Source organism: Aplidium turbinatum, chromosome 13 (genome assembly GCF_918807975.1).
Source record: "Aplidium turbinatum chromosome 13, kaAplTurb1.1, whole genome shotgun sequence".
NCBI classification, from domain to species: domain Eukaryota; kingdom Metazoa; phylum Chordata; class Ascidiacea; order Aplousobranchia; family Polyclinidae; genus Aplidium; species Aplidium turbinatum.
In genome coordinates, this window is record NC_137484.1 from 23,512,058 (window position 1) to 23,638,310 (window position 126,253).

The 126,253-nt window shown below is 38.4% G+C and overlaps 5 protein-coding genes across 5 annotated transcripts; 3 read left to right on the top strand and 2 right to left on the bottom strand.

Annotated features, from left to right (window-relative positions):
- Positions 1-9,191: 9,191 nt before the first annotated feature.
- On the bottom strand, positions 9,192-29,004 carry LOC145782191 (programmed cell death protein 4-like). The gene is made up of 13 exons (XM_082593959.1): positions 28,746-29,004; positions 23,903-24,019; positions 22,662-22,762; positions 22,365-22,481; positions 19,119-19,160; positions 14,904-15,033; positions 14,564-14,679; positions 13,842-13,948; positions 13,265-13,373; positions 12,407-12,514; positions 12,116-12,226; positions 11,249-11,388; positions 9,192-10,900 (listed from the first exon to the last, which is right to left on the bottom strand). Exons 1-13 carry the CDS (start codon positions 28,852-28,854, stop codon positions 10,822-10,824), a joined length of 1,386 nt encoding a protein of 461 aa, XP_082450085.1. The 5' UTR covers positions 28,855-29,004; the 3' UTR covers positions 9,192-10,821.
- A 17,242-nt stretch (positions 29,005-46,246) lies between these two features.
- On the top strand, positions 46,247-56,018 carry LOC145782214 (uncharacterized). Its single transcript, XM_082593986.1, has 4 exons — positions 46,247-46,845; positions 50,376-50,410; positions 51,553-51,677; positions 54,865-56,018. Exons 1-4 carry the CDS (start codon positions 46,347-46,349, stop codon positions 54,923-54,925), a joined length of 720 nt encoding a protein of 239 aa, XP_082450112.1. The 5' UTR covers positions 46,247-46,346; the 3' UTR covers positions 54,926-56,018.
- A 172-nt stretch (positions 56,019-56,190) lies between these two features.
- On the bottom strand, positions 56,191-78,003 carry LOC145782538 (uncharacterized). Its single transcript, XM_082594343.1, has 23 exons — positions 77,913-78,003; positions 76,985-77,123; positions 74,249-74,334; positions 73,162-73,357; positions 72,123-72,356; positions 71,432-71,575; positions 70,676-70,799; positions 70,204-70,375; positions 69,312-69,443; positions 68,329-68,433; positions 67,651-67,794; positions 66,570-66,744; positions 65,625-65,773; positions 65,039-65,180; positions 64,217-64,380; positions 63,256-63,399; positions 62,287-62,406; positions 61,426-61,557; positions 60,654-60,875; positions 60,032-60,217; positions 59,352-59,378; positions 58,640-58,748; positions 56,191-57,871 (listed from the first exon to the last, which is right to left on the bottom strand). Exons 1-23 carry the CDS (start codon positions 77,989-77,991, stop codon positions 57,754-57,756), a joined length of 3,243 nt encoding a protein of 1,080 aa, XP_082450469.1. The 5' UTR covers positions 77,992-78,003; the 3' UTR covers positions 56,191-57,753.
- A 26,784-nt stretch (positions 78,004-104,787) lies between these two features.
- Positions 104,788-107,812, top strand: LOC145781758 (plasminogen-like; the record flags this gene model as incomplete). The annotated part of the gene is made up of 5 exons (XM_082593429.1): positions 104,788-104,893; positions 105,399-105,540; positions 106,300-106,385; positions 107,361-107,556; positions 107,710-107,812. Coding segments are annotated over exons 1-5 (633 nt in total), but the record flags the coding sequence as incomplete, so codon positions are not given.
- A 1,738-nt stretch (positions 107,813-109,550) lies between these two features.
- On the top strand, positions 109,551-122,958 carry LOC145781938 (low-density lipoprotein receptor-related protein 6-like). Its single transcript, XM_082593638.1, has 17 exons — positions 109,551-109,609; positions 110,599-110,725; positions 111,174-111,345; positions 112,008-112,133; positions 112,988-113,092; positions 113,924-114,061; positions 114,504-114,663; positions 115,377-115,507; positions 116,408-116,555; positions 116,915-117,084; positions 117,545-117,691; positions 118,437-118,553; positions 119,320-119,451; positions 120,050-120,271; positions 120,603-120,662; positions 121,669-121,783; positions 122,081-122,958. The coding sequence occupies exons 2-17, from the start codon at positions 110,642-110,644 to the stop codon at positions 122,199-122,201; spliced, it is 2,148 nt and encodes a 715-aa protein (XP_082449764.1). The 5' UTR covers positions 109,551-109,609; positions 110,599-110,641; the 3' UTR covers positions 122,202-122,958.
- Positions 122,959-126,253: the final 3,295 nt, after the last annotated feature.

A 126,253-nucleotide genomic window follows, 5' to 3' on the forward strand; every position in this document is an offset into this window, starting at 1 on the left:
TTCTTTTCTTGCTATCAAAGGTTTTGCTAAACCAAAACCAGGACAGCGTTACTTACTTTGAAAACCACTGATAAATAAAAGGTTGGAATTCGTTGTAATAATAATAATGCTTTTATCTGCGCCCATTGCAATAACATACAGTACACTGCGATACAACAGACGACAGGAAGTAGCGAAGTGACATATGGTCTTCGAGTCAGCTGCTTCCCTTATTTTGACTTGCCTTTAAGTGTCTTCCGCCGAGACACAGCCGCGTGCTCTGGGGCGGTGTCGAACCCACGTCCTTTCGAACGTCGGGCAGACGTACTTACCACTCGGCTACGCAGCCGACATGTAAGCTTAGTACAAGCACGAGAGCTCTATAGTAGCTACTACAGAAATGTGCTTGGTCTCCTAACTTGCCAGGCAAATGTTTTCTTTGACACCACAGAATGCAATATTAACCGGTGAAACAAAGGCAAGCCCCACCCCGTTAGCTCAGTGTTATGGTGTCATATCCAAGATCAAGCAGTGCTGGTTCAACTCTCGGGGTGTGCGCTTGAGCAACGCATTTCAGGACTGCTCTCCATTCAGCGGATTCTTGTGGATGGCATCTCTCCGACAACAACACTTCGATAGCTATTGGACACTTACTCTGTCAATTTCAGTGACTGGTCCTGCATTACAGGTTCAGTTCAGTTGTTTTTATTTCTGACCATCATATCAAAAACAATACACGTCAACATAGCAAAGGTCGAGAAAAAGGTAGAAGCGACAAAACGCGAATGTTAAAACGTGCCTGTGACGGAAGTAAGTTATTAAGTTGAAAAAAATTTGGCACGGTCGCAACACCTAACAACCCAATCAATCAGTTTATTTATTTGTCACAAACACAATTATGAAAAGAATACAAAATATGCAATAATCTGCTGTGTGTCATATGACGAGGAGACTGCGAAAAATTGAAGATTCAGAAAAATTGAAGATGTAAAGGGAAAATAAAAAAGGAAAATGTTACAAAAAAATAAAAGACATATATTTAGGCTATAGCTTTATTAGCCCACATAGCTTTAGCTGATATATTTAAGAAAAGCCTCCACAAGTAACCTATGCAAAACTACTAGGAATAAACCAGGGATCGCTGAAGTATTCTGAGGTCCCTGGAATAAACTATCGGAGACTATCAGTCGGTAACAGTGATGTAATGTCTCAAGACATATCTCGTTTCGAGACACTTCTTTTAGAGTTTCGTATAGACGTATACAACTGTGTATTGAGGCGAGGATTGTATGATTTTATTAACAAAGCCTCGTGGATTTTAGTGTCGAATTCGGTGGAACATTTACGCATAATTCTAAACGACTCCAAGGATGGTTTGTTATTTGAACATGTTTGGCAATCGAATATGTGATCTGTAATGGCACTTTGCTTGTTCAAATTAGTTAAATCTAAGCGCTCCCTCACTCTCATGGCCAAATGCCGCGTAGACATACCGATGTAGCCTATGTAGGCTACAATTCGCGTCCTGCGAACAAGTGAACTTGTACACGACATTTGAACACAAGTAGGATGGAGTCCCAGATTTAAGCTGAAAATAACAGCCAACTTTGAACAATTTATACACAGGAACAATATCCACGTTGAACTTCATTTTGATAAAACTTGACATATTACTGACAAAGCGTCTCGATGCTTTACCCACAAAGGGAACTGTAAAAAAGTTTTTCCATTCACGCTCGTACACAGCCGTGTTTGCCTCAGGCGCTTCTTATTTAGCCTACTCAACGTCTGTAACATTCCTGGGATTGCCGGTTGAATGCTTCTGACTAAGGGTGGCTGACAAGTGACAACGACACTAGATTGTTGAGATCAGGAAGTACATCTTGCATTACGCCACGTGTTGAAGCGATCAAGGCGGATTCAGAAACGTCACGGCATTCCATCAGAAGTGTGTTGATTGAAAAGGAAGACGATTACCACACCAGTCTGTTTTATAGGCGAAATCAGTCACCCTTGGCGAGTGCTGCCAGACGCAATGCTAAAAATATTAAAACTTGAAAGTAGGCTAAACAGTACAGAATTATGAGAACGTTGGACTGCACCGCAGAATACCGGCTGGTGACGAATATAAGACAGCAGTCGGTACATATCTTTGCCTCGCGTAATTTAAACGCCATGTGATGTGCCTTTCTCCTATGCTCTGCCGTTTCATTTTGCATTTCGTTATTCAATTCAATGTTTAGATCAGTTATTCATTTTCATTGTAGATATGATAAGCAGTTATTTTTTTGTTATTTGATAAGGGCTAACGTGTGTTTGGCCGAAAACGTTTGTAGCTTATAGTTTATGTTCAATTTTAATGGATTATGTTAAATGCCGTGTGGTTGCTTGGTTGTAAGTTATAATGTATACGTCTGTGGTTGAAGAAAGTGACCTCTTTACCAAAATTGTAACATTAGTTTTGCTTACGAAGGCCATAGAGAATATAAAAATCCCAAACGCAAGAAATCATGGAGCTGTCAATCAATCAATGGTTTGTTTGCCAGAAACAGGAACAGTAGGTACACGGTCGAAATATGCATTTTGTATAAGGTACCCTGCCCAAATAAGGCCCGTGCCTAAATAAGGCCCACCCTTTCATATCTGGAAAACCAAAGCAAGCACAGAACATCTGTTGTAATCTAATTGGCTGCGATAATCATGTGAATGAACAGAAAAGTAATTTGGTTTCCTAGAAGAAACCACATGCCAGCAGAGTTAGTTGTAAATTTCTGAAAGTTATCTTGCAGGAGTAAAATTTTGTTCAGTTCTTAATCTATCGGCGTTTTTCGTAAGTGGTGTTTGTTTTATACCTTTGTTAGAGTTTCAGGATATGCTAAAGGGTCTAAAGTTTCAACATGTATTGACATATTGACCCTTCTTGGATAGTGTATTTAGGTAGTTCATGTTAAACTGATTGTGAAGACTTGCCCTAACAAGGCCCATCAAAATCAGCCATGGGCCTTATTAGGGTAGGTACCCCTGGCATTCAATTGTGGGCTTGTAAGGGCTGTTAGGAGAAAGACAGTGCAGTTGATACTCCCTTACTGGCAGCTAACAAGTACGCTACAACCTCAGATCAAAACGCCACCACCATGTGGTTAGGGCACAAAATAACTTACCTGTTTCCAGTTTTGCGAAAATTGGGTTTCGCTTTTATTAGGATTTGGAATTTTTCCATTTGCTAACAAGGCTACTGCTGACCATGTCTTTGCTCCAAGTGATGTCACCAACATTGACCATACAGTCGGTGACCAATCTCAGCTGCCATCACCGAATCATGAAATGTTTTCATAGCCACCAACAAGTTGTGGGATGTCTCCCCAACCGTCAACAAGTCACGAGTTGTCTCCACAAATATCAACAAGTAATAAGATGTCTCAACAACCATTAACAAGTCATGAGATGTCTCCACAAATATAAACAAGTCATGGGATCTCTCCTCAACCATCAACAAGTTATGGGATCTCAACACAGCCCCCCATATCAACACCATGTCATAGCATTATGGCTACACCGTCAGAAAATACTCTAAGCAAGAAGCGGAGGCAAAGAAAAAGGAGCATTAATTATCGCGCAACAACTGTATCGAAGTCTCTGTTTGACACGTATGGAAAAGGGAGAGAAAAGGCAAAACGAAAGGGGAAAACAGTAATTATGAAAAGACGTCCAAGTGTAGGATATTGGTGTTGCCAAGTATGTTTAGAAAATACAGTCTCCGACATGAGGCAACGTGAAAGTTGCAAAATGTGGTAGGCAACCATGAAGACTGCGTTGGTTTAACAAAAGATGATGATGAATTTGCATGCCCTGATTGTGATATGTAGGCTAAATGTTTTATTGTTGAAAAAGAATTTCTTTGAAGAAATTTATTTGAACTTGTGATTGAAAAAAACCTTGTTTGCACGAACTTACGATTGATTGGAAAAGAACTTACTTGAACTCATTACGTGAAGTCTAACATTTCTTTCTGTGATAAACTATGGTAACGAAATTGTTTTTGGGATTTTTCGCGGTTTTGATGTTGTGTATTGTTTTTTTTTTCCCACTTTATGGTTCAAAAAATTGAGTTTAGATGGCTGGCCTTATTAAGGCAATGGTGCCTTTTTAAGGCCCACTCAGAAGTAATTAGCAAATCAACTATAATTTTAAAACCGTGGTCAATATGTTATTAAAATTATTCTAAAGAGGTGCTTTAAAAATGCTAAAACACAATAAAACACACATTGGTACCCGCTTTTTTCATTTCATGATCAATTTGCGACAAAATCAAAAAGGCGGACCTTATTAGGGAAGGGTACCTTATGATTGATTGAATCTTTATCCTCGGACTGGAAAAGCTTCTTGTAGAGCTTAATCCTGGCAGTTTCACATACTTGTAGACAGGCCCGGATTTAGGGGGGGCAGAGGGGGCAGTTGCCCCGGGCCCCCCGACTTTTGAAGGGCCCCCCTATATGGAAAAAATGTGATTTTGTGTTATTTTTTCCTTTTGGCCTTTAAAGTTTCTGCAAAATGTTGTGCAGTACTGGACTGATGCTACTGAAGACGTAGAGGGGGTGTTTCGCGCCGTAGGCTTGAAAAAATTTTTTGCACGGGGGCCCCCCGATCTAAAAGTGCCCCGGGCCCCCCATCAGCTAAATCCGGCCCTGCTTGTAGAGGCTTTGAACCACTGGCGCAGGCCCGGTCACCGAGATTGACAGAATGAAGTTTCCGATTGGCGATTGTTGAAGTCTTGTTGCCGGGGAATTATTCTATCCATTAGGTGCCGCTGAATGGAGAGCAATCCTTAACGTGCGTTGCTCAAGCGCACGCCCCGCGAACCAGCGCCGCTTGATCTTGAAGCTTCTTCGTTCCAGAAGTGACGCGCTAACCAATTGAGCTATCGGGGCGGACTACAAAAGTGGCAGGGAAACAACGAAACCTCGATATGGTCTACTAGTCAAATTGCCACCCTACAGAAATGACAGTTTTATCACTTCAGGCACAGAAAATACGTAACAGAAAAATATAATGTGTATGGTGTGGTTACATCGGAATGGTACCCGACGCTCATCCCGTCCACCAGAGATGTCTCTCGCAAGGCTTGCGTGGGTCAGGCTCAACCGCTTGCGAACTGGCGTCAGCCGCTTTCGTTCGGACATGCACAAGTAGGGCCTGGCTCCTTCATCAGAATGCGAGTGTGGTGCCACTGAACATACCGCAGACCATGTTATCCACCACTGCCTAACCCACCGGCCTCCACACGGTGCGCATGGTCTGAGGGTCCTGGACGACGAGACTGTTGAGTGGCTGATGATTTCCTGCCCTCCAATCTAGTCTAGAAAGATCTGCTTATACGCCGATGATGATGACCGGTAGGCTATGGTTAGCGAAACACAATGCTCGCTGTTCTATAGTGAGTAGTCAGGTAGTGCTGACGCCAGGAAGATCGCTCTTTCTCAAGAGAAAAATATAATGTTCCCGCGCTTTAAAATACACACCAAAAGGAAAATAAACATTTATTTTAGATAACGTTTACACAAAATTACAAGAAATATGCATATATTAGATTTCCATGACATACAATTTACACTTCTCCATAGGTTTGTAAAATTAGGGCTTTCAATCTTTTTAAAAACAATGAAATGATAAATTTTTCAAGCTGCTTCGAGCCTCTGACCAGATCATTGGTCCCAATAGCTGTATGGATTTTTTATCTAGATTCTGTGTTTGATCTACATGACATAGTTACAGCTGGTTTGATGTCTTGTGCTATGCTGATGAATAGATGAAGCATTTGTAAAGAAATCACAGTACGTGAAGGGGTACTGATTCGTGTAAACTTTGTACATATGTTTTTTTTGATTCAATGTTGTATATTTCCTTCAGTTTCAAGATGTTTGTTTTGAAAAATAAAGGGTGATTGTGAGCATAATATAATTGTTTAGTAATTCTGATAACTTTTTTTGCAATTTTATCAAGGAGTCCACGACACTGTCACAGGCCTTTTAAAGCAGTCGGGTGAGATTTTTTGTGAGAAAATTTTTTTATCCAGCTGATACGTTGTTCAGACCTTTCCCATATTATGCAGATGGCTCAGAAAAATCCCCATCAATCGGATGATGGCCCTTTTGGACCCTTTTTCCAAATGACGTCACAATCCCTTTGGGTCCCACATATAAAAATTTCAAGATTTTCAAAATAGAACATTTTATACATCATTTTTTAGCTTTTTTTCAAAGGGAACAACTTTTTCTATTAACCAGAACCCTGAAAATGTACGGAAAAAGAGTTTTTTGTTTTTGTTTTATTATCTTTATCCTGCATTGCGGGAAAGCGGACTTGAGCGCTATGCATCGGTATACGTCTTCCGACGTACACCTGACCCACGCTGCAGCCGACTGCAATGTCTGTTTCCGGTTGTCTACTCTATTTATGACTTAAATTTGGTACTACCCATTACTCGAAATCGATCACTGGGTAGAGGCAATTATCGTAAAGTTTCTTGCCCAGAGAAACAACAGCAAGTGCGGGTGGCTGGAGTCGAACACGCAGGCTCTCGACTGCGAGCCCAACGCGCTAACCACTCGGCCACTCCTGCCGACTTATTACCGATTAAGCAAAAAGATAAATTTATGAATTTCAGGCAAATTTGAATTTATTCATCACTGTTGGACTTATTTTTCTATATTCTTTAACAAGAATTAAACAAAGTAAGCGAAACATAAATTGAAGCTATCATCATCATCAAAAACGTCAAAGATGTTGCTTTCCTCCTCGTCTTGTCCTGTTTCATCTTTATTGTGACGTCATTTGGAAAAAGTATCATTTGATGTATAAAATGTCCTATCTTGAAAAACTTGAAATTTTCATATATTGGACCCAAAGGGATTGTGACGTCATTTGGAAAAAGGGTCTAAAGGGGGGTTTCCCATCATTGATGGGGATTTTTCTGAGCCATCTGCATAATATGGGGAAGGTCTGAACAACGTATCAGCTTAATAAAAAAAAATTCCCACAAACCCCACTTTTTAAGGTCCCACGACTGCACTATTTCCCCAACTTGATATAGCCTACAGTAGCTATACTATAAGTGCGAATAACTCAAAGCATGATAAACAACTTTCAGAGGGTCAGTGTTGACATAATTTCTGAGTTTTAGTAACGTCCATGGACCTTTTGTAACTTTTCCACATATTTTGTCTAGGTCTAGGCCTATATGATATTTCCAAGATGGTCCTGCTATTTTGCATTCATCAAATGCTGGCATTTGCACAACAATCTAGCCTCGTAGTGTAATTTATTAAGAATCGATTTCGCTATTATTTCCAAGAATGTACCCACTTCTTGCATTTCATACATATAACAGAATTTTCTCTTAGACCTTATCTTTTTAGCTGAAAAATATTCTGATTTTTAGTTACTTTTGAAAAAGGTTAAAAAAGTATTCTTCATCACAATGAAAATCGAGCACCACAATCAGGCCCGGATTTAGGGGGGGGCAGAGGGGGCAGTTGCCCCGGGCCCCCCGACTTTTGAAGGGCCCCCCTAAAAAAAAATGTGATTTTGTGTTATATTTTTTCCTTTTGCACGGGGGCCCCCCGACTTTTGAAGGGCCCCCCTATGTAAAAAAAATGTGATTTTGTGTTATATTTTTTCCTTTTGCACGGGGGCCCCCCGATCTAAAAGTGCCCCGGGCCCCCCATCAGCTAAATCCGGCCCTGACCACAATGAGAAAGCATACGCCGACTGCTTCATAACAGCATGACAATTGACAAGGTATCAATCGTGTAGGTTAGCTGGTAGAGTAAAATCTCGTCCAAAGTCGACCGTGCCCAGAAAAAAAACAAAAAAAAACGGGACTCGTCCTTGCCTAGGCTTCGACAAGTCATGTCTCGCTACAACACTGGTCGGGTGGCACTCAAACCAGGGATCTCTGAAGTTCTTCAGAGATCCCTGGGTCAAACATATAAACTCGTGTAAGATAAAGCATTGAACCAATCAACAGTTACAGGAACTACGTTTCAACCAGGGCTTTGGAGGCGGAGCCGTGCATTTTTAACGGAGCTCTACTTGAAATTCAAGTGGAGCAGGAGCCAGTTGTTTGAAAAATAGCTCCGGCTCCCATGTATTTCATAAGATGCTACTACTATTGGCTGAATTCACATAATGTAACAGCAACCTTTCACAAAATTAAGAAATTTCTTGCGTAATCAAACGTCGAATTAACAAATATGTTTTGAAACGCAGTTCCGCATGACATTTTGATGAAAGTACCTTAAATTTTATAAAGTTGTGCCATGTTTTAGCAACAGTTGACTGCAGGCAATTTCAAGCTTTAGAAATTAAGTTGATATGTCGTCGTTATTTTAATGAAAGCACTTTTCGGAGCCTGAGCAGTGGTATCAATGAGCTCCGAAGCAGGAGCTAATTTATTATAAAAGAGCTCCGGAGCAACTTAACATTTACGCCTGCTCCAAAGCCTTGGTTTCAACCAATCAGAATTTGCAGGAAAAACATTTCTGACATAAAGGAAATTAAGCCAACGTTTCGTCTTCCACCAGCTTGCTGGCGTAAAGGGTTAAGACAGTGGCAAACGCTTCGATTACACGTGTTCGATTCCCACCCAAACCTTAACTCTTTTTTGTTCTGTAATTCCCAGCAAAAAAAGGTAGGTGGGAATTCGCAGAGGGTAAGCCTAAGGCGCTCGCTTTTTAATCATGCACTCCTGGTTCGACTCCCGGCTTATGCTGGTGGTTGACAAACACAGCTCACCTCTACCCAGGGTGGAATTTCTGAAGGAAAGGCGGCAGAGAGAAAGGTACTGGCAACCCTACTCCCGTTAGTGCTGATGGCTTAGTATAATGAGAACCTTATCTACTCATCTCCCGATGCTTGGATTCAAGTAGGCCCATGGGACAAACCTTCACTACCAAGCAAAGTAGGATCAACTCTTTTGCGAATGCTAGAAGGGTCACAATTGGACGGTAGTCACTGAAACATGTTCTGACTGGTTGGCGGTGTCATCTGGTCTTACAGGGAATTATCATGTTTAAGTAGCTACCTTGTCAGTCCTAGGGAAAAGATTCAAAAACCAAACCAACAATTGCATTCAAAGGTTTATCTTTATCTCGTCGTTCAACCTCTGCAGTCTAACCGACGAGTTGCAACATACAGGCAACCCACAACATGTCTTCCGATACTTTCATTCGGTTTATTTCACAGTAATGCATCGCCTGCTACAATTCTAATAAGCAAGTCACAAGGAAGTCACGCATGACCAGAAAAAAAATCCTTGTAAAAAAATTTGAAACCAGTAATCACCAAGCACTCAAACTGACAATAACACCGAATTATAAAATTACGATCGAAACCGAAAGACTAGCAGAAGGTACTTGTCAGCAAAGTACAATCATGGAAATCAACGCAATTATTGAGCAATGCAATCATCCGCTGGTGTTTGTCACACTGGGCCTCACCAAATAGAGGTGAAACAAATTGGTATGTGTTCATAGCATTCACTGCAGGTTCTTTTCTTGCCTTGTAATTTCATGCACAGAAGAGATTTGGATTTCAAATGCATCTCTCCGACTCCACTGGCAAAGGCTTCAATGGATGACTGTGCTATCGGCCGCTCACAGAACAGGACTGTGTGGCAATAGTAACCACAACATTGGCTGCTTTCTATCGGCTTCTTATTGTAGCCCGGAAAAACACCTCGAGACGGCAAACGAGACACTCGAACCCAGAGACTTAATCGACCGCGGTCGTTGCAATCATAGTTCAAACGAATTATTTCGTACAAAATGATTTCGTTCATCTTAACACATGGCTCTTGTGTATTTGAAACACTTCAGGCGCCCGAGCAGTATATCGCGGCCGGGAGCTGTGTTTGAAACAAACAAGTAATATTTTCGTTGTCAAATTCAACTCACCCGGCAGTGCGGTGTTGCCAGGTACACAATCTTTGGTGGTGTGGTTCAAATAAGTCTTCACGATGCAGGTCATAAACACACAAAAGCAATTGCTTGCTGCCAAAAACTTGTTAGACTAATACGCCACAAGCAACTGTGAAGTTTTTAACATCAGTTATTTTTTGCAATTGTTTAAAAAGGAACTGAACCAGATTTCCAATGAAGCATTTTTCAACACGAGGTGAATTTTAGAAGTTTACAAATCGTTGAGATTGAAAAGAAAATGATCAATAGCTTCAAAATCAGAGCGGTAAAACAAATTCTGGATTCTTGTGAGCATACAAGCCGAAGGGGATCAATACATTGCAAGTATTCGTTGCCGACATAACAAGGTGAGTGTGATGATGCCCACAATAGTCGTCCACTGTTCATGCTTTCGACAAGAGAGTTAACATTTTTTTAACTTCTGTAAATTGTTGATTGGATTTATGGAACCAGTTGGCCACCAAGAGCCATTTTAACACCAGTTTATACTTTCTTGTAGAGCGATACGGAGCTCGGTTCATCCGCTACGAAATGCAGCAATGGGCGGCCGATGGCAAATGTGCAAAAAGAGATCTGAGCATGACACTCCAACGATTTTGAGCTGCCCGGCATGTGAGATAGTGATGTCAACAAAGCCAATCGCGCAACGGGCGCCTTAAAAGACTCCGAAATGTGGAACTGATACAATGGAACCTCAAGATTATGGGGATGAAAATCTTCGCATAATCCGGAAAATTAAAAACGGTTACTATAAACGACTAATCGTTTAACCGGAACCAAAAAGTTGAAGCGAATAAAAAGTTGAATTGTGCATCAACAAATGAAAACGTTCGACCAGAGTCCATCCAAACATGTAGGTCAAAGGTTACACCAGGTCAAAATAGTTGTCACGTGAGCTCTTCCACCTCCCTCCATCTCCTTCGCTGACAAATCGTTTACGGCTCCTGCAATTCAACGCACAGCAAAATTAGACAACCTTCAAGCTTACCTTCCTCCCAGGCGGTTGGCAAGCCATTACACACAGGTGGGACTTTTACTGGCAACATTAGGAATCACAATATTTAAGACGCAAAGTGCATGGAATGTTTAACATGTAAACTGGCCTAAAAACACCCCTTACAACCTACTGCTGATTAAAAGTATTTTACCTCGCACTGGGCCGTGTTGGTAGTAAAAACAAAAATCCAAATCCGTATCGCGCCACACAGAAGATCTTTGCGTTATTTCCTTAACCTTCAACATAGCATCATGCAACTAAAATAGATTATATCAAAATTTCACCCAGTTCTCACCTATTCGGAGCTTGCACCTTTAGTGAATGTGAGATGACTTTCAAGTTGAAAGCCATGTCAATAATCTCTTCCAAGTAGACATAGGCGTTAGGCACGTCAATGCAGATTTCCCCCATCTCTGTGTAGACCCGAAGAACCCCCTGGGTAGAAAGAAAGTGATGAAATTTGTAGCGACAATTTTACATGAGCAAAATGTACGAATGTAACAAGTTGATTAACTGATTTAACGCCGTCAAGTCATTGTGCATCGTTATTGATCAACAAATAAAAATATTTGTGCAAATACAAGTTCGGATCAGACAGAAAAAGCAATTGGGTGGCTACAGAATGGTGTGGATTGAAATCTTCTTTTCTGAAACATAGTCCTGATCAGTGTCCTTCAATTTAAACTAAGATGAGCAAATGCGCAGTAATACTAGATAACCTGCGCAGTGTAATTTTATTCCTGCGCACTTGCAACGCTACAATTTAAAAAGCAACTAATTTGTCACTCTGCAAACGCATCCTTAACTGCATAATGATGCACAAAAAGAAAAGTTTGCGCTGTGTAAAATTTTCTTGGATTGAACACTGGTCTTGACATTTCTGCGCACTCCCGCGCGATGAAGTTTGGCTTAAATAATTCTATCGGTTAGTTCGATGGGTTATCATCCCTTCTGTGACGAGACAAACATTAGGGTTCAGAACAATCATTTTTGATTGAAAAGGAGAAGGGGTGGCTAATGGGGGCGAATAATCCGGCAACCAAACGTTAACAAGCCGCAGTGTCCTGTTCGAATTTACATTAAATTACGTAATTTGTATGTAAAAGTCATCCAGTAGAGTTTTCTAGGATGTTTCACCCACAAGAAACCTCACGTCACTGACCTGACTGAGTTGGTTTGGGGTGACCACAGCAGTGTCACAGAACCTCTTGAGGAGGTGGACCATCATGCTGATGGCGCGTTTCGTGCTCACTTCGATTGCCATCACGATCAGCTGGAATGACGAAGCCACAGTTATGACGTCACAATGATGAATTGTTGTTGCGCAGCGGAAGACAGCAACAGCCGCCGCTGCCACAATGGCATCCAGCGCGATGCGCGGGCCAGGATGCAACAATAACAAAAGTTCACATTTCGACAATCTTTCTAGCACGGCTTCATCAAACAAACAAACCTCGTAGACGAGCTCATGATGATAATGTGGCACGTCGAGATCGCGCGCGCATCGGATCGCCTCCTCGCTGTCACCTGATGAGAGGTACTCCTTCAACAGCGCCATCATCTGTTCAAGGATTGTTGTCAGTCGGCAAGTTGCGTGTCAAGAACAATGGTTCAACATTAGCTCAGGTGCTCACCAAGCGTCGGAGGCAAATTCGTAACTTATCCAAGAGGAAAGTTGCACAGAGGCAATGTGGAGAACTTGTTGTGAACCAACAAGGCACCATTTCGGCAAGATTAAAAAAATGGTGCCTTGTCACCATGGTAACACAGCTGGTCCGCTTCGTTCGCCAACGTTAAAATCGCTCGCCCCTAATAAACACGATTGGAAAGTGTAGCACCTTCCATAGCAGATCCCAGTACATTGTGTTACAGCAAAACTCGGTGATCAGATCGACCGCAATATACAATCAAAGTGTTTAAACTTCATAACTACAACCAGCTTGTACACAATAACAACTACGTTGATAAGTTGTGGGACACAGGCCGGATACACAAGTCACGTGTCATTGTGACATCACAGTGATGTGACATAGATATATGAAGATAAAGACGAATATACTTCTATGGTGTTCTGATGGGTTCAACTTTGAATCAATACGATATCGAATTTCTTGAAACTGCTTGAGTAGGTTGCGCGCTATTGTGTTCAGATAACAAGTTTGTTTGTTCAACACCGATTGGACGAAATACAAATAGAAGGTTTGTTCTGCTGTAATGCGACGACGACTATGTAAAGCTTTAAATTCTAAAACATTTCACGACTGCTTTAAGCTTTAAAAAACATATAAACAAAGCTACCATTTCCACATACCTTCTCCTTTAGCACCTCTAGTGGTTGGTTTCCACCTCCCACGCCCCAAACATACTTCAAGTTGTTGTGGGGGATGGACATGAGACAGTGCGCTTCCGTGGCGCAGGCTCTGCAAAGTAAGCTCCAGTGTGACTGCTCTACATGCTTCGTTGTCAGAAAGAAAATTAAGCATCTTCGCCGAGATAGAATGACACTGCTTCATGCACAACGTACTACTGCTGTCATCGACAAAGCAGGACCGCACAAACTGAGTGTGAACTAGTTTGTAGAATCGATAATTTTTTTGCAGATACAATTTCTCTGCAAGCTATTATCGAGTGAGAATCTGAATTCGCCACGTACGGTAATTAATACTTTGACCTAATAAATCTTTCTCTGGATAAACATGACCCACAGTTGGTGATACATGCCACAGCGTTAAAATACCCCAAACATAACGGTCCGGTCGCACGTATGGTGCTTCTTCATTGTTACGTCGCAATGCGCGAGAAGACACGCTGTCATCTACTGTAGGTATACGTCACAACGCCAAGGTATACGTCACACAAGCTATCGAGCAAACAAGTCAGGCACTCACTTCGCAAGCTTCGGATCTTCGTCTTCAGGAACAACGTAATAATCATCTAGAATGTCCTTCGAAAGAATTTTGTCAAAAATCGCGCGAGCCAGGAACTTACCTAGGACCTAAACATGGTTTGTTGGGTTGAACTGCAGTTCTAGCATGCGACGAACAATTCAAACACAATAAGTTTAATTAAAAATTGAACAGTTTTCATCATTTTTACCATTGAAGAAAGATCTCTGTACCAATCAGGAGTGCTCACCTAAGTGTTAGTTTTAACATAAGAAAACAAAACTTGACAGAAGTCATTGAATTTTACTTTGAAACCAAACACTCAGAGCGGAATTGTGACATCACAAACCAAGAGTTTAGGTTAGCGTCAGAAATGAAACGCTATGATCGGCTGTTGGCGTTGGGCCGCATCCCATGCAGCATTGATGGTGGGATCCTAACGAAGAGGAGGTTTTGTGTGCATGCCTAGGTCGTGTTGATGGTTCCCTACTTCAGACAGCAAATCAGTCGTTGTACAATGTACAGTCAACGTCTACAGACGTTGAATCAATCTAAATAACGACTGATTTGTTGTCTGGGTAGTCTTTCCTTCTTTTTCAAAGGCGAAAAGCAATAAAGAATGAAAATATTTGGGTTTGTAACAAACTGGATTAGCCAGGATGAAGAGGAAAGCAGAAGATAAGTGGAAGAGAGAGAGGTTCGAGAGGCACAAATGATGAGCTCACCTCCGCCGCATCAGGAGTGTCAAGCAACAATTGAGGGAGACAAGAACGTGTTGCACAAAACCCACTTCGAATGTCCTCCCTGCTCATAAACGGAGCGCGAAATTGACCAGAGTTTCCTTTAAAATAGAAATTTCTGTGTGATATAGAAAATTAAGTTGTATGCAGACAGATCAATTTTATTAATATGAAATAAGTGCTGTAGTGACCCATCAAGTTACCCCTAGCAAAGTTCAATAAAATCTTAAATTGAAAAATAACAAATATACAATCGCTTAATTTATCTGAGCGATCACATGCAATGGCTTAAATTGTCAAAAAAAGTTCATGCAGCTATGTTTACCGTTGACTTTTTCGGCTCCATTAGTCTGAGTGTGGTGTGATGGAGTGGCAAAGTAACAAAGCAACTGCGAAGCCAGTTCGCGAAACTCGCTCTTCCGCTCCATAGCCAGAGTTATCAAGTAAACAACAACCTGAACCACATAATATCGTTTGTTGGATTATGTTGTACGTTCAACAGGCTCGCTGACTTAGCGGCTCGAGTGCCAGGGTCTAGCTTAGTGGTTTCAACAGTTTTATCTTGGCGGACACCTTTTCGTACCCCGAAGCTGTTGCTGACACCTTAAAACTTTTTATCTGAAATTTTAGTATGTCGCGTCTCCTAGTGGAAAAAATGTTTTATAGGTTCTGAAAAGAAACACTTTAAAAATTTGCTAAACTCGAACAACATTGACAAGTATATGTTGTGACCTGCTGGCACACAGGATCAATTATAATCTATATCTTGATTTAAAGTTTTTCTAAATTAATAATTTTTTTCGAAAAATAATACAATTCTTGCGACCTTTACAAGGAACTTCCTCCTACCCATTTTTTATTTGTAATCAATACATTTTGTATTTGTAATCAAAGAAACACATCAGAAAAGATTACGCAGATGAAGTTAAACTCTTGCAATTTCCCTATTGAAACTCCTTTACATTGTTTTTGTACCAGCCTAAAATTTTGAAGAGTGTAGTTTTCAAAGTGCCAAAGTCATATTTTGCTCAACTGGAATTAGCCTTGGAAAAAGTGCTTTTAAAAGTCACCTAAATATTGTTGCAAATTTTTAGGACAAAAAAGTGTCGAAGTTCACTTGGAAGTAGTGATGGAACAACCTCCGGCCATTTTTTTCAACTCCTACTTCGGAGACGATAGTGCCTCCAGCCTGGAGGTGTGTGTGCACTACAAGCTGTGTCTGCCTGTGGTCAGATTTATAACCTTGAATAATTTTTTTTTGTATCATTGTGAGCGGCCAAGAAAAAAAATCAAATTGTCAGACTTTTTTTTTAAAAAACAGGTGCAACCTAGTACGCCTACAAGCAGCACAAAATATTTATTAGTACAACATATTCCCAGTTTCCCCCGGGTAAAACTGGGGGAAACCGGGTAAAACTGGGGGAAACTGGGTAAAACTGGGGGAAACCCTTAAAACTTCTAAATGTGTTGTTTGCGGAGTTTCTTATGCAATATAATGACTAGCCAGCTGTTTAGCTGTTATCTCATGACATTTTCCAATTGAATTGCATCAATACTTAGATAAAATAGATAAAGCTCCGGATCATCACAGCGTGATATTTCAGGTTTTTCTTTTGACACTTTCTCAATGCGTGCTGACCTACTGTCTGCTGGCAGTACCAAACTACCAATAGTAATTTCTTATTGAATTCAGATGGCCTACCCCCAGCTCAAAGACCACGCCAGTCAGTGTTGTGCTGTTGTGACTAATTGCTTCAGTTTAAATTGCAGCTTGCGAACCAACTGATATCTTCCAGCACTTTGCCAGAAAGCAGTAGAGGTCGTCCACATAGCTTTCCCAGTCCGAGTCCCTCAGTGGTAAGCACTTTCCTAAAACGCTTCCTCGCACAGAAAAAAAAGAAAGGCCTCAAAAACGATGTCTAGTGTGCTACTCTCAGGGAAGGAGAAAAGTGAGAAGAAAAATGGAGAAAAATGAAGGAGACAATGTTGATCAGTTTCAAAAATATATGACTTTATCTGCAGATGAGCAAGAAACTGTACGCAACTTTGTTTTTGAAAAAGATGACAATTTATTCTCCTACTGGCAGGATATGAAACTAAGGACTAAGGATACATCTATTTTTCCAAACATCTCTTATCAAATCAATGAAAAAATTGTCACCAAGTGCTTAAATATTGGCAATACATAAGAAAAGTTGCAAACAATGAGCCAGTAAAGAAGTTTTGTTCATTGATGATTGCAATATCATCATGCCCACCATCCAGTGCTGGAATAGAACGCTTGTTCAGTAGCATGGTTTTAATCCACACAAAGCAAAGAAATAGACTGGGCAATGAGAGGGTTGCCAAATTAGTGCATGTTTATAGACACTTCGGATGGAAAGAATCTGAAACCCCAGATGAAGAGCTGTTCAATGCCGACAATGAAGACTGCCGACATGTTATCAATGACTGAGATTTTACCGGCTCTTAATCTTTCTTTCTTTGGCTTTTGTTGTTCAATGTTTACAATTTTGTTCGCTGACTGCATGTTAGGCACAGGTGAGCAATGAGCATCTAACTTGATAACATACTGGTATCATACGTATGTTCATCTATGTAAACTAATGATTGGACCTATCTATTATTAGATATTAGTAAATCACAGTATTTTTCTTTTTTTGTAAGATGAGCACAGGAAATCTTATAGGTTCATTCAAAATATGATGGTAATAAACATTAACTATGAGGAGTAGTCATTATTAGTCATTCACATTTGCAAATTTCAACAACTCAAGTTTTACCCAGTTTCCCCCAAAAGGTTTTTCCCAGTTTCCCCCAGGGTTTTACCCGGGTAAAACTAAAGTGGGGGAAACCTCCTTGGCCAACCCTGATAAAGGGCCACCTGAAAGTATTTTTTGTTTCATTTTCCTCACAAACATTCATTTTACTACCTCGAAGTCAGATGCTTTATAAAAATCTTTGTTGTACAACAAAGGGCGCTACGGCAAACGTGACGAGTGACATTGATAAATGGAATCAAAAATGTTTATCAAAAGCCTTCAATATCTTAAAAACAATACTATCTATATATCAAGTAAATAGAAAACATTTCCAAATTTGAAATCTCCCCAAAAATTTACTCCTGAATGAATCCTTTTAAAAGACCACATTGCCATAAGGCTTCTTTTAGTGCGCTTAGTCAGAGTAGGACATACAACCTCTCGGTTGGAGCATTAATTATATGAAGTTGATATTACCAAAGGTCGGAGCTGCAATTTTCTGGCCGGAACATCCTTCACTACTTAGGACTTTTGTACTCAGGCACTTTTAAAATTACACTAATCGTTTCTGAATTAAGTATCAATTAATAATCTGCTGTTTCAAAAGATTTAAGTTGAACATAAATTTATAAAAAATATTGAAAATTCAAACGACGCACCAGGCCGTCGCGTCGAACAGTTTGTGGACCACTGCAATACTGTGGTGTGCACAATAAATAACCAAGTTTAAAATGTCGAGATTTCTTAATTGTACTGCAAATTCGGAAAATTCCACGGGACCCCTGAAAACGCTTTGCGGACCCCGGTTGAGAACCACTGGTCTAACTGGTTTGATTCCTTACTAGGTCACACTAACTTTTTTTTAAATGGCACAAATTCTTGTTCGTGCTTAATATTCAGCATCGAAGAAATGGATCGAGGGCAACACTTTGCTAGGCCTCCGTAGGCTGCACTAAAACTGTATGTAAAGTGCTAAGAGCAACGCATATCTGCAGCGGACACACCATTCCAGTAAGTAAAAATACACGTTGAATGTTATTGTAACTTGTTCTCTGAATGTAGTGCTGCATTAACTTTATTCGACTTCAAGGAGCAACATAGCATTTAGAAGTAAAAGGAGCAATTCAGTTTAAAGTCCATGATGGCATGTAAATATTTATGGCACATACACACAATGATAGAGAGAAGTGGAGGGATTACTACTGGTTCGGAATGGCCCGTTTCGGCGAGTCCAATTCGGCTAGTCCGATTCGGCAAGTGCCCTATTCGGCAAAAGCCATTTTCGGCGAGTTCCCTATTCGGCGATTTTTTAATTTTTTTTTTTAATATATCGGGTACCGTAGCCTAATTATCATTGCCGTTTTAGGGTTAGGGTTGGAGTTAGGGGGTTAAGAGTTAGGAAGTTAAGGGTTAGGGGGTTAAGGGTTAGGAGGTTTAGGGTTAGGGGGTTAAGAGTTAGGAGGTTAAGGATTAGGGGGTTAATGGTTAGGGGGTTAAGGATTAGGGGATTATTTGAACGTTTAGCGACGTTAAAACGATGTAAAAGTGGCAATGATAATTAGGCTACGGTACCCGATAATTTAAAAAAAAATTCGAAAAATCGCCGAATAGGGCACTCGCCGAATTGGACTCACCGAATAGTAGCAGACCCCTACTGGTTGGCCCTTAGTGTTTTGCAATGAAGAGTGAAGACCAGGCTTGTTTCAAGCAAAATGGGAGAAATGTTAAATAAGGATGGTGTGCATTTTTTAGAGACAATAGCAATCACACTATCTCACCAGTGGTTTCTTTCCATCAATGTTGAGATCACTCAGCAGCTCCTAAAGCAAATATAACAACCAATGAAATCGAAGCGGTGGCATTATCTAACCTTGGGAACTTTATAACAAAGGATCCCTGCATAATGGTACTGAACAGTCATTGGAACAAATGTCAATTAAAAAAGGTGTTTCAGTAAGAACTGTAATGCATAGGAGCAAAATGGTTGGAATGCCTGGTTGATCTAATCAAAAAATAAAAAGCCTAAAATGTAAATACTAAACTCATGTTCAGCACACGCTTCGGAAACTATATACATAATTATACATTAGGGTGTTTCATTTTTTCACCATTTTTGAAATTCAAAATGCCTGGGGTCCCATCTGGTGGTATTTGGGGAAAAAAGTTTACACCCCAATTTTTTTTCAATTATGACGTCATATTGAGGTAGTCCACGAGGTTTAAAGTTTTTGGGCCTCAAAATTTCGAAATTTGGCCGTATCTCCGGAACCACTTATCATAGATCGACAAAATTAGTATCAAAATGCGCAGAAGGGTCGGTTTCCTATACCTGATGTAGAGAATATTAAAGTCTATCTGCTTCAGAAAAAAAGTTATTTCAAAAAATCTGATTTTCGGTGTATTTTCTCCTGATGAACACAGATCAGGTGATCAAGATAAAAAGTTTTTCTGTATTTTTCCACTCTTGAAAGCTGTTATTGCGTAATAATAGTAGGTGTTAAGGTTTCAGTACTGGGCTTGTCTAGTCTTGCTATCTGGTTAAGCAAAGCCCCATCTTGCATTGCTCCGGGACTCTTCTTGGCGCCGTCCACAAAAGAAATGACATGGAAAAGATATATTTCGTTTTTGTGGAACATGTATTTAATTTAAGGGTATGAATATCATGACCAACTTCATCATTAAAATAATTGACCAGTCGAGTATTGACTCCGGACTTTTTTCCTGTATTGAGAGCAGTCGTATCAGCCATGACTGAATAGTGAATATACTTGGGGTAGGTGAACTTTGCAAGCCTCCTGGATGATGTTGTCAAAAGTCAGTGCTGCAGTGACTGACACACTTTTGGGAAAATTTTTAACAGCAAGCACACTTTCGTGCTTCATGCCATTATCATCAACAAGTTGACCTAAGAAAACGTATCGATCTATTTTATCGACAACGCGCCTATCATAACATAACTGCATGGTAGAAGCTGAGTTGAGAAGGTTCTCACTTTCCATCAGAGATTTTTCTCTTGTTTTTTGTCGTTGGCGGTATACTGTCGAAGGTTATGCAGCTATTTGATCTTTTCCAAAAACCGACCTCATAAGATCTGACTGTTGGCGTACCGAAGTCATCCTACGATCAGCAAGTAAACAACTTCTATCATTTATTGAAAAAGAATGTACTTTCTTGTAGCCTACACTTTCCCCCCAACAGCTGATTTCAGAGGCTCGTATTCCCTATCATCTTCCCAATTTATATCCCCATCAGAGTCGCTTTCGCTACTGTGTAGACATCTAACTGCTTCATTTCTTTTTCTCTGTTTCGAACATAGTAGTGCCGATGCTTTGGCAGATTGTATGCCAGAAGTGCTCAGTTGTTCAACTTCACTGCTCGTTTCCCACCTCCTTTTATGATTTTCCCGTTCCAAAGCCTTTTCTACATGGTTGACATCTACGCCACCGATAAACATTTTTCGATCTTTTCGCTGATCTTTCAAGAAAGCGATTTCTTTCTCCTGGACTCGGTTTTCGAGTTCACAGCTGCAAGAGAGTTTCTTTTGAAAAACAACCTGATTTTCGGAGATCGAACACTTCACTTACATGCACATATATCGAACAAGTTCTGCAACCATTCTTGATGAACCTCATTACCTCTCCGTTTCATTTCTTTCTTTCTTGCTGTATTGTAGCCTACTTCTCTATCACGTCTTTTAACTTGGCTTCAATTCTCTGTTTGCTAAGCACTGGAAGACCAGCTTTGTTCCATATGCCAGCTACATCTTTCAGCAGTTCATCTCTCAAATCTTTGAAATGAGGTATTTTCTTCAAAAACTTTGGGATTAGTTTCGGCTACCGTACTTTCTTCCTCAAGTAAAAATAGTGATGACTATATCTGAATTAAGGGGAAGCACATTTTTCTCCGATTCCTTGAAGTTTTGCATCGACTTACTAATACTTGACCTTAATCAAAATCTAAAGCAGGTGAACAGCATACCTCTTCCTCAACGGTCACATTATAATATCCTCGACGAGGGGTAGCCGTAGCCATCATCATTATAATAGTAATACCTTCAATAATTAGTTAATTACCCTTTCGTCTCTTGCAAAACAAACAAGGACTATTATTATGCAATAGCAGCTTCCCAGAGTGGAAAAATACAGAAAAACTTATTATCTTGATCACCTGATCTGTGTTCATCAGGAGAAAATACACCGAAAATCAGATTTTTTAAAATAACTTTTTTTCTGAAGCAGATAGACTTTAATATTCTCTACATCAGGTATAGGAAACCGACCCTTCTGCGCATTTTGATACTAATTTTGTCGATCTATGATAAGTGGTTCCGGAGATACGGCAAAATTTCGAAATTTTGAGGCCCAAAAATTTCAAACCTTGTGGACCACCTCAATATGACGTCATAATTGAAAAAAATTTGGGGTGTAAACTTTTTTCCCCAAATACCACCAGATGGGACCCCAGGCATTTTGAATTTCAAAAATGGTAAAAAAATGAAACACCCTAATATACATACTGTCTTCATCTTCAGTGTTATAAATGAAGATGAAGAGTTGAAGACAGTATAGTTTTTCAAACGTTTGCTGAACATGAGTTTCGTATCTACATTTTAGGCTTTTTATTTTTTGATTCGATTAATTGTAATGCAATCTCAGGCAAAAGGCCATGTAAAAATGTATAGAACATAAGATTTCTATAACATACATGCATCCTTGCCCAAAACACTTATACAAGACATATCCTGTGGAATTTATGGGCTGCATTTAAATTAATTTGACGAACAACAGATGTAGTGTATATAATTGGGTGATCTGCTTCCTATGGAAAAAACTGTATATATTATATATAAATTTTAAGCAAGAGATCCTGCCACAAGTGAATCAATGCTGCAATGAAACAGAACTTCAACTCATCAAGTGACAAAAATCAAGGGTGGGAAGAATTCAAAAGCAATGTTCTTTGTAGTTTACAATGCAAAGGAATGAAGAGTGAGCATAATCCACGATGGTTCTTGGCCAACTTACAGTTACTTCATCTTTCTGCATGTGCTCAAAATATTCCTTAAGTATTGGAGTGACCGTTTTTTCAATTTCATCTTGATTCCATTGGGGCTTCACTGACCGGAAAACCGTGTCTTGATCCTAAACAACAACAACTCAGCACCTCTCCGCATGAAAAAAAAAATCCAATTTGCTGTTATGACAAACATAAAATCAAACTGTAACGATGGAACATGCTAAAGAGCTTTTATACTAACTAAAGATAAAATCTCACCCAATAAAATCCTGTCAAAAACAACAAACTTGAAGCTATGCACTCACTAATTCCTCAGAATCATAGTTTGGGTCATGGTCATCCAGGACCCCATCCTGATCAATTTCATCTCCGGGACGACCCCAAGTACCTTTGCCCCCAGCTCCACCTGGTTAGTAAAACAAAATAACATTGAGATCAACTTTTACTGTGGGTAACAAATCAGGTTGTATCCCTCGGTAGCTAGCTTGTGGTCTACTGTACAAATCAGGCCGTATCTGTAGGTAGCCATGGCCTACTAGATTAAAAATACCTTGTTTCGTCGGTTTCCAATACAAACTAAGGTATGGTAGGCCTAAGCTATACATATATATATATATATATATATATATTATATAAGTGTTATTTGACTTTAAAATACGTTATAATGAAAAATAAAAGGAGCTTTCTTGGACTGAGAGGATTTGGACTGCTAGAATAACCAACCGAACTGTTTTAACTCAATTTAAGAAAACAAAGAATATATATACTGAAAAATATCATAGAAAAACAACGTCAAATTCTAGGACACGTGCTGCGAAAAGGAACATTAAAACATCCTTCTCTCACAGGCAAAATTGAAAGAAAACCTACCCAGGGCAGACAAAGATTAACCTACTTAAGCCAACATTGTATCCCACACACACAACAAAAGACCGACGGATAGGGTAATAACATAACAACTAGGATATAATACATAAGAAAAAGTAAACTTGGTTATAAATTGCAACATAACCTTGCTGCTAAATGAAGTTTTTAACAATAAAAAATTCGAAACCTTGCTTTTCATTTTCTATTTTTCGCTTTAAACACTTATCACAAGAGCAGTCTGAAGCTTGCACAGCATTTAAAAAAAAAAATGAAAAATTATAGATATCGGTATGTTAAAACCAAAACATAAAAATAAAATGAAATGCATTACTTGGCTCTCAAGACTGAAAAGTTGGGGTGTTCATCACGATTATTATCTTTTCTAGCACTAGTTGCAATGTTTATCTGATGAACGAGAACAAAAAAGCAGAAACTTATGAGTTGTTCTATTGCTTCAACGACGTTTTGTGCATCATGAGAAAATGTACATCTTCAGAGCAAATATAGCACAATCTAAAAAATTTAAAATGATACAGCGCATTGGAGGCTCAAGAAAGTTCCGTTGTAGAATGGATAATGCATTGGTTCTTGTAGGTATATATATTTTCTTTTTTTACATAAATCAGCACCCGTTCACCATAACATGATGTGATTACAAACTTGGTTTCAATATGCGCACCTTTCTTTGGAAGACCACGCCCGTACATTGACCTCGACTTGCGATCTCCTAACTTTCCTGGTCGTTTAGCACCATTAGTAGGAGAAACCAACGTAGCTGTGACAGTGGTAGCAGGGGCTGCAATTATTAATAAATAATTGTATGAAAAAGCAATTTTAACTAAACGTCAATATCTAAATACGAAGTAAATATGATATCAAGGTAATGGTCACTACAATAGAATAGTTCTACATCGACACTTCAAAAGAACGACAAAAAAGTGGTAATAGAGACAAATCATCAGTATAATTTGTTCCTAAATTTCTGTTTTCTAAACCTGTAGTCAATACTTAATAGCTAACTGTAATAGAATTGTTGGATATGCTAAAGATGAGAAAGACCATAGACCAACTGGCAAGGGCAAATGGAGTAAGATGGTATGGACATGCAGGCCTCGAAATTTGTACTTTTTTCCGGCGGTCAAGCATGTCCTACCGGACTGGCCCTTTCAGCGGACATTTAATATCTCAACCGGACATATTTTTTGCATGTAGGTTTTGCACAATATCACACTATCACTATTGTGTAGTCGTGTTTGTAGAAGATTTTCTGCAACAGAATAACTCTGTAATGGTTGATGGCTTACTTAACCGACCCTGAAGTGTACTGGAGCAGATTGCTTGCAAATAAATCAGTGCGTTAATGACAGTCGTGTAATGACGCAATAGACACAATTGAAAACAACAATCCAAATTTCGTTATTATAAAAGCAACTACGATCACTTATTCCGTGGTTTTCGCGTTATAGAATCGTTGTGCCAAGCGATCACTGCTGGCGCAGTGCAGAAATTCTATTTCTATCAGTATCAGCATGAATAAGGTCGCCACATTCGCCTAAGCACGTGCGGAACCCAGCTGAGACTTGCTTCTCTGTGACCTTTCTTTTTAACAAACGATCAATGTAACGCAATAATCCTCATTATTAAAATTAGAATACATATTCTGCCGAAAAGTTCAGACAACTTTATTTCAAGGTAACATTGCAAGGCGTTGAAATGATGTAAAAATGGCTACTTTTGCCATCAGCTCGTTAACCACGCTACTCTAATGTTATGTTTAAAGCAATTGCCTATACTATTATTGTTTCAGCTCCGTATTTGTTCGCGTTAAACAAACAATTGTAACAATTCAAATTTAAAATATATTTTGCTGCATTAGCTCTATTTTTGTCAAGAATTTTGCGGCGGTCATTTATGACCGACCAATGAGTCGGCTTCGGCAGACATTCGAGGTCATTCCGGAGGTCATGTCCGCCGGATATTTCGAGGCCTGGACATGTGATAAGGAGGGAGGAAGGGAGTTTTCTTAGAAAGGCACTAGATCTAAAGGTGGATGGGAAGAGGAACCGCGGTCGTCCAAGAAGAACGTGGAAACAACAAGTGAAGGATGAATTTAAAAAAGTCAGACTGAAGGAGGAAGATGCAAGGGACAGGGTGAAATGGAGAAAAGGGATTAAAACAATTGCTGCGCGGAAACAATCGGCCACCCCCACTAGTGGGGAGCAAACCGACGATGGATTATGATGATGATGAGTTCAGTAAAATGTTGCTTTAAAAATATAAAACAGCTTAATAATCGTAAGGCATAAACAAAGCTAGCCACTAGTTATTGCTTGGAAAGATGCCTAGGAGTGCCCACTTTCATGGCCCAGTTAAGTCTTAAACTTTTCAGCAACCAGTCAAACCTTAAACTTATAGTATTAGTAGCCACTTTATGGTCTATAAAAATCTTTATAAAAAAAAAAAATTTAAAGTAAAGCTGCCTTAAACTGACTAATAAAACCTTTCTGTTTTTTTGTGAACCACCCAGCAAACTGTCCACTTGAAGCGGTTGAAGCAACAGAATGAGATTAAACTGACTACAGTCGCAACAATGCCCAAGCCTAAAAGGCAATTTGGTGTATGGTTAGTTTTGAATTTTTATAAGTCAATTATCTTACAAACAAGGCATAGCAGTTTTATTGTTTTCAGAGCTCCAGACACAATCTATTTCTGCAAAAGCTTTCCCTCAGCTGTAAATTTTCAGCTTGGTGTGTCTGCCTCTGAATCAGTAGACATGGGTTCGATATGCTGTCGGGTCATACCAAAGACTTTTTAAAAGTGGTACTGAACCTTAATTCTGCTCGGCAATCAGCAAAAGGAATAGATTCAGGATATAATGTGCTCGGCTGCCCCTTCAATACGCTGAACTAACCCTGTTGTCTGCTTTGTAAAGCGCTGAGAAGCAATGCATATCTGTGATGGATACAACCACTACATAAAAATTCACAGTATTATTATATATAAGTGTGATAGTGTCATCGAATTGTGGAAGTACCGGTAAGTCGCAAAGTGAAGAGCTACAAGTGTCTCTATAAACAAACCAAATGCTCTGGGGTGTAAAAAAAGATGTTGATATAGACAAAAGTGGGATGCAACCTTTTTCGTTCCCTGAACACTTCGTACTCCGATTTTGTCCCCTGAAATCGGGGGTACAAAGTGTTCTGGCAACGAAATAGGTTGAATCCTTGGCTTAAATATTTCGGGTCCACGTCTTTTAGGCGCAGACAGTTAGGCGCTTGTCAGATAGGCACGCACACAGTGGCGTCTGGATATTTAGGTGCAAAGCACTGTGGCGCCCGTTCATTTAGGTGCTATACCTAGTAAAGTCTGCAGATTGTATCAGCATGGCAGGTAGGGCAATGCTTTTTACACAAAATGTTACATTGAACAGAAAAATATGTTGTTTTGTTAAGTGCGCGTTTGGAGATGAGGTGCGAGACAATGCTCCACTAAGTCTCTTGCATATTAGCACATCTGCACGGGACATTTGCTATGCATCCTGAACACAGGTTGCAGCCAGATGGAACCTTACTTAATCTGTTATCTTTCGCAATTACTTCTACTCGGGATGGATTGGTCATGTGGCGGGTTCGTATGAGACAACGCTCTACAACATGAATAGGCCTACATTTCTATAGGGCATGTGAACCCTGGCTACAAGTTGCAAGCATAAGGGTGCGACTTTGCTCGTTATTAAACCTAGTCAGGGTTTTGACGGAAAACTAAGTTACTCTTCACTCAAGCCTACCACCCGCTTGAATATAGGCTACGGTATATTTTTTACTGATGTTTAGTGTAGTTATTATTTGACTCACTAAAAGTAAACTCAGTCATGTTTGGAAACTTGAATAATAATTTATTAATAAAGCTTTCGTGGACGCAAACCTCGCAAACCTGGACTAACAGCAAATAAATGCCGAACACGCGCATTAAAATACAATATATTTTTCTGTTCAATATAACATTTTGTGTGAAAAGCATTGCCGGTTTAAGCAGCTTCACGCACGGACGCCATGACATATTTTTCTGTTCAATATAACATTTTGTGTGAAAAGCATTGCCCTACCTGCCAAGCTGATACAATCTGCAGACTTTATATACTAGAAATAGCACCTAAATGAACAGGCGCCACAGTGCTCCGCACCTAAATATCCAGAAGCCACAGTGTGCATGCCTATTTGACGGGCACCTAACTGTCTGCGCCTAAAAGACTTGCTCCCAACATTTCTAACCCTGACGTCATTGCATGGCTCAAACAATTATTGCAACTGTCTTTTTTTTGTTTATTTTTTTTTCTCATATAAATTGTTAAAATAAAATTCACTAGCCTATCTCTTTTTTCTAAATTTACAAAAAAATTATGGAGGTGTTGCGACCGTACCATATTTTAAACTGATTGTCCTGCTTTGGTATCATGCAAGTTATTACGCCCACATTTTGTCGCTTCTATCTTTTTCTAGACCTCTGCTATGTTTGTCATATATTGTTTTTTCGCTGTGATGGACAGAAATAAAAACAAACTGTACTGAACTGTTGCGAGAATACAATTTCCAGTGCATTTTAGCGCGGACCTAGAAAATGTTAATATATACTGTATCCCTTAGCTTCTATTCAAGCAGAAAAGCTTTGGATTTTTACGTTGCTTCAACGATTGATGACATTGAATCAGTGTAACTGTGTAACAAAGGTGAACTCTTTGCTAAGAATGTATGGGAGTGCCTACTTCTACACTAATCAGCGGAATTTAGTTCAAGTCTTACATCACAATGTCTGGTTTGATCTCCGAGTAATATTGATAAGGCAAGGTTGGTTACAAAATTAGATTATACGAGTAGGCTAAGTTTTGGTACTACAGTAAGAAAGTAAAGGCCCAGGAAAAATTCTACAAATGAGAATGAATACGATGAACCTACTTGCTCTTCACCACTTTCGCTCACATGACAGGCAAAAACAAATTTAAGGAAAAAAGCCTAGTGAAACGTTTAACTCGGTGCAGGACTGCAGGTCGTTGGTCTGATGAAAGTCTTCTAAACCGTAGATATAGTTCAAGATAAAATAATTAAACATGACGATCGTCGATCAACGTTAAAACTGGTGTGTCTGTCGTGAGACTTAATTTGTCCGCCGAGATAGCTGCTCAGACCAGACACGTTTGTCCGCGGCCAACATCGAATTTCGAGGCCTACAACCTAGTTTGTCCTCTGAAAAGATCAAAAAAAATTTGGAAATTGTTTGCAACTCCGATCAGCGACTTCGGCTCTGTTGTATTTTTTTCTCGATCTTTTTAGGGTACGAAATGGGGGTACAAAGTGTTCAGGGGACGAAATAGGTTGCACTTGCAAAATTGAATGCACATAAAAAATAAGAATTTTGGTAAGGCAACAAAAAGTGTCAATATAGGCAATCAGTCGATATAGGTCAATTTTATGGTATATATATGATAACTTTAACCTGTGCCTAAAAACACTTCAATTGATCCTTACTAATCGTCGCATGTTCTTTTGCTTTAGCAGAATCTCTTCGAGTTCGCTTTTTCTCTTTTGCTTGCATGCGTTCAGAGTCAAAGGTAGCAGCATTCATTTCAACATCCATCGCTAAGATAACTCTTGAAATATCTCTCAACACCAAACTTTCATTCCAATGGTCAGCAGCAATATTTAACCTTCTTTCAACCTTAGAACTATCACAGGTCACTCAACACTACAGCAGTTTTAGCAAGGATAATAGCCTATAACAGTAAAAATGTCTGCAATCAAAATAACAACAGTATTTCAGAAAAACTAACAAGGCCTCTGTTGAATACAAAGTGCTGACAACATTTAAAAATACATTGTTTGCCAGTATTTCTATACAAAATTCAGTACAAGTGCAAACATATAAAGAAAATAATAATGTTTCTTCCTTTCACATACCATATACTATATAGCCTACTGTGCTAGTCTATTAAAAAAACAAACAATGAAGGCTTATTCCCATCTAATTAACCGAAACATGTAGCCCTATTATTGTTGAACGTTTGTTGCAGTATTTAGTGCAGCCATGATTACAAAATTTCTATCACTTCTATACAAACTCTGAGCTTAGGCTATTGATTGATTAATTATGAACTATATTGTCATATATTTAGAAATGATGTTAGCTCGTGACTCAACTAGTTTTAACTGAAGAGATAAAACATCAACCCCGCTCAACTATACTACTTGATTGAATATATATAACAAGCTACACATTCAATAAAGCTGACGCAATGCATTACAACCACTTCATTGCAGCACACACCAGCCTCCATGTTTTGCAAAACAAAGTGCAATCGGTTTGGCTACGTATTCCTCATATGTTTTACCCACAATTCAGCATCATAACATTGAAGATCTGATTGTTAAACATAAACATAACTTCCTTTAAAAAAAATTTTGAAAAAGTACAAAAAATTAATACATTTATAAATTACTAACAAGGTGAATACGATAACTAAAAACTAGTAACTCGTTTTTTTTAAATTGTCATAACACTTAGAAAAAAGTTCAAATTTGCAGATATTACCTTTATAAAAATAACCAAAGAGTGTGTGTGCAGTGTGCACGCACGAGTGCAGAAGTAAATAAACCTCGTGGTGAGACCTGGATTGACCAATCAGAAGAGAGTAGAAGTAGGCTGGTTGATGTCAGCACAATGGCGACACGCGCTGTCTGGTGCCTTTCCTGGTCTGGCTTGCGTTGCAGCGTCGGCGTTTGAAACAATTACAGTTGGCTTTTTCAACTTTGTTTTTTGACAATAGAAGTTAAAAGTTTTTTTAATTAGGAAGAAACATTATTTTCTTTATATGTTTGTACTTGTACTAAATTTTGTTAATTAAAAGTTTTCTTTTAATTGTAGTTCCTTGAGCTAGTTTTCATTTCAAAATAAAAGTTGGCCTTCAGTGACGTTGACAGGGGGGTCTAGGTGGTACTTTTGTACCCGGGCCCGGAATATTTAGGGAGCCCGAATTTAAAAGATTCCCCGTAACCTCCAACATTATCAATATCTTAATATAATCAGATCTAAAGGAATTGCCATCAGAGGTTAAAACAGCCACTTCAACCGTCAGATGGTAAGTACCGGGCCCCCTTCCGGGTATACTGATTTCCCTAACCACAAAATTTAAAAAAAAAAAACACGAATATTTATTTTCAAAAACACGAAATTTTTTTATTCACCCACTCTTTAATTCTGAATATATATACATTTTTGGTGATAATCAGTTCTAGCTACTTGGGTCTACTTTAGGCTACATTACAAAGAATGTAGGCTATAGCCTATATAAACGATATTCCTCTTAATTTTCTACTTTGAACGGCATGTGTCATCCTCATTTTAACAGCACATCAATTGACTCATGTTGTTGGGGACTCATGTTGCCAACCTCCTCGTGGTGAGTCCTGGTAATTCATATTAATGAAGCGAATGGCAACAATCAGAGACCGCAACTCACAGGGCACCTGGGGTGGTAAAAGGATAAACCCTCGGCCCCGGTGTCCAACGAGAGAAATTCATCCTCCTGTCGGAGTAACAGTGTTGTACGTTGACGCCGTCAATTTGACGGCGTCATTTGACGGCGTCAACTTTTTGTTGACGCTGAGGCTAGCGCCGTCAATTTATTTTTCAGTTGACAGAAGTGATAGCGCGTCAACTATTTTGCCGATTTTAAGCGTCAAGCGCTAAGCGTCATTTTTTTTTTCATGGAAAATCTCGTTTCACAATAAGAGTTTCACAATGTATTCTGGCCAGCGCGACTCATCCGAATTACCGGCTTTTGCGTTGGGTGGAATGGCTCCCTGGAATACATGCGGAAAAAGTTCGCCAAATGGTGATCACCCATGTAGCCTATTGAGAACGAGGGATCAGAGACAGAAAGCGAAAAATCCATGAATGGCATCGCGGACGTTGAATATACTTTATTTCAAGAGCTCTATGCCCCTGAAAAGAGCGATGTTGGTGCAGTGGACCTCGTTAAAAGATTTATACATGCTAAACTATCACAGCACGCTTGGAACAGGGATACCTTTCCGACTAAACGTTTTCAACTTATTTTTGAAATACAACACACCAATACCAACCAGCGCTGCTGTGGAACGCATGTTTTCACTTGGAAAGGACAATATGCGCAGGGGCGCCGGAATCGGGGGGAGCAGGGGGAACGGATGCCCCCCTGCCCTCAAATTTCTGTGGATGGGGAGGGAAGAGGGGGCAATGGTGCCCTTTTAAGGTCATGTAAGGTACTGCACACTTTGCAATATAACAATTTATGCTATTCGCTTTTAGCCTAATTATAATGTTCTATTTTTGCCTCAAAATAATATTCACGACACAAAATTCTCCATCACAGTAAGTTATATTACATCATTATAAAATAGCATGATGCCCTTCCGTGCCATTGTTCTTTGTATAGCGGACACTTGTATCATTACTCGATAATGAGCTGATAGATGAGCATTATCGCTAGGCTATATCTTATCTAAAAACTTACAAAACAAATTGGCCTTTCAGCAACAAAAGTGCCCTTTTTTCATACTCCTGCCCATCCAGTCAAAAACCGTTCCGGTGCCCCTGGATATGCGTCCCAAACGCAGCAGATTGTCAGACAAACGTTTTGAAATGCTTGTTTTTCTGCAAGGAAATAACTAATAGACTAGCAGCTAATTACAATACAGTCTTAAAACATAATACCTGGTCTTTATTTATAGCTATTGTTAGCCTGAACTTGGTTGAAATATTTCCGTCTTATAAGACGCTGGCAAAAAATAGCGCTAGAAATTAGCGCTGACGCTGACGCCGTCAATTTCTTTAAGAGTTTACGCAGTCCTTTACGCCGTAAAGTTTTTAGGCAATTCGCGCTGACGCTGACGCCGTCACATTATTTCAATGACGCGTACAACACTGCGGAGTAACAATCTTGCAGCTAAACGTTGAAGGCCTAACCAAAGCCAAATGCGACATGTTGGAACATCTCACACAAAAGCAGAACGTGACAGCATTCCCGCACAGCAAACAATGTCGGCTGATCGTTGGCCAACGGTCGCGAACGTCGCGGTCGGCTTTTCGCCGCAAAACAACCATTTGCCAACTAACATTATTTCTTTAACTGAACAAAGAATCAGTAAAAAAGGGTACAACATGTTATAATTTGGTGATATAAACCACATAAAACATTTTTTTTACCAAATATATATTGTGTAAAACTTGGTTGTGGACACAATGCTAAAACAATGGTGGACCAACGTCGCATTTGTCGTCGTGGGCATTCAGTTGAAAACCAACCTCCAGCCACCGATTGTTTATTTTGATATTCCGGGTGAAATAATCTTACATAATGAAAAGTACCCATTACAATTCTGTGAATTGAAGCTTTTATAAATTTTATTTCAACAAACGTCAATATCATAAATAGGTTGTTAACACAAAGTTGAACCAACGAAGAACCTACGTCACGTACGTCACCGTGGGCATTCGGTTGTCAGCCAACCTTTTGAGAATAAATCTCAATTTTGGTGTTTCTGGCAAACGAATTAAGAAATATGGCAAGTATGTATTATAATTCTGTGAAATGAAGAATTTTTAAAGTTTATTTCAACAAAAATTTAATATGACTAATATAGTTGTTGACGCGACGTTGTGCCAATGGTGGACCCCACAGCACGTTCGTCGCCGTGGGCATTCGGTTGTGAACCAACCTTTCTACAACAAATATCATTTTTCGTATTCACAACAAAATAATTCGAAGCATTGGCCAGTATATGTTACAATTTGACGAAATTAAAGTGAACAAAGGTTTATTCTAACAAAAACGCTATATAAAAAATAGTTTGTTGAAGCGACGTTGAGCCAATGGTGGGCCCCACAGCGCGTTCGTCGCCGTGGACATTCGGTTGTGAATCAACCTTTCTACAACAAATATCATTTTTCGTATTCACAACAAAATAATTCAAAGCATTGGCCAGTTTATGCTACAATTTGACGAAATTAAAGTGAACAAAGGTTTATTCTAACAAAAACGCTATATAAAAAATAGTTTGTTGAAGCGACGTTGAGCCAATGGTGGGCCCCACAGCGCGTTCGTCGCCGTGGGCATTCGGTTGTGAACCAACCTTTCTACAACAAATATCATTTTTCGTATTCACAACAAAATAATTCAAAGCATTGGCCAGTTTATGCTACAATTTGACAAAATTAAAGTGAACAAAGGTTTATTCTAACAAAAACGCTATATAAAAAATAGTTTGTTGAAGCGACGTTGAGCCAATGGTGGGCCCCACAGCGCGTTCGTCGCCGTGGGCATTCGGTTGTGAATCAACCTTTCTACAACAAATATCATTTTTCGTATTCACAACAAAATAATTCGAAGCATTGGCCAGTATATGTTACAATTTGACGAAATTAAAGTGAACAAAGGTTTATTCTAACAAAAACGCTACATAAAAATAGTTTGTTGACGCGACGTTGAGCCAATGGTGGGCCCCACAGCGCGTTCGTCGCCGTGGGCATTCGGTTGTGAGCAAACCTTTTGCCAAAAAATCTTAATTTTATTTATTTATTTGCAATCAGACTCAAAGTCCATAGAATTCAAAATGCTTAGCCTATGCAATTGAATCAAATAGTTTTCAATTAGAGAAAACACAAGTCTCACGAAACAAAGTTTTACAATCACTCATACAAATAGCCTATATTAAAATGTTGCATGATCAAATGCTGCATAAATTTGATTAAAGAAATTCATCTTCTTTTGATAAACGTATTTACAGCTTTTCAATAGTTTATAAGTCAGTAAATCGGTTGGATATCGGAAATTTTTGGAAATGAAATATAAGCCGTCGCCAAAAATTCATATAATATAACCAAGAAAACTCAAAATGCAAAAATTTTGTCTTGTTTGAGGATAAGGATTTTCATTAGCCTACATCTGCCGTATTTAACGTTTGACTAGAATTAACTATCAAAATAAAATAATTTAATTTGGACCAAAAAAATGATTTCATCATGTTTTTACAATAACCGCAAATATCCCCCATAAAGTAGCCTACAAATGATCATATGAATGTTTGTGGTGGGCAAAAACTATTTCCCAACCATTCAGACTTTCGAGTGTTCAATACAAATTACTTCCTTTAGCCACAAAACTTGTTGTTCTCATCTCGTTTGCTTCGAATTTTCGAAGTATTTCGTTTCGACCTAAAAGTTTCTTTTGAAAAGCAAAGTCCAATTTTTCACATTCATCCAATGTTTGAAGATGTTGAATCAATGTAAAATGCCTGATTTTGTTCGCCAGTGATTTAACCCAAATAGAATTGTGGTTTAATTAAATCCAAAGTTTGATTGAATTGAATTAAGTTTAACTACTAGATTCACCCGGACAGTAGAGCAGAAATTGATTTTCATTGATTCAACGTTCACAGATGTTGATACAAAAGCATGCTTTGCTGGCTGGCAATAAACAGCTCTTTGTTAATTAGGTCATGCATTGGTGTTAATTAGGTCATCCTCTTCTTTTTTCATTTTTTTCCCATGCTGCCCTGCTTTCAAATTTATTCACAGTGATTGTGACGGCTTGAGGGCTTGTACGAATTACAAAGATAATATTGCGGTGCTTTGGTATGTCAGCAAGGTCCACCAATGAAATTGCGGAAGATTTTAAGCCTACAAGCTCCAGCCTCGAATAATATCATTAGTCGCCTGGAAAAGCATTGGTGAGTGCATATGTAGCTACTGCATATCGCTGTTTTTATTGTTGTTAGCATTTTTGATAAAGCATGAGATGGTTCAATTAGTTCAATGTAGTAGCCTACTATAATTAATTATAATGCAATACCGATACATAATTATTCATAAATTTAGATTTTAGGACACACCTGGGTGTGTACTGTGCAGTGCATTGATTTTTGTGTTAGTTTTGATAATACTAAATAGCTTATCTCCTGTTTTTTCAATGAAGTCAACTTTTTGTAGCAAGCTTGCGCGGTGCGTTTTTTGTAAGGATTCTGAAAGTAAGGAAAAGGTTCCAGATGCTTATTTAATAGATCAATGAAAAGTCAATTCAATACCATTACTTATTTCAAGTCAGTTTGTTTTAAATGGACACTGGTAAGCAAAGGGTTTCCTCCTACATTGATAAAAAAAGCTCACCCTCAATAATTTGTTTATTTCTATGTCGCCAGTTTTGTGGCTCGGACTACTGTGTTGTATCGCAATTTTGCAATTTTGATACGATCTAATTGATTAAAAGCAATTAGTTTTAACATAAAATCTAAAAAAACACTAAATTATTTGGTCAAGTTTTTGTTAGGTCATTAAAGTCATTTTCACATTTTAAAGTAAATTGTTTTGAATATTCAGGTCGATGAAAACTTGCTCTATTTGTGAGGAATAGGCTGATGATGATGGATGATGGTGATGACGGATGATGATGAGGCTACATCAGATTTCGATAATCCTTTTTCACTCCAAGCACAAGCATGGTCAGCTTAAGCATTTACCCCTTTACCTTATGTTTCTTTTTCAACAAATTCTCAGTTTTTAATGAATAATAACTACAGACAAAGCTTCTGTAGTTAATTTAATGCAAGGTTGCATGAAAAAGGTGTTTATTACAGTGACGAAAAATCATAATTTTGTATTTGTAATAGAAGTAATTCGCAAAATCTTTGAAGAAATGATTTCAAAGTTTATTTTTAGCAGGATAATTCTCATTTTCTTTTCCAGACTGTTGTAATCAATGTAATTCTGAGTTTATCCATGGGAGATACTTTCAGAGCTTTTTCAGTGTGATTAGTTCATTGCTTTATGGGAAAAGTTGCTTGTTAGAGTTAGTTACGTGGCTTCAGCAACCAACCTTTTCCACTAGACATATTGGTTTGGACCAGCAATTGGCAATTTATCCCAATGACATTATTATTTTTAGATGGAGTACGAAGAACGCATAACTTGTCCACAGCAACAAATTGAAATATCCATGCCGCTATTTCAGACTGGCTGAAATACGCAAGAGATAGGGATTGAGAAGTTTGAGAAGAGGAAGACAGGAAATTTGATTTAATTTGCATCATGCCCTTTTCTAGACCGCTGTTATATTTAGCATGTTCTTTGTTTTTGCTGTGATGGTTAGAAATAAAAACAAACTTAACTGCCATCTGTCCTACTTTTTGCTTGTATGAGTGCCTTTTCTAGCAATGTTTTACCGAGTGGAATGCTAGTATGATAGGTGATAAGGTTTACTGCGAATTGAGGCCTCGATCCCACGTCTTCGTGGTCATCATTTTCAGCACAGATTAACTCGAAAAAAGTGAGTTAACAACATGCCACCATGTGGTCAAAGTTAAGAAACGTTTTCGGTTTGGTGAGCAAATGATGGCCAACGCTAGGCCCACGTGTAACCAAATTGTTTTTGCCACAGAGGGGATGATTGTAAATTGCGTCTTCCACGTCGACCCAACGAAAGCGTTTGGTCGTAGGTTGGCCAACAGTGCACTAACGTTGGTTCTACGATTAAACAACTCTTTATTGCCACAGTGAGGATAGTTGTAGGCTAAATTGCGTCGTGGATCCCACGTCGAACCAACGAAAGCGTTTGGTCGTCAGGTTGGCCAACAGTGCACCAAAGTTGGGTCTACGATTAGCCAAGCATTTTTTTTGCTACAGTGAGGATAGTTGTAAATTGCGTCATGGATTCCACGTCGAACCGACGAAAGCGTTTGATTGTAGGTGGCAAATGGTCGGGAAAGGGTTGGCCAACAGTGCATCAACGTTGGGTCTACGATTAGCCAAGCATTTTTTCGCCACAGTGAGGATAGTTGTAAATTGCGTCGTGGATTCCACGTCGAACCGACGAAAGCGTTTGGTCGTCAGGTTGGTCGCAGGTGGCAAATGGTCGGGAAAGGGTTGGCCAACAGTGCATCAACGTTGGGTCTACGATTAGCCAAGCCTTTTTTCGCCACAGTGAGGATAGTTGTAAATTGCGTCGTGGATCCCACGTCGAACCAACGAAAGCGTTTGGTCGCAGGTTGGTCGCAGGTGGCAAATGGTTGGGAAAGGGTTGGCCAACAGTGTGCCACCGGGGGATCGACGTTTAACCAACCGATTTTTGTGACTGACGATTCGCCCAAGGTGGCCCGCTGGCCAAATTTGTTACGCGCCAACGTCGGAAACCAACGGAGGGCCCACGGGACGTTTCCGATGGTCTAACGTTGGACCAACGACACGTTGTTGTGCGGGTTACTCCTGCAAGAAACCCACACCACCGAAGCATCGAAGTCAAAGATCAGTGGATATACCCTGGCAGCATGCACCGATAGCAATATTTATGGAATAGCCACATATGTAAAGAACTCCGCTAAGTGGATACCGATTGCTTCATCCAATCCTGACTGTGAAGTTAAATGGACAGCCACTGAAATCGAAGGCACAGCTGTGATCAACGTGTATAAACCACCAAATACACGTCTGCAAGCTAACTCCATTCCCGCCTTTGCTCCACCATGCATATATGCCGGAGACTTCAATGCCCACAGCACAACCTAGGGCTACCGCCATTCAAATGCAGATGGCATAGCGCTTGAATCATAGGCAGCTGTCACTGGTATCCAATTAATGTTCAACCCAAAACAACCAGACAGTTTTTTGTCAGGAAGATGGAAAACAACAACCAATCCAGATCTGGCCTTTGCCAACCTAAAAGGACCTTTACAAAATCGTACCATCCTTAGCCCCTTTCCTAAGTCCCAACATAGACCATCGCTCATCACCCCTGAAAACCCATTCAACCCAGTCCCAAGCAAACCTGTAAAGAGGTGGAATTTTCGCAAGGCAAACTGGACCAAGTTCACACTCCTGGTTGAAAAGAAAACCCGGCATCTCCCAGAACCAACTTCTGACGGACTGGAGAAGTCTTATAAAGCCTTCTGCGAAACCTTACTCGTGGCAGCAAAGAACTCCATCCCCCGTGGATTCCGTCGTCAATTTATAACTTACCATCATGGGACGAAGAATGCAACAAACGCTATGATGCGTTCCTGGCCTCAAAAACCAGTGAAGAGACATCCATGACTGCCACTGATCTGTTAAAACACCTCAACGTGAAACGTAAGCAGCGTTGGGAAGATACAGTGCAAGGCATTGACTTCACCCACTCAAGCAGAGCTGCATGGAAAACCTTCAATCGCCTTACAGGCCGCACCTCCAATCCTAAACGATGCCCTGTAATCGCTAACGCCATAGCACAACAGCTCCTAGCCAATCCACAACTCATAACACAACTCTCATAATCAACTCGTCATAATACAACTCCCATAATCACATAATCAACTCAATAATAATCATTACGCAAACTACACCGCTATTTATAGAAAGTTGTTTCGGTCTAGTAACATCGAGAAGGTTACGTAATGTCACATTGTTCTGTCAGGTTGCAATAAATGTCAACAAGCAGAAGCTTAAAGAAGTCTAAAGAATGTCACGTAGGGTATAAGATTCTTACATAATAAATATTTCGCAATCGGACATCTACTGTTAAACATCCTTATGACGTCATGACAAACGACGCTCAGAAATTATGAAAAACAACACAACATTCCAGATTTGCATGCTTACAGACGATTCTGGAAATGCGTTACATAATACAGATTTCTCATTCAAAGGTTACTTCAAGTCAATACCCGATAATAACACATCGCTCAAAATTCCATAATGAAAACAGCACATTCTGTCAAGACGCAAAGTAGCCCGACGCGACGCCTTGCACATTGATTGTGACAGTCCTAAAGTTCCACAAAACTTGCTTGGATTCGTCCACTTGAATCTTCAAGCACAGATGGATTGTCTTTAATCTTCTTTCTTGCCAATGAATGTCAAAGTTGTTTTCCTTCAGAACCAACAAAGAAACGCCTTTAATTTTCAGCTTGAAGTTCTTCAGTACCAACTGAGAAGAAATGTCTTTAATTTTCTTTTGCTTCTGTAGACTACCAACCAACAAGATCTTCTTTTTTTATTTCTTTGCTTCTGTAGCCTACACTAGACAGAGTAACGTCTTTTATTATTTAAGGTCACAGCGGTAAACCATAATCTCTTCGTGGGAAAATTGTAACATAAGATTTCCGGATCCGTTCGTCTGTATGTAATGACCGAAAAAGAAACACTCTTTTGAAACGTCTATTCAAAAAGTGTATTTCTGTAAAATTAGCCCGCGGCTATCGAAAATGAGGTGCAACGCGGTACACCACTAAAAACTTGTCACTACAATCCAAACTACTTAATTAAAAGACGGAAATTTTGTCCAGCTAGCAAGCAATAAGCAAAACAGTTAAATATGCGACCAACTTCCAAGTAACAATTTTAAGAATGATCAGAATACATGGTAATATCTCAAACGCACGTAAGCAGTTAATGTGACGCAATAATGAAAGGCATTGTCAAGCAATTCAAACAGGTGTTCAAAGGTGATGATGCAATGTTTCATCAGGTCTTATGAACGATGGTGCAATATTGGCTCATTTTTTAGGAAAAATTCCATGACGTAATACGCTAAGATTCAGTTGACCTGAACGGTTTTATATGACGTTTGATTTGAAAATTCTCCGTAACAGTATATCATAACTTCCCGCACAACAACGTGTCGTTGGTCCAACGTTAGACCATCGGAAACGTCCCGTGGGCCCTCCGTTGGTTTCCGACGTTGGCGCGTAACAAATTTGGCCAGCGGGCCACCTTGGGCGAATCGTCAGTCACAAAAATCGGTTGGTTAAACGTCGATCCCCCGGTGGCACACTGTTGGCCAACCCTTTCCCGACCATTTGCCACCTGCGACCAACCTGCGACCAAACGCTTTCGTTGGTTCGACGTGGGATCCACGACGCAATTTACAACTGTCCTCACTGTGGCGAAAAAAGGCTTGGCTAATCGTAGACCCAACGTTGATGCACTGTTGGCCAACCCTTTCCCGACCATTTGCCACCTGCGACCAACCTGACGACCAAACGCTTTCGTCGGTTCGACGTGGAATCCACGACGCAATTTACAACTATCCTTACTGTGGCAAAAAAATGCTTGGCTAATCGTAGACCCAACGTTGATGCACTGTTGGCCAACCCTTTCCCGACCATTTGCCACCTACGATCAAACGCTTTCGTCGGTTCGACGAGGAATCCATGACGCAATTTACAACTATCCTCACTGTGGCAAAAAAAATGCTTGGCTAATCGTAGACCCAACTTTGGTGCACTGTTGGCCAACCTGACGACCAAACGCTTTCGTTAGTTCGACGTGGGATCCACGACGCAATTTAGCCTACAACTATCCTCACTGTGGCAAAAAAGAGTTGTTTAATCGTAGAACCAACGTTAGTGCACTGTTGGCCAACCTACGACCAAACGCTTTCGTTGGGTCGACGTGGAAGACGCAATTTACTATCATCCCCTCTGGCGAAAACGATTTGGTTACTCGTGGGCCTAGCGTTGGCCATCATTTGCTAATCTACGACCAAACGCTCACGTTTTGCTCTGACAAGGGTTAGACATTACAACCTCACCAAACCGAAAACGTTTCTTAACTTTGACCACATGGTGGCGTGTTGTTAACTCACTTTTTTCGAGTTAATCTGTGCTGAAAATGATGACCACGAAGACGTGGGATCGAGGCCTCAATTCGCAGTAAACCTTATCACCTATCATACTAGCATTCCACTCGGTACAACATTGCTAGAAAAGGCACTCATACAAGCAAAGAGTAGGACAGATGGCAGTTAAGTTTGTTTTTATTTCTAACCATCACAGCAAAAACAAAGAACATGCTAAATATAACAGCGGTCTAGAAAAGGGCATGAGGCAAATTAAATCAAATTTCCTGTCTTCCTCTTCTCAAACTTCTCAGTCCTCATTTCTTGCGTATTTCAGCCAGTCTGAAATAGCGGCATGGATATTTGAATTTGTTGCTGTGGACAAGTTATGGGTTCTTCGTACTCCATCTAAAAATAATAATGTCATTGGGATAAATTGCCAATAGCTGGTCCAAGCCAACATGTCTAGTGGAAAAGGTTGGTTGCTGAAGCCACGTAACTAACTCTAACAAGCAACTTTTTCCCATAAAGCAATGAACTAATCACACTGAAAAAGTTCTGAAAGTATCTCCCATGAATAAACTCAGAATTACATTGATTACAACAGTCTGGAAAAGAAAATGAGAATTATCCTGCTACAAATAAACTTTGAAATCATTTCTTCAAAGATTTTGCGAATTACTTCTATTACAAATACAAAATTATGATTTTTCGTCACTGTAATAAACACCTTTTTCATGCAACCTTGCATTAAATTAACTACAGAAGCTTTGTCTGTAGTTATTATTCATTAAAAACTGAGAGTTTGTTGAAAAAGAAACATAAGGTAAAGGGGTAAATGCTTAAGCTGACCATGCTTGTGCTTGTAGTGAAAAAGGATTATCGAAATCTGATGTAGCCTCATCATCATCCGTCATCACCATCATCCATCATCATCAGCCTATTCCTCACAAATAGAGCAAGTTTTCGTCGACCTGAATATTCAAAACAATTTACTTTAAAATGTGAAAATGACCTTAATGACCTAACAAAAACTTGACCCAATAATTTAGTGTTTTTTTAGATTTTATGTTAAAAATAATTGCTTTTAATCAATTAGATCGTACCAAAATTGCGATACAAGACAGTAGTCTGAGCCACAAAACTGGCGACATAAAAATAAACAAATTATTGAGGGTGAGCTTTTTTTATCAATGTAGGAGGAAACATTTTGCTTACCAGTGTCCATTTAAAACAAACTGACTTAAAATAAGTAATGGTATTGAATTGACTTTTCATTGATCTATTAAACAAGCATCTGGAATCTTTTCGTTACTTTCAGAATCCTTACAAAAAACGCACCGCGCAAGCTTGCTACAAAAAGTTGACTTCATCGAAAAAACAGGAGATAAGCTATTTAGTATTATCGAAACTAACACAAAAATCAATGCACTGCACAGTACACACCCAGGTGTGTCCTAAAATCTAAATTTATGAATAATTATGTATCGGTATTGCATTATAATTAATTATAGTAGGCTACTACATTGAACTAATTGAACCATCTCATGCTTTATCAAAAATGCTAACAACAATAAAAACAGCGATATGCAGTACCTAGTATACACTCACCAATGCTTTTCCAGGCGACTAATGATAGTATTCGAGGCTGGAGCTTGTAGGCTTAAAATCTTTCGCAATTTCATTGGTTGGACCTTGCTGACATACCAAAGCACCGCAATATTATCTTTGTAATTCGTACAAGCCCTCAAGCCGTCACAACTCACTGTGAATAAATTTGAAAGCAGGGCAGCATGGGAAAAAAATGAAAAAAGAAGAGGATGACCTAATTAACACCAATGCATGACCTAATTAACAAAGAGCTGTTTATTGCCAGCCAGCAAAGCATGCTTTTGTATCAACATCTGTGAACGTTGAATCAATGAAAATCAATTTCTGCTCTGTTGTCCGGGTGAATCTAGTAGTTAAACTTAATTCAATTCAATCAAACTTTGGATTTAATTAAACCACAATTCTATTTGGGTTAAATCACTGGCGAACAAAATCAGGCATTTTACATTGATTCAACATCTTCAAACATTGGATGAATGTGAAAAAATTGGACTTTGCTTTTCAATAGAAACTTTTAGGTCGAAACGAAATACTTCGAAAATTCGAAGCAAACGAGATGAGAACAACAAGTTTTGTGGCTAAAGGAAGTAATTTGTATTGAACACTCGAAAGTCTGAATGGTTGAGAAATAGTTTTGCCCACCACAAACATTCATATGATCACTTGTAGGCTACTTTATGGGGGATATTTGCGGTTACTGTAAAAACATGATGAAATCATTTTTTTGGTCCAAATTAAATTATTTTATTTTGATGTAGTTAATTCTAGTCAAACGTTAAATACGGCAGATGTAGGCTAACGAAAATCCTTATCCTCAAACAAGACAAAATTTTTGCATTTTGAGTTTTCTTGGTTGTATTTTCAACAAAATATTATTTTTATATGAATTTTTGGCGACGGCTTATATTTCATTTTCAAAAATTTCCGATATCCAACCGATTTACTGACTTATAAACTATTGAAAAGCTGTAAAAACGTTTATCAAAAGATGAATTTCTTTAATCAAATTTATGCAGCATTTGGTCATGCAACATTTTAATATAGGCTATTTGTATGAGTGATTGTAACACTTTGTTTCGTGAGACTTGTGTTTTCTCTAATTGAAAACTATTTGATTCAATTGCGTAGGCTAAGCATTTTGAATTCTATGGACTTTGAGTCTGATTGCAAATAAATAAATAAAATAAAATTAAGATTTTTTGGCAAAAGGTTTGCTCACAACCGAATGCCCACGGCGACGAACGCGCTGTGGGAATGGCTCAACGCCGCGTCAACAAACTATTTTTATATAGCGTTTTTGTTAGAATAAACCTTTGTTTACTTTAATTTCGTCAAATTGTAGCATAGGCTATACTGGCCAATGCTTCGAATTATTTTGTTGTGAATACGAAAAATGATATTTGTCGTAGAAAGGTTGGTTCACAACCGAATGCCCACGGCGACGAACGCGCCGTGGGGCCACCATTGGCACAACGTCGCGTCAACAAACTATTTTTTACATAGCGTTTTTGTTAGAATAAACCTTTGTTCACTTTAAATTTGTCAAATTGTAGCATATACTGGCCAATACTTCGAATTATTTTGTTGTGAATACGAAAAATGATATTTGTTGTAGAAAGGTTGATTCACAACCGAATGCCCACGGCGACGAACGCGCTGTGGGGCCCACCATTGGCTCAACGTCGCGTCAACAAACTATTTTTTACATAGCGTTTTTGTTAGAATAAACCTTTGTTCACTTTAATTTCGTCAAATTGTAGCATATACTGGCCAATGCTTCGAATTATTTTGTTGTGAATACGAAAAATGATATTTGTTGTAGAAAGGTTGATTCACAACCGAATGCCCACGGCGACGAACGCGCTGTGGAGCCCACCATTGGCTCAACGTCGCTTCAACAAAATATTTTTTATATAGCGTTTTTGTTAGAATAAACCTTTGTTCACTTTAATTTCGTCAAATTGTAACATATACTGGCCAATGCTTCGAATTATTTTGTTGTGAATACGAAAAATGATATTTGTTGTAAAAAGGTTGGTTCACAACCGAATGCCCACGGCGACGAACGCGCTGTGGGGTCCACCATTGGCACAACGTCGCGTCAACAACTATATTAGTCATATTAAATTTTTGTTGAAATGAACTTTAAAAATTCTTCATTTCACAGAATTATAATACATACTTGCCATATCTCTTAATTCGTTTGCCAGAAACACCAAAATTGAGATTTATTCTCAAAAGGTTGGCTGACAACCGAATGCCCACGGTGACGTACGTGACGTTGGTTCTTCGTTGGTTCAACGTTGTGTTAACAACCTATTTATGATATTGACGTTTGTTGAAATAAAAATTTATAAAAGCTTCAATTCACAGAATTGTAATGGGTACTTTTCATTATGTAAGATTATTTCACCCGGAATATCAAAATAAACAATCGGTGGCTGGAGGTTGGTTTTCAACTGAATGCCCACGACGACAAATGCGACGTTGGCCCACCATTGTCTTAGCATTGTGTCCACAACCAAGTTTTACACAATATATATTTGGTAAAAAAAATGTTTTATGTGGTTTATATCACCAAATTATAACATGTTGTACCCTTTTTTACTGATTCTTTGTCCAGTTAAAGAAATAATGTTAGTTGGCAAATGGTTGTTTTGCGGCGAAAAGCCGACCGCGACGTTCGCGACCGTTGGCCAACGATCAGCCGACATTGTTTGCTGTGCGGGTTGGGAGTCTTCTACCGATGCTGTCAATCACGACTTTTCAAATTTTCAGTCCTGTACCGGTTGAAACAATACGTCTTAAGTATTTTTTGCTGTGGCCTATAAAACTTATTTAGGCTACGTTTTGCGCAAATGACTGTCGCCGACTCGCGACTGATTGCGACTCGTGATCTCACTTCTTTTTAAGTTTTCTTGCAATTCCCTGTAAGCAACGCAGCTTTGCGGTCCCAATTCAATTTTTCCGCGCCCGAAAATTCGGGCCGCAGCCAGTGGTCAGAGAATCATTGACTGAAAGCCTTGATACGGATACCACCTGAGACATGTCGCTCGGAACCAGGGCCTGATTAAGGTTCACGGGGGCCCGAGGCACAGCTAAGTTTAGGGGCCCCTATTGGCAATCGCTTTCGATGCAGAGCAGGAGTGCTCAACTGTTAGCCTACTGCAAAATCGTTACACAATTTGAAATTGTTACTCAAAAATAACAAGTGTGCACATACTGGCACAACAACTTTCGCTACCTACGCCTACGGTAGAAAGTGCTATAAAGTGGACCGGCTGATAATTTGGACCACTGCTGTTTTTTCAATGACTGAAGTAAATAATTTCATGGTTTGTGAACAGCTTGAATTAACCTTTCTTACTGACCTAGTTTTTACTGTTTCAGAATTCAGATTCAAAGGATTGAGCAGGTTCTTTGTTGTTACTAGAGGTTTTGTGTTTTGGGGGTCTGCGATGTTATTTTGCTGGTTCAAACTATTGAGAATTTTTCAAATATTGCTACAGTTACAAAAGATTATACAAAAGTAATCTGCAGGAGAGGCATTACTAATGACTATGTGCCAAAATCTTGAAGAAATGTCCACTGTTTAGTCTTAGTTTATTAATTCTAAATGACACCAAGCAACATAAGATTATGCTAACTGTAATATGGACCACCTAACTGTTTGGTAATATGGTCCAGTGGTCCAGGTTATGGTCAATTGGTAGAAATTTGTTTCTCAGTAATGAAGACAGGCATAGAAATGAAGTTCCATGAGATTTATGCATTTTTTTCAAACTTTTTAGAGTGCATCATAAAATATATTTGTAACTTGCTTTCTTATAGTGATAAAAGCTATTACCAGTAATTTGCATAATCACTTTGATATTATAAACAATTTGATTAAATTCTGATGACATGTCTAAGCATGGAAATTGGATTTAAAATGGATTTAAATGCAGTAAATGGATTTAAAAAAGCAGGAATTTACCCCATTAATCCTCTTGTATTTGATGAAAGTGATTTTCCCTCAGCTGAAGTTACTGACAAGCCTCATGAAGTAGACACCTCTCCAAACAATGTATCACCGCTGATAATTGATGATCAAGATATGTCTACTCAAGATGCAATTTCTCGAAACATTTCACCTTTGTCACAAGATGTGGTAAACATTGAGAAAGTGGCAAAAAATTCTATCATGTCAACAGAATTAAATGCTGGAACTTTAGCTGATGCACTGTATGAAGCAATCTCACAAGCACCAGGACCATCGTCATTGAGTGTTAAGAACTTACAACCTTGTTCAGTTGGCATTTCATGTAGGGTATCTGTCGAGGACATGAGCCCACTTCCAAAACAAGTTACGAAGGGAAGAAAACGTAGAAAAACTACAAAGGCTACTGTGCTGACAGGTACGCCACACAAACATAAAATCAAGTTCACAGAAAAAGCTAAACCAGCAAAACAAGTGAGAAAAGGCTTAACCTTTTAAGTTTTCAAAAAAGAGAGGTATTCCAAGCAATGCTGCTTCTGCATGCACTTGTCTTGTGTGTGACGAGTCCACTGATGAGGATTGGATTCAGTGTTGTCAGTGCAAGAAATTGGCCCATGAAATTTGTGCTGATATATCAAATGCTCATTTTTACTATTGTGACAACTGTGCCAACGATCAATGATTTGAAACTTGTTTGAGATGACTATCATGAACGTTTCAGACTATTTTTATTTATTGAGTGTTTGTGTTCTATTTCATGCCTTTGAAGTTTGACTTCCTTGATATATTTACTTTCACATGACAACTGTCCATATTACAGTATGGTGGTCCATATTATGAAACAGGGTGGTCCATTTTAGAAACTGGGTTGATAATATGGACCACTATAAAAAAAAAATAATAATGTAGTATTCTTTGTTTGTATTAAGTTTTTTTGATTGGAATTGTTTTTGCAAACCAACTAGCCTATAACTAATCAAGTAAAGTTAGTTGCACCCCAATGTTGTGGATTTTTATAAAAATATTAAGATTTTTCATTAGGTGGTCCAAATTATAGTACTTTCCCTACTAATGTAAAAAATAATGGGGGCCCCCAAAACCAGGGGGCCTGAGGCCTGTGCCTCGTGTGCCTCATGGTTAATCGGGCCCTGCTCGGAACTATTCCTAGCTTGGTGGAAGCTGAAAAAAATATTCCGAATCTTTTTACATAATGTAGAAAACGTTTAAAAGTTGGAAAAAAATTGAAACATATTGTTTAGTATGTTTGCACAACCTAAGCAAAAAAAATCATGATATTGAAAATCAACTTTGTCTTTGCAAGTCGATTAATTAGAGCAGGGGCGTGCAACTGTTTATCGCAATGGGCCACAACGTACAATTATAATGATGCTGAGGGCCAGTCTATCGAATAACACATGAATTTATATGAACAATTTATTTAATGGAAAAGTACACACAATCAAGTTACACATTGAGTTTCAGATATCTTGAAGCTCAGTTTTGTAACAAGCTCAACGTCTTTCTTGTAACCGTGAAATACCTCTTGCTGTTTGCTCAAAGATTTTTTCAACTGCTGCATTTTGTCAACCCGTAATTGACCCACAATGCTATCATATTAGCAGAGTGTTTTGCACAGTAGTGTCGCTTCATATTGTACTCTTTCATTACTGCTATAGTGTTTTGACAAATCAGGCAAACAACATCTTGATTGTGTTGAACGACGAAGTATTTAACTTATACACCACTCATTGTTGAACTTCCGCCTTTCATAATCAACCTTCTTTTTCTTACTTGTAGACATTTTTACTATGCTAAGCTTTTTGTAGAATAAATATTAATATATTCACCACACTGCACCCATAAAGTAAGATTTATGTTACTGAATCATTGGTTCATTGCCAGAAGAACAAGGCGGTTTTCTACAACGCTTACTAATGACGCAACAATAATGCTAATGATGTAATAATGCTAAAAGTCGATAATGCTAATGATGACGTTACAAATAACAACATCCTCCGATCTAACAGTGAAAAGTATTTAAAAACAATGGGCTACTTGATGAAAAATGTGCGGGCCACGTAAATGGGTACCGCGGGCCGTGCTCTGGCTCGCGGGCCGTATGTTGCACGCCTCTGAATTAGAGCATAGTTTAAGCATCCGAAACACAAAAGCATTTTTATTCAAACAAAAACAATTTTAAAAAAGCTACGAAACTGATGCAAGAAAATGCAAGTTCTGGGCCGATTTGAAAGCTACACCCTAGGCGACTGCCTAGGTCACTATAATGGACGCACCGGCCTATGCAGTCCTTGTGAGCGACCCACCACTGCGGTGTAGCCCACTTTGCATGTGTCAACATTTTTTCAAGCCTGCAAAAGGGCCGCGATGTTAGCCTATTCAATTCAATTTATTTTTCATTGCTGGCGCGAATATGTAGAAAACATATTGAGCACATTGAGTGGCGTAGCGGACGGTGGAGTGGTGCCTCACTCCACCGGCCCGTGTCCAAAACTCGATGCTGTCACGGGAAGCCTCTCTTAACTTTTAAAAATATTCCGGGCTTTGACAAAATGATTTTATAAATTTAGTTTTTTTACAGTTTACAACCAAACGTTGGAACTGTACCGACTGCTGTCTTATATTCGTCACCAGCCGGTATTCTGCGGTGCAGTCCAACGTTCTCATAATTCTGTATTGTTTAGCCTACTTTCAAGTTTTAATATTTTTAGCATTGCGTCTGGCAGCACTCGCTAGGTGACTGATTTCGCCTATAAAACAGACTGGTGTGGTAAGGTAGGCACTTTAACATGCAAATATCCAATCCAGCACGAACCAATCAGAAGCTACGCTTTTCATGACGTCATCAAGATTGCGTTTAGGAAGAATAAAGGAAAAACGCAAATTCTAGCTAAATTAAATCATCACTTTGCCATCGGTTGGCTTAACGCATTGGGTTAGGGCGGTAGAAGTCATTACAATGACGTGGGTTTGATTCCCACCTCTGCTATAGCTCTTTTTTCTTCTGTAATTACCAAACAAAGTTCAAAGTAATTATTAATTCTCTGGCTGAATGCTGGAATGGTCACAATAGCAGATAACGTAGATTACGTACAGATAACGTAGCATCTCATTGGTTCGTGGTTGGATTGGATACGCGCGTGGATTATTAGAAATCTGCTTGTTAAAGTGCCTACCGTGTGGTAATCTTCTGCCTTTTTCAATCAACACACTTCTGATGGAATGACGTGACGTTTCTGAATCCGCCTTGATCGCTTCACACGTGGCATAATACAAGATGTACTTCCTGATACCAACAATCTAGTATCGTTGTCAGCCACCCTTAGTCAGAAGCATTCAACCAGCCACCCCAGGAATGTTACAGAATCACTTATCTTTCCACTATTGAGAATGCCACTCACCCACTGTGTTTTCTTGCCATGTTGATGTTATTGAGACAAAATTTCTGATAAATGCAAAATAACCTAATTAACGTAATTGCGCCTCTCAGTGTAAAAGTTTTGTCTTAAATTTAACCACTAATTGAATAAACAAATCCAGATGCAGTTGTTCCCACGAAATATACGGCCTTCTTCACAGAAAGAAAACAACAATCCCAACAGAGTAAATCGAAACTTTTTTGAAAGTTGTTTCAGGAAGACTAAAAGAAAACAATGAAAATTGTGATTATATTCCTACTAATGGTCCTGAGTAAGAGCATGTGAAGACGTAGTGCTTGTAGGCCTACTAAGTATTCTTATAGGCTATTTTACTCCTAAATAAATGTTTGATAGACCAATGTTGCGTAACTTAGCCTGTGTAGGCTACAATATTGCTTTGAAAAGCCAGTTTGTAAATTTTTTACGAAGAGTAACGTAACAGAAAAGGCTTAGAAATGTTACCAGCAAAGTTGTGCGATTGTTTTATCTCAAGTTGTGTCATTTATTTCAGCGGTTTCAGGTGGAAAAGGAAAAGGAGATGTAAATGTAAGTAATGAAATTGCACTCCAATGAATTACTTAGCTTAAAATGCAGTACCTTTCTGATTCTTGTGTTTTGATGTGAATACCAAGTTTTTCTAAGATTCCAAAACAATTGAATTGCTAAAAACAACATTGCCGAGTCTTTGCTTCTTCATCAATACCGCACCCACATAATAAGCAAATGTATTTGCTATATGTAGCCTATCTGCATGTAATTATATATATTGTAATGTTCACAACCAACTTCTGTAATTTCATACGATAGTTTCATATTATCGAGATAGTTTGTGAGGGTACTGACCTCCGGGTCCCATAGATCCCTGTCATATGCAGGGATATCTAAAGAAGGAGATACGAAGGCTCACAGCGATTGCCTTATTCTCACGACACTACCGGGGCGGTAGCTTGTAGCGCGTTAACATCGATTCTTTTTAAAAATGCAGAAAGTTTTGTAGTGTAGCTGGTACAGTCAGCTACAGTCAGAAGACAGTTAGCAAATGTTATGTAGAGCTTATTTAAAGAATACTTATTTAGAAAGACAGTTGAAAAGTTACCAGAAAGCTGTTTTTTAACAAAGGTTTTGCAGTAGGCTAAATGTAAAGCAAGTATACGGGTAGTTGAATCAACAAGTAACTATGAGTATGCAGTAAACATCCAGGTCTGATACTAATAACGCAATGCAGGTTATCATAACAAGATTTATTGCTAATTGTCATTTTACGATAAACAGATATTATTTACGCTAAACAGAAGCCCTTCTACAGTATTGTTAGACGTAATAAAAGCCTTCGTAGCCCCTTCTTTAGATATCCCTGGTCATATGCTGCACGTAATCCAAGGTGCATTCCAGACAGCAAAATTCGTCATTGTTACATTCACTCAACGTCTGCAGACGTTGAGTCGATGTAAAATGACGAATAAACGAAAGAAACCAACGCCAACCCAATTAGCGTTTACTCAACGTCAATACACGTTGATTCAACGTCAATACACGTTGAGTCAACGTCAAAACGGACTGAGTTGCTATCTGTGAGACAGGTTTGTAATTTAAATTAAAAGTTAGATATATCACCATGAAAATTACATCTGCAGTTGTTTGGATATTTTGTGAGAACCAGGTTTAGTCTTTCCCATTTTCTCCTGCAGGAATGCAGCAAACGAGAATTATCTGGAGCTTGCCCCATGAACATTGACGAAGTGTGTGGATCAGATGGAGTGACATATTCGAACAAATGCATTTTGTGTGCTAATAATGTAAAGAAGGAGAAAAGGTTTGTTGGTCTATCCATTTTGCAAATTGCTAGTGATCAATCAGAGTTGTGGAGTGGGGAGAAACATATACGACTTCGACTCCTTATTGGTTTATAACAGGCCGACTCCAGGTTCAGTGTTGCCAGATTTCAAAGATTGCAATTTTTTTTTAGTTTTTGTACTTTTTCAGTTTTGAAAAATTTAATTTCACTTTAAGTTGTGATCGAAATTGGAACGATGACTTTTATAAAAACTAACAAGAACAAACGCTTTTATTTTCTGCTGAAGTTGTAGAGTTCAATACGGAGAACAAGAAACAATATTTCGAAAAAGGACTTCAAACAAAAATTCTATTGTTTATTGTTTTGTGTGAAGCTGGAGTCGAAGTTGGCTTTTTTTAACGACTCCGACTTTGGACAGGACAAAATTATTCCGACTCCACGGCCCTACAGGGAATGACACAATAAATTGTGACTTTGAGCGACTTACCGAGTATAAAGAAATATCTTCACATGTCGTGTATTGTCATTGTTTTGCGGCAACTCACATAGTGGTATAGGAAATACAATGTTTAAAACCGACATTAGTTTAACAACAAAAAGCATATTTCTAATGAGAGTTCAGAAGAAAATGATGCTATTTTTGTTTAACAGAGCTTTATTTTTGTTATGATGCTCTTTTTGTTTAACAGAGCTTAAGTGGACTAATTGAACATCCAGTTACTAAAACAAAACTTTTGGGCTTCCAGTTCATGACAGCCAGGGCCGGATTTACCAATAGGCTAGGCAGGCTGAAGCCTAGGGCCTCAACGTCCAGGGGCCTCGAAATTCGATTTCAAAGTTTGTAATTCTTTTAAAAACTTGACAAGTTTAAACCCTACCTAAAGTAGGCTACCTATATATATCAAGCTTTTCAGAGTATAAAATTCTATACACAAGTTGCAAACAGTCATTATTACGTCGTTACTCGTTTGCATCATAATAGAGGCAATTATTGCTCGCTTTCTGCTGGAAGCTTCTATGTTAAAGTGCCGCAGTCTTCTCTGCAAAAAACAATATGAAATAATTTAATGGTTTTCTTGGAGAATCTAGTGTTTTTTTTAAATTTTGAGAGTGGCAGCATCAACTTTCCTTCTGTTGTTAACGAAGAAGGTTTAGATGATTTGCAGGAAGAATAGGGAGCTTTGCCTCAAGCGTGCAATGCTCTGCAATCTGCATGATAGTGATAACCTTAGCCCACCAGAGTTTTGACTAAAACTGAAAATGGACAACCAAGGTTTAAAACTTTTAAAGGAAGCGTATCCGGAAGATGTTGACCCAAGTCCCGAAACTTACTGATGAACTTCTATGTGCAAGGAAGACTGTTTCTAAGCTTAATGATCACTAACTGCTCAGGAGAGAGATCTTTCTCAAGGCTCAAAAGCATTAAAAATAAACTGAGATCGACAATGTCTTAAGTTGCATGATTTTGCTTTGACAAAAGCTAGAAAAAGAAATTTGATAGTCTAGTCTTAGGCTACTCTATTTGATTGCTGTAACTATTTCTTATGTCCTCAAAAACATTGGCGTAGCCAGGGGGGAGGTTGGGGGTTTCAACCCCTCTTTTGGCACGCGTGCGACGTTACGATATTGAGAATGATGCTTTCAGTCTCTTTATGTCTCTAAAACAAAGCTTGCCTAATTTTAAACGAAACTGCATTAAAAGAGCGAGTTTTGCCAATACCAAACATTCAAATATATCAGCCAGGAATTAGCAACAAGAAAACATAGAGACTTAGCTTTATTTCCAAAAAATGCCGAAGAAAACATGGTCTTATCCTTTTGCTATGCCACCGGACGGTATCATTTCACAGGAATATTCATACCCACATTTTTATTGAAAATGCTCTCAGAATGCACCAAATTCCAAGTAATTTTTCAAAATTTTCTGGGAGAGGCCTCCAGAACCCCACTGCTGGGTGTCGTTTTAGGCGAATACGTCGTCAAAAAAAAAAACCTTTCAAAATTCCTGGCTACGCCACTGCTCGTAAATAAACTTTACAATTATTGTAACGGTTGTTTGATCAGAAAAATTAAAATTAAAAGCAAAACTGCTTTAACTAAATTTTTATTCTTTTAATTAAAAATTTGCACCCATGAATGTGGAAAATTAAAAGAACGAAGAGTTTAATACACTCCTATTTTTAACATTAAACAATGACATGTGATGTTGTTTAGAGAGAATTTCGGAGCTCAAAATAGGGAGGGGCCTCACAAATGGAATAGCCTAGGGCCTCTCACGGTCTAAATCCGGCCCTGATGACAGCGCGACACATTATGCCGCTTTTTCATGATATTACCGCATAGAAACTTCCTCAGTCCACAAATAATTCTTTCTTACATTTGCAACATTGAAGTCATAGTCTGTAGACGTTTAATCAAAAGTTGAGATCAGGACATCAAGAGATTTATAGCCAAGGCATAAAATTCAGCATTGTAGCAAGTGGCCTGCAGCAAAAAGTGATTTTTGTGTTTCAACTGATGTTGGAAGTATGTGCTGGTGGGATGTGCCAGCTGCATAGCCAACTAATGAAAGCTCTAGTTCGACGTTCGATCTTTGTCAAGACACATGCTTTTATCGAACCGGCGCCATATCGAAATTCCAAGCATGCATGGGCAAGACACATAGCGCCCTTTTATGAAGTTAGTACTCTGATCTGGTCAAAACCTCATGCCAAACATAGCATATTTTTTGGTTTGAATCTTTATCCTCGGACTGACAAAGCCTTGATTGGTTATTCCTGATAGTTTCGCATACTTGTAGAGGCTCTTGACGCAGGACCGGTTACCGAGATTGGCAGAGTGAAGTTTCCGATTTTTGAAGTTTTGTTGCCAGGGAATTATTCCATCCATTAGATGCCGCTGAATGGAGAGCATTCCTGAAAATGCGTTGTTCAAGCGCACACCCCGAGATCGAACCAGCGCCGTGTGATCTTAAGCCCGGCGCGCAACCACCGAGTTAACGGGGCTCTACAAGAAAATGCCTACGACCCTTGTTGGAGCTATGGGCCGATAAACTGAACTGGTACAGTAGAATACCCAATTGCTGTATTCTTTTAAAATTATTTTTAGAGCTTTAGTTTTCCAAAAAATTTAACGAGTGAAGAATCTGCTTTGTAAAATCTGAGTGTCTGAAATAAAGTTCTCTCCTGCATTTTTATTGTTTCAGTAACTGGATCACAGTGAAGTCACGTGGAGTCTGCCCTTCACTTACGCGTTCTGACGACTGATTGTGACGTCGTGACAGCAATACTGTTCAAATCGACATAATAAATAGCGCCGACAAATAAATAATTGTACAAACTTCTAGAGGTGTTTAAATTGAAAATATTTTGAAATGAAACGAAATTGAAGTTTCGTCACAAAATAATTTTATGTTGATTTTTTTACAAATTAAGGTCATAGGAAAAAAATGTTTTATTTCGGAATCCACGCAAATTCATTTTTTTCCGCTTGAAATGAAAAGCACGAAATCCGAGAAACGCAAGATATTAAGATTTAAATTTCGGAATGCGTGATCTTTCGCCAATCCTTAGAGGATTTACTTGTTAATCAATTAGATTAACTAATTGTTATTAACTAATTGCTCGGACCTTCTGTTTTGTTGTGTCTTGTCTGTCTTTGGTATAATTAATTAGATGTGCTAAAAAGGAAGATGTTTGGGAAAAATTTTGAAATGAAATTTTTTTGGAGTGAAATGTTTTGGTCTGAATTTCATCTCGAATCAAGCTTCTTGGTGAAGAATTTTTGTCTTTTGATTTGTAATTTTTTTGTAAAATGAAATTTTGTTCCAAATCTCTGTTCAAAATTTTGTTTCAATTTGTTTCAAATCTAAAACGTCTCATTAATCGGTGAACTCGGGTTTAAAAGAAATCATAACTTTATGATTTCAAAAGGCCGTTAACGTCTTGTTGTTAATTTATTGTTACAAAATTGGAAGATTGCGATCAGCCTAGGTCAGCGGTTGGCAACCTGCGGCTCTTCTATCTCTGCGCTCTGGCTCACGTGATACTTTTTTTGTACTAGTTCGTGTCATAATTAAACCATTGTGGTGACCATGAACTGATTGGTTGTGTTTCCCAGTCATGTTAAGAGTTGACAGCTGTTGGAATGGTAAGTACAAATCAGTTCTACAGGGTACGGACAAATAGCTCGAACGAAAGGCTTTCCTGTAAGCGTTAGCTTTTGCTGTAAGCAGTCAATTAGATGGTTTTAGTTTGATGGAGACGAGACCAAATGACTCTTTCAAGGCTAAAGGTTGCCGACCCGTGGTCTAGGTTAATTGTGGCTTGCTTAGATTGATGGAAAGTAATCTTTGGTCAATTATTACGTGCATCTTATTGTCTATGACTATGACTCTACATCACAATAAACCAAAGCGTGAACAGCACAAATAGAAACGATGGTCACAAAAGGTTAGATGGTTAGACTAAGGTTGAAGAAAGCTACGCGGAGGAGGACCTCGATCCAAAAGAAACATTGCGCGCCATGAAAATTCAATTTTGTTTTAATAGTTTGAATTTACAAAACATAACAGGAAAAAACTTGCAAAACGTATAAAAATGCAAGAAATCCGAAATGACACTTTGGTACAATTGTCGTAAAATTTGTTGCAGCGTGTCATCTGAAGGATCGCTGGTTCAATTCTCTCTTTGATCACAACATTTTTGTAATTTATTGTCACAAATTACAAGACATGCTAATGCAGAGTGTGTGTTCAACAAGCTACATACATGCCGAAACAACCGCTTCATCTGACCAGATCTGGACCAGATGGAGGGGCTGCCTGGTTGCTGTCCTTGGCACGCGCACACAATGTTGATAATAAAACACAATGCGCTGTTAGAATTCACATATTTACATAAATTAACATCTACAAAAGCACAGACTAAACAAGTCGTTGCCAATGGTGAATGCAAGCACCAGCATAGTAAGATGTGTTTTGTCATTTGTGTTCAGAGTTGGAGACAAGCACCTAAACAAGTCATGGCTAATTTGTGTTGTTGTACAACATGATAATGATGAGGTTACATTTTCTGCATGAACTAAGGTTGCCAGAATGTTAGTTCAAGGAGAACAGAAGGAATATGTTTACTTTTCTGGCATGCACCGTTATAACTGGGCTCTCATCTCTTTCGTTGAGATTCTATGTTAAAAATGCCATTTGGCCAGTATTCCAATCTAAACCGCCATCGCCCCTTCCACCGATTGATCCAGGCTGCCTATAGTTTTTCCACTTTTACTCTCAGTACAAAAGTTTGTTTGAACGGGGAATGCTTGAAATAAGCAATGCAGTCCCACAAAGATAGGAAGCTATGTTACTTTCAGGTTGAAAATAAACTCTCTTCAACGGATTGTTTAAAGTTTCTTTTATTGTTTCATAACAATTAAGTCACGCCTTGGAACAAATCACAAGCGGTGATTCCCCCAAGAATGCGAGTCCGCACACATTCATGTTTGTACTTATAGTTATTATAAAGCAAGCGTCAACTAAATGCGGCTCTTTGTCAATATTTGAAAGAAGCTTTCTAGGCACAAAATCGCAGGGGCGTAAACACGGGAGAGGAGGAACTTGGAGGTCGCCCTTTCAAAATTCCATCATGTTACTCTTTAAAAAAATATGTTTTAATACTATGCTACAACATTGGAACTCATGTGTTTCTCGGCAGTCGAGTGTAGCAAGAACTCATTGAATAATGTTTGGCCCCACCCACCCAAACATTTGTCTTTGTCCCCGTAACACTTTCTTTCCACTGAATACTGAAAAGTTTGGGTGTCTATCAAGACAATTATCGTTTCTAGCACTAGTTTGCAACTAGTGCTAGAAACTTTCTTTCTAGTTACATCACTGCCAAATAGATTTTTTAAAAAACAAATAAATGTTTTTCAAGTTAACGTTGTAGATCTCAGATGTTCTACTTTTGCGAGCACCGGCTTTAAAAATCTGCATAAAAAATTAAACTATTGCAACGGCAAAATGAAAGAAAGTTGTGGCAATGATCTAATGCACAGCCTTCCAATTCTTAGTGTTTCTATTGTGAGTCATCAAATCTTCTGTTTAGAAATTATGATAAGTTTGATCAGAAGAAGGAGTGAGACCGAAATCGCTCGACTTGTTCCACTTTAAAGAGAAAGGGTTCATAGAAGCTCCCGGGACCGATCTCTTCTTGATAATACTGGAAAGAAATGTTGTTAAAACAATTCGTAAAGTTATTTTTTGACTTCTCAAAATTCCTAATGCAATGTGCTGCTAGCTCTGTAGAGGAACAGCCAGCACTTGGTTTCATTCTCAAACAATGGCTGCACACTTGCGCATATTTTATATTTGCGCAGTTTCACTTGCACAGTTTTCATTTCTAGAGCTTCCCAAAGTGCGGGCCGTGGAAAACAGTTTTAAGGAACTTTTTTCTGAGATCATCTTCATCATAATTTCAACGCTTAAGCAGAAAATCAAGAAAAAAAAAGCCGTTGAATACACTATGAGTCCATTACAATGCAATTATGATGGAATGCGACTCATGCATCCAGGGATTCATAGTATGGAGATCGCCAACTCGGCTGGAAATCTGACAAGCGGGGTGTAAAAGCGTTGCCAATTATTTTTTAAATTTTTAGAAAAATTAATTTTTTGGCATTTTTAAAGAGTAGTGATCGTCCAAAGCTTGTCCGCTTATTTACAGCCAAGTTTTGGGAACTACTACTTTAAAAATGACAAAATGATATTTTTACTAAAAATTTAAAAAATATCTGGCAACATTTTTACACTCCGCTTGTCAGATTTCCAGCCGAGTTGGCGATTCCTATACTATGAATCCCTGCATGCATCGAAGACTTTGAACACCCCTGCTCTACACAAATGAACTATCTTGACACAATCACAAAGCCATGCAAGCCGGACAAAGGTTCATTGTTTCGTAACAGCAGACAACACAATGGTAACTTACAACATCAGGATGGCTGCTGCAATGAGGACAACAAGCACAGCGACAATAATGGCGGCAATGATCCCACCCGATGGACCGCTAGGTGATGCTACAGGTCTCAAATGTGACCCTGAAACACAGCGAAGTTAGACAGCCCACCTGACAATCTATAGAGCCCGAGTTCGATCCTAACTGAATAATTTATTTTGTATCATGGAAACACATAGGCCTACATTTTTTTTTGTGATTGAACAGGCTGTTATCCACACACTAAGACAAATGATACGGCTTTAGATGTGACATCTTGCCAATTAGCTAAACAGCTTTCCCTTCAACTTCACTCTGTTAATCTCGGTGACTGGCCTTGTGCCAGTGGTTCAAAGCCTGTACAAGTATGCGAAACTGCCAGGAATAACCTAACAAGACTTTGTCATCTGAGGATAAAGATTCAAAACCAAAGAAAATAAGCTATTTAAACTACAAGCCACAAAAGAAGAATCAAAAAACTAAACTAAATAAAAAATTTAGGTAAGATGTTAATTGCATAAGAAGTTATATGCCAAGTAATAAAGATTTGCGCAAAAAATAAAAAAATAAAGATAAAATATAATAATATATATAATAATATATAATAATATATAAAATATAAAAGATATTAAAGATAAAATATTTTGAAATTTTTGTTTTCACACAAGTTGAAACCAAAACAAAGAAATTTCAACGCCATACTCACCCAGTCTCGTTTCATTTCCATTTGGTCCTGCAAAGCAGTTACATAATTAAATGTTTGTTCAAGTGAAAATAAATATTTTGTCAAAACTGGTTATCATTATGGTAACTGCATAACCATGGTAGCTGTATCACCATAGTAACTGCATCACTATGTCTAACTATAACCAGGTATTCGAGTGTCCATTGTGCAACTTAGGAACCAATATTGCTCAAATCGGTTTTGTTATGACTCAAAATTCAGTTATTGTTTGCTGCGTACTTTTTCGGACCTTTTGTGATCTTGACTTGCTTTCTCCTCTAGAGTTAAAACTTAAGCGTTGGTTTATAGCTTGAAAGTCACGTTTATAATCCAACAAAACAATTTCAGAAAGCAACCATCGTCTAATTTAGTTAAAAATGTGATTGAGAAAAAAATCAAGAATTAATCAAAAAGAAAATTGAAGTATTTCGGACGCACAATACGACAAAACACCTTATAAAGACCATTAATAGAAGGAAAGATAAACAGTAAAAGAAATAAAGGCAGACCAAGAATGATTTGGATAACAAACATCTTTAAATGGACAAAATTAAGTTGGGAAAATTGCAGTACGCAAATCCCATGATCGTGAACAATGACGCACTGCCTCCAATCCTAAATACGAGGAAGGAGCATTATAAACATGAGCGATTTATTTTTACCCGATTTATTGGTGTTCTTCCTATCACTCTTCCTATCACTCTTCATGTCACTATTCCTGTCATACTCCTTGACGCTCTCAGAACTGTCCACTTTTCCTTTCGTGGGGACAAAAGGAATTCCTGCAGTAATCTCAGACTTTTTCGTTGGTAAAGGTGTGGTTGTTATCACAGAGGGCTTGACCGTTGCTGCGACAGAACAGTAAATGAGGTAACCATCGCTTTTATTGCGACTTTTAATCACGTTGTTTGCTAGATGGCGAAGATAATGCACGACAGACATGAGAAAAATAATGTAGAAACACTATTAACGATGAATATGAATGTCACAAGTAAAAGTAAGTTCGAGTAAGGACTGAAGGAGTGTGTTCGAAAGGTTCCTAGTTCGAAACCTTCCTATGTTGTTTAATTTCTTGTATCAACTTTTACAGTATCAAGCCTTTGCAAGTCCCAAATATAACATACCCCCAATTCTTCACTGCCATAAATCTCGATAATTTTGTGAAAAAAACAGCGTCAAATACAAAACATTTACTTAACAAATCTCAAACAAAAAACCTTAAAACAAACAAAACAAAAGCAACAAGAAAGCAACAAGAAAGCAACAAGAAAGCAAGCCACTTACGAGGAGCCTCACAGCTAAGTTGAGAATAGTTGCTAATACTCCACTTCAGCGAAGGAAGGCAGAGATTCCATGACGTTTTGTTCAACCAATTCTCGTATCGCAACCACTTGGTGGTGTCTGTGCATCGGATAGCGTGTACAATGTCCCCTCTGGAGCACGCTGGGGGGCTCAACGTAAACCGACGCTCAGACGTTTCAGGGGGGACAATCTTACAAAGGGTTCCTATGACGAAAGGTAACAACTATTTAATTCCAGACAAAACAAGGTAACTTTAACGGGTTTAACACATTTTATTACACAAAGTTACAACATAAATAAACAATCAACTCGAACGTTTTCGACACGTACGTGTGTCCTCATCAACAATTACTTAAATCTGCATAAACCAGATAAGTAATTCATGATGAGGACACACATACGTGTTGTCTGTCTATGGTTCAACAAAGCAAACTCTCTACTAAAACTTTACTAATTATTTTTTCTTGAGTTTCCCACATTAATTGCTCTTATGTAACTCTTTATGTAACTCAAGTTGTTATTGTAACTCAAGTTGTTACTATCAGTTGCTGAAATTGTTTGATTATTTAGGTAAAAGAAGCTAAAAATTTAAATAAATAGCTCGCTTGAAAATATTCTGTTTTACTGAACATTACCGACTACCGTTTACCTGAATGCATCATTTTATCACCAACAGCAAGTGCAACCTCAAGAAGCATAGTTTTCTCTATGAATGTGACGTTAATGCTGTCATTATTATAAACAATCAACATACTGGAAATAGTCACTGTGAATGAACAATATCCAATGTTTTCCGCCTCGTCTGTAGCTGTATAGATGAAGTTGTGCACTCCTGCAGTGTATGTGCTTTTAATTGTCGGGGCAGAGAGTCTTAGTTTAGTAGAATCTGCAACAAAATAATACAGACAAGAAACTTTAAGATCTATTATTGAAAAGAAGTTTAAGTTTTTAATTTAAACCAATTTTTATGGGAGGGTTTGTCCTCTAAGATGGTATAGGCTCCTAACTGTAACACTATCTCAAAAGTAGGAACACATCGCCACAGATCCAAGACTAGAGTCAAGCTTAACAGAGTCTGTGAGTCAACAATTGATGTGTTGGTCAGCTGCCTCATATTTATTTTTTAGACTCACAACTCTTCTCGACTTCATAGATATAGACTAACAATCCATGCTTTAGATAACAGGACATGGAATGCAGTTTTTGGTGGCAGTGTCAAAATTCCAAGCAATCATTTAAAGCCTTTCCAACCAAACAATGATCACATGTGATTACTGGAGGCCGCTACAGGTGAGTAATTAAATTTCAGTGTTGAGATAAACACGGAGTCAGAAAAAAATGCTGAGGCAATCCTAGAAAAGTGCCATAACAAAGGACTTGGAATTTATGGAAGTAGGGAAAGAAAAAAGTTGATGGGTAGTTGAATAGATGCAATCCATATCGATGAGCTCACTTAAAAAGGGAGTGACACCATAATAAAAAGTCGCCCTCCAGTTTATTCTTTAATTGTATTGTTAATGCAACGACAAGATAGTCGTGTGTTCTTGGTGAGTGTCGAACTCTTGGCCTTTTGAGCGTCGATTGTTAGCACTTAGTCACCAATTGATTAACTTGCCTGTGATGTCATCTGTCCATACAGGTGGATCCCAAGGAGGTAGGGGGATGTCAGGCTTGCAGTACATAAAGCTCAGTTGGATGTCCTGGGGACATGAGTTTCCATACGAAGGAGGATAATCTGTAACCGGCAAGATTGGCAATGAAATGTTTCGAAAACTAGACCAAATAAACCCATTTATTGTAATTGGATCGTTTTCGACACGGAACTCGAGAGCAACCTTTGTCATAACCTTCAATGCACAGTGAGCCTAAGCTTTGAGCACACTGGCAATGTCACAAACATGCTAACTGGTATAACGTATTGGAACCCAATTATTATAACTCAAACTAAAAACGTTGTAAAGCAGTGAAAGGGAGATATCTTTTTATTGAGTAGGCTATAGCCAATTTTATTTTGGGTTCAATCACACCCTGATGGCCTCATTTTGTCGCTTCTACCACTTTCTTTTTCTAGATATTAAACTGCTTAGTTGAAGAAGTCCAAAATACCACGTTGAGATAAAACAAGTTCAATTTGTTTCATGTTTCACTTCCATGCACACACCAGCGTGTGTTATAGCGAAGTTAAATCTTTTTTAAATCAATTTTTGTGCACGGACAGGCATTGACAATCATAGCCTACAACATATTTTTGGTGATGATAATTCAATTTTCACAAAATATGTCTTAAGTAGTTCTTTAACTTAAGTGTTCAAATATTCAACATTTGCGAGTAAATGTGCAGAATGATTATTATTATTATTACTACTATTATTGGTGTTGAAAGTTTAACCAAGCTCTGGGAGGGTTTTGATCAAGACTTTTATCCGATTACAAAATCAGCAGAGAAAATATGCAAAGCATTTACTTCAGTTTATGGAGTTAGGCTTACCGCTTGATGGAATGATGAATAATTTCAAAGAACTAACTAACTAATGGATCTTGTACCGAGCCAAAGCAAAGATTGAATAAACAAACTATTGCTCACCATCAGTGGAGACATGGATGCATCTGTTTGGTGATGAGGAGGAAGGTTTAAAGGAATCTCCGCACTGACACACTGGGGCTTGATTGGGCCGTTGGAGACACAGCTGATTGCAATGCATTGTGTTACATTCGGTGGCTTGGTTGACTGAAATGAATTATGTAAAAACAGTAATTAACATTGCTACAATCACCTCTACCCAGGGTGCAATAAATTGGGTGGGCGTAGTTGCTGAAGGAAAGGCGGCCGAGAGAAAGGAACTGGCCACCCTACTCTCGTTAGTGCCGATGGCTTAATATAATAACCTTATTCTCTCATACCCGTTGCTTGGATTCAAGTATGGGACCACCTTTACCCTTTTTTTTTACAATACCTTCAGTTGCTTTAGGTATGTGGAGCCAACTGGTTTTTTGAACTAATTCATCTACTTTAAACTGTTAGGTTTGGTGGCCATGCTTAATATACTTTCGTGTACGTAACCTTTAAATCTGCATCGCATGCACGTTTTAAACTTTTGTAGTTTTGTCGCCTTTTCCTTTTGTTGGTTTTGTTCCCGTTCACTATTTGTAACTTTATCATTGTTTTCCGACAAACAAAAATAAATTGAATTGCATTGAATTTATTATGTCGTAGAGTCTATGCAACATCTAATTGCTTGGAATCTTTAGGATAATTTTTGTAGACTACATTTCATTGCCACAAGTCTTAAAATTATCATTTCATTTTGATAACTGCTGTACAATTTATTTTCTTGTTTTTCCCATTCTTAAATTTTTCTGAAGGTGATATGACAGTGCCACGTTGTTTAACTTATTATTTCAATACCACCTCAAACACGTTTTGGCGTTTATGTTTCGTCGCTTCTACTTTTTTGTACCTCTGCTATGTTGAGGTATGCATTGTGTTAAGCTGTGATCGTCCACGCTGTAATGGTCAGAAACCGACTGAAGCGATGTGAACATACCGAAACGATTCTGTTGAGTCGCGTTGTAAGCGGCCAGGAATCGCGGCTTGAAGAAGTCGTTCGAACCAAAGCTGTGCTCGTTTGTATCTCTTGTCAAATCAAACTTGATGATCCTGTTCGCCGAGCGGCCAATCGCGTAACCAAAGTCGCCAAGAACAACCAGTCTGTAATAAAAATGAAAAATTTCTGAGTTTAGAGTAGCAGATAACAATGTGGGCCCACTACATTTGATTCAGACTTCCCAGACAGCAAAATCCGTTATTTTTACATTGATTCAACGTCTGCAGACCTTGAATCAATGTAAATATGACGGATTTTGCTGTCTGGGTTGGGACTTTCTCTGTTAACTAAAGAAATGCCCAGCTGGGCCAATCATTTATTGTAGTAAGCGGTATTGTTTCATGCTGCTTTTACGTTTGCAGAATGCGACAGTTAGTTTCACCACTTGATAAATCGGCAGAATAAAAATAGTAATTATTACTTCCGCAATTAACACAATGCATCATTTCCACAAAGAATCGTTTTACTTCGATCGATGCCAGCCGAGATTATACCAACAGGTGCAAAATCAGTCATTTTTACGTTGATTTTACGTCTACAAACCTAGAATCAATGTAAAAAATTATTGACCTTGATTCCAGGTTTGTAGACTAAAAATTGAAGAAAAAAAATTATTGACTTTCTAGCTTTGAAAACGACACTACAAAGGCTGAGAAACACCAGCGTCTCTTTTATTACTTATTCTAGAAATAAATAACTTCAGAAAGATAGAAGAAAATTTTGTTTGAAAAATTATAGACTCTTCACAATTCAGATTCTTACTCAATAAGTGGATCTTCGCGCGAAAAAGTATCCACGTGATATCTCTGCTTGTTGCTTGGGAGATTCCCATTTGCTTTTGCCAGCTCTGACAATGGAATCTCGTACGCGGTATTTCCGTTGCTTGTCAGGAACACACTTTTTCCTGGGAATGAAACAAACAAACAGTTTTCCAAACTTCACTCCTCGCGAATACATTTTCGAAAGAGCATTGAGTTAAAAATGATGTTTTTTTTGCCTTGGTAATTGTTTCATTGATAGAACAACGCTAGTGTGCTTATGAGGTGGAAGCAGTAACATTATTCCATCTCAGGCACTGCAGCCATTGACCTGTGTTGCCATCAAGTGTGGTGAGGTTGGCATTTTTATTTTAAGGTCCGTAAACGGGGCAGTGATGATGTATTGGGTTTAGGAGCCTGATCCACATACAAAGGATAAGGATTCGACAAAACCCATTGAAACATAAGGGTGGTAAAGTCTTTAAACCCATTGTAATTTATTATTTGGAAGACGATAAACATAAAGATTTCGCTTATAACGTAACAGCTGTTACATTGTTATAATTGTTACAACACAGAGCATAACTTACTTTCATTGTTGACGTGAACTGCTCGTGGGGTGATCATGTTGTGGAGGATAACCCTCTGATCGGACCCATCGAACCCCATCCGCATCAATACCCCAATCGCATTAACGTCAGCCCCATCAGCGATCTCTCTCGCGGTCCAGTAGATGTGTCTGCAGAAGACCACGAGTTTCATCAAGTCAAAATAAGTAGCAATCTATTCTTGATAATAATTTATTCTTGATAACATTAATAATTTATTCTTGATAATAATTTAGTCTTGATAACAATAATAATTTATTCTTGATAATAATAATAATCTATTCTTGATAATAATAATTTATTTCACACCAGTTGAGTTCAAAATAGCGTCAATAAAAATTTTCCGTAATTAGCGGTTTTCAGCCAATCGTCGTATTTCTTCCGGGCTGTGCTGCGTAAGGGATCGAAGCCTCCGCGTGAAAGTTTTCATCTATTCTTGATATTTCTAAGAATTAAGTTCAAAGATTCTTAGCTTTTCACTTTTTACCCACCAACTTTCTGACATAATAGGCGCCTAAAATTTATTCTATCACGGTCACCTATTTTGCGTCGAAGCACGCCTGTTCGTCGCATAAACTGTTTTTGTTTCAGACAATTATCCTTTAGAGCAGATTCATTGGCTTATAGTCAAACAACTTTTGTTTGATCATATTTCTCTTAATTGTGGTTTCATAACGATATAAGAATCAATAAGTTATCACTTGATATCCAACGGGGATTATTCAATTTTTTTTTAAAACTTTTAAGTATCTTTCAAATGCTTAAATTCGTTGAAGAGTCATCATCATTATTGCACAAGATATGGTGAGGTGTCAATATCACATCAAGATTTATCACATCACATATATCACATGTAATGTATTATAATATTAAGCAATTGTCGGATAACAGCAAAAGATTCTGATGCAATAATACCATGAAGCTTACTTATTTTCAGAGTCTAGCGACAAGTCCTCAATGAAGTTATTTTCCACAACGCTGTCAGTTGGCTTGTGAAGTGCTTTGGGATAACGTCCATTCGCATCGACCACGTATATGTAGCTGCTGTCATCGTCAGCAAAGTAAACGTTTCCCGTTGATGGGTCCACTGCCATGCTTTTTGCTGGGCAGAAAACATAAAGAAAATAATGATTTTCAGAAAGCGTTGTATCCATCGCAGAAGGCGTTGCTCCTCGGCGCTTTACAAAGCAGACAGTGTCAATGCATCCGTATAGAGGCGGAACTGAGTACACCATTACCTGAATCCATTCTATTGCTCAATGCCAAGCAGGAACAAGATTCAGTACCAATAGATCTTTGGTATAATCCGACAGGGTATCGAACTCATGTTTAGCGATTCAGAGGTGGACACACTATCTACTGAGCCACTGAGCAAATTGAGACTATACGCTGTTGAGTTTACACTCAGGCGGCATGAGGCATTTGTTATGCAAGTTCTCCATAAACATTGGCTCGTAAAAACACGAGAAATATACGTGTATTACACGAATTTCCTCAGAATTTTACGTGTTTTTCACATGGGGTTGTCTTTCTAAAGAAGCATTTGTTACCTTTCTTTACGTCACGATACGCTCTTCTGGTGTAACTATCAGAAGTATTTCATAATAACCAAGTTAATAATGTCAGATCCTTAAGAGATTTTTTTTTACAGAAAATCAATCAATCAATAAACTCCTGAGTTATAAAAAGGAAAGCACAAAATAATCACACGACGGTGGTTCAACACTTTGCGGGTGCGTTTGGGCAACGCACTTAGTCAATGGGATAATTTATTTAAGTTTAAGTGCAACACTTAAGCAACAAGAGGAAAGTCCACAGTGTCAATATTACTCTGTGGGTCTCATTGACCTAACCCGGGATAGTCTTCAAAGTTTCAGCCTAACCCACTAAGTTGCAACTAACTTCATAGAAACCTTGTACACTTGTTTTTAAACCATGCATTTCAGCGTTTCTTTGAGAGACCTTATGGCGTAATAAATATCTTGGTAAGGGCAGAGTGTCTTCTTACCATGTTTCCCAACGAGGAATTCCGCTACATCGGTGCCATCCAGATTAGATTTGTAGATGGTGATGGTATTCAGATCGGACCAGTAAAGAAGCTTTCGAGTGGAGTCCAGTGCTATGGTAGTAACACTTTCATCGAATGTCTTTGCTGAAAAAATAAATTTGAAAATTATTAGCGTTTGTCAGTGTCCAACGACCATGGTTCAAATCTATGCCGGAGCAGTTTTGAAATTGCCTAAATTTTATCCATAGTTTTCTTCACTTTGAATGAAAGCTTAAAACTTTGGGCCGTTTACATTCAAGAACTGATTTTTGTTTCTAGTTTTTGTATTTCAAGACAAAAAAGGGGTTGCACCAACAGACATCTGTCAGGTGTCTGCAGTTAATATTTAGTAATGCCTTATTAGGCATTTTCTTTCAAATCATAAAAATAAGTTTTAAATTCATGTAATTTTCGCTGAGTGTGGAGCTGCATGTGCTTGAAGGGTCGCTGGCATTTTTATCTTAACTTTTTATATTTCAATCTTAATTTTTTGAGTCTTAGTTCAAAGTTGTCCAACAATTTAACTTTGTATTTATCAAAATGTGAAGTTTTTGTGAGAAGTTTCGTGTTAGCGTCTTCAACAGTTGGAATACAAAACAGGCTTTTGTGCTTGAAACGCAAATGCTGAAGAAAACTCACAAATCGGCAAGATCCTGTAATTGTCCGGTTCTTCTTCCAGTGGTATTTGGAACATCTTTTTCTGGGTGAGGTCTCCAATTACCATAAAGTTGTCTTCGTATAACTCTAAACGAAATGTGAAATGTAAACAACTGGTGTTAAATGTAAATGATTAAGAAAGTGTTTTAACTGGGGGGTAAATTTATCCCCGTGTAAGGGATTGATGTTTTACGAAAAAAAAAACTACTACAGACGTGAACCATGTGGTAGGTAGTTTTATATAACGCTGCTATCAATCGCAAGTATGTGTTTCTTTGCTTGTGTTTCTCAGCGCTTTGCAAAGCAGACAGTGTCAGTGAAGGCGAGTACATTATCGTCCTGAAACCATTTCTTTGGTGAGTGCTAAGCAGGAATGAGATGCGGTAACACTTTCAAAAATATTTATGGCCAGACGCGTATTTGTAATCTGTAGATCTCTGCAGCAGATAAGGTTTATTAACCAATCAGAAGGCAAAATTTAAATCAGCTGATTGCAGTCATCCGATTCATGCACGTTAAAAAATAAACTAATTGAACGTTTTGCCGTCGCCAGTGTGTCGTAGAGGGTTAGGGCTAGGAAATAGTTATTTCAATAGGGTGGGTTAGATTTCAATCCCTGCCATTACTCTTTTTTCTTCTTTAATTACTAAACAAATTTCAAAGCAAGAATTAACTCTCTGGCTGAATGCTAGAAGTGCCACAATGCTGCGGTCAGCTGATTTATAGGGAAAGTTGTTCTACCTTAAAATGTCTACCGGTCAATTACCACATCAGCTGCAGCGACCTGCAGATTGCAAGTACGGTTACCTGACAAGGTAGCAAACCCATAAGCCACGATCGAATGAAAATGAAAGACTCCATAGTCGAGTTTGACCCTTGTTTGGGGCACCCCCCATAGCTTAATAATATTGTACATCTTCAACGACCAGGCACAAAAGATTGGATACGACGGAGCAACTTCTTACCGGAAAAACATTTGCGGCCTTGGCTTAACTTGTACCCGGGTGAGCATCCGCAACGGTGTGTCGTAGCAGACATAGGAATGCAAAGCTGGTCACATGGATTTGAGGGGGCGCAGCTGTTGAGGGTTACTGCGTCTGAAAAAAGCGTTAAATTTGATGGTGGGTCAAATTTAGTCAATGTGATGGTGTAGTCAATGTTTCTGTAGATACACAGAATCTCGGTGTTTATTCTCAAGCAAACCAATATGCGTTTGACATAAGTTTCGCTGAGCTTTGGCAGTGACGTTTATACAAGTCTTTTTAGGCTTTTTAGGACCATTGTATTTTTTTCAGATGTAGTTAAGTTGTATGTATATTATTCCTGAAGAGGACATCTTGTGATGTCGAAAACGTTCGATACTTAATTTGTTGCGTAGTTTTATGTTTATGTAAATGTAATAAACTTGAAGATGTTAAACTTGATCACGTTGCTCGGCTTCGTATGCCTATGGTTCAACAAGACAAACTCTCTACCGAAGCTCAATCTTTTTAGGCTATGCAAGAGTGACCAGAAAACTGCAAGGTTGGTTTCATGGTTTGTGCTTCTTGCCTGTAGGTTTTCTCATTATGTACCAGACTTGTAATATTGAAAGACAAGAAAATAATCTCTCTCGGTCATTGAACCAAAAACCTTTGAACATTCATTTTATCTACATATTGTTCATTCGGCTGATCACGTGTAAGCACACGTCATCAGCAAATAGTTCTCGAATCAATTCGTCCAATGACTTGTTTCAATAGCGCCATAGAGTAGAATGAATAGAACTTTAAAATAATACGTTGCGTAATGGAACGTAATAATACTATTTTATGATAGAATAAACCATATATCAGTCTCTCAATAAAAATATCGTACTTTCTGAAGGAGAATACTCTTCGTTGGTGCTGTATATGGAAACCGATTTCGTTTTGTAAGGAGATTTGTAAGAATTTCGTGGCCTTCCTTCTTTTGACAGGATCCATAGTCTGTAGAAACGGCCTAATTCTGCGCTATAATAACCGATTTGATCAGCAAGGAAAATTGTGTTCTGAAAAGAAGAAAAAGTATTTGAAAAACGTCTAGGATAAATTACAAATACTAAGATTTTGCAAAACGTGTAAGGAAAAGATCACGGGTCAAAAGAATTGTTGTTCCAATAGCACTCAACTGATGCAAATGCAAGCTAAGATATTTTGGATGTCTTATTACTTTACTGACGTTATATTTTTTTCAACAAAGGAGTAAATAGGGAGGACTATTTGTATAGTTACGGCGCTTCCTTCGGTTCTACAAAACTTCAAAACAATTTTGAAAGAAAATAATGAAAATCCAACCACTTCGTTCTCACCATGTATGCTGCAATACCCCAGAATCTTCCAACCCGTCTGCTGTAGACTGTGGTTAGGTTTCCTCCATTTAAGTTGCAACTCATGATGGAAGTCTTAGGGCTCTCATTCTTGATCCAGTACAAGCTGAACAAGAATATTACAAAGTTTTTCGTTCTGTAATGTGTTCGCTTAAAATTTGTTTTAAATCGAATGGACGCCACAAAGTGTTTGTTTATGTCACAATCGTTTCCATTATTGGTTGATAATTACGACTTTACCACCCGCAAATATCTCAACTGGAAAACTTATGCACATACGTACAAAGGACATGAAGTTAGAAAGCATGAAGCACCCAAATTGTATATGTAGGACAGGTGTCAAGTTCATTTCTCCAGTCTCTCAGCAGAGTGGTCTCTACTAACTGACTGTGCAAACATCACATGATGAAAATTTCTTACCTTTTCTCAGGCCAGCAAACGAAGTACATTATTATGTTTTTCTACCAATTTATTTCAATAAACCCCGCTTAATAGGCCCACCCGCTTATTAAGTCCCCCTCGGAACCGGACGATTTTGTGTTCATTAAATGGGTAGGCCTATTAAGTGGCGGACGACTTTCTGTCACTTCAGTACATTCAGTAGTTCTGGGCCAAAATAAATTGGGCTAATGAAGCCGGTGGGTCTAACAACCGTGAGATTAATAGGTGAGGACTACAGTAGCCTATTATGAAAATATCCCCTGACCTAATTCATATACAGAAGCAACTTGTTCTTACCGGTCGTCAGTGTAGTCAACTGTCATGCTCGGAACATCCACGACGGTAGAAAAAGTAAACAATGTCTTCAGATCACTACCATCCATATTGGACGTCTTTAAAGATGAGGAGGATATGAAGCTTGATGCAAAGAAATACAATTTTCTGAAAAAGAAGAAAATTTGTAGGAGTTGTGTTTTCTGATGAACATAACAATAATTCCTATGCCATCCGAAAGCTGTTGCTCACCAAGCCTCGCATAAAACTAAATAGTAATTGCACAGTAGGCTATAGTTTGCTATCAATTGGTAGCTTTAGTACACTTGTTATAGCTGAAAACCAATTGGAAAATGCAAACTCTAATCAAATTTTATTATGAAATTGATAATTTTGATGAGTAAGTTTTGTTGTAATGAGCATTGCCGCATATTATAAGGTCACTGAAAGATTTTAAAAATTAAACAAAATTCAGTTTAATTTTTATTCACTTGATTCTTCGTCAACATATTAGCCTACTTTGCAAATTATGGCAAGCCTTTCAGTAAAATAAAGTCGCCACAATTGCGCAAGTCACAAGAAAATCAAATGAACTCTATCAATTCCATTGCTTTGACAACTCAGCAAGCACACGACATTTGATGTAATGAAACTCTTATTGTATGTTATTTGGAAACGATTAACGAAAGCTATTAAATCATATGCTGAGTGATACCTTTTCACTGCATGTAGGGTGATTCCTATTGGTTCTTCGGTCTCGTTCTTGTAAATCTTCATGAAGTTTTCAAATCTTAGATCAGATGCCATCACCCACTGCTTATTAGAGTCGGTCCAGTAAAGGTTCTGCGCAACCCAGTCAAAGACAACTTCTTCCATTCCATTGCACATTCCCTTCATGTAGAAGGAAGTCTTGTTGGTAGCCATGGAAAATATTCCAAATTGATTGTTCCTGTAACGATAATTTTTATGCTTTAGTTACTTTTTTATGGAAGTAGCGAAGGAGACTTTTCAAGTTTCAACAAGCACTGTCGAAAGCTTTCCACTTTCATTGCAGAGAGGTTTTGGGGCAGCCTATAATGGTCGGGAAAAGCAGTTCTCAATGAAAATACGGCCTCCTAACAAATAAATTTGTGGTGCAAAGTTCACGTTTTGACCCGAAGTATAACAAAAGATACTTAATTAAATGAAGATCCATTTTTACACCTAATTATTGAAGCAATAGGCCTATGGTACAGCTTGTTAGACAATACATTTCACGATGGCAGAAAACTGAAAACCATCTACCAGATCTTAAGTATAGGCTAAGTGAAGAGTAATAATGTCCAGTGGAGTACGGTGACGATTTTATATTTGATATTCACTATGTTTCAGTTGGGTTTGAACACACATTAGGTTTGCACGGTGTACTGTATTTGCAAGGTCGGATTAATGTAGATCCAAACATCGTGGTGTTTGGTTGTAATCTCCTCCAGGCGGTATGGTGCGCAAAACGTCAGTGAAGCAATAAATCAACCTGTTTGTTGTTGCATATACTTTCAATTTCATCAGATGAACGCTGCAACTGGTGCTAGAAATGATAATTATCCTGATGAACACTCAAACATTTCAGTATTCAGCTGATATTTTTTTTAGATTTATAGAAATTTTTCATAATTTTTTAACTCGATAATTTCTTGAGCAAATGTCCAAGAAAGATTTCGGCTCAAAATTTCATGCTAACTTTACTAATCGGGTTTGAATTTTTAAAGCTTTACCTGCTATCTATGAAGAAGACTCTTTGGCCCCGTTTGTCGGAAGCAATTGTCCAAATGAAACTAGAGCTTGTTGCGTTGTAAATCGTCCGATGGGTGTCGCGATTGACGAAACCCACTTCCGGGTCGGCTGGGTAATGCGAGATCCAACTCGCTCCATTCAAGTCGCGGCTTGTGTACAAAAGCAAACTGTCATCGTCTGAAAGAGAACGCGAAAATTTAAAACAAAATTAAAAAAATTCACAATTCTCCTTATCACATCAAAAAACTAACAGCTGTTTGCAAACAATTTCAAAGAAGCAGAAGTTGAAACCACAATAAGGTTTAGCATTAAAATAGCATGGAAACTTTTGTAACAAGAATTTCATTTTTCAAGTTTGTCTTTCAATGACATTATTATCATATCACCATGTTGTCTAAGCAACTTAGCTTGAAGGTATTACTGTACCAACTTATCGGCTCAATCAAACAAACGTTTTCAAAGATAAGAAGAAGCCTCAAGCAATTGGAGAACACCGAAAACCGTTTAAAGCACTGGTGCTATAACTATGCGTGTTAAGTCACAGTTGAAAATACATGAAGACTTTTTTCAAAATCGATAAAGAAAGTTTGTTGGACGATACGATCTTACTTTCTCATCCTTTGAAACCACAAAATATTTCTTATCCCTCCCCGGCTGCTAACCAGAAATTACGTTCTCATTAAAATTTAGCAACTCCTAGTGGATGAAATAATTCACAAGAAACAACAAAAACGTCGATCTCGGTGGCCGAGCCTGCGTCAGTGGTTCAAATCCTTTGCAAGCTATGCAAAACTGCCAGGAATAGCCTTTTAGAGGATGAAGATCTTGGGATTCAATCTTGGGAATAAACGAAATAAAGGCAAGTTATTTCAAGTTCAGTGGCCCCTCAATTCTCATGCAAATGAAATGTTTGGTGCAAAATATCAAGAAATATATATATCAAGAAAATTTCGTTTCGAATAATAATTCCCTTTGTCTTAGGTTGGTTTTTATTTCAGAGTTGGCTTCTTTGTAAAAAAATTCGCTCTATTCAAACAAACGCAAATACGTTAAAAAACAAAAACTTACCACACTTTGGAACCCCACACAGTCCCCATCTTGTGTTATTGTCTGTCGTGTAGCACCACAGCCCAGTCAGATGATTATCAGGGTTTCTGGAATATTATTTCAATTTTCGTCATTATGGTGTCCCAAAAAAGATAGTTCTAGCTACAATAATCGACCTGCACGTTAATAAACGGAATAAAGTGTTAAGCCTTGGGATGTTTGAAGCCTTCGCGAACAAGCGTTGGGTATTTGGTGCTAGGCGTATTGCACGGTAACATGTGGGTTGCTACAGCAGATGGAGTGTTACATACACGATATATTGCGAGCATTCTTCTCAAAATATTTTTGATAGGAACTATATTAAGTGTAAGTTTTTTCCGTTGCCAACTTGGCCTAACGGTTTGAGAGTTTGGGTTAGCGAGGTGGTCATTTCGACAACGAGGGTTCGATTTCCACTCTTGCTATTACTCTTTTTTCTACTTTAATTACCAACCAAGTTTCAAAGCAAGAATCAACTCTCTGGCTGATTGCTACAAGGGTCACAATGACTTCAGTCAGCTGATTCATAAGCAAAATGGTCCTATGTAAAAGTGTCTACCACTCTACTGCAGCGGCCAACAGATTAAAAATGTGCTTACGGTAGATCTACATGTTTACAGCTAGTTGCATGGGTTGAGAAGGTTTTGTTTGGTTGAAGAAACAACTTTTCCGAGATAGGGTATGGCCCCATCAGCTTTCCATTTTGAACTACAGCAATAAATGCTTTTGTTCGCTCATACATGTTGGAGCTTCATTGCCTCCAACCTCGACAAGAGGAAGGAACCTGATAACAAACTACAGGTCCCCTTGTTAATATTACCAACTGAGCACAAAAATTGTTGAGACTGAGAGTTCCATAATGCAAGACCACACGTACCAGCACAACAACTTTACATCATTTGTTGATCTTTCTGCAATGAGGTTTAAAAAATAAAGCTCACCATTTCAATTTTTGTTGTAGACAATAATTAGAAATGCGGTTTCTGATTTTAATTTATTTTTGCAATCTTACGTTAAAAACTTTTAGATTCAATGTTCCGATGGAATATTAATGCGTCAAGGTGATTTCCCATCGCTTCTTCGAACCGAATTGAGCTAAAGGTCAAGATTGTGATTATTGTTAACTTTGAGGAGGTGTTTTTAGCATGACGCTAATGCTCTGTATGTAAACAACCTCAAGCCTATGCGGGTTTATAAAGTTTTGCAGCAATTACTAGTTTGCAGGATAGCAAAAAATTGCGAACAGATTTAATTTGACGCTTTAACAAAAATAAACGAAAACTTCACTTTGTCAATCTCGTAACCGGCCCTGAGTCAGTGATTCAAAGCCTCTAGGTATGCAAAACTGCCAGGATTAAGCTTTCAAAGAAGCTTTCTCATTCCGAGGATAAAGATTCAATACAATCTATCTACCCTTTGCAAAAATTTTCACTGCACTGAATTGAATTGTATGGAAATATGAGATCTTCAAACTTTACATAAAGCTCGCAAACAAATATTTCTTTAATGAGCTTAATTTTTAGATTGGTGCCTTGTTTCAGCTTTTAAAATAATTTAACTCTTGACTGGAAGCCGGTTATCGACAAATATATTAACTAAAGTAAAGAGACGCGTTTTTGCATTCAGACGTGGCGAAAATATCACCAAGTAATGCACCATAGCATATGAAATATAAACCTAATGAAATAATCAAATTTTCATTCTTAATCTACCACTTTATAAACCTCCTTTGACTTTCACTGCCCCTCCAATTACGCTTCTTGAGATGATTCAACAAAAGTTGATTAATTTAGTTGATTGATAAAGAGTCGTCCACGGCCTGAGAAAGCATAGTTAAAAACTTAATCCTGGCAGTTTTATCTACTTGTAGAGGTTTTGAATCACTGACGTAGGCCCGGTCAAAGAAAATTGACAGAGTAAAGTTTACTTTTGTTAAAGTCTGATTGCCGGGGAATTATTTCTTCCATTAGGTGCCACTGAATTGATAGTAGTCCTTAGAATGTGTTGCTCAAGCGCACACCCCGAGAACCGAACTAGCGCCGCTTGATCTTGAGCCGTTTCTTCCCATCAACAACATCTCAGACAGCAAATCAGTCGTTTTTTTACGTTGATTTAACTTATGCAAAGCTTGAATCAATGTAAAAAACGACTGATTTGCTGCTTGGAATGATGAAAGATTTAATTATTGGGTTTAGGAGAAGCCGAAAATTTCCTTCAAGTCTTTAGTCCTTTTTGTATGATTGAGGTGGTAGTCTTGTTATTTCATCCAGAGACTGCAGCCATTGAACTGTGTTGCTATCAAGTTGCGATATGTTCTTACAAATTGCTGGCTTCCAAGGATCGCCACAAGTAAGTTGAGAACATAAACCCACTCAACTTAAAACCAACTAAACCAGCTTTCTTGCTCGACAGTAGTATAGACTTTAACAAAAGTAAACTTCACTCTGTCAATTTTAGCAAGAATTGACATAGTAAAAAAAAATTCCAGTTTCATGGGCGAAATAGGCTACGTGTCTATCGCTGTCAATTCTTGCTACACTCGACTACTGCCGCCGAGAAACATATGTTTTTGGAATAGCCTAGTTTTGATGGCTAGCTTGGAGGCTGCATGGTAAACAAAACGCAGTGCTAGCTGTTTTGTAGTGAGTAGTCAGCCTTGTAGGCCTACTGACTCCAGGAACATCGCTCCTTCCAAACAGCAAACCGGCTTTGTCTTACCTGCAGTAGTTGTTATGAATATCTTCAGGTTTGCTTTTAATTATGTGTGGTGTGTCGACATCCCATCGCTGGCAAGGTATTCCACTTTTTGTAACATTCTTCTTTCCACGATACCAGTAGCTAGGTCCACTAACGCACTCTGGAAAATAATTTATCATAATTTTTTTTTTGGTTTGATCCTAGTTAGCTTCCTACTTCCAAAATTATTTAAAAAAAAAAACACTAAACATCTGTCGTAAAAGTTTAGTCGTTGAAGGGACGTATGCGTAGTAAACTGACTCTCTATGTTGCAGCAAACTAATAAGATATGAGTTTGTTTTGAAACAAAACAAATAATTTGATTTATCTTTTCATGACGTTATACATATGTCTGGTAAAAATAATTCCCTTAACAAAATGTCAAAAATTAGAATAAAAGCTCAATTGTGCCTTTAATGAGTCATAGATTACTTTTATTTTTAACTTCATGAAAATTAATTTCTCAGAAAAACGTTTTAACAAAGTGTCAGTTACTGAAAAAAAAAAATGATTTTCAGCAAGCAGAAATACTAAATTTTTAAATCTTAGAGACATCTCCATTCCTTCCAAGGGATAGGGGGGTCTCTAAGGGAGGGTCTCTGCTCACAGGGGGGTCTACTCACAGGGGGGTCTACTCACAGGGGGGTCTCTACTCACAGGGGGGTCTCTGCTCACAAAGGGGGTCTCTACTCACAGGGGGGTCTCTACTCACAGGGAAGGTCTCTACTCACAAGGGTTCTCTGCTCACAGGGGGGGTCTCTGATCACAGGGGGGTCTCTGCTCACAGGGAGGACTCTACACACAGGGGGGGTCTCTACTCACAGGGGGTCTCTGCTCACAGGGGGCTCTCTACACACAGGGGGGTCTACACACAGGGGGGGTCTCTACTCACAGGGGGGTCTCTACTCACCTGATGTTGTGGATGGATCCAATTGACTAAATGCAACGTGAAGACAAGATGCAACAAGCAAAACTAAAACACCTTCCATTGTTGCCTTAAACTAAAAACCTGTGACAATGACACAACTGTTACTAAAGGCTATCGCAACTTATAAATAATTTCAACCATCAAACAGTTTGCCTCAAACTGCTCTCTCAATGTCTTTACAAAATATCGAAATAACGTAAAAAACATTTATAGGCCTACCAGAAAATATAAAAAAGAAAAATAACAAATGGTTTGAAAATGAAAATAATTCAAGCACAGTACAAACAACTTTTTCTTATTTTTAAACTTTCGTAAATCTGTTGAACAAGTTTCGAAATCAGACCACTGTCTGAAATTCAAAAACAAAAAAACTGTATTTAGAAAATGTTTTGATTGATTGAATCTTTATCCTCGGACTGGGAAAGCATCTTGCAAAGCTTAATCCTGGCAGTTTCACATACTTGTAGAGGCTTGAAGCTTTGAATCACTGACGCGGGCCCGGTCACCGAGATTGACAGAGTGAAGTTTCCAGTTGTTGAAGTCTTGTTGCTGGGGAATTATTCCATCCGTTGGATGCCGCTGAATGGAGAGCAGTCCTTAGAATGCGTTGCTTAAGCGCACGCCCTGAGAGTCGAACCAGCGCCGCTTGATCTTGAAGTTCACGAAGTGACGCGCTGACCAATTGAGCCAACGGGGCGGACTCATTTCATTTTATAATTATGGTAGAGAGGTGATTTTTTTAACCATTAGATAAATAAAACCTAACAACCAGACGGTATTTAACATAATAATATGAAAATAAACTAAAAATTACGAAACGTTTTCGACCATACTCATGTCAGCCCTTTGATAGTCATTTCATTTTCTCATTAAAAAGGAAAAGCATTGATTCTTTACCGTAAACAATATTTAATTTCTCCCACGGATTATTAAAAAACTTATTTCCGATGCTTCGCTATCGGAATGTTTACAAAAACCTCCTGGCTCTGCAAATATTCAATTTTTTCCTTGTTATTTAATGTTTCTTGTTTTCACTAAAATGGTACTGAAAATATCTGTTATCTTTGCAAATTGTCAATTTAAGAAATAAGAAACCCCGCCAAGTAACAACGTGGCACTGCTAGGGTGTGTCGTCTGTAAGACACAAATATCGAATTATAGCGCTTACGTGCGTTATAAGAATTACAGTGTTTTAGGCGATCCACAATGTTAAGTTATAGATAGGGCACAAGCGAGCGAATTTTGCCTCGGGCGGCCATGGAAATGAATTCAAACACAATTTTGACAAATTCAATAACAATGTCTAAATTGTCCAAAGATTTAACCCTAGATGAAGATTAAGCAAAAACAAATATTTTAACAAACGACCCAGATAGAAAAATCTATCCTTGGTACATTTACGGACTTTAGGACTTTCCTATCTAGTGTGACGACATAATGGTAGTTTCATCAAACCAACATGTCATTTTACGTTCAGTCATTTTTTTACTTTCTGAAAAATAAACTTTTAAATATCTTTCAAGGTAATTTGCACGTTTTCAATTCAACAGTCATTCACTGCTTCTGCTGCTCTTCGGAAAATTTTCATGTAATGCGTCAACCAACGTTGAAATCTTGACAAAAATGAACTTCTTCTATTGCATATCACATGATCGTGAGTTGTGAAATATATCATATTATATCACATGATCGTGAATTGTGAATAATGATCATGTGATTGTATCACAGGTAGGCCTATACAACATTCAATAAAGCTCAAGAAAGAAGAAGAAAAAAAAAAAATGCTCTCTAGCTAATTTGAGGGCATTGATTTCAAATCTGCCACCAGTTTTGAGGTGACAGTAACATTCTTCTTAAAATAAATAAAGTAAATTGGGTTCTTCTGGTGACTATAGGCTACTAGGTTACCTCATGATGTTAAGGATGATGCCTTGCTTTTATTACCGACATTTCGTCCGTCAGCACGACTGACTTTATCAAATGGGCTGAAACAGGTAAACACAACCTGTTCAGTAACAAATGGCACAACACATAAACTTACCTTGATAAAGTCAGTCGAGCTGACCGACGAAACGTCGGTAATAAAAGCAAGGTATCATCCTTAAAATCAGGAGGTAACCTAGTAGCCTATAGTCACCAGAAGAACGCAAGTTACTTTATTTATCAAATGCCTGCTGGTGAACAGTTTCACTCTGTCTTTATTTTTTTTCTTAAAGTGTTACTATAATTTTGTGTTGCTGCACGTTGAAAGGCGAAGATTGTTGTCAAGCTTTCAAGACAAAAATTAAATACAAAGCGATGGATGTGGCATATATTAAGCACAAACGAACAAATAAAAACTTCGAACAAATTGTATGGCAATGGCTTCCTTCTTTTAGATAGACCAAAGTATTGAGAGTTCGAATATTCACGTATCAAACTCCAGCAATAGGTTGCTGTAATTTTAGCATTCTATCTTACCTGACACCGTTTTTTATCATTATTTGCTTCTTGATGAATTTTTTCACCTTGTTCTTTAATAAACAACCCCTAAGTTTTCCAAGAAATATTCAAGGTGGTTATGCAGGAAACGTATTTTAACGTTCATGTTACATTACAGGTTATGAAAAGAGTGCAATTAGTTTTCGACCAATCCGCTGAAATTTTGAGATTTGATGTTTTCCAAGAAGTTCTTCACTACACCTGAGAATGCTTTGCATACGTTTAAATTGTTTCTTTCTATTGAGAAAACAATCGCTTGGTCTCTCATCAAACGCTGTGTTTGGGATCCATCGAAAATAACTGCTTTGCTTTATAAGTAAACTAGGAAACTTGTGCATAGAGGTATTTAAACCGCTCTTACTCTTTGTCTAACGGCATAAGAAACTACTACATCACCCCCAACTTAATGTGCAATAGTCCCAGACAGCAAAATCCATCATTTTTGCAAAGATTCAACGTTTGCAGATGTTGAATCAATGTACAAATGACGGATTTTGCTGTCTGGGGTGGTAACTTTGTTTCAATTAACTCGTGCAACTTTCTTAATGATCTTTCCTCTAATCTTTCTACTTGGCCGTTCCTTTTGCATTCAGAGACCTCGCTTTGCTCTGTAAACCGATAAGCAAAACAAGTACGAGTTGTAGGCCTACACCTACCTTGTTGCCCAAAAATCATGAACAACACCTTGAAACACTCACATATTAACTATTCATGTTCAGCATATTTGATTTTAGTTGAATATTATGTGTCGTAACACGTTTGAGGCTTTTCCTTGAACTGTCAATGAACAGTCTCCATTCGGTAGAGTATAAGATGTTCCCAGGACAGTAGATGATCCTTGTGTGCTGCCACTAAACGGAAAGTTTTCTTTTATTTTGAAGAATCAAGAATAGCTGTCACTCCTGCTTGAAAGAAACATTTCCTGGGAACCAAAGCAAACTGAGCACAATAAAACTCACATGCAGAGACAATTGAGTGCAACGGGTTGATAGACTGTTGCTTTGAATGAAGAAAGTTGTTCTGAACGATCAATGAGTTGTAAAAACGATAGCAAACATTTACACAAAGATTCTGATTATTTTAATATCTGCAAAATTAGTATTATTTTTCTGTATAATTTTTTTGTATTTATCTGTAAACTTAGTGTATTATCATTTTGTCTAAATTCAATATCATTTTTAAGCTTTTTAGGGATGTCAACATGTAGTTACAAACAAAAGTGAAAGCCTATACGATAAAAGGGATATCAAATTCAAAATCAGCACATTCAAATTAGTCAAGAGACCTGTTCAATTTGTTTCAAAAATTGTGTAAAAGTGTTATGGATTGAAAATGATAATATCACTTCTTTTTTAATGGAAACATATCATAACAAAATAACTACGAAACTCAGACAAAGACGTTTTACGTCTGATTAGCTCTGATTGAAATAGAACATAGAGATTAAGCAATCAGATTAAAAAAAAAAATTTGCGGGCTGTATATCAAAAGAAAAATATCTGTGGATCTGATTGGTTTAAAAAACGTTACACAACCAAAAATTGCACAACGAGAGACACAAAAAAAACCTTTGGAAAATGAGTCAAAATTTTGCAAAAAAAATACTTTTTTCATAAAAAGTACATTCTCAAAAGATTCAAGCAGCAGTGTAGGCTTCTATCGTTTGATGTTAACTGATAATATTCTGTTTGTGATGGACAAACCGGTTTATCGGACAAGTTTTACTTTGCTCAACTTTTCTTTTGAATTGCTATAAATTTTTCGGTTATTATCTTTCAATGAGAAACTCTGACCTCAAAACCTTGGACCTTGTGCTGGGACAGATTTTGTGTACATTGACTTAAACTCACAGAGGTTTTACACAAAGTTGTTTACACGTTTTTATCAACATACGTAAAAAATACAACAGCAGTGTTGCCAAATGCCAATCAATGAATTAGATTAACATTGCTACAATTTTTGTTTTAGTTCCAAAGTAAATTCTCCAAACTTCAACAGCACTCCTAACAAAAAGTCTTCATTTTTTTTCAGATTTTTGTTCAGTCACAATATGCTCAATGCTCATCTCAAAGCAATTGTCTAGATCGGCTTAAGAGATTGTTTCTGCTGAGAAGGGCTCACCGGCTTGGCTACCTCTACATCGCAATCACTTCTCAAGACTGCCAAATTTTCCTGATCATAATTTTATTTTACTTGCGGCCTTCAAATTTCCCTATTTGGTAACACTGAGATATAATCTCAGTTGGTTTGTAACGGTGGATATACCTGTAATGATGATGCAATATTTCTAGTTGTGGCATCAGCGTTATACTTTCCAACAGATCAAGCAATGGCTTCAGCAATAAGTTGCCGCGATTCTTAATCACAAAATTAAGTTGTGGTTGAACTGTAAGTAATTTATAATAAGCTCATCATGTCTTTTGCAATTTTGTTTTCACAAGCATAACTTCTTTTTAATAATTAAAGCATCACATTGAACATTAAAGTCACATCTAATTTCTAATAATCTGTTCAGTCTTATCATCATCATCATCATCATTATCAAAAAACTTCGTCAACGTTTTCAAATAAAATAAATGAGTTGGTTGCATAGTTTCTCGCTGACTCATCATAAACAATGATGTTAGATTGTGAAATGACAATCGCATCGCGCTTGAGCATCTCTTTGTTCGAAACTCTTCCATTTAATCTCAAAATAGCCTGATCATGATTTCAAACTGTGGAACATTTTTTTGTCGGTTTCCATCAGTTGTGACATTGAATGAAACAACAAAGCAACAAAAATTAACTTGATCATTTTAATAATATTCTTAAAATTTGCATTTTTATCTTTATGTTGACTTTTCATGGATGTTGATCTTCCTCGTTAGAAAATCAATTACTTATTACATAATCACTACGTTTGTCGACGTTAAATCAACGTGCAGAAGAAAGAGATTGGTTTTCTTGCTGCAACTGCACAAACAATAAAATTATTGGAAAAAAAATTCTTGGTAAGAATTTCCATAATCGGATCAATTGGGCGTCGCATTTTTTTGGTTGCTCTGACAAAACAATTCGCACTTCGGTGGTTTCTGGTTCAACTCCCAGCCTGGCGGTTCAATGATAATATTGCTGTTGCTACTTTATTCATTTCGTCAGTATTTTTTTGTGTTGTGCCATTTATTGCTGAACAGGTTGTGTTTACCTGTTTCAACCCCCTTGATAAAGTCAGTCGTGCTGACTGACGAAACGTCGGTAATAAAAGCTAGGTATCATCCTTAACATCAAGAGGTAACCTAGCAGTCTATGTAGGCACCAGAAGAACGCAAGTCACTTTATTAATCAAATGCCTGGTGAACAGTTTAACTCTGTTTTTAGCTGCATATCATTATTAACATTAAGTGGTTACCTAGTATAGTTAGTTACAGAAAGAACGCAAGTCATTTTATTTGACAATGTTATGCTTTTAGTTATTGTTTCTACGCAACTGCTAAGATCATTTTCCGACAGGGTTCATTTTTAATTTTACATCAGGTTCACATACGATGTCATCACATTATTACCCGACATCCTCACTGCGTTAATTAGGCAAGAAAGAACACAATCGGTACCGTTTTTAAAGTCTTCGGTTTGACCCGACCTGGAATCGATCTCAGATCTACCAGTACCGGAGCCGAAGACGAAACCTCTCGGCCACTGAGCTGGTGCTATTCAAAGATGTTCTTCCAAGCAAGTAGGTTAGGATCACAAAAGATCATCTTTGCCATCTATAAAGATTTCAAGTTTGACTGTTGCCACTGCAAAAATGTTCAAAGTTGCTGTTGACTCGTTTGTACTTTCTCAAAACGTCTTTAAAAGTTATTGAGTGTCCACAAGCTGAACCCTTCAGCACAGCGTAACATTTAAAGCGTCAAAATACCAAAACAATCACAACTCACTCAACGCTTCAGGGAAAACGCTTGAGAATAACAACCACCTCGATATTTAAACACAATAATCAATCAAGAATTTTAGAATGTGGAATGTTTCTTCTTCTTTTTTCACTCATTCATAAATCCGTAGCTTGCTACAATAACAGGTTCCCAAGTAAAGGCAGCCTTAGAACGTCTAATTAATTCTTTACTATCTAGAATGCTACAACTTCAACTTCTGACCACCATGTGATGTAAATAACGATTAACTTTCACTAGCGAAGGGTGCAACAACCAAGTTAATTTGATGTTGCAAACTTTTCTCATGGCTCGTTTCTTCTACTGTACTCTGAATTCCCTATCAATAGTTTTCAGATCCACTGGTTAATAGTTCGATGCCTGGTGTTGGTGGTTTAAATAATAAAAAAAATTAACAAAAGTTTATCAGAATATTTTTCCTACACTTTTATAATGCTTAAACTTACTGCAACCTTCCTAATTTGAGTTTGCTATCTTATCTTTTCAGTGGAAGATGTATAGTAAAGAAGAGACCGATACTTGAATCCAAGCATCGGAGGATGAGAAGATAATTTTCTTATTATACTAAGCCATCGGCACTAACGAGAGTAGGGTGGCCACTGACCAGTTCCTTTCTCTCGGCCGCCTTTCCTTCAGCGATTACGCCCACCCAATTGATTGCACCCTGGGTAGAAGTGGGCGGTGTTTCTCAACAACGAACATAAACCGGAAAAAAGTATTCACTGCTACATCATTAGGCATAAGTTTGATCTCCCATCAAAACATCTCTTAATTTTATTGGTGTTTGGCATTGAGTGTCCAAGAAGTAAACTTAGTACAGAGAGCTTGGTTAAGTCTGCATGTAGTCAGGTTCGCGTCATCTGCATTATGCAGCGCATGGACGTATCCAGGTTAGCCCCGGTGGTTGAAAATTTAGATTAAATGAAAGAAGCCAATCTGTTTTTCTAAATGTTTAAGATATTTTCCCAAATTCATAACAAAGCTAGAAATTTGAGAGAAATTGTATATTCTGAACCCCAGCCCTTCCGTCTGTAGTTTATCTTGCTCCATTAGACTTAATACGCGTTGATTTGCATTTTTGGCTCAACATTTTCTAATAACTTAAATGGTCATTTCAAATGGCAACGCATCTGAGGATAGCGTCATATTCGACAGGTTGCTCGAAGTAAGTGAGGAAATTTTTTTTGTGACTTGCACAGCCATGACTTTGTGTTTATCTATATTTTGCCCGAAGCCACTCTCTCTCGCCTGTGACATCACTGAAGCAGTGTATGGACTTATCGCATAACGGATCATGGCTCCAGGTTGTGGGATTGAATCATCGGTAGGTAGGAAACGTGTCGGTCAAGAACACAATTTTGTTACTTGCATGTAACGTTTGCTCAGTAAATTTAAAATTTCTGATTAATGCTTTCAATACCATTGGAGTTACAATATTTTCACATTCCCCACTGATTAATTTATTGACAATTTCAAACTGGAACGCAACGCATCCAATCATATTGGTTTTGAAACAACGATTCTTTAAAAAAATTTAAAATTTAAAATAATAAAACTTCAAATGCAAATTTAGAATCAACTTTTACCTATCCAAGACTGTGTTGATGAAGGCTGAAACTTTAGTTGTGAACAGTTGAACATCGCGCAAATAAAAGTTAAAAATTTCAAAAACAACGATAAAGTATTGTACCGTGAACAGCGCATGCGCTATCGGTCCCGCGATTTCGAATATTTTCTTAATTGCTCGTCATCAGGGCTGTTAAGGTGATTGTTTGGACCGATGCCAATGAGATCATCGGCCCTCAAATCAAGACACCGCTAAACCATGGTTAAACTAATGCACTGTAACAAATATATACCCAGAAATTTCTTTAATCTTTGAGGTCAAATGCAAAGGTCTCGGGCTCTTAAACTTATCCCGGACAGGGTTCAATAGCACCCCAGCACTCTATAAACACCCCTTTCAACGTGACTGGTCGTGCGTTTAAAAGGATTCTGACCAACCTTGGACCTTGGTTTTTGGCTGTTCCAGCACCTGTCAAACGCGCTCGATTGTGCATCGATACGACGACGGCGAACATACCCTCCATTACTTTTGTATTCAAATCATTCATTCATTCTTCATTCTGCATTAGTAGGATGTCGGCCTAAAAACAGTAAAGTTTTCTTTGCTGGATGTTGATTAAGCATCGGCTGATAAATCTCAATTAAATTTATCTCCACCCAAGTTCAGTGAAGACCTCAACCCGTCTCTTAACAATTGAAGATTCCTCGGCTGTGAGTGGGTATTGCCTTCGGGTGTCTGCATTGTTTGGTCAGAGATTAAGAATAACTTATTTCTACGAATTGTAATGACGATGGTCACGAAGAAGTTATATAACCTTCAAAAATTAAAAAAAGTTGCAGCTTTTGTGAAGATTATAAAATGACATCAAATGAGAATCGTTTTTGTTGTTGATAAGAAATTACAATCAATTTGTTTTCGCCAAGGCAGACTTTTGCTCGGTTGCAAGGGGGGGGGGGGGGGGGGGGGGGGGGAGGGGCGGTTGCAACAAAACACATGGATGTGGGCCCACAAACTCCACATTAATCCGACCTTGCAAATGAACTGTAAATAAAGTTACTTTTTGTGTTTTAATTAAGGAGACCTTCTTTTGGGTCCGCCACTGTTACTAACTCGAACAGGCCCCGATTGCTTGGTTGGTTAGCGCCTGACTCAACGAAGAAGCTTCAAGATCGATCGGCGCTAGTTTGACTCTCGGGGTGTGCGCTTGAGCAACGCACATTGAGGACTGCTCTGAGCTCTCCATTCAGCGGCAGCCAATGGATGGAATAATTTCCCGGCAACAAGACTTCAATAATAGGAAACTTTACTCTGTTTACAGCGGTGGGATGGCGCAACGGATAAGGCGTTGGCTTTCCAATCATGTAATCCTGGTTCGACACCCGGCTGATGCTAGTTGTTGACAAACACCGCTCACCTCTACCCAGGGTGTAATAAATTGGGTGGGCGTAGTTGCTGAAGTAAAGGCGGCCGAGAGAAAGGAACTGGCCACCCTACTCTCCTTAGTGCCGAAGGCTTAGTACAATGACAACCTATCTTCTCATACCCGACACTTGAATCAAGTATGGGACCACCTTTACTTTTTACTCTGTCAATCTCGGTGATCGGCCTGCGTCAGTGATTCAAAGCCTCTACAAGTATGCGAAACTGCCAGGATTAAGCTCTGCAAGAAGCTTTCCCAGTCCGAGGATAAAGATTCAATCAATCAAACTCCTGAAGAAATCATTTGTGTGCAATCTACTTGACAAAATCCGGATTAAATACAAAGCTCACTTGATCTTGTACAAAGATTAATTTATTTGCACCCAAACGTGCTTTATTTTGAAAATTATATAAAAAAATTGGCCAATCAGGTTTAAAGAAACCACATTCTACCGAGGCAGTAAAATATCAGTTTTCAAATCGAGTGCGATAAAAATGTTACATAACAAAATGTTACATAACAAAAAAAAGAGACTGAGCTGCAGCTGATTAGAATTTGAGTACAAATAACTCCAAACCAGCGAGCTTTAAAGAACATTAATGGCTTTATGTTTGTTTTTTTATAAACAAAGCCTGTGTTGTTGCATAGCTCAGTGACTCTCTTCCACCTAAATCTATAACTGCAGAATAAGAAAGGAAAAGCTTTTTCGAAAAAACGACCAAATGAAACCAAACGAACCGAAACAAATGTAGCATTGAAATATGGAAGCACAAGATTTAAAACGTCGCTTTCTGGTTGTAATTTTTGTACCAAACAAACAATGAAGGAATACATTGAACTCAACCAGGCAACGAGCACTTTCAAGCTGAAAATATTGCGGAAATAAACTTTATCTTCAGAAGTGTTCCTTTCCTGACAAGCTGTTGTCACCTAAATAATCACAACGGAAATAGATAAACTATGTAGGCGACCACCTCTGCTATTGCTTAGAATGTTTGTCGTAGGAAGTGGGTGTCGTTTGAATGTAGGAAGTGAGTAGTTCAACATGGACAGGAGCATTAATATCGACCAATCATTGTTTCCCTCGTACTTGCCCCTCTTACTTGTTCAGTCCACTTTGAAATGAAAAGCAACACTAACTTACTTCCGCTAGGTGTCACTATAATCTCATCAACGATGGATGACTTCGTTCCAGATGGAGGCGCCATTGTGTTGTGGTTCCACCGAACTTAGTTTCAAATTATATTCTTGTTACTTTTTACCCCCTACAACATTAGTGACGTTTGTAATGTGAGAAATTTTTGGGATCACGTGACGTCATATTCGACGAGTTACGTTTCGTTAAAAATTGCAGAACATTTTTAAATAAAATGTTGGACCACAGGAAAATAAAACAAAGTAACTTCAACGGGTTTAACATATTTTATTGCACAAACAAATATAACATAATTAAAATAAACTCAAACAATTTTAATTATGATATTTCTTTGTGTTATATCCGTTGAAGTTACTTTGTTTTGTCTGTCTAGGGTTCAACAAAGCAAACTCTCTACCAATGCTTTTTCATAAAATGCTAAATTTCTTATTTTCCAAGCCTTTTATTTCTGTATCGTACCAATGTGAGACAGCATCTAAAATGTCCAAGTTCTAGAATATATTTGTGTTCGCTCTTATGCGACAGGGATCCAGGGGTAACCTTTGTACATACAGGGACCCAGGGGTAACCTCTGTATACACAAGGACCCAGGGGTAACCTCTGTAATACAGAGACCGAGGGGTAACCTCTGTATATACAGAGACCCAGTGGTAACCTCTGTATATACATGGACCCAGGGGTAACCTCTGTATATACAGGGACACAGGGGTAACCTCTGTATATACAGGGATCCAGGAGTTACTCTTGGATCTCGGACCTGAAGTTGGTTTAAGAGGCCCGGAATCCAAGAGGCTGAAAAGTTGTAGAAAAACACCGAACATTTAGTTTCTATGTTTTATTTGTATGAAGTCCACTTTATTTTGGAGCAAACTTCATCTTTTCTCGATGACTGTGCTAATATTTTACCTTTGAGGTTGTTAAAGGGTTTTAGCTGTGTTTTGTTTTCAAGGCCAAGAATGCCATTAGTACCAGACCAAAATTAACCTCTTAATGGATGGATGGTCATTTACTTTTGTTTGTATGGCCTTGGTTACGCGATCTAGTATTCCTGGATCCTGGCCCAAGATATGGGAAGCTACTACAGCTACAGACACGTTTATTTGTACAATTTGCATGCAAGAATCAAAAGACAGCTTTGCATTGTGACGTGTAAAATGCCCGTCATGAAAGTTTAGTTCTCACAATCCTAATCATCGACATGACTTGCTCTTAACGACGAAAATGCTCTTATCTACAGTTTTCAATGGCTCACGTCTCTGTACTGGCTCGGTCGCATCCTTGAACCACAATCGTTTATTGTTGGTTCACAAGCATATGCGCACTTTGATAACAATGCTTGCTCTTCCATTGTGGACGATGCTTGGTTAGTTTTGAATCTTTACAAAATCTAAAAAAATAATTAAAAAAAGATTGACAAAATCAGTTGGAGTCTGGTTTAGTGGTTTCATTTTAATCTTTATCCTCGGACTGACAAAGCCTTGATAGGTTATTCCTGGTAGTTTCGCATAGCCTACTTGTAGAGGCTCTTGACGCAAGGCCGATTACCGAGATTGGCAGAGTGAAGTTTCCGATTGTTGAAGTGTTGTTGCCGGGGAATTATTCCATTCACTAGGTGCCGCTGAATGGAGAACAGTCCTGAAAGTGCGTTGCTCAAGCGCACACTCCGAGACTCCGCGACTCGAACCAGCGCCGCGTGATCTTGAGCCGGACGCATAACCACTGATGATTAAACGTTGCGCGTACTTTCCAGTATTAGTTTGATTTATTAAGATTTTGTAAGAACTTGATACTTTTTAAAAATCATATTTTCTCTTTTCTGATTGGTGGTAATAAACTCCCAATCTTTCATGTCATCTGGGGAAGGTAATGAACGATATTGAAGTTTTATTAGAAAAATTTTAATGCTAACTGAAATATAAGTTCCACTTTAGTTCAGTTCAGTTTGTTTTTATTTCTGACTATCACAACGAAAAAACAGTATACGACAAACATAGCAAAGATCTAGAAAAAGGTAGAAGCGACAAAACGCGGACGTTATAACGTGCATGATACCAAAGCAGGATAACATCAATGTAAATTTCCATGAGAAGGTGATTTGCTTCTATATTCACCTTAACGAGAATTGTTTGTAGGATTGAAACAGTGCCATTGTTGCATGAACTACTCGCAATATTTGGCAATAATAGCACAGAGCCAGCAGATGTCACGTGATCAGTCAGTTTGAAAATGTTCAGAAACTGCTGATTCTTTGTAGTTAACTTTCCTGTATCACGAAATCTCCTTGATTAACCCAAAATCTACAAAAAGCAAGTTGTATCAACGTCCTAGGACATTTAAATAACATAAAAGACATTGCGCATCAGACTGACACGTCGTTATTTCCTACTTCCATCAATCAAGTCGGTTTGACAGATGAGTCCTTAAAGTTTAGTTTTGTCGCTGGAGATTTGAGAGAAAAGTGAAACTGCCAATCCACAAATGTGCCAAGCAAGCTCGTCTTCTGCAACTTGTATTTTGTGACCAGAATAAAATGGCGCCCTTTGCTTTGAAATGTGCAACTCGGACAGCAAAATTCGTCATTTTGATATTGATGCAACGTCTCCAAACAGAAAGCCAATGTGCAACAAAACAAATTTGTTGGGTGAGACAAACGCTTCAGATATTCACTTCAATATTTCATCAATGGGTTTATCAATCTAATCTCTGGATGCAAGTTTCATTGCCAAACGGATTAATTTGATGGAACACAGAAATATATGTCTGTGTAATGACACTTTCTCATGTAACGAAGTCACGTGACCAGGGAAATTGAACAACGACAATTGCAGGGAAAACTCCCATGGCCAAGTTCAAACAGCACGGATTTGTTCCAAAGTCCCTAGCATGGGAAATAAATGACTTCGGTTAGTGCTGGCAAAATGCTTGGTGCCCCTGCACTCGGCTATTTTAAGCCTCTTCTGCAAAGCATCAATAGAATGTTGGAAATGAAAAAATCTAGGTTGAAAATCTGTAGTGGACACTGGGTCTGTTTGCCGTGATAGCAGCTAAAAGTTCCACTAGTATCAATACAAGCCTTAACTCTAACGTAAACATCATGGATTTATCGCTTTCTTGGGCCAAAAATATAGTTTCTGTGCCCATTGTAACTGGCCTCCTCCCGGAGACAACCCATTAGTTGTACCTCAAGGTCCCAGGCAAATCACAATTTTTGTTGGGAATTGCGGAAATCTGAGCTGGCTGACTTAGTTTACAAAACAATCGAAAGACAGATTTGATCGAGACTTTCTTCGATAGACAATGAACAGATTGAGCAAAGCCGCATAATTCCATTTAATCCATCCACGTTATGTTAGCCAAAACAATGTTGTTTGCACTCTATCACGAAATAATGCCACGAAAACGAAAACTTTATGTTGTCATAAGAGCATATAGCTCAATTGGTTAGCATGTGACTTCTGGAACGAAGAAGCTTCAAGATCAAGCGGCGCTGGTTCGACTTTCGGGGGTGTGCGCTTGAGCAACGCACGTTAAGGACTGCTCTCCATTCAGCGGCATTTAATGAATGGAATAATTCTCCGCAACAAGATTTCAACAATCGGAAACTTCACTCTGTCAATCTCGGTGACCGGGCCTGCGTGGATGGTTCAAAGCCTCCACTACAAACATACGAAACTGCTAGGATTAAGCTCAAATAAGCTTTCTAAGTCCGAGGATAAAGATTCAATCAATCAATCAGCATATGCACCACCAGTGTTTTTTTAAAGGTGTTTTGGGGGACCGTTTCGGTCTCCAGCGGTTTTCTCCAGCGGTTTTCTCCAGCTCCAGCTCCAAATTTCTCCAGCGGTTTCCCAAAATTTGAACTTGCAACTACAGTAGAAAAGTAATAGTTGTTTCTCGCTACGTCTTGTCGATAATACGAATATAGCCTACGATCAATAGTTCACGTCCGGAAAAAAGAATAAGTGGAGGTACAGCTAACAGCTGAATCAAAGAGTTATTTACAAAAGAAGTGTACCTTCGATACTCGTCAATGTTTATTTCTGATTTATGGCGCATAATGATCAGTTTTTACGTGTGGAAACATAACAAGCAGAAGCCAACAAGCACACTTTGTTTGATTGTGCAGCAAACTTGTTTGGCGGCCGTGTTGGCAAGGGCGCCGGAAGCGGGGGGGGGGGGGGGGCAGGGGGGAAGATGCCCCCTGCCCTCAATTTTTCTGTAGATGGAGGGGCAGGGGGGGCAATGGTGCCCTTTTAAAGTCATGTAAGCTACTGCACATTTTGCAATATAACAATTTCTGCTATTCGTTTTTAGCCTAATAATAATCTTTCATTTTTGCCTCAAAATAATATTTAGCCTACGGCACAAAATTTTGCAACACAGTTTCAGGCCTTAAAACTCTTTTTTTTAGGCAGCCATCGTGGCCTACCGGGAGCTCCTTCTCGGCGGCCAAATCTGTGTGCTTGGAGGCCAAAATACAAAATAAAAATAACGATAGCACAAGTAAATAAAATTAAACTTGCAACAATGCTAAAATGATCACTCAGCGTTGTTGAAGTCTGGGCCTGGGCGACTTCCCACAATAGAATCGTTGCACCACGCAATAGCTGCTTTATCGGGAATGTAATCCAGTACTGCGGAACCATCTAATGACACTCGCACGAGTGTCTCCAATGTGGCTGATTTTAAAGAAGTTCGCCACTCCCCTAGAATTCTTTTTAGCAACGAAAAACAACGTTCCACATGTGTTGACGATGACGGCAAGGTAATAAGTATTTCAATGATGTGAACGACATTACTAAAAGAAGCATAATTTTTGCAAAATATGATCAAAAAATGTTTTCCCTCGGATGTCAACTAACCTAGTTCTCCTTTTTAACAACGATTCAATGTCCGACAACATCGAATCGACATAAAAACGACAATATTGCCAGCCGATGTAAATTAGCACAAACAAATATTCCCGCACAATACAACAGTGGCGCGCTGACCTAATTTTGTGTCACTCTTTGATACTACATATTTTCGACAGTTAATCCACGATCATTATATTGCGAAATTAAATAATTGGCTAGAAGAGACCGGCGGCCAAACTTGGCCGATTGAGGAGGTAGCACCGGCGGTCATTCAAGCACTACTTAACGGCCATGGCCGCCGGCTGCTCTAAGGCTTGACAGTAGGTTACATCATTATAACATAGCATGATGCCCTTCTTTGTATACTGGACACGTGTAGGCTATCATTACTCAATACACAGTGAGCTGATAGATTAGCATTATCGCTATATCTTATCTTAAAACTTGAAAAAAATTGGCCTTTTAGTAAACAAAAGTGCCCTTTTTTCGTAATCCTGTCCTACCAGTCAAAAATTGTTCCGGTGCCCCTGCGTGTTGGGCAGGCTATTTGGTCGCTGTCACAATCATTTAAGCTGTGCCTTGTCGAATAATTCATTTTATGTTGCGTTGATTGTATGTAGTTATGGCTATTTTTTTTTTGCTATTTTTTGGTATTTAAATGAAACACTTGCGGTCTCTTAAAACTACTTAGCGGTCACCCAAACCAAACCTTAAAAAAAAACCTGTGGACCACTACTCAAATCACATTGATGAAAAGGCATGGAAGCCGATTTTCGTCTCCACCTTCAGACATCTCATATTGTGTCTTGTCAAAAGCACCGGGCGGTGTCGAACCGGCGCCCTTTCGATTAATCATCCGGCTAATTAACGTACAGTTGGCTGTGCGATGTTTTAGCTTCAATTACAATGCTTGTGTTTCAATTTCCATTTGGCAAGTGGAAGCTTGAGTGCCTTGCACAATGACATGTGACTGGCTGCTCTCTAGCAGTGTACACCGAGGCAACATTGTCAGCCTGAGGGGTAAAGGGGGAGAGGAGAAACTCTTGGCCCCAGAAGCCCAAAGGAAAAACTTTTGATAAAGTATTTTCACCAGAAAGCTCCTCAAATCTTTTAGTTTCTTGTAAGTCAAGGCCTGTACTTTGGAACATATTTTTAACCAAAATATAAATTCTCAGCTGGTTTTGCTGAAAACTAAAGGCGGAAACTCGTCGGTTTGTGACGATTAGGGTTGGTGACAATTTTCGGAAATACGCGCATTACTATGACGTCATAATCATTTCTTTGGCTTAGTTTATTAGATTGATGACGACACAGACGACATTGATTTCAAACAAAAGGTTTGCTTTTCATCTATTCTATGAGCCAGACAAAAGTACGCACCTTACATTCAGTTTGTTGAATACTGAAAAGTTTGGGTGTTCATCAGGACAATTATCGTTTCTAGCACTAATTGCAACGTTCATTTGATAAAATTGAAAGTAAAAGCAACAACAAACAGGATGGTTTATTGCTTCACTGACGTTTCGCGCACCATGACAATGCGTCGAAACGTCAGTGAAGCAATAAACCATCTTGTTTGTTGTTACTTTTACTTTCAATTTTATCAAATGAACGTTGCAACTAGTGCTAGAAACGATTCAGTTTGTTGATAAACATTTTGGATGCAAATTTCTCACAAGATTTGTATGTGTTTTGAAATCAAAGGTCAATGCGAAAGCCAAGCTTCAGATATTTGGTTTCATGTTCAGCAACTTTTCCGAACAACAAAATCTGTCATATTTGCTTTAATTTAACGTCTGCAGACGTTGAATCAATGTTGAAATGAACGTTGAATCAATGTAAAAATGACGGATTTTACTGTCTGGGTGATGTTTTCTAAGTCGATGACATTTTTGTCAAGTGTGAAAATGAAACTTTCTTTAAACTTCAAGGTAGATGAGATTTTTCAAAACTTTTCCGATGACTTTCCAAATAAGAAAGCTTCAACCAAAACATTTTCTAAACGGCTTGAACTTAAAAGCGATGCTTCAGACTGAAAGTCTTAGACAGATACCTTCTTGTTATCAGCAATTATGGTGTTTTATTCAGGACATGTAGCTTAATCACATCTATCGAATCGTTATATCTCAATTCTTTGCCGTCAAGCAGCAAGTAATGCATGAAATTGATGCCACCTACAGTAGTGGATTGTTTATTGATCTCGCTATTGTTTATTGATCTATTGACCTATGGTATGTCTGGTTTCGATTCCAGGTTGGTTTATATCAAAGGAATGAAGAGCATTACCGCGATTGTGTTTTCGTACAAAGCAGTAGAGGGAGGGTTATAATTCGGTGACGTAGTAACTACTATCTGTGACATGCACGCTGAATGAAGTTGAGCCCAAATGGTGGATACAGAGCAAAGCGACAGCACGTGCAAGGCAGAGCGACCAAATTAAACCAAAACATATAATGTAATCAGTGGAAAAGCATTTCTCGAAATACAATCACAAGTGCTCAGCTATTGTGCTTTGTTGTGTCTCGTACCCACCCTTTACAAGTTATGCAAGGATGTCACACGAACATGAGTGGCGGCGTCAGAATTGGAAGTAGTGATCAAAATAATTAATAATAATATTATCATTAATGTTAATGTTAAGCCAAAGCAAGCAAAAGTAACGCAATTGTAAATAAATTGCATGTTTCTTGGAACAGCAGCTTTAGCTTCCCGTAGATTCGATTGTCAATTGTGTCGACCTCCCGTGCCAAACTACAAATGTAATTTCCCTTGTGACTTCATCCCACCTCCCTCGAAAGCGCTTTTCCAAATTAAAATATCTTGATGAAACCGTTCACCATGCTCTTCGCTTACATTGCCCAAGTCACCACGGAAAGAAATGTCCGTAGGAAAATGCAAATACATGTAGTGCAATAAGGGCATGCGGCATTCAAGCATTTGGTAGCTTTCAATCACATTTCACAAAACCATAACGTGGTCTTCTCTGCTATAGTTACCAAGATATCCTTTCAATTTCATTCAAAATGCTTGCGATGCACTTTTAAAGCAGTCATTCCTCCTGTTCTTTTAATGCGAACATTTTCCTTGTGCGGGACCCAACGAATATCTCGCCTGTTATACTTTAGCTTCAGAACGGTTTGGAAACATTGAGCGAATGTGTTCAAAGACACGACTTGCTGGATCCAATGCTTTCAAAACTGTTTAGCAAGCCCAGGTTTTATATATGAAGGTGGAAGGAATGCTTCACTCCGTTCAATAAAAACCACGTTTGTGACATTGTGGAAGCCTGGGGTGAGTTCTTTGCGTAGTGACGAGTCTTTTATCAAGTAGGCCTAGTGCTGCTCATCTGCTCTGCTATTCCACTAATAAAGAAAACAAGAATGTTTGGTATTGCCTCCTTGCAAACCCACAAAAAAGCGATCAGTTTAAAGTCTCCCCACACGTCGCAATTGCGGTTCTTGTGTTGTGTCAAGTCCAGAAATATTTTCACAGATTTCCGATCTTTTATTTAAACAGAATGTGCAATTTAGTAGCTTCAGCCATGCAACTTGGGCCACTAGGGCGCTTCATTTGCTCTTTTACTTTTTCTTACCAAATTAAACCATCTAGAAACATGCTAACCCTATTAACTGTAACCTCCACTATAGTCACTACCGTCTTCATCTTCAACGGATGACTAAGTAAAAAATAAAAACGACTTCGCCGCTAACCTAACCTTCCAAAAATGTGGCCAGTTGTAAACAGCCAATATTTTAATCTACCACGTGTTGAAAATTTCCACGTTGCAAGTTTGTTGTTTTTCACCATCATCTAGCGAATGATGAAATAAAATAATAAATGGTTAAGCAGCTTGTGTGGTATTGAACAGCACTTTGAAGAAAATTATAATTTCAATTAATGCAAAAATATTTTGACTAATTTCCAAATATCAGTAAAAACGTTTTTCGCAAACATCTTCCAAACCATTGACATTAGACAATAACTGGCATCAAATTCGGCATCAACGACCCCAAAAACATAATAGAAACACTGAATATGACAGATAAATAAAAACTTTTGTATTGCATAATAAACGGGCTCAGTTTCAATATTGAACTTCAATGGGTGCTTTCTTCAAGGCCCATTCTACCCATGACGTCACCGCTTGTGACGTCATGAGGCAAATCATAATAACATTTCGCAAGAACTACTTTGAAAGTAAAGTATGGCGTGAATAGAAAAAATAAAAGAATGTTGCAAAGTCGCTTATACATCAACAAGTCTGATACGACATTTCGTTGGCCTTGTACTTGGAGGCTGAACATTGATTTCAGTGGCTTTTCAAAATAGAAACGATTTCTACGCATTCTGTAGCAAGTATTAATTTAAATACAAACAGATCGAAAAACTTTCTATTTCCGGTTGATTTTGAAAGTTATCAACTTACAGAAACCGAGGCATCAGAATCATTATGAATCACTTACGCTGTTGGTCAGACGCGTAGTGTCGATGAACAGCGCGATATTGATTCATTAGAACAGTGAAATAAATATGGAAAAGCGAAGTTTTATATCAACGCTGCTCAGAAGAAACAACAATTGAAAGAAAGTTTCTTTGTTTTAATTTCGTTTCGATTTCAAAAGTTTATGGGACGGCCTCAGGCGACTGTCAGTGGTTTCAAAACTGTTGAAAATTTTGCTTCATCTGTCTGCACAAGGAAGTGCAACAATCACAAAGTGGTGACCGCGGTTGGCCACACAGAGGTGGCGCGCTCTGTGTGACGCATCAATGTGATTACACTTGCAAGCACATTGTTCTCAGTTGTTGAGCGAGGTGAAAATTGGAGATAGACAAAAGCAACCTGCCTGTAAAAACTTTGTACGTGCAAATGAAGGAAATTTTAAAATGCAAAAATTGAAATAACATACAATGAAGATGGTGATTCATAAATCTCTGGGTGTTCAACTGTTACAAAATAAGACTTTATGCAGCAACAGTGTCGACAAGGGTTGAAAATGAGTTCAGTTAAAAGGGTGAGAAGACAAGTTGAGCGAAAATTGTTACTTGAATGTAGCCTGTTGTAGATAAGAGCTGAAAATAGAGGACCACATTTAGTTATTGCTTAAAGGAAGGCTGTTTTATCCGCCGTCGCTGGCTTGGATTTAGGGGAGGAAGAGGGTGCAGGTGCCCCGGGCCCCCCTTTTGAAGGACCCCCCCAACGTGGAAAAAATGTGGTTTTGTGTTGTTATTATTTTTTTTCTTTCAGCCTTTGAAGTTTCTGGAAAATGCTGTGTAGTGCAGTGCAGGATTAATGTAGACGTAGATGTGGCTTTTCGCGCCAAATCTTTTTTTGCACAGGAATCCCCGATCTAAAAGTACCCCGGGCCTCCATCAGCTAAATCCGGCCCTGTGGCTGGGTAATATTATCTCTTCTATCGCCAGAAATTGCCTTCAACGATCATAGACTGCTCAAACCAAGATTGCAATGCAATCACATCAAAGCAATAGAAAAACTTTCTTTTTTCTAATTAAAGACGTTTCTTTTGCAAAACTAGTCCGTCTTTCAAGTTATGACTTATTTTTACATCAATTTAAGTCAATTTCAGATAGAAAATATTTTAGTGTATTTTTCTTTCTGACCATCACAACGACAATTGTGAACTCACAAACACAAATATTTGAAAGAAGAACTCAAGTGAGTTGGAAAGATGGCAGTTTCATGGACAGTCGTTAGTAGCGCGGTGTGCAACGCCACGTCGTTTATTGCGTCAATCTGCGTGGTTGTTGTTAGTCATTTGCCTCCTTCAGATATCACAGCAGAAAATATCAATCTTTACATTGATACCAACGACTGGTTCTGGCTTGAAACAATGATAGTTGTTCACTTTAGTCGCGCAGAGTAACTGCTGCTTGATTGATTGATTGAATCCTTATCCTCGGACTGGGAAAGCTTCTTGCAGAGCTTAATCCTGGCAGTTTCGCATACTTGTAGAGGCTTTGAATCACTGACGCAGGTCCGGTCACCGAGATTGACAGAGTGAAGTTTCCGATTGTTGAAGTCTTGTTGCCGGTGAACTATTCCATTTATTAGATGCCGCTGAATGGAGAGCAGTCCTTAACGTGCGTTGCTCAAGCGCACACCCCGAGAGTCGAACCAGCGCCGCTTGATCTTGACTTCTTTCATTCAACTTCACTACCAAGCCAATCGCAGTCTTCATAAACACATAGCAAAATCACGCATATGCAAAAAGAATATTTCAAGGAAACTCCTTTTTCCAACAGCAGCAACCACAAGGAATGTTACAGCAACTCACGCGGCTACTCAGCCGACGTAGGCCACTTAGAAAGCAACAGTTAAGAGTTAAGGCCACTGCTGGTAAAGGAGATGTTCATTAGATTTAGGTGTCATCTTTACAATGTACTTGGTTACTGTTTCATAACAAGTGAATCTTTATGACGTTGTCTATTGACCTTGCCCACTAGGAAGTGGTCTTAGCCAGAAGTTGCCGGGTGGTGAGTTGGTTGTTGGTTGCGTTGGATCATTATGTGTTGCGCCACATGTTGTGCTTTAACACCGCCTGTGATGAAGCATAGTTAGAGGAAGTTAATAATACGAGTAAGATTCAATGACTTGAATAAATGAAGCACTCACAGCCTTAAAACCGCATTTCTCAGTATCTTATTCGAATAGAAATACATGCACACAAATCTGAATAACAAATATAACCAACACTATACAAAAAGTGCTCAATGCTAAGCAAAATAGCCTAGTAGAGCGAATTACAACAAATAGTTACGAATCCCCGAAAACCTTGACAGCTTGCTTCACTCTTATTAAGATCATTAGAAAGTTCTTACATAAAAATAATTTTGAAATTTCCGTTATGCATAAGAATCTTCTGATGATTCCAATAAAGATGAAACAGGCTGTCAAGGTTTTAAAATAATCAGTAACTAGGCTGCTGTATATTTGTTATGCACATATACAGCAGCCTAGTCTATTAAAACATCAAGAAAAGAAGCCGTTTTCATTGGCGATGATAATAATTAAGTTCATGATGCTATTATCAATATTAATCCAATTACTTAGGCATCATAGTTTTTAAACTTTAAAAGGATGTTGTGGTATGACTCCCTCTTTGGCAAGGTTACCAGTTCCGCGGTTTTCCAACTGAATTGAGCTAGTTTAGTTTTATTTTGAAGTCTCGGAAAACTTTTAGCAGTTGGTTGAAGTGTGTTGGTTGATTTGGTTTCATTTCAATGCAAACCTCACAAACTGAAAACCATTTCTAGCTAAAAACTTGTTTTTTTGACTTTAATTGGTGCAAACTTTCAATTTCTTTGTTACCTTGGGGTTGTTTTAACTTGTAAGTATTTGGGATTTTTTGGGCTACTTTTTATTGGCAATTGGGGTGGAAATTTAAAAAAATATTTGGAAACCTTAGTCCTTAGCTAAGCTACTGTGTCATATCAGTGGAGTTTCAAATGTTTGGACTCTTTGCAAATTTGTAATTAAATAATTCGTTATCCTTTGCAAGTTTAATTAATTTGCAAAGGACATGGCGCAATGCCACGCACTTACAAGCTGTTGGCGGTTTTTGAGTTATTCAATTCTTGTTGCACTTATTTTTGCTTCAAGCGCATAACGAAACAAAATCGATCGATTGGGTTTAAAACCAAAAAGTGAAAGACAAATTTTTTTGGACAGAACAAAACGAAATTTTGTTTCTCAATATTTTCAAATTGCTGTTTTGTTTCATCCTCTTTACTACCTTCTAGTGGTGAATTTTGGTATTTGGAGCAAATATCTTTGTCTTGGTTGTCACGTGTGATACGTCATAGTTTGACAGAGACAAATGAATTGTTATGATTCCGGAAGTGAAAATAGTTAATTGTGAAATGTCTTTTAATCTTCACGATGCTGCAACAGAGCGTGCCAGTCGTGATGTTCTGATGTGATAAGAATCTTCGAAAGAAAACTGATTTGAGAAAACCACAAGACGACATTTGTGCCACGTAGCAGCATCATCAGCTTTGTTCGGATTCCAATGGATTTAAGGCCATGGCGTCACAGTTTTCCATCAATCGACGGAAGGAAAGTTTTTGTTCTAAATTAAACAAAAGCTACCGTAAAGAGAGAACTGATAGTGTGGTGGTGAACTTTGCAAATGCACAGTCTCGACATTGGTCGACTGAAAGGTTTGTGAATGCAGGTCGATAATATATCTCACTATTTCCAAACTATTCCAGTATAAAAATTCTAATATAATGTTAAACGACGCGTGTTTTATGAAGGTTAATTGTTAAAGATTTTTTTATAACTATGAATACTTTTGAATGAACGATGAAATAAAAATATTAAATTTTTAACCTCTTAGCCATTCTCAACTTAGAAGAAAAAATATTTTATTTGCAAACATTAAATTGATTATTGTTATTTTTTATCGTAATTCAAAAGACTGAAAAAGCAAGATAGCTTCATGATACCAAGAAACATGGAGGACTTTGAACCTTGTACAAGTTAGTTTCGTGTGATTGAAAAGGGATTACATCAATAATTTTGTTTGGGTGACTTCTTATAATTATGTCGCCAGCACTCGCGCACGTAACGCTTTAAACAATAGAAGTGCTGTTCAACTGAATTTAGAATGAAAGTTCTTTGTAAACAAAATCTTCTGCATCAATAATACGAAAGGCCTTGTGCTTTTAAAATGCACGTAGCCATAGAAACTATGAAACAGATTGTGGTGCAAAAGATACAACAATTGATTCACACCTTCAGTTGTTATCTTGTAGCATCCCAGATTTCCAACTGACAACTTTCACCCAGCCAGCAAATCAATCACTTTTTACATTGATTCAACGTCTGCAGACGTTGAATCAATGTACAAAGTGATTAAGAGTGTACAACATTTCTAACACATATAGTGCATAACGCATAATCTATGTTTAATTACTTTTTCAATTTTAATTGAAAGTTATTTAAAGCGCATAGATCAAAGTAACAGGATAGGATTTATTATTCTAAATTTAGCACAAATGAACAAATAAATAAAGTTCTTCGGTGGCATGGAGATCTCGAAATGTAAACGAGAGGTAGCTAGCATTTGTTTCATGTTTTCATTCGCTTATTAAGGCTGCAAGGGTGGCGAAAACCCTCTCATTGACATATTTTTGGAGTTTGTTTTAAAGTTATGTTATATACATATTTGGTGTGGGTGAAAATTTGCATTTTTACAGCTCTAGATTCTAGAACCATTCAGGTGTAACCATCACGTAGTTTTAGATGTTCGTGCACAATACTGCATAGTACATTTTCATAAAAAGTTTTTAAATTTAGTTTATTTGGATGAATGGCTGTCGTGTTGTGGCTACAAGTTGTCAGGCACCCCATTAAGCATCAGCTGCCCCTGTAACAATCTTGCTACTTCTTGCAACAAAAATGTTGTTTTCAGGGTTAGCCTTTATGATGATTTTAAAAACAAATTTTCATCTACCTGGGTCGTTAGTGTGTGGGAGGGTTGGAATTAAACTTTTAGCTTGTTTCAGGTGTTATGAAAAAGTTTTATTAAAAAATATTATGCTTAAAATTGGTGGAACATATTTTGTGCTGCTGTCCCTGATCTGTTTCTATTTTGTTAGCGGCCAACAAGACCCAACGACATCACTCCGTAAGTAAAAACTTAAAATTAAAAAATTCATTAGACATCACTTTGGTCTGCAATATATATTTGCTTATTTTATACGGCTAGTTGAATTAAGTAATTATGAGCATTCAATCAATGTAGATGACTGATAAATCAGTGCCAATTGTCATGTTACAATAAATAGAGATTATTTACGATACCTACAGAAGCCCTTCTATTGTCAGACGCAATAAAAGCCATTGTATCCCTTTCTTTAGATATCTCTGGTAAATTTGTATTCAGACACCGTTGAAGTGTCTGTGAACTTCAGCCATGCTGAAAAATGTAACAGACAGTTTGTCTACACAGAGCAACAACCGAAGCAGCTACAGATAACAACTACGTCAAACTGTTGCGTCACTTCCAAGTGCGCAAGAAAAGTTTCAGAGAATAATTACCAGCAACAAATTCTTCAGAATTCGAATTTGTTTCTGCTCCATGTCAATGCTTGTCGTTCAAACCGATTAATTAAAATTTTGCTTTAATAAAAGTATTGAGAATGCCGCCGTTGTCACAGAGTTGTCATGATTGGCATCAAAAATAGCTTTGCCATCAGCAAATGTTTCAAATTGTCGAATTCCTCTGCATGTTCTTATTTGCATCTCAGATACATTTTGCAACTAATTTTCAATCGCCGCACAAGAAAGCTATTCAGTCTGTAGCATTGTTGCTGTCATTAAATCGTTTAAAATCCTTCTCAAGTGGCAGTTTTGCGACCTAAGATTTTTGAGCTTGATCTAAATCCAGTGTTGTCAGACAGCTTTTGAGAAAAAAGCCAAACAATGTCGAAAAAAGGGCCAAACTGGGTAAAAAAGGGCCAAATTGTTCAATAATGTTAATAACGTTGCTAATAAAACATAATAACGTTAACAACGTCAATAACGTTACAACATTGCAACAACACAGTCTACAATCTACATTCTACAAGAACAATTCCAAATCTTCATCTTCTACGGTGTTTCCACTCGAATCTTTGGCATTGGCATAAACATTGTCAGCCTAAACACTGTCTAAAAAATCGTAATTACACTTTTCAGTCTCAATTTCCGAAAGACATTTATTTAAATAGCTAGTTTGATAGTATGTGCAAACTGCTTCCAAAAAGAGCCAAATATTGAAAACAAAGGGCCAAGGGGCCAAACAATTTTCTTTGCGACAATCACCTCTAAAAAGGACCAACTTTTTGAAATTTGGCCCCAAAAGGGCCTATCTGGCAAGCCTGGTCTAAATTTCACACTTGTGTCTTCCAACCGTCAATGCTGTCTTGCCATTTGCGTTGACAAAACGTGATCTTACGATTGGAAGATCACGTGACTTACTAATCGTTTCTTGACCTTCTTCCAAAACTCAAGGATGATTATCTCGGCTGGAAAAATAAGCCTAGAAAAATGTCTTTTTAAAACATTTCATTGGCTTCATTTCTTTACTGTGACATCAAGAGCTGATTGAATTAATTGTTATCGTTCCAGCCACTACTTCTGGAAGTTCAGAGATTAATTTCTAGTCGAGTTATATCGAAGAATCTCAATCTAAGCCGTTTAAAAGGAGAGATCTTTCTGGCATCAGCACAAGGCTGAGTTCTCACGGGAACAGCCAGCATTGCGTTTCACTAACCGTACCGGTGTAGCCTCCACACTAGCCATCAAGACTTTACAAAAAATCTTGTGTTTCTCGGCAAGTCGAGTGTAGCAAGAACTGACAGGTCCAAAACCGTCGTAGTACCAATTCCACGGGTTGTTTTCTTTTTTAAAGTAACCCAGCGTGCGTTTGTTGCGTCACAATGAACGAACATTCTGATTATTGCAACAACAATGATACATCAACTAGTGCTGACTGCCAGGAAGAACGTTCCTTTCTACATAACAGTCATGTAAAGTTGAAAACTGGTAGTTGGTGAATAATTTCCGTTTGAAGTTATCTCTTCCTGGTTGTTTGATAGCTCAACTTGAGAACAATCTCTCGGTCACGTTTGTTCCTATTAGAGGTTTTACAGCCTCATGTTATTTTTGTTACAAGTTTCTACGGCCAGTTTTGGCTCTATTTAATATTTGTCACTGACACTTTTAGGTCGCAGCAGATGCTCAGCTATTTTGTTAGGTTCTTTGCTATAACTGCTATATGCTGCTTGCCTTACGACTTAAGCTTTGTTATTGCCTTAAAAGTAATTGTTAGGTTTAGTTAATAATACATAATATGATCTAATAATAATTATTAAGCTGCGGCTTAAATTGTTTGTCTTTTTCACAGGTATTATCAAATAGATTATCTGGAAACCCTGACTGCTGGACAGTGACACGAAACTTTAGTGTTGTGTCATTTCAACACTTTTCAAGAGCCAGTATCTGTGTATCCCTTCGACACATAAACTAACTTCTTATGAAAACTTTGTAGGTTGTATCAGTGGGTCAAGCACTTGGTACGTCGGAACAGTTAACGTTACCGAGAAGGGAATCCTATGCCAAAGATGGGACGTTAACGTTCCCCACAAGCCCAGGAGAACCCCCAGAGACGGAGGACACCATAATTATTGCAGGTGATTAGACTGTAATCCGCATCATCAGCATGTAGTGCACAGAGAACATAATTCTGGGACTGTCTCTCCATAAAAATCCCGATCATCAAAAAAGTGTTCATCTTGTGATGTCACAATCGTTTCTCTATAAGATCTCTCACGTGACACTAAGTCATAATAATTGCAGGCGATTAAAACAAAAGGACGACTATTACAGAGAGTCAACTCTCTCTAAAAATCTCCAAATGGCAATATAGTCTTTACTCTCCTTTATGACGTCACAGTCATCTTCTCTATGACATTCCGCACTTAGCTGATCACAGGACAGGACAAAGTAACCTAGTACAGTAGCTAGTGATAGAAATAATTTCAACTAATTTTCGTTTAAAAAATTCACTGTCGCATTGCTCAGTCCTTCGACCTCACTCAAAAATACCCCATCAACCTGACTAGTTGCACAAAGAACTTGTGTTTTCAGCAGTGGATTTGAAAGGCAGAAAGTTTATCATGCGCTTCCCAAAAACTGAGAAAATATTGCGACGTTTTAAAGTGGCCTCTCAACTAGTTGCTCAATATTTACTTCGATAAACTTTTTAGATCAGTTCAGTTTGTTTTTATTTCTGACCATCACAACGAAAAAACAATATACGCCAAACATAACAGAGGTCTAGAAAAAGGTAAAAGCAACAAGGTCCCTTCGAACTGGGTATATCATAATCTGCGTCTCAATATTGTGGAAATAATAATTTTATTTTAAGCAAATTGTTATTTCTCGCGTAGAAATCCAGACAATGACCCTCTTGGAACTTGGTGCTACACGACCAATTCATCCGTCAGGTGGCAGCATTGCGACATCCCCAAGTGTCGTAAGTTTTCTGCTTCTTATGTTGGTTTGTTTTTGGAAAAGTAAGTTGTTTATTTGTAGAAGTATTTGAAACAAAAGTTTCATCACATATTGTTTATGTTTATATTAGCTGCTTGTCTGAGTGATGAGAACACCTGAAAGACGCTCAAAGGAAGGTCGGTTCAACACCGCCCAAAAGCACACGGATGTGTCTTTGAAAAGACACTTACAAACATCCCGAAAATGGGAGCAGCTGACTCGACATCTGTGTACCCTTTTGCTGCTATTGATTAAATTCCCTATTAATTTCATTATTGATGTGATGATGAGGAAGATGACAAGCGACCGTAAACAAAGTAGTCGAAGACTACCACCGATCTTTGGGCATATGGACGACCTCGGGTGGCCTTTGCTATGAGCCTATGACCTTATGATGACTCAACAATGAGTCCTTGACCCATTCACCCAGTTTTCGTACCCAGGGGGGTAGGGCATTGCTTACCGTTTTAAAAAAGTTTCAGTAATTTAAAAAAGTAGAGTTTGCCATATACTATGTTTTCGATAGCACTGTCAAAAAATAACAATGTTGTCATAAGCTAAGCAAACACTAAATCTATGGATCAACACCCCACCCCCGCCGCGTGCGCCATTACATGCACCTCGTTTAAATTCACACATACTGTATGTACAATTGTACATATAGGCTACTATGTACATGTACACATACATTCACACATAAGTACATCACCACACGCCAGCTGTGCCTCTGTGGAAGAGAGTCGTTCAGTTAAAGATACATACGCACATCCATGCTTGTCGACTTTTTACGCGACATGTTCCGTGATAGTTGGCTAACACAAAATGATTGTAACCTGTCAATGCTTATGACGTTACACCTGTTTCGGGATGTTTTACCAACGGCGCGCAAAAGTCGTTGATCGTGGTCATTCAACAATAAGTGCATCAACCAATTCCAAGCGTTTGATGTGTTTTGCAGCTGATGACAGCTTACTCCTGATTACGTCACGAAAGAGTCCAAATCGGACCTGGATCTTCCAAACTCCTGCGGATCCCGAACTCTCTGTTAACAACATCACCAATCTGAAAGCAGTCCTCAGCTTCGCTGGGAACAACTATATATGGGCCGTCACCGCTGACAAGCGCGGAAAGCGAGTGATATACGCCGATTACAGGTGAGACAAAAATGAATCAGAAAAAAGGTTTGTTTTGTATGCTCACTAATAACAACCGTGGCCTACCGATTTCACTTTAAGAGAAAAGAGAAACCGTTTCCATTCGTTGCAGCCACTGTCTTTCCAAACTTACAACGCTTTTCATATTTTCAGAGCAAATTCCATTGGGATCTATTCATTTGAGACCAACACCACCACGACCAAGTTTCCCGGCATGGTGGCAGGCGTGGAAGAGATGGCCTACGATTGGGTGACTAGCAACTTGTACTGGGCTGATTCCTATAAGAACTGGATCATGGCAACGGACAAAAACTTTGAACGTACCACGGTCGTTTACAAGAATGCGACCGAAGCGCCGTATGGCGTGACATTGCACGCAAAACTTAGGTAAGTACAATCTGAAAAAGAATAATTGCTTATGTTTAACGAATCTTTCAATAAACAAAAGCGAGTTTAAGCGACTGTGATTCAATTCTTGGCAAAAGGAGGACTTCTGTTTAACAAAGAACTTAGTTACTGTTTAACTCACTTGCTACTTCAATGCAGTTGACAAAGGCGTCCAGGGATTACTTTTGGACCAGGGCACAGGGTCATTTTAGAGGCCCGAAATTTTTTCAGTGGATATCTTCTTTTGTTGTCGCACTTGATTCCAAGCATTGACTGACTCTTGAATGACAAGCGTTGTATTTTTAAATGGCGACTACAACAAAAAATTTCCAAGATTCTCTGTTGTATGTTGGTGTTGGTTTTGTCGGTTTGTTGGTTTAAGTAGGTTAATCTCTGTCTGCCTTGGGCACGCTTCTCTTCAATTTTGCTTGTGAGAGAGAGATTTTCTAATTTTCTCTTTCGCAGCACGTGTCCTAAAAATTGAAGTTGAATTTCTTTGATATTTTTTAGTAGATTCTTTGTTTTTTTGACTTGGTTCAAAACATTTTTGGTTGCTTTTTCTGTCAGTCGATGAAATCCTTTGCATTTTTTGGAATGCCCACATTTCAAACCCATTTATTCTTTCATTAATTTATTCATTATTTTCTTCAGAGGATATAATAACATAAAATGCACAGCATATTTTTTGGAGTTCAATTGTTTGATGTCTCTTGTTTGGGAGGGGTTACCATCCATACCGGGCCCAAATGATCCTCTCATCGGCCTTGCTTTAACGACCACTGATAAGAGGGAGCATTAAGCACAAACAAACCAATGTACACTGAGAAGCTCTTGTTAGACATCTTCAGGTCGAAGAAATGTTTACTTTAAGTCGAAGAGAAAGGAAAGTTTTAAAGTCTAATTTTAAATGCAAGACCAGAGATAGGCTATATCAAACTCTACAAAATTCCATAACAACATTATTGTCCGGTCCGTAGTAGAGTAGTGAAAATCTTTTCATGACGTTTGGCAGGGTAACGGTTCGATCCTTTATCGAGAGAATACTGTGAATATCAAGTGTTGTATGAATGATTGTTTCTGCCTTGTTGAATTATTCCATTCCTAGGTAATTAAGCCTCATGTGACTTTGCCTCTCCTCTGCCTTACCGTTTTATTATTCTTATGCGTTTTTTTTTTTTTCGATTTTTGTGTATGTAGATCAGTTCTGTAATTTCAATTTATGAAGAACAGCAGTCAGTTGGTTACTTGAAAAGGGCTGACATATGTATGGCCGAAAACGTTTGTAATTTTTAGTTTATTTTCATGCTATTAGTTCAAATGCCGTCTGCTTGTTAGGTTTTATTTGTCTATACCGAATGAGTTTGTCTTTGTTTGCCAGGTAGGCCTACCCGCTTTCCAAACATTTTACCAGTTAAAAAGGAAAGATACTCCGGTTTTTGCTTATCAACTAATCTAAGTCTTCAACAAATAGGCCCCAGAGTCTGGATGTAACAAAAAATAATGAAACTAAAAACTGATTCATTCGTGGTAGGTTGCTGTTTTTCTCGACCAAGAAAGGTTCACAGTCCACCATCAAGCGTAGTGATCTAGCTGGGAGAAACGTTGAAGTCATTTACTCGGCAAACGCTGATATTCGAACTCTGGCTCTCGACTACACAGACGACAGGTAAGTTCTCGTCATAATTCACGTGCTGGAATCCATACAATCTGTCTTGCAAAAGCAAGTTTAATTTGTGATCTTCGTCCATGGAATGATACAGGATTGTTCAGATTCCAGGGCAGGAGATTGAACCCAGGTGAGTGTAGCTTTGCGTGGTTCTGCTTTGCCATGGACTTCTTAATACTAAGAAGTCCATGGCTTCGCCTTCCATTAGGTGCCTTGTAAATGAGACATTCAAGACCAACATGGTCAGCAGTTTGTTGTTTCACTCCGCAATTAGTGATGAAGATGAAAAACGTGAATTGACAAACGTTAGTTAGAGTGTTCATAATCAGGTCGTGACTTTGTTATCTTGGCAGTCGCTGAATATCGTGTTTGAACACGAATGGAACGTTTTGCTTTATTTTACTTAATCCAAATTGTTTCACAACAATGAAGTCTTTGTGTTTCTCGGCAGTCGAGTGTAGCAGGAACTCAGCGACAGACACGTGTTTCGCCCATGAGGCTGGGCTCATCAGTATCGCACCACTAGTTCCCGCCACATAGTTCTCAACCGCTGCTTTTGTCAGAATTCAATTGACTGACAAAAGCAGCGGTTGAGAACTATGTGACGGGAACTAGTGGTGCGATACTGATAAGCCCAGCCTCATGGGCGAAACACGTGTCTGTCGCTGAGTTCCTGCTACACTCGACTGCCGAGAAACACATGTTTTTGGAAAAGTCTTGATGGCTAGTGTGGAGGCTACACCGGTATGGTTAGCGAAACACAATGCTCGATGTTCTATAGTGAGTAGTCAGGTAGTGCTGACGCCAGGAAGATCGCTCCTTTTCAACAATGAAGTCTTTGTTGTTATGATAATTGTGTAGTTCTATAACGCCGAAGAGTCGATTAAATCACGAGAAACATCGCTTCTGAACTGAAATAGTTCCTGCAATGAAACATCGTGTGACGCAATAGTTTCTCTTCTATTCCTGACCTCTAGCATTGTACTTAGGATCTACTGGGCTTCCAATCTCGCCGGAAGCCGCTCAGCGATCATGAGTTGCAACACCGACGGCACCAACAGGACCCTTCATTCCACCTTGACCAGGACAAGGGTTTGGGGAATCACCGCTTACTTGGTAAGTCACCTGTCAATCAAAATAAGTAGAGAAGGCATAACAAAAATGAATTGGTTGCCATTAGATTAACTTCTTAAAGTTAGTTATTTTTAAAATATAAGAAATTAAAAATAATATTTCCAAATAGTAATTGAGGCCTTGATCGAACGAAATTGGAAAACGTCTCACTCGAGTTCTACTTTTGCTTGTTGTTTCCAAATAGATTTTCAAAGTTTTTAAAAGAATTAAAAAAACTGTTTTATTTTTGATCAAGAAGTTGCTTGTAGGTGTTTTGGTCAGCTCCGGCTTCCCAAAATTTATTATTGCGCGACCCTATTTTAAAAATTAAATTTCTATGCGGCCCCTTGATGGACAGTTTCTAGTGCAAACTATCCGCTGTAGGCCTATTTTAATTTGTTTGGCAGCCCTGAAATTAAGATTGGTTGGACTAAGCGTCTTCTTCCATCAGAACACGATCTACCTGGCAGACCAAGCAGACTACTATCATTTTCGACGGGGTTTCTATTACAAACTGAAACTACTCCCCAAAGACAGGGGGCTTCCCCGAGTAATTTCCTACCCAGCAAAAATGAAAGCATTGGCAATTTACAGCAAGAATGAAGAATTCTCCATAGATGAAGGTGCGTTGTACTCTTTGTTGCTTCTAGTGATCGCCCAACGAGTGGACAAAACAACATTTTATGAAAAATTTATAAAAAGCAGCTTAAGTTTAATTTCTTATACAAAAATACGACCAAATGTTTGAACGTGTTTTCACAAAGGCCATGACCATATTAAAAGCAAAAAAAATTGTGGTCTATTCTACATTTTGTTTTACTCATCGAGGTATAACTGTGCAGTGTGCACAAATATGTCAAGGTATACTGTATTTTCTTGCGAACGTGCAGGATTGTAGAGTTTCCATTACTCCTACTTACTCCTATTAAAAGTATTCCTATACTTTTAAGAGTACTAATACTAATAAGAGTACTCCTATTAAAGGGATTATTCTGTGGACATATTTGTTTCTATATAAAGTAACATTGAAAATTTATAGCTTTATTATTTTATCCAATATATATATACGGTAACCGTACATATCAATCAGTTTGGTTCCTCAATTACTTTTGGCATATTCTCAAATAAGATAAACTTCATTTTGTCTTGTTAGTTTCTAGCAATAGATATCAATGTACACTGTACAGTAGTTGAATAAAAAAGATCAGGTCTCGGTTAGAGGTTGAACCGAGGAGCTATAAATCCTCTATCTCAACATCTTTGTCTGACCCTCTTTTGATTTCAGCTTCTCCCGATGGTACATGCAATGGTATGCCAACATGTGACCACATATGTCTACCAACAAACACCACTAGAGTGTGTGCTTGTTCGGTTGGGTATGTGAAATCTGGAGATACTGGCTGCAAGACAGGTAAGAGGAGATTTTTTAAGATTTTCAAGAGATTGTTTAAGAGGAGTGTGTCGTGTGCAAACTATTTTTGTTCAGTTAATTATTGAATTGTTTTTAACTTTAAATTTCTTGTTCGAAATTTGCAACATTACTTTTCATTTCTACAAGCCACGTTGTCTTGGAAGCACTATCAACATAAAACGCATTTCACAAAATTGTGAATGCAACAAAGACACTGCACAGAAAGTGAACTACAGTGCAATGGAAGTGACGTGATTTGACGTAGACTCCTCTTCATCTGAGTTACATTATATCCTACGAATTATTAGTGACAAGTTTGCAAGTTTGTTGCATTGTTTCATTTTGCATACCAAATACTCACCAATTCCTAAATCCAGGTTTGATTCTGAGGTCTTCACTTCTGTTCTTGTTGTTTTCACAAACCCAACGACTTCTCCTTCAATTTAGTTATTGCTTGTTTGAATCTTTATCCTCGGACTGGGAAAGCTTCTTTGAAGGCATATTCCTGATAATTTCGCATACTTGTAGAGGCTTTGAATCACTGACGCAGCCGGTCACCAAGTTTGACAGAGTGGAGTTTCTGATTGTTGAAATGTTGTTGCCGGGGAATTATTACATCCGTTAGATACCGCTGAATGGAGAGCAATCCTTAGAATGCGTCGCTTGTGCGCACACCCCGAGAGTCGAACCAGCGCCGCGTGATCTTGAAGCTTCTTCGTTCACGAAGTCACGCGCTAACCAACTGAGCTGCAATGCTTTGCACAAACGCTTCTTTTTCAAAAGTTACATTTTTGCCACAGCAAGCACACAAATGATGTCATTATCGATGTTTGACTTGTCATATTTTTCCGCAGTTCCTATTACTGACAACTTTATGGTGTTTGCCGACGTTGTCCAGAAGGCAATCTTCAAAATTTCATTGCTTCCAGGACCTCTCAACTACACTGCGGTCCCGATAGGTGGGTTGGCAAGATGTAAATTAAAGTTAAACTGAGGCTGGAAACTTTATTTCGAACGCATGTTAGAATTTACACTAGAATCAAATCAACAATTACGTAAACTGAAATCTGACAGCTTTTGTTTCTTTCTGGATATTCAGGATTTAGTAAAATCTTTAATTTTTCTTTTTTTGTAAATTGGCAGTCGATTGAAATAAGCTGTGGACATTTTGCATCCACTTTGACTAACTGACGTCACCAGAATCGCGATGGCAACGCGTTTTGCTGTTTATTTTTAATGCAATTTGCTACAGATTGTTACGTAACGCATTTGATTTGTTTTGCTGTCAGATGACTTCCGCTAGATGATGATGCTTTGCTCTATATGTTCACAATGTAGGTTATTTGGTCATAGTCACAACTAACATTTACAAGTTTAACCAATAAACTCGAACCTTTCAAGTACATGTAGCTCCACACAAAGTGAAAATCACATGACTTTTAACGCTTTTTCATTTGTTCCAAAAAGTACATATCTACTGCACTGAGGAGGCCGGAAGACCGAGACGGTGTGCCCTGTCTGCAGTTACATCTAAAAAGACATTACTAACTGCAAACATTGGACAATGTTTCAATCTTAAGGATCTCTTCATTGCAGTGGAAAGATTATTGCACTGAATCCTTAACCTTGAGAGGTTACATTTTTATTCACTTGTTGATTTAAGAATATCAGTTTGTATCCTCTGTGAATCCTTCTCTTGTATCATGGGCCAACCCTATGTATGTTTGCTGGTACACGGTACACAGCTTCTTTATCTTTAAATTTAAACCCGAACTTGTCTGTATCTTCAGGAAGCCAACCAGATATTTCCGCCATGGCCATGAACCTTGTGAATAAGAATCTCTATTGGTACGATCGGAAGATGTCGGCGCTTTACAAAAGTTCAAACAACGGATCCGGGGCCGCCATAATCAGGCGAGGACTTCAAGGTAAACAATAACTTTCAATTTAATTTATCATTTAGATTTTGAGATTTTTGGATATTGTTCTTATGAAACTGATAGATCTTTTATCACATGTTTGCTGACTCTCTTTTTATATTACTCATTTACTTACTCACTCACTCACTCACTTACTTTTTACTTACTTACTTACTTACTTACTTACTTACTTACTTACTTACTTTCTATCTCACGTATGCATTTTACGTAATTGCTCATATACTCACCGCTTTTCAAGACAGTCTCAACTGATAGCATGTTCAATTTGAGGCCTCCTTGTTCAAATATATATTTTTGATGTTGTTTTGCAGCATTCTATTGTTTATATTGACAAACAATTTGTCGAAGGCAGAGTACATCAGTTGGCACAGAGGCTCACATGCAGTGCATACGTTGTTTCTATTGTTACAAAAACTTGACTTATGCTCAGTGCAAAGCATGGCCATCGACCATATCACGGGGAACATCTACTACGCTGATGCAAATACAGGCAACATATACATCATGGATGGAAACGCCAGATACGTGAAAACTTTGTTGAGACAAAACTCATCTCAGATTCAAGCCTTGGCGTTAGACATAGACAACAAGTTAGTTTTTATAGTTTATTTATTTTAATAATTTTAAGTCTAAACAAGCAGATGTAGACTCTTAAGACCTCAAATCGTCTCCGAAGAGTTTTTTTGATAACTGTTGGTGCATGTGGAGCTGCAGTTTTTGATAAAACGCTCCATTTTCATCCATCGCTAGAATTCTCTACGCATCGTGTCGGCGCCGCTTGGTGTTTAGATGTCTCCAATCACTTCGCCACGCAGAGTGACAGAGAGCCGAACTGCCACTTTTAAAACGCTTGATCAGAGGCCAAACTCATGAGCTAATGCAGGTCTAGTAGGTAGATGATTGCGTGATAAAATGTTGGTTTGGTTTGGTTGGTTTTGAATCTTTACCCTCGGACTGACAAAGCCTTGTTCCTGGTAGTTTCGCATACTTGTAGAGGTTTTTGCTGCAAGGCCGGTTACCGAGATTCGCAGAGTGAAGTTTTCCGATTGTTGAAGTGTTGTGGCCGGGAATTATTCCATTCTCTAGGTGCCGCTGAATGGAGAGCAGTCCTGAAATGCGTTGCTCAAGCGCACACCCCGAGAGTCGAACCAGCGCCGCGTGATCTTGAGCCGGTGCGTAACCACTGAGCTAACGGGCGAACAAATGTCAGAATGTCATGTGTTGCTTGTTTTTGTCGATTCATCATAGCCTACTCTTGTGTGCTAGATCCACAATTGCTTGATAATCACCAGTTTGTTTTAAGGTTCGTCTACTGGATTTATTACAACGGAACAGACAAGGGGGAGTTATGGAGGATGAAATTCAATGGGGCGAACCCCAGCTTGTTGGTGGGGGGTCTTACTAACCCAGGAGCCCTTTTCATCGATGATCCACGTGAGTTGGATAACGAGTGAGATCTGCTTCAAATCAATTGAAATATTTTGGTGTTGAATGTAGAAGAAACATTAAAAAAGTGATTTTCAAAACATATGCCACAAAACTATTTTTTTAGGATTCTTCAAAATGAATGAAAATTATTGAGACCGTTTATTTCCATTTCGATATCGCAAGCAAAAATTGAACTGAGATCCCAAACTAAAGCTTCCAAATTTTATTTAATAAAAAAACAATCTTTTCTCCATCAAATTCTAAATGCAACAAAGTTCTTTACAACAAGAATAAATCTTTCTATTTCAAACAACCCTGGTTCACATTTGCTTTGTGCTAAACCTTGTTTAGGTTAAACTTTTATAATTTTAGTTGCTGGTGTTTTCGTTACTACAGTATACTTACATTATAATAACGATGAAATATATTTAAAAGCTTGAAGACATGTAAACAATAAAATTATACCATTGTTTAAGAAATGCTCTCTTCTTGAAAGTATTGTTGAACGTACCACACTATAATATTATAATTGAAAATCTATGGCTGGCAACAGGCCAGTTGACATGCATGCAACGTGTGTGCAAGCAGGCAATGTGCTTTAAGTTCAATGTTTGTGCAGTTTAAGCCTGGTTGCTAAAAGCAAGGGGACAGCCGTCGTATTGAAAATAACTGATGGAATTTGTTACTTTCGTTGTTTAATAAATGAGCAACATTTTATACGTTGGAGGTAAATCTGATGTTCATCTTTGTTAAAAGGGTAAAACATACAAAAAAGTTTAAGAACCACTGAGCTAAAACATCTTAGCGTTGTTTTGTAGCTGCTTCTGAACTTTTCTTATGAGAAGCTTTTCACATGTTAGCACATTACTTGATGTAAGCTTATAGAAATCTTCTACAACTTTCCAGGAAGCTTGGTGTATATCACCACTGGCCGCAAAGGAACAATATTGTACGAAATATCAAAGAGTTCTTTGAACTCGGCGAGTGGAACGCTACCTTCAGATAGGACACGATTTGACCTCCCAGGAGTATCTACTACAAGCAAAGTTATCGAGTAAGAAAACCAAATTCACTCATTTTACATTAATGCAACGTTTTCAGACCTCTGAAAACGTTCAGTCACTGAGGAGCAGTGCATGTCTGTAATGGGTCCAGCGCTATATAAAAACAAACATTATATTATTATATTAAATAAGACAGAAATATTGCAGAAAATGTAAGTTTGTTTAATACCTCTTCATTGCTTGTAAGCTCATTACACAAGTCTCCAAACTGCAAGCATTGCTTTTTCCGATGGCTTTTCATTCAATAATTTTCACATCAATCGCTTTGATTAATTTAAGTTTGGCTGATTTCAGATAGTGATTGTTGATTTGGCTAAGCTGACATGCCGTTATGTTTGCTTTGTTGCAGCATTTACGAAGACAACTCCGTCTTTTACTATTCCACTAAACCGAGAACAGGAATTAGCAGAGTGAATCTAACCGACCGCGTCCTCATCAATCGACAGGTCGTGAACGACTTCTACGAGCCGCGATTCTTCTCCGTCTTTCACTCGGATCGCTTGCGTATACTTTTCATCGGTGAGATCAATTGATTGAAGCAAATTCTATCATCAATCTAGAATTTATTGTTGTATAACAATCCCACAACAACAACAAAAAATTGTTAGACAAAGCAAACGCGGTCGCCGATGCAGATGTTGCTTTCTTTAACTTATGCGATCCGCCAAGTGCTGCTAAGTGGAAAATGGTTTTTAACCGCCGTCTTTCCGAGTGTCGCGCGGGTGTTCTCACCCCGCCACATTGCTAACAATCGACCAACCGCCGCGATGAGGATCAGTCAGTGCTGGAAGGCGAAACAATATCTCAGATTTTTGTAAAAACAGAAAATTTTGTTTTTTCTGCTGTACCAGGATAATGTTGAAAGACAAAATAAAATACCAATTTTGCCTAATTTACAAAAATGAGATTGTTTTTATTTTTATTTTGTGCTAAAAGTAATTTACTTTTTTCTTACAGCCATTATCATTAAACATTTCAGATGGCCTCTTGGACCCATGCGTTAACTTAAGCTCGTCCTGTGCGAATATATGTATCCGAACATCAAACATCACCCGAGAGTGTGCTTGCGGGGACGGGGAAGATCAGAGTGGTATCAACTGTGGGGAAGTCCCACCGGAAACACTTGGTAAGCACGAGATTATGTCATTAAAAGCTTGATCTGGTTTTCAACATAAGTTACTATTTGCTGAAAGAAATTGTGAAGTACTGTAATAAACGGGTTGAGGAAAATATGAGTTATGTTCCATTTTTGCTCTTAATATATAATTATTGACATCAACAACATAAGCAACTTTCGAAAATAATTTATATCACAATGTTCTATCTAGATTCTAGAATCATATCATTTTTGTTAAGTTGTTTAGGGCTGTTTGTTTGTTTGGCAATTTGGGTTCCTTCTCAGGCTCTAACGTTGACAGCCTTTCAATGGCAATCAAGTGCATGGTTATTGAAGGAGTCCTCCTCGTTGTTCGAACGCAATTTGCTTTGCCCTTAAGGTAAAAGGCTTTTCCCCTGACATCGAGGGGAAAATGTTTAACAGTTGCGAACGACGTCGGGGAAGTATCTAAACCCACTCATCTGCTGAGTGCCAAGCAAGAATGAAGTTTAGTATCATTTTTAAAGGTCTTTGGTATGACCCGATGGGGAATTGAACCCATGTCTACCAAGGCAGATTGATTGACTGGTTTATTTTGTTGTGCAGTATTAGAGCACGCATAGCGATCATAAATTATAAAGGGAAATGATGCACACTCCATCGTTCATGTAGAGGCGAGCGCTCAAACCACCACGCCATTATTAGTGCTGGTACTTCGGTATTGTTGCTTAGATTCGCATCTTTGTGATATTTTTTCTTTTCATTCCTGCTTTAGATGGCCCACCAACTCATGGCGGCACTTGCTCGAACGACATTTTGATTCAGGCTCCACACTGTGTGAAAAGCGTTTTGTTTACTCCTTCTGCCCCCCAGTGGACAGACGACAACACGGGTAAGCGTATTAAAGATGATTGCCATGATGATTGTTAAGCGGTAAGATAATAAGAAAGTGATGTTGCAAGAGCATGATAATAATTACAGAGTGAATTGGTCGATTGGTCTAATGTGCACTGCACACCCGTTAAGTGAGAGGTCGTCAGACTACTCGGCATGCCACAACTCAGCAAGGGCTTCAACTCAGCAAGCCCATTTCAGCTACTGCCCTAGTCAGCAAATGAGATTTTCACCTAGCATCGGACTTTTTTAGTCATCGCTTGATAAACTGAATTTTCTGACTTGTTACATGCCAAGTTTTGGCTTGCTGAGTTGTTACTTTTGCAGTCTCATCATTTGCCATTTTTCAGCCACTTGCTGAAATGTTGCTAGCTCAATTGTCACTTACGGAAGTGACATTTGCTCAGTTCACAACTGTTGACTTGTAGGAGACCTCTGAATAAGAGGATGCTAGCTCGACTCTCCATCGATACCTTCAAAATATGTTGTGAAAGTGATCCTAAATATCATTCCAATTTTATATCTTTCTTGATCAAATTTAGAGTGATATCAGCTAGTCAAGAATTTGTTTATCTAAATTCTAAAACATTATGACGTCGTCGTATTCATAAATCATTATGACGTCGTCGTCTCAAATTATTAGTTTGTCTCTGTTAACATTTTGTTGCTGATTTAACTTAAAGGATTTCGTCATCATTGTGTTTTGACTGGATACCTATACGTAATTATATGTCTTAAGGACGTTGCAAAGAAATATTTTCCAGATGTTGAGGACTTGATATTGAACAACCCGACATTTCAACTGTCATACAATGTTGGGGTGCACCCTTTTTCCTACACAGCAAGAGACAGCGCCGGAAACGTTGGATACTGCAGATTCACACTTACAGTGACAAGTCGGTATTCTATTTATTGACAACTTTCATAATAAACCTAAGTAACCCAGAAACTGTCTGGATGGTTACCTCTAATGTTTGAAGAAGTGATTAAGAAAATATTTATCAATTTTTAGAATGAGAAAGTTTCTGAAGCTGAATTCTTGCAGAATCGTTGATTTGCATAAATGTTGGTGCTGAACTAGTTTGCAATGAACAGTTTCCTTAGAACTTGAATTGTTCCATCCGTGATCTTAAGCTTTTGGTTTTGTTCCTTCAGAGGTGTCTTGTTTAAGGGCCCGGTAATGTTATTTGTACCGGGCCCAATTTAGCCTCTGAACGGCCCAGGGCCCAGACGATCACTTTTTATTGCTTAAAATGAAACTTTGTTAGTGGATAACGTTGCACTCAACTTGTCTGCTCTCCCATCTCTCTGCAGATCTTCCATTCTCCTCCCTACTGCTCTTCCATTTTCTTTTCTACCCCTCAACAAAAATGAGGGTATTTTAAAATGCTTTTGATGAGTTTACACACCAAGAATTGAACCAATGTCGTTCAATCACTTTTATACCGTTCCTGTATTTAAAAGTCTTTGTGCAAACACGCCTTTGCCTCGCAGGCGCCACATGCCCGTTACCTTCGTCGATCAATCATACCAAGTTTAAAGTGGAGAATCCAACGTGCATCGATGGAGAACAGGGATTTTACATCAGCTGTTCCAACACGTCACTCAATATTGCCTATGGAGATACTTTGAACGGGTCGTTATGGAATGAATGCCAACCAAGAACCAACAGATACATCATCACTGACTTAAACCACTTGGACTGTCTGGACCCAAGTAAGTAGGCTCCGGTACTTATGTAATTTGAAAGGCAACCTTCACTACTCTCGTTCCGTAAAAGAGGTCTAATGCCTTGTGTAAAATAAATATTATAGACAACCTGTTTTTAGAAAGACCGTGCTTGCAGACATATAGCCTACCACATGATTTTCTATGCAGGCTCGTTTTAAACCTTTCAAGGTTTTGCCACCTTTTCCCGTTCATTAACATGCTGGTAGGTTTATATCGATTTTTGTAGTTAGTATCTTTTTCGTCCCGGACGAGTTAATGACGAAAAATAAAATGATTGATTGATTGATATTGATCCTTCTTATCGTTTGGTTGGCAGCTAAGGAAACGACCACAGCGTCATCTACCGTATCTGTGAAAGCAACAGGCACACCTAAAGGTATGAAAACATTCGGTAGACACTAGTAAACTAACTAGTTACAATTTTATACATAACGTTAAACTATAGCCTACCAGGCGGTTATGGAATTTACTGCTATCAGCAATGGCCACCATTTGCCGCAATATTATTCGTGCCATCTTCAAGCTAGGATAGGTTTCTTCTAACATTACAAAGTTAAGCTATGCAAATGGTGGAACGGCATTGAATTAATGTTCACAATAGATCCTCTTCAAACGTTGGGACGAGTGGTGACAAGACAGGTCGGGGTAACTTTTGATCAAACCCTTAGAATCGATTGATAGCAAACAATAACGCTTGTTGTACAAGACGAATGACTTTTTTCTGCTTCGTAATATGCTATCATTATCATCATCATCCATTGTTAGTGACAATGATAAAATTGCTTGGATTGTCAAGACATTACCTTTTGCAGAATGCTTTCCTTCAATAGTTAGGAAAGTACCTCCCAGACGTTATGTCCGCACCAGTGTAGATATAGCTTTAAAAAAAATATCAAAGCCACAATAAGGACTTTTAATGTATGGATTGCAAACTGGAAGATCCGCAACTGTTGTTGTGATCCTATATGGGGCTTTGCAAGATGTGAACCTCCAATGGGTGACAAGTGAACAAAGCGCCCTCATAAGCATTGCAAAATTAATGTTAAAAACCGCAAGAGGTCGACAAAGAATGAAGAGTCAAGAATCGATATGAAGCAAATCCGCGACAGATTCTATGAGATGATAATTGTTGGAGAAATGATTATCTGCATCCGATTCTGACATGACATTCAAAATAAGCTGTTTAGAATTATTACTTTATTATTAATTATTGAATTATTAATTATTACCTTCATTATCGCTCCAAATAAGGCAAAAACGTGAAGTAGGCCAGGCAACGGCTAACTAAACTAACACACATTAAAATAAAACGCTACTTGAATGAAATAAGCACATTTGGTTGCAAGGTTTGAGTAAACAGTGCTGTTATGACTTCTATGCAGGGGTGCCAACCCAGCCTCAACCCCAGCCCGCAAGCGCAGGCCTGAGCACGGGAGCTATTGCAGCGATTGTTGTTATTCTAATCCTGGCTGTCGTCATCGCCGCCGTCGTTGTTGTGTAAGTCTTTGTTGTTTATGTCAGGAGTTACCAACTGGCGGCCACTACACTGTTAAGTGAGGCCGCGGAATGCAGCGGTATACATTACAAATGTAAACAAAAGCGCTTTTCTTGAGAAGTTAAAAGACATAAAGTTATTATGTTTTTATTGATTTCTATTGTTTTAAAGTTTTTTTTCTTAAATCATTTCTCTTTTTTATTCAAAACCTACACAGGTTACATTTCAATAAGATCTGCTTTGGTTTATGGGTCAACAATCAGTTGTTTTATGTTGACACAATCGTCGGGTTGTTACAGTTTCAGATACAGAAGACAGAAGCATCTTCACATCTCAGGCGCAGAAGGTGACACAAATCCTATCTTCTCCTGGGCGAAGACAGGAGCAGCAGACAATCAAAACACGTACCAGAAATTCTAGAAATTCCCTGAAAACATACAAAGGAAGAAATTTCAATGTTAGACATAAAAACAACATTATTTAACGTAGTTATTTATGCGATTCAGTAAATAGAAGTATACTCCCCAATGCAGTCAATTTTAAGACTCAAGAACAACTTAACTTGTTGCAAGCAGCCCACACTAGTTGAACGGTACATTCTGCCTTAGTTGGGCAGTGTCTGTATGGCCTTTCACACGTTTTTCAAGTTTGTGAACAGTCTCAATGCCTTCATTCCTTAGTTGTATTATGACGTCACAGTACGTTGGAGGCAACCCATGACCCTCGTTCACTTGCGCCGATGCAAAGTTGTTGTTTGCTCGAGATCTTCTTCCTTGACCAACGTGATGTTATTGAAGCTTTCTTGCAAAATCCTTTGTCAACTGTCGCTGACCTTTGTTTTAGTTATGATTCTCTTTGTGAGTTTCATTATTTTATTTTCATTAAAGCAACTGTCAGCTGTCAGCTGCGTAGCCGAGTGGTGAGAACCCTTGAACGGCAATCGAAAGGGCGCCGGTTCGACACCGCTCAAGAGCATGCGGCTGTGTCTTTGGCAGGACACTTAAAAGGCATGCCTGAAGGTGGACACGAAGATTGGCTTCCTTGCCTTCCCGTCCACTTAATCTAAATCTTCAACCACCAGGTGTAAGCCTGGATACGACAAACAAAAAAAAAACAAAAAAACTGCAATAATTCTTGATATACACAAAGCATCTCTGGATGTTTTGTCCGGAACATCGCACTCTACCTCTCGATCATATCTACCCGTCTATCCGAATTTATATTCTACGCCTTTCAACAACACAACATTTTTAATTGAGATTCGGCAAAGGAAATAGCGTGGAATTTTCGTTCGTCGTATGTTTCTTCACTAAGTGTTATTCTCCTGTGACAGATGTCATGCTTGTGACAGATGTCATGCTTGTGACAGGTGTCATGTTTGTGACAAATGTCAAACTTGTGACAGATGTTATGCTTGTGACAGATGTTATGTTTGTGACAGATGTCATGCTTGTGACAGATGTCATGCTTGTGACAAATAGTATGTTGGATGTTATGTTTGTGACAGATGTCATGCTTGTGACAAATATCAAGGTTGTGACAGATGTCATGCTTGTGACAGATAGTATGTTGGATGTTATGTTTGTGACATATGTTATGCTTGTGACAGATGTCATGCTTGTGACAGATGTCATGCTTGTGACAGATAGTATGTTGGATGTTATGTTTGTGACAGATGTCATGCTTGTGACAAATATCAAGGTTGTGACAGATGTCATGCTTGTGACAAATGTCATGTTTGTGACAGATGTCACGCTTGTGACAGATGTCATGCTTGTGACAGATGTCATGCTTGTGACAAATGTCATGTATTTGTGACAAAAGGCGTGCTCCAGAAGCGATGTCATGTATTATTATCTCTAGAGTTGATTTGCAACTCACTTGTTGCGCATGGCATTGTGACCAGGTCACTAGTATTTTGACGTCATAAACCTTCTTAGAGTGCATGTGTTTATACGCAGTTGATTCACAAGAGAGTTTGATGCGCTTGTTTGCAATAAAATAAAAGTGTTTAAGTTAAAGTATTCTGATTAACAACAACACTTCTTTGTTTTACAAATTTGGAAAGATGATGATGTACTCTTTGAAATTTTTTTTCTGGGTTGTTACAGGCTGCTGCAAAGTGTTGATTGATTGAGGGTTTCTGTTTATTTTTTTAGCAATCATTGTAGATGCAGTTCACATTTCACATTTAGTTGCTTGAGACAATACTGAACAACTTTGTCCGCCCCGTTAGCTCAGTTGGTCACCGCGTAACTTCGTGTACAAAGAAGTTTTAAGATCAAGCGGCGCTGGTTCGACTCTCGGGGTATGCGCTTGAGCAACCTAATCTAAAAGCCGCTCTCCATTCAGTGGCACTTAGTGGATGGAATAATTTCCCGACAACAACACTTCAAAAATCGGAAACTTCACTCTGCCAATCTCGGTAACCGCCCTACGTCAAGAACCTCTACAAGTATGCGAAACTACCAGGAATAACCAATCAAGGCTTTGTCAGTCCGAAGATAAACATTCAAAACAAACAAACATACTTGAATAACATATTGATAGTGCGGCTCCTGCGCCGTACGAAGTTGATTAACAATTAGCAAGAAATTGCCAAAGCGTTGAAACTCCATGCAGACTGTAGACATAGTGGCTACTGACAATCCCTACAGCTTTGCATTTATTTTGCTGAGACCAGAAACTTCTTGTAAGTTAATCTATAATGTTAATTAAACTTATTCATATACCAACAAAGCACAATCAATATGAAGAAGTGACTCGTATTTTACTTGTCGAAACGCCAGAAACTCATTACCATTGTTACCAAAGTTATTCGATTTTACGTTCCAGCAACGTCATAATGTGTATATTTCCATTTTCTTTTCATGCATAGTCTTCATATGTTTGTTTACATAATTTCCATCGTTTTGTTGATTTCCAGTGTTTTAAACCGACATAAGAAGCATTGTGACGTCTACACACGTCATCGCTACGTGCATTATTTTAATCGGGTTGCAGAATCTGAAATGGCACCGAATTCAGATTCTTTAGGAAATGTCGCCTACTTCTTACTAGCATGAAATAGTTTGTCTTTCAACGTTTCAAATGAAAGTTTTCCAAAAACGTAGCGCTGTACATAACAAGTGTGAAAAGCACTTTCAACCTCACATAAAAGTTATGCTGGAAATAAATGTAGAGATTTTGGTTTCAAGAGTTTACTTTCTTGCATTGGCAACGTGGAAAAGCAAGACAATCCATCATCTGTAACAACAGTTCAATTCCAACCAAATACAAAAAATAGTCTTTTATGATTGCACCATGTCATTGAAAGCCTGCTGTGTCACACGATGTTATATCATAGCAGGCATACATTCACATTAAAACCCTTTAAAATATATAAAAGAAAATCCTGCAAGAAGGTCCCCTTCATACCAATAAAAAAAGAAAGAAATACCGATCGACATCATCGTGTGTCGTCAAGGAGAGCTTGGGTCGAATTTGTTAGCCATGGTCATTTTCCAAGGGCAGGTGCCATAAAACAACCTCAAATACAACTTCCGAAAATTAGTTCAATCATTTAGAATTACGGCCGGCTATGCCACATTTTATGAACTATTTCTAAAAGGCCTAGTTTTGTTTTTTTGATCTTTTCAAAAGTAAAGAGTTGTAGTATTTGTTGAGGTTTCTAAAAATTTGCGAAACTTGTTGAAGTTGTTTCGGCTTGATAATACTACAAACAAAAATGATAAAACTTTCTGCACAACTAGCATCAATAGAGCACTGCATGCAGGTGAAGTTGTACAAACTCAAACAAACCTCCGCCCTGTAATACAAAACAGCCAATCTACTGTCCGGGATTAAACGGGAATTTCAATAGCTTTAGACGTAGTTCGACTCTCGGGGTGTGCGCTTGAGCAACGCACTGTCAGGACTGATCTCCATTCAGCGGCACCTAGTGAATGAAATAATTCCCTGGCAACAACACTTCAACAATCGGAAAAGTTCACTCTGTCAATTTGGGTAACCGGCCCTGCGTGAAGAGCCTCTACAAATATGCAAATCTACCAGGAATAACCAATCAAGGTTTGTCAGTCCGAGAATGAAGATTCAAAACCAACCAACCAACCAACCTAATGCGCTATATTTCATCAAACTGATATCGTGTAATCAAATTTAAGTGATAGCCTATCTAAAAATCAAAACAACTAAAACAAGTTTCGCAAATTGTTAGTAACCTCAACATTGTCAACAAATACTACAGTTCTTTACTTTTGAAAAGATTAAAAAAACAAAAGTAATCCTTTTAGAGGTTACTCACAAAATGTGACATGGTTAGCCGTAACTCTAAAGGCCATGGTCCAATGAATCAATTAAAACCATCGCTTCCACTGCAACAAGTCATTCCTTTTTTGTGTTGATTCAAGCTGTACAGACATCTATGGACTAAAATGTGAAAAACGACTGATTTGCTCTCTGAGTTGTTCATA

Bases quoted from the DNA above. Each gene is read 5' to 3' on its own strand.
- LOC145782538 (XM_082594343.1), bottom strand. From the start codon at position 77,991: ATGGAAGGTGTTTTAGTTTTGCTTGTTGCATCTTGTCTTCACGTTGCA. The intron at 74,335-76,984 runs GTAAGACAAAGC...ATAATATTCCAG, and splicing joins ATTCATAACAACTACTGCAG to AAACCCTGATAATCATCTGA. The intron at 63,400-64,216 runs GTATGTTCACAT...AATTCATTTCAG, and splicing joins GACTCAACAGAATCGTTTCG to TCAACCAAGCCACCGAATGT.
- LOC145781938 (XM_082593638.1), top strand. From the start codon at position 110,642: ATGAGTTGCAACACCGACGGCACCAACAGGACCCTTCATTCCACCTTG. The intron at 110,726-111,173 runs GTAAGTCACCTG...TTCTTCCATCAG, and splicing joins GGGGAATCACCGCTTACTTG to AACACGATCTACCTGGCAGA. The intron at 115,508-116,407 runs GTGAGTTGGATA...ACAACTTTCCAG, and splicing joins CCTTTTCATCGATGATCCAC to GAAGCTTGGTGTATATCACC.
- LOC145782214 (XM_082593986.1), top strand. From the start codon at position 46,347: ATGACATGTCTAAGCATGGAAATTGGATTTAAAATGGATTTAAATGCA. The intron at 46,846-50,375 runs GTACGCCACACA...CATTTATTTCAG, and splicing joins AAAGGCTACTGTGCTGACAG to CGGTTTCAGGTGGAAAAGGA. The intron at 50,411-51,552 runs GTAAGTAATGAA...TTTCTCCTGCAG, and splicing joins AAGGAAAAGGAGATGTAAAT to GAATGCAGCAAACGAGAATT.
- LOC145782191 (XM_082593959.1), bottom strand. From the start codon at position 28,854: ATGGATGTTGAAATGAATGCTGCTACCTTTGACTCTGAACGCATGCAA. The intron at 15,034-19,118 runs GTGAGATAGTGT...TATGTGGTTCAG, and splicing joins TTGATGGAAAGAAACCACTG to GTTGTTGTTTACTTGATAAC. The intron at 11,389-12,115 runs GTCAGTGACGTG...CTTTCTACCCAG, and splicing joins CCCCAAACCAACTCAGTCAG to GGGGTTCTTCGGGTCTACAC.